The sequence below is a fragment of the Cupressus sempervirens genome, chromosome 6, assembly GCF_028749045.1.
Source record: "Cupressus sempervirens isolate cs-2001-9-10 chromosome 6, ASM2874904v1, whole genome shotgun sequence".
Lineage (NCBI taxonomy): Eukaryota > Viridiplantae > Streptophyta > Pinopsida > Cupressales > Cupressaceae > Cupressus > Cupressus sempervirens.
The window spans coordinates 392176747-392320925 of NC_143123.1; the positions used below are offsets into that span (position 1 = coordinate 392176747).

The following is a 144179-nucleotide window of genomic DNA, read 5'->3' on the forward strand; positions in this document are numbered from 1 at the left end:
TAAAGATCCCTAGTGGGCCAAGTAAGAGAACTAGACAGAGTACCAAGAAGGCAACTGGAGAGATTCTTGGCTCTGTTGTAGAAGAAATCATTCAGAGTACAATGGAGGCTGGTAAGGAATTAGCAAAGGTCATTAAAGAGCTAATCTAGCTGCTGGTCTGATTTGCAAGTGTCTAGTCTCTGGTTGGTGTGTTGGTTTTGTTTTTTGAAGTTATTATTTTTTCCATCTTTTTTCAGTTTACTCTAGGTTCTAGGTCCTTGTAAAACCTAGGTTTGAACTTTATTTTTATTCTAGTTTTAGGTCCATATAAAACCTGGTTTTGTTTTGATCTTTTGCTTTAAACATCAGATTTTAGGTCCTTGTAAAACCTGGAGATACTTTTTGTATATCTTATGTTATTGTAAGGGGTTTCGTGTCACCTCAAAACTTGTTTTTGCCTTAATCTAAAACAATGAAAAATCCCTTTAAAAAAAAAATTTGCAATCTCATTAATCTTCTAGTTATTTGCAACCCAACCCCTAATCTCTTCCCTACTCATTCAAGGAACCACAAATCTACAAATAATGGCTACCTCCTCCAACAACATCGTATTTACTTCTACTTCTTCTAAGACATTGATTGTGGAAAGGTCTTTATGTGCAGCATCTTTGCACTAAATGAAAATGTTGTATTAATCATCTCCCTTTGCCTTTGTTTTTCTCTCTTTTTTTGCTTCCACTATGAATATCATCTCTATTATTAACCAAGCATCATAACCTACAAAAAGGCTTTTTTTCCTAATTTACAATAGCATTATAACTCATTATGAAGATTATCAAGCATTGCAAAAATTCAATTATCTTGATTTGACTATGTTGAAAAAGAAAACATGTATTCAATTTTTTGTACCTTCTAATCAATATAACATAAGTTGTTTTTCCTTCTCAAAATAACTTTATTTTTGCAAATCCTCTTAATATAGTTTATGCAATCTTGTGATGGTATTGTTTTGTCCTTGATATTCATCCTAAAATAAGTATTTTTGCAAGTTGTTGCTTTTGTTTAACCATTTACGAACAAAGCTAAGTTGTGAATATGTCGAGCTCATAAATATGTATTAGATGAAATATTGTTTAATGAAAAAATTTTAAGATGTGTAAGTTGAAATTTAGTTTATTGGTCATATAGTGTACAGTTTAAACATGTTACAAAATTATTTGGTGTATCACCCTATATTATTTAGATTTATTATATTGTGACTCCTAACCGTTAAACTACAAACAACAATAACAACTTTGATTTAAATGATTACAACAAAGGAAACTCAATTCTCTTTCAAAATTTGCTCCAATTTACATACAACCTAGAAACCTAGAAATGTTTTCCTCTTTCATTAGATTGCCAAATTAGATTGATAACAATTATAATTGTACCATCCTAAATTGGAAGCACTTCAATTTAGTGATTGTTTAACTCCACATTAACCTAATTGCATTGTACACTTGTACTTTGCACATACTTGTCTCAAGTTCTCTCTCTTTCCTACGTGAATTTTGTTAGAAAGTAAAGTCCACCAACATAACTTAGAGGAGGGAGAATCATTTATGTGATTAAAACAACTCTTAATAACTTAATCAAACCTGAAACATGTAAACAAAAGATGCAACAACCATGGAAAGATAGCCATGCACAATAACACCAAATATGTTAACTAGGGAAACCCTTGATTAGAGGGAAAACCCTGGTGAGAATGATACCCACATCATGTACTAATATATAAAGTTCCTTGTGAAAGGATGTGACCCTATTAGGAGCCAAATGAATACAATCCATATATATGAGTCCATGTTGGGAGACTTTCAATCCTTGTCAAGAGATTCCAACCTTGTTAGGAGTTGTGCCAACCCTATTAAGAGTTCAAAGGACAATTGAATGCACTATTCAAATAGCCTTAGATTGTCTTCACTAAACAATCTTCAAGATAACATATCCAAGTTCTTGAACTAACTAAATAGCAACTCCTTTACCAATATCCTTTGAAGCTCACAATACATCAACAACGCCAATCTTTGTTCTAATCATATATAATTTGCATTCAAACCTCACATAACATAACTTGTGATCTCACTGATCTTAATGCCACACTTACAACCAAGGAAACAAACTTCCCTTTATACGACGTCTTAATAACTAGTATCAAAAAAGCCTAAAGGATTTCTCAATTTACAATGAATAGCATAGGACCACATTAAGATATTACATTTACACATTACATTACAAATAACACTTCCCATAATGATATTAACAAATGTCGTATTCTTGGGAGCAACATGTTGAATAGACTTCACAACTCATTGCAGAATGAACATTTGATTATGTGATGTTAACCATGGCATCCTGAACATGTCTTCTACCATCATCCAAGCTCGCTGAATGATCTTTAGCCTCACTAAAAAGATACGACACAATTACGAAAAATTGTTTTGTAGAAACTCACTCTGAGAGCAATCTCCACAAAATCTTTTGTAACTCTCAAAACTTTATATCTCTTTCTGCAAACATAGACATGACATCAAATGGCATTCCTCAATAATCCTCAAGTGTGTATAACATAACTTTATGACCACGAACCTCGCCAAAGATCTCTTCCTCCGCAACTATGGCTGAACTATCCAAAAAACTGATATGTTGACATCAATGACAAACATTGTCATGAATGCAACACATAAGCACTCAATCATCTCTCTGACATACTGACAAACTCTCCCATACAACAACATCAAGCATTCATGCTTAACATTTTTGGGGTAGGATCTAACACATCTCCTTGATTTCTCTTTCATTATTGTGGACAAATTGAGGTAGGACCTAATCCCTGCAAGGACTCCTCTACTTTTCTCACTTTATACTTATTTCACATTTTAATCTTTGTTTCCCACTTATTTGTCTGGAAAATCTTGATGAAAAATTAACAATTGAGATTATGAGCGATCATGGATACATTAAACCCTCTTGGGTGCGGGAGGAGCTTGTCCTCTTCTTGGGGTAAGGGACAAACTTATTGTTTACCTTGGGCTCTAGAATTGTGGGATCTCATATCTATTTCAAATTTGGGGTTTTCCTACTCAATTTAGTAGGCTATTGTAGGGTTTTATCTATGAATCACCTTAAATACACTTTATTTGGCTTCATTTGGCAATCTAAGCATTAATGACATTGCACAAGGTCAATAGCACACTTCAGTGGACATCCCAAATTCACATAAAAATAATTGCACGATAAAGACCAAAGGCTTTGTGGTTCATCCATTTAAGCACAGAGGAAATCAAGCATTCTTAATCAAACACTACAAACAACCTTAAAACAATCATTCAAGACATCATGGAGTTATAAACAAATTGTGTAGATGGCTAGATTATTTTAGCCCTTGGGGGCTTAAAATGATTTCTATATTATTTTCAAATTTGTGTTTTGTTTCTTGGCATTTTTACATTACATTGCATAGCTCTTAACATTCTAAATCCTCATTATAGGTTCACAAGCACATCACATGCTACATTTCTCTTAACAGCTATTCACAAAGGTGGGAATCACCAAAACAAGGTGTTGACTAAGGCAAATCCCTAAATAGCCGCCCCTGCACACTTGCATATTTACTAGATTCAAGGCACATTTTGAGCACAAACTTGAGGACCATTTTCAAAGCACTTTTTATATCTATGTTTTATTTTCAAGTTCTAATATTCTAGAGTTGAAGTCAAGGTCTTCTTTGACCTTACAATTACAAACACAATTTAGTTGTAGATCTGAGAGTTCAGACTGCAAATCTACAAATCCTGACACCAATTTCAAGCCTAAGTAAAGGGTGAGGTCATCCTCTACCTAGGGTCAAGGTTGAGGTTGTCCCTCACCATCAAGTCATTTATGACCTGCTCAAAGACAAGTTCAACCCAATTCAGATTTGACAATTTTGTAGGGTCTGTAAAAGAAATCAAGTCATTTCAAACTTCTAAATCCGCAATATATCAATCATTTGGCCTCTTTCCTTCATTGGTTTTCACAATGCACACATTTCCATCTCTATTAGTTGCATTTCATTTTCTAGATCTGATTTACATACATCTTGTTTCTTGCATATTACATCCATATCACATTTAGGATCAACAAAAAGGTCTCCAAACTTGCAAGGTTGAAACCCCGTGCTTTTTATCTTCCCTCTTGATAGTACTTGTGAAATATGCTTTGTGGACAAGGACTCCCTTTGACACTTAATGTAATGAAAGAATACACTACCATTTCACCTATTACAATATTCGTACTCTTTTATACTTATAATAAGATGAAATATTATTTAAAATTTGAAAAGCATGCTATATTTATTTGGGGAAAATCTCTTTTCTTTCACAAAATTTTAGCAAAGATAAATCCACTAGCAAAATTTAAAAAAAACTAATCGCAACTTCCAATTTATTCGATAAGAAAACAAGAGACATAAGCATCAAAGTTCCTGCCATTTGCATTTTGTCTGGAGGAAATGGAAGTAAAGTTGAAGATAGTAGGGCATAAGAAAAGGGCCAAAGACATGTATAACGAGTTTGAAATAAAATTTAGTCCCTTTTGAAACTGGTTGACTAAATGAAAATATTTGTAATCGTCATTTATTAGAATCTTGAGAAATAAGCATTTGTTTGCCCATTAAGTATGTTGACAATTAATATATATCTTCTTTATCCGACCCATAGAAAACATAAAAGAAAGTGCACTTTTTTTTACCAAGTGGCAATGATCTTTGCTACACCATGTGACAAAGATAAGACAAATGGATGTTTCCACAACAATGAGGAAAGTTATAATTAATGAGTAAAGATACATTGCTTTAAAAATTTTGAATACTTGTTGAAGAAAATTAATTTTATCCTTTGCTAATATTTTTGTCAGCCAATTAAAAAGAAATTAATAATTTTATTTAAATCATTTAAATAAATTTAAAAAACAATTGAAAATTATAACACAGATATTCGTGTTTCAAAAATTCTTTTTCAAAAATTCTTTCATGTAATTGTTTATTTAAAAAATTATATTGCATCTCATGGATACAATAGTATCCTGCCCATGGCAGGCACTAATGATGGAATGATATCCTACAAATATGATAACTGCCTGTAGAGTTGGGTAGAAGAAGATTGACGCAACTATCATACGCCATTTGCATTTGTGCCTCCCCAAGAGCCGGTTGACATTTACGGACCAGGAAATTTAGAGGTAAATAAGCGCATGATATGCAAAGGACATTTACTTCCAGATCCAAATATCTGTTCTTGTCGAACTCTTAATCTTTCTTTGGAAGCTTCAACTACAATGATGACAAAATGAAATTCAAGGGAAAAAATAAAGAAATGTGGTAAAATAAAATAAAGAAGATAACCCTGAACATAAGAAGCACAATTTAATTGTTCTGCGTACCTTTGTTCTGGCTGTGGAAAGTTGCCTTGTTCTCTTTGAATTAGAATTAAAGGAATAGTCCTCGATTGAGGAAACATCCAAAGCGTTACTGACATTGATATTATTTTGAAGCTCCAGAACCTGGTTTAACCATTCGACCAAAATGAGTACCAGTGGAAAGTCGATCCATAAAGTATTGAATATTCAATTTCTGATTATCAAAACACCGATAGGATTTACACACCTCTTTTGATATTGAAGGTTCAGCATCAACTATTTTTACATGGTCTTTTATAAAAATAACCTGCAAAACATAATGCCAGTCCACCATAAGGTAAATTCCAGTTATCAAGTACGCTGTTCAGTTCATTTTCGGAAGAGTAAGTTTAAAGGGAACAATATAGCTACCTTGTCGAGCAAGGACATATTAGACACGTCTGTTGCCACCACATGAACGCCCACTGAAATTTGAGAAGCTTCACACTGAGGACAAAATAGAGCCCTGAACACACAACCGTCCTGCTCTACCCATACACTTTCCCTTTTATTATGTGCAGAGCTACTCGTCAAAGAGCATTGCTCCGAACCAGATCTTGTGAAAAGTGGATTCAAACATGCAATGTCCGAAATTATAACCGGAGTCCTAGCTGGTATAGCTTGAGATGTGTCTACATTAGATTGACGGTCTTGCTGTCCGTTTGTCAGACCATTAATATAAGATTTTGACAAGGAAGCTACAGTACACCGAACATGAAACTGCTTTTCAGGCAAACCAAAGAATCTACCACAAACGTTACACGATATTGAATAGGTTTTTTCAGCTATATCTTTGCTTGGTACTGCAGCAATATTATATTTGTGTTCTGCTGAAGAACAAAGCGATGAATCCTGCACTGGCATTCGAGTTCGCAGATCTGATGACTCAATGCTTTCAGTTTGTACTAGAACTCCATCCCTATTATCAGCAGAGTCCAAACTGTCAACCACATTTGAACGGGCTGTAGAGCTAGAGAATAACGTAGATTCACATTGATTGTCTAAGGGTGACAATGCATTCCTCCCTGGGCACAAGTTTCCAATCTTCTTGCATGAAATAACCTTATTTTGTGGTGTCATGCTGTAATCTGCTTGATCTTTTTGGTACAAATTATTTGATTCTGTTAGTTGGCCAAAAAGTAGTGTTTTTCTCTCACAATCCAATTGGCACCTGATTGGACTCCTCCTTTTTCTACAGCTGTTGCTTCCACTCATCCCCACGGAAGTTGATGAAATATGATTGGAGACAAACTCACCATCTGAACCAGTGCCTGCTGAAGCATTAAGCCTCTCTCCACAAACAAAAGCTCTACAACCATTTACCAAACATGGTGAAGCAAGGGAAAGTTGACTTGAATCAGTTGCAGTTGCTGCTTGTCTTGGTGTCTCAATTTGGCCCGCTTGCATAGATTCAGCCTCATTCAAAGATAAAAAATGGGTGCTGGACAAATTATTTTTTGTGGACTGGTCCTCCATTCTTATACAATACTCGATATCTATGGTCTTCTTCAAAGGAGTCTCAATACCAACGGTCTCCTGCAAAGAGGACTCAATAGGAATGATCTCTTGCAAAGAAGATTGTTTAAAGTATCTGGCAACCATGAAAAAAATTCAACATATAGACACGTCAGCTACATCTATTATGAAGTAGAATTTAAGAACTCAGACAAAATGAAACACATACTTGGAGTGTCGCTGACTGATTTGGTTTGAGTCGACATGGTCTTCATCATCAGTAAAGTCATCTTCAAGCTGAATTACCAGATTAGTCATCATGGATGCGTTTGTGTTCATATTAGCATCACCTGGACACTTGGTCTTTTTCATTGAATCCCTAACACTTTTGACTTTCTTTGTCACGCTGTTGTCCTTGTTAGATTGTCTGGAAGAGAAAAAGTAATCTATTTTGTGTGTTTCTTTTTTAGTAACCTCTTCAGTGCTGGCTTTAGCATTTGGAACAGAGGAATTTTCTTTAGAAATGAGCAGATCAGAATCGTCCACAGGGAAATTTGTTGATATTAAGTTGCTATCATTAAGTATTTCTGGTTTTCGGTCCTAGTAAAATGGTAGAAACCAGAAGTTAGCGTTTTGACATGCAAATATCTAATAAATCCATTATCCACGTAACAGTTGTGATATCAATTCAGCTTTACCTCATATGTACTAAAAAAGTCACGCAATCCATCAAGAGATTCACCAAAGTTGTCAAACTGCCTAATAGAGTTTCGCAACCACTTTGACATGTACTCTAAGTTTCTCGGTTTTTTGAAACGCTCATCTGTGATGCACAACTGATGTTAAAGTTCAGGACTATCTCAATGCTGTGATTGCATCCATGGAACATTAAAATATGTTCCAGAATCTTCGTAAGTAAAGATAGGATACTTACCCAACAGAATGATGGCACCAAAATCAAGTCGATGCCGAATGCAACGGCCTACAAGAAAAAAGTATTAGTTTACAACCCCTGCACAGTGCAAACATAATTACCTTTGTTGCAATAAATTTTGAGTTACCGATTAAATATTATATAAAAGCTATACTCTACATAAAGAAGGAAATAGGTGTGCTTTAAACTCGCTAGAAGAAGAGTGTAATTCTTAATGTAGGGAATGCTACTGCACATCTGTTACTTTCATGTAATAGGTTGAAGACTCACCCACGGCCTGATTTAAAGTTCTAAATGCTTGCTGACAGTACCACTGATCTCCGCTAAGAAGATTTTTTGAAGATTTGTTTGTATCATTGTATTTTTTTTTTAAAACAACTTGAATATCATTCCTGTGAAGAAAACATTTCTAAGACTCAGACAAAAGACTCGGACGACAATTCCCCCAAATAAAATAAAAGATTCTGAAGAAGTAACTTACTTGTTTGGGAATGGAATGCCGACCACTACCTAGCTTTAGTCAAGGTTATTTCAAAAAAGTTTCCACTGTTTCTACTATATCCTTTTGTCTTCTAGATTCGCTCTTAGAAACAACTTCAGTTTAAAGTTACCTTACTAAATAATAATTACATGATAAGAAGGATACAACAGCCCTTGCATTCTCATCTGCAAAGTCAATTCCCTCAGATACCTGCAAAAATGAAGCATTCTTACTGTAAGAGCATGAATTTTTTCAAGATGCTATTTAATTCAAAATAAACAGTTTGATGTCAACAAGGATAAGGATCTTTGTGCTACAGTAATTATGAGATTGGCAACTGTAGGAAAAGAGGAATATAACTACATTAAATTAATGTTTGCAACAAACAAAATTCATTGAAGTGAAATTTGGAAAGATGTCATGATAATACACAATGTAAGGAGATCATGAAGTATTTGCAAACTGTAACACATAGAGACAGATATAATAAACCACAATATCTGACAGCTCTACACTTCCGAATTTTTTTGTATAGAATGCAAGTGTATAAAGTAATCCAATTTGTCTGAGGATATTTCCTCCTTTCAGTACCCACAACAGGCAAACACCTTGTAAACCAGTTATCAAATCTGTTGATTTTCCAGATTAATATTGCTCTTTCTAACCATTCCTGGTCTTATGGCTGCAGCTTGAATGCAAGACCTCATGCCAAAGACAACTAAGGCAGTGTGGCATGTATATTACAGACCAGCCTCCAATCTACATTTCCCAGTCAACCTACAGACTACAAAACACTATACTATGTCCCAGTTTAATGGCCCGTGGGCTCAATACCAAGCACAAATGACTATTTCCTTCAACCGAATTTATCCTGAATCCTCCAGGCAGTCAATGCATTCAACATGGATACCCAATCCACATGATAAACCCACCATTTCGCCACCTGCCAACTTACTCACATTTGGAGTGATCAAGGCAGCCACTGAACTGATCCAAGGGGTCAGATATTTGATGCATTAAAGTAACCATCTATGTTACCCTGGGTTTCCGGGACGGGGGGACGTGGGGACGGGGAAACAGGTTTCCGGGATGGATTTTTTTTTTCTCGGAGCAGGGGATGGCAGTGGGAACAGCTATATAAAAAGTAGGGAAAATTTTAAATATACAGGGAAATTTTAAATATTCATATAAAAACATGGATAACACATGCTTATATAAATTATAGAACCTTAACATATAATGTTTGTGTTAAATAATTTAACTTTAGAGTTCACATGAGAGTGGAAATCAAACAAATTATGAAAACTAAAACATTAATTTTATGGGACAGCCAAGGAAAAGGTTTCCGGAAGTTTCCAAGTTTCCGGGATGGGGGGACGTGGGGATGGGGTCAATTTTTGTCGGAATCACATCCCCGGGTAACATAGCTAACCATTTAAATGAATACCTGTCCTAGTGCCAGCAAAGATATCAAAGTATTTTTCTTAGAGTTTTCGCAAGGCTATATGGGAGAGAATTGTAGGGAGAAAAACATATTATCTTGAGGAATTTAAACCTACATGTGACCATTAGGGGGAAGGATACATAGAGGTGAATATCACTTGGAGATTTGAAATTCTAATTGCTCAATTAAGCATTGATTTGCATCAACTTCAATGTTAAAACCAAAAGGTGGAAAAGCCAAAAGAAGCTTGGGAAGAGAGAGTATGTGTCATTTTTTATTTTTGGGTACTGGAATTCAGAAAATGTTTTATTTCATTACAATGCCTACAAGGACATCAAGGCCGAGTATGCCAGTACTTTAGTTGATGTTTCTCTAGTCAGTTTATTTATTGAGGAGAGAGTTGAGAAAGTTTGATAACTCATTATCACTTAGAACAAGAAAAGAAATGTAAGGCATGAAAGCTTGATTGGCGTAACTGGTTGACTCATAGGCTATTTTTGGCATTGTGGACATTAAAAGTTATTCTGTTCTATTCTACCTAATGATCTTGAAAACTTTTCTCCATTTGCTTCCCGTTTCCCTTGTGTGTTGTTGGTGTCAAGACCTCTTGATGTGCAAAGCCTAATTCATTCTTGCTGACACGATGTAGACACATGAATGCGTGAAGAGACAAAGTAGACACGATGCAGACACATGAATGCATGAAGACAAGACATGATGTAGACATATAATGCATGCATTCCTAATTAATGACTTACAATTTTCAATTTTCAAAGCTATGCAACAAAAAGATTTACAAATTCACGTCTTCAATAGAATCCTGCAACCACAAGTGATCATTAGTACATACGTGTATATATAAGTTTCAAGAAAATGTGATTCATGATAAATTGCTCCAAGCCAATCCCATACTAAGCCCAAGAGCGGAAATTTGACCCCCTTGGCCTCGGTGGTAGGTATTAGGCATATCCACACGAGGTGGCCTACTTAGTGGGATGCTTGTTTTGTTTTGCTCTTATTATTATTAGTCGAGAAGAGCGCTTAGGATGTAAATAAATTGCTTAGGCACAAAACTCAACGATTTCCCTCAAAGTTCACAAATCCAAGCCCTTTAGGCTTTCTTGGGACTTGCCCAGAAGGCACTCAGGGTCGCTGATCCCTAGCCTATCTTGGGAACAACCAATTGGCTGGATTCACACTAGCCTCTCCCTAAAACATCATTGTTCTCTCTCCTGAGGCTACCATTATAGATAAATTAGTAATAAACTATATGTGAACTGAAAAGACAATGCTATCCTGGTTATTTGTTCAATCTATGATAATGTTGAGATACAGTAGGTTGCTTAGACACCAAAATCAATGGCTTCCCTCAAGGTTTTATGGATCCATGATAATGTTGAGATGCAGTAGGTTGCTTAGACACCAAAATCAACGGCTTCCCTCAAGGTTTTATGGATCCAAGACTTGGGAATAATAACTGGTTGAGCATGTATTTCATTTAGGTGGATAATCTGATATTCTGTTGACTAGACTATGTATAATATAATTAAATAGATAGCTTAATCCATACCAGACTCGGAGATACATGCAGTGCTTCCCTATAATCAGGATGTCTTGCCCACTTGCCTATGTGTCTTTCTATTTTAGCCAATGGTGTTGGCTGTGCCAGTTGTTTATGTGTATGCATTATGCAGACCCTAAATTGTCTGTAATCAGATATCTTTCTCAGAAGTAATCACCTCCTCTTTTTATTACCTGCTGTTCTGTCTATATGTATTTATCAGGAAGTCAATTAGTTAATTAACTGTTCTGAGTCTCATATGACTTGACTGTTTTTTCTGCTCTCTTCACTTGTAATAATTCTTCTTAACTGCCCTGTTCAATACTTTTCTTTTGACTTCATTTGATCTCTGATTTTGGTAAGTATCCCCTCAGCCATGATGCTTACTAGGACAGCAGTATTTTTCATATGTACTGTTGAATCGTTGATAATAGTTATTTAGTCGATACCCCTCGTGCAGTGATCACGTACTCTATATTTCATGGTTATAAATATGATGCAGATTGATTTGGTAATAGACATTGTATCCATAGGTTCTCAATTTCTAGTCTCTGTGAACTACTCTTTGGTAGTACTCGCATATATTTAATCTACTGGCTAACCTCATGTATTATTAAATTATTTTCATCACATACCATAGTGCTATCAGCAATAGCGAAGAGAATATGTATTGTTTGATCCCTTCAATACACTTTTGTAGGTGTGCAGACCCACTCACAAAGCCATCATAGGATCGATACCAATGGCTATATGTATATACGTTGTTTGTGTCAAGGACATCAGATAGATCCAAGCTTGAAATGTGGATTTCCAATTGCTCATTTATATGTACCCAACGTATTATATGTTGTTCGCATAAATGCAAAATATTCATGTTGAAGACAAACTATCCTTCTTGCCTCAATTATTTCTTCTTCAATTTATATTTCAACCTATAAGAATTCACATTCAAATACTTAGCATCGGGAATTAGACTTAATGTTCCTAGCCATCATCTTAGCTGTACACCACGTAATACAGTCTGGAACAATATATTTATCGTCTATCTTATATTCTTTCTAGCAGTGTATATATGTATTATTAAGTTATATATGACCCTCAGAGCTTGGGCCACAAGAAGCTTTATCAGATATGGTCCTTCACACAAGCGCTCAATGCACATAAAGTGATTCCATAATCTGAATGGTGCAATCATTAATTGAATTAAATCTCAAGTCACTGATTAGATCATCATTGCTTACTCATTCTTCAGTGGCCATATCACTTTTTTCTTTTCTTATCCTTCTTGACAATTCTTTGCTTTGTCATGTCCATTTCCTCCTTGACACCCATTCCATTTATTTTAGAATGAACCTGTCCTGTGAGGTATTCTGCATTACTTTTGAGGGGTTTCCTATTCTTCTTTTCATGATAATTTTTTTTCCCCTTTTCCTTCTCTATTAAGGCCACATTTATCTCTTCAGAAAGCCAAGTCTTGGGCATCTGTTTGCAACAATTCCAATTCTACACCTCTTACTGGTGTGGAAACGATTATCCAAGGGCAGATTACTGTGGATCATTGGAGATGGGCTCAAAAACTTAACCTGAGGGTCTGGGGCCTCCCTAGTTTCACTACTGATCCTTTGACAGCTGGACAGTCATTCCTCCTTGATCAGCTAGGCATTTCAGATATCACTTTAGACAGGTGTTGAGTGGGACCAAATGGTACCTTTTTTCTTCGGTTCTTCTCACTATCAGATAGGTTACAAGCTCTTAGGTCAAAGAGGAAGTTATTCCCTCTTCCTTCTAAGATCTTTCTGGATGAGCACCTTACTAAATCACAGGTAGTAGAGCTGAGACATTCTAGGGGTTAGGTGGCAAAGGCGAGACGAGCTGGGAAGTGGACCACGATACCAAACCTCATAGCAGTTATACACAATTCCCTCCTAGTGGATGGGAACAAAGACAAAGTTTTTAGCCAAATGACAATCTCACCAATAGGCGCATACAAGAGAAACCTCCTCCAATTCTCTTCTTATCAACTATTGGAATGGTAATGGCACCCTTTGGTCATTGCCTGGTCTGTTTGAGGATGTTGTTGGTTCGGCAGATATTTTAGTTGTTACAAAGACTCGTGAGAGTTTAGCCCACTCTCTCCCACGGTTTTATGAGTATTAGTGCATATTTGTCTACAAAGAAGAAGTTTAGGCTTCAAGTGGTGTTCGTGGTCTCACCATCACCTGCCTCCCTTTAGCCAACCATGCCATCCTTAGCCTCGTTGTTCGCTTTGCCCCCTCTCCATCCCCTTGTCCGAGCTCTTTGGCCCCTCTACCTCCTTTTGTTTCTTCAAGTATGACTGCTACCTCTTAACCCTCCATCTCAAACGACTTCTCCCATAGAATCGCTTCTCAAATTCCTACAAGGCTTCTTCCTTTTTTGACCTTTTGGCCGCTAGTATTTGGGAGTCTACCCTCCTCTCCATCCCCCACCGCACTTCTCCCTCCCACCCCAACCCCAAGCATCAGAACTCTTGTCCCATGAATCAATGGTTTGATGACGACTGTAAGCCTTTCCATCACTCCCTTCATCCGGCCTTCGCTACTCACTCCCCCTCCTATACTCAATTGTTTTCCTCTTGCCACCAAATTCTTCATTGCAAGAAACAATCATTCGTGGCTTCACAGTGCAGATCCCTTTGTGATACACTCGTTCGCTGCCCAAAAGCTTTCTAGCACACTTTGTTCCTTCGTCAACCCCGCTCTCCACTCTTGATTGGCACTCTCTAATCAATTGCCTCTTCACCCCACCCTCCACCCTCTCCACTGCCATCTTTTCACTCCCTCAAATATTTGTGAGGGAGTCAGATTCATGAAGTGCAGAAAAGTCGTCGATGAGGAAGGGTTTTTGGCAAAGCTCTTTAAGCTCGATATCTCGTGTTAGCATGAATGCTTGATGAAGTATGGGGGAGGTTGTCAGATTGTCAGAAAGATGATTGAGTGCTTATGTGTTGCATTAATGACGACATTTGTCATTGATGTCAAGATACCAATTTTTTGGAGAATTCAACCAAAGTTATGAAGGAAGAATTGTTCGGCAAGGTTTGTGGTAAACAAGTTATGTTATACACAATTGGAGATGAATTTTAGAAAACATATTCTAATGCTATGTCTATGTTAGTGGAATAAGATTTGTAGTCTGACATGAGTTACTGAAGTTTTTGTGGAGACTACCCTCAAAGCGAGTTTCTGGAAAACAGTTTCTAGTAATTGTGCTATATCTTTTCAGTATGGTTGATGATCGTTCAATGAGCTAGGTTGATGGTTGAAGACATACTAAGGATGCTCTAGTTAACAAGGTGGAATCGGATGATCATTATGTGATGAGTTGTGAAGTCTTTTCAGCATGTTGTTCCCTGGAAGCCAACTATTGCTAATATCTTTATGGGATGTGTGATTTGTATTGAAACATGTAATGTAATACATTATTAAGGTCCTATATTATTCATTGTAAATTAAGAAAACCTCAAGGCTGACTCAATACTTGTTTTAGGACTTGGTATAAAGGAAAGACTGTTTCCTTGGTTGTAAGTGTGGTATTAGATCAGTGAGATGACAAGTTTATGTTATGTGAGCTTCGGATGCGAATTATGACAGACCAGAGCAAAGATTGATGTTGTGATGTATTGTGAGCTTCAAAGGAACTATATTTGCAAAGGAGTTGTTTAGTGAGTTCAAGAACTTGGATATGTTATCCTAAAGATTGTTTAGCAAAGACAATCTCGAGGCTATTTGAACAATGGGTTTAGTTGTCCTCTTCACAACTCCTAACATGGTTAGAATCTCCTAACAAGGATTCAAAGACTTCTAACAAGGACTCATATGTACTGATTGTATTTCATTGGCACCTAACAAAGTCTTATATTACTTTTATATTACTACATCATCTTGTAGGCATCATCCCCCCTAGGATTTTCCCTTTAATCAAGCATTACCTTAGTTAACATATCTGGTGTTGTTGTGCATGGTTATCTTTCACTGGTTGTTGCATCTTTTGAGTATATGTTTCAAATTTGGTAAAGTTATTAAAAGTTGTTTTGAGAGCATAACTAATTCACACACCCCCCGCCCCCCCTTCTAATTAACTTGGTGGACTTTACTTTCTAACAATTGGTATCAGAGCATCAAGTCCTTGAAGGAAAAGCTTAACAGCTTGAGGAGATCCATGACTTCTTATTTCAAAAAAGAAAGTCTGAAGTTTGGAGTGAACTATGATGGTTGGAACGAAAAAATGAAGAATCACTTAATGCGCATGGGTCCAGAATTTGAAAATGTTACATTGAAGCAAAAGACTATAATAGATGAAGATAAGCTCGACTCTATGAAGAAGATGATAAAGATCTATTCATGCAGAACATGCTCACAAAGAAGCATTGTTGTCAGTTCTTCTTGAATTTGAATTTGCAGAGGTAAGAAATTTAAAGCTTGCACATGAAATTTGGATTAGATTGCAAAATCCTTTTGAAGGTGATGAAGATGCAAAGAAGGCTAGATTGCAGAGTCGGATATGTATGTTTCAAAGTGCTAAAATGTAGGAAGATGAAACTATAAGAGGATACTTTAGTAGGATATATGAGACTGTTGTTGGAATTAGAAGTTGTGGTTGAACTAAGAAAGAAGATGATATTGTATGGAAGATTTTAAAAACTTTTGACATCTACTTTTCATTAGAAGGCACAAATGATTGAAGAAGTTATTACATGTACACCTAACTTTACTAGAGAAACTCTTCTTGGAAAGTTGCAAGCATCTAAATTATGGATGAAATGGAATGAAGGACTTCCTAGAGTTGAGACTGCTTTCACCGTGCAAATAGACAGACCTCTATTGACAAGGAATGTGAGTAGAAGTAGAGATTATGCTAGAATATGACAAGAAGAAGACAAGAAGATTGATGAAGGGCTTGCATTGCTTATGAAGAGAGAACCTAAAGGATACAAAATTCTTGTTTCTTGGACATCAAAGAAATTTGGACATTATTCATCTAAATGTCCTAAGAGAAAAATGAAGAACAAGCCTAGAAAACCTTACAAGTCTAGAATACCTAAAGATTGCTTCTTTGTTAATGAAGATGATGAACTTGATTTTAAGACGGTAAATTTCCTAGATGATAGTAATTATGAAGATGATGAGATAAGATTTGTTGCTATTAAGGAAGAAAGTTGAGAGAAAGAAGCAAAGGAAGAAAAAGCTTCAATATCACATGTTGAAAAGAAAAAGGCTGAGTGGATTATAGATAGTGAATGCTCTCATCATATGACTAGAAATATGAACAAGTTTGTTGAACTCAATAGTTATGATGGAGGGAGGGATAGAGCTGAAAATAACGGAAAAAGATATATTCCTCTTGATGGAGAGACTAACACTGAGGATGCTTACTTTGTGAAAGGATTGAAGCATAACCTTTGTAAGTGTTGGATAGCTTGCTAAAGGATATCTGTTGTAGTTTGCAGAGGTGACTTGCATTATTAAAGAAAAAGATGGCACATCGATTGGTATAGGTACAGGAACAAAAGGTAATGTATTTCAGTTGAACCCTATTGAGATAACATGTTTGGTTGCTAAAGTGGATGATAATTGGTTATGGCACAAGAGATTTTGTCACATTAACTTCGATAACATTGTGAAGGTCAGTACAACATTTGTGAGAAGAGATTTGCCTAAGATTGTGAAACCTTCTAACATGATTTGCAAAGAATTTGTGATGGCTAAGCAAAAGAAAAGCTCATTTACAAGCAAATTATTCACTACTACAACAAAGTTGGAGATTATGCATACAAATTTGAGTGGCCCCACAAGAACAAGAGCATTTCATGGTGAAAGATACTTTATGCTTCTTATTGATGATTTTACTATAATGATGTGGGTAGCATTTCTTAAAAAGAAATCTGAAGTTTTTAAGGATTTTAAGATATTTAAGAGTAGAGAATGAATTTGGTTCGAAGATTAAATGTTTAAAATTTAATATGGGTGGAAAATTTATTTCAAATGAATTTAACATCTTTTGTGAAGATAATGGTATGAAGAGACAACTTTCAGCACCTAAGGCTCCACAACAAAATGGGATAGCAGAAAGGAGGAACAGATTAGTAACTGGAGAAGCTACAGCAATGATATTTGAGAACAATGTATCACATATCTTTTGGAGAAAAGCAATTAACATCGCAGTATATAAAATGAGCAAAGTTCAGATTATACAAGGCACTAGTAAGACACCTCATGAACTTTGGTTTGAACATACACCTACTGTGAAATATTTAAGAATCTTTGGAAGCAAATGCTACATTAAAAGGAATGATCATATTGGAAAGTTTGATTCTAGAAGTGATGAAGGATTATTTCCTCGATATCCAGTGAAGAGTAAAGCATAGAGATGTTTTAATCAGAGCTTGAAGACTATTGTTGAAAGTACTAATGTGAGAGTTGATGAGAAATTTAGAATTCAAGAAAGGATACTTGATTATGTCTCTAATGGAGAGACTAATCAAAGGACTAACAATTAAAATGTTGAATACGAATTGTTCGATGAAATTGATACTAATTTGCAAACTAAATTGCAAAGGGAAGAACAGAGAGAAGAACCAAGAATTGAACCAAGAGCAAAACCCAGAGCAGAAATCAGAATTGGGAAGGGAAGGGAACACCTATCAAAAATGTTGCAAAAAAATCACCCTGTGAATCAAATCATTGGAAGTGTCAAAAAAGGAGTTATGACAAGAAATAAGGTAAGTGAAGAATTATGTTTGATATCTCAAGTTGAGCCTAAGAATGCTAATGAAGCTTGTTAAATTGATATTTGGATAAAAGCAATGAAAGAGGAATTAAAACAGATTGAAAAGAACAAATCTTGGGAATTGATTCCTAGACCTAGGACAAGAATGTTATTGGAACTAAATAAATATTTAGAAACACGATGAATGAGCAAGGAGAAGTAGTGAGAAACAAAGCAAGATTAGTTTGTAAAGGTTATTCACAACAAGAAGGAATTGACTTTGAAGAAACTTTTGCACCTGTTGCTAGACTAGAGGCAATTAGAATGCTTTTAGCATATGCAGCTAACAAGAATTTCAAAGTTTATCAAATGGATGTTAAGTCAGCTTTTCTTAATGGAGAACTTGAAGAGGGTGTATACATCGAACAACCTGGTGGCTTTCCTTTGACAAAAGAAAAGGTCATGGTTTGCAAATTGTAGAAAGCATTATATGTACTGAAACAATCACCTAGAGCTTGGTATGCAAGGTTGGATAGATATTTGATCAGTTTAGGATTTGAGAAAGGTAAAGCAGACAATACTTTGTACGTGAGAAAGAATGAAGATGGTTTGTTGATTATTATAGTATTTATGGATGACATCATTTTTGGAGGTAATGATGTAGCTAGCAAGAAATTTTCAGAAGAGATGACGAAAGAATTTGAGATGAGTATGATTGGTGAGATGAAATACTTTTTGGCATTACAGATTATTCAAAATAAAGAGGAAATTTTCATATCACAACCAAAGTATCTTAAGGATTTGTTGACAAGATTTGGATTGGAGAATTGCAAACCTATTGGATCACTTATGGTGATAGGGTGTATTTATCAAGCAATGATGAATCACCTAGCTCATTGCAAACAAGGTACATATCTATGATTGGAGGATTGAGATATTTGACACACACTAGACCTAATATAGCTAATGCAAATGGTATTTTGGCGAGATTTCAAGCAGATCCTAAAGAGACACATCTTGCAACAGTAAAAAGAATTTTCAAATATTTGAAAGGAACTTCAGATTATGGCCTATGGTATGACTGATCACATCATTTCACATCATGTGCATACACTGATGTTGATTGGGCATGAAATGTTGATAAAAAAAGCACCAGTGGTGGAGTATTTTTCTTGGGAGGAAGATTGCTTTCTTGGTTACACAAGAAACGGGATTGCAAGTACAGTAGAGGTAGGATATGTAGTAGCATCAAACAATTGCAATCAGATTATTTGGATGAAGCAAATGCTGAAGGATATTGGAATTGAGTTTAATGAGCATATTATCATACACCATGATAATACAAGTACAATTAGCATGTAAAAGAATCCAGTGTTACATTCAAAGATAAAGCACATTTCAATTATCACTTTTTGAGAGAAAAGGTAGCAAAGAAAGAGATCAAAGTGGATTATGTTAGCACAAAACCTTTGGCTAAGGACACATTTGAGTATTTGAAAGGAATGCTTGGCGTTATGAACCAACTTTTTTCAAAGTAGTTGATGTAGAGATTGCATCAATCTAGTACAAATCAGAGCACTATGCTTTTCCTTGGACTGGACGCTTGATGCTTCTCCTATGGGGGAATACCTGTGTTTGAGCTAAGGACTCTTGGTAATGGTATTCAATAGTGTATATGGACACTTGTGAGCATCAACAGATTGTTTTTGAAATGATTGAGTTGGCATAATGACACCTTTTTCATTGATATCAATGGGGGAGAATAACATATGAAAAACACCTAGCACCTTGGGGGAGAATTATGCATTTTGTATGCTTAAGGGAGAGTAACACATGGGTAATACATTGATTATTATTCAATCAGGGAGATATACTTTATGGTTTTCATTAGAACATGAAAAACTCTTTACAACCTGTCTGTAAGAGATTCATATGTTTACAGTCATGGGTAGCATGAATGGGGAAGTAAAGGCAGATGAGGAAGAAATGCATTTTGGTATTCATGGTACTTGAATGCTTTTCATCTATGTTGTCATCAATGCCAAAGGGGGAGAGTGTTAGCATGAATGCTTGATGTAGCTAAATGAGTTTGTGGTCAGTGAGTTATTTTATGCACATTTAAAGATGAATACAAGAATGTATCCTAATGCTATGTCTATGTTCACAGAATAAGATTTGCAATTTGGTGTAACTTACAAAAGATGTTGTGGAGACTGCTCTCAAAGCAAGTTTCTAGTAATTGTGCGATATCTTTTCAGTATTGTGGAAGATCATTCAACAAGCTTCGTTGGTAGTTGAAGACATACTAAGGATGCTTTGGTTAACATGGTGGAATCAGATGATCATTCTATGATGAGTTTTGAAGTCTTTTCAACGTGTTGTTCCTAGGAAGCCAACTATTGCTAATATCTTTATGGGAAGTGTTATTTGTATTGAAACGTGTAATGCAATATCTTATTGAGGTCCTATATTATTCATTGTAAACTGAGAAAGTCTCAAGGCCGACTCAATACTTGTTTTAGGACTTGGTATAAAGGAAAGTTTGTTTCCTTGTTTGTAAGTGTGGTATTAGATCAGTAATATTGCAAGTTTATGTTATGCAAGCTTTGGATGCGAAATATGAAAGATCATAGCAGAGATTGATGTCATAATATACTATGAGCTTCAAAGGAACTGCATTGGCAAAGGAGTTGGTCTTTAGTCAATTCAAGAACTTGGATATGTTATCCTAAAAATTGTTTAGTGAAGACAATCTTGAGGCTATCCAAATAGTGGGTTCAGTTGTCTTCTTCACAACTCCTAATAGGGTTGGCACAGCTCCTAACAAGGTTGGAATCTCCTAACAGAGAATTCTATGTATTGATTGTATTTCATTGGCTCCTAACAAAGTCTCTCCTTATACAAGGAACTTTATATTAGTACATCATCTTGTGGGCATCATTCCCAACGAGGTTTTCCCTCTGATCAAGGGTTTCCCTAGTTAACATATATGTTGTTATTGTGCTTGGTTATCTTTCTATGGTTGTTGCATCTTTTGAGTGTATGTTTCAAATTTGATAAAGTTATTAAAAGTTGTTTTCACTTTTAAGAGCATAACTGATTCACCACACCCCACCTTCCTTGTCGGTTAACTTAGGGGACTTTACTTTCTAACATCTCACTCCTAAGCTCCTTTTTTACCGATGCTCTTTAACAAAGTGGTATGTATTGGGTTCCCTATTTCGTTGTCGAGACACATGATTTATCTAATCTATAAACCCGAGTTGATTTTAGACCCCGACAACTACAAGACCATCATGATTGGGCATAACTTTGCCAAGCTTTACTCGTTGTGTTGAATACCATTCTTTCTAAACAACTTGATAAGAGATAGTCTCCTGCTAGAGGACAGACTGGTTTTTGTACCGACTTTCAGACCATGGGTCACATATTGACATTACAGGCTATCATTGAGGAGACTCCTCACCACTCTACGAAAATCTGCCATTGTTTCGCAAATCTTTGTAAGGCTTTTGACTCTGCTCCTTGTGAGGCTCTTTTCCAAAGGCTTAGGGACATTGATATTTTTTGTACTCTTCTAACAGTGATTATGAGACCTTATGAGATTGTGGTTGGAAGATTCAAGACTCATGAGAGTTTCTCCAATCTGATTCAGAGCACTATTGAGGTGAAGTTGGGCTACCCTCTCTCCCTCACTAAGTTTGGTATCTATATTGGCAAGCTTGAGGCCTTCCTCGATGAGGCTTCGCTCCTCGAAGATGTTTGCTACTTACACCATGTTCTAATCTCCATTCTTCTCTTTGTCAATGATGTACTTCTCTTAAGCTCCTCCCATGAGGAGCTCTAGAGGCTTATTGACAAGTTGGCCTCCTTCTGTGATCAGTGTCAACTTGTTGTGAACCTAAGCAAGACCCGAGTTATGGTCTTCAACTACCTGAAGACCTCGCCATTTTCACTTTAGCTTCAAAGGGCAAGGAATTGAGATTGTCTCTTTATAGGCTTATCTCATGGTCAAGTTTTCTAGTCCCCACTTCAACATGAGACCCACCCATTAGCCCAAGGTTAACAAAGGGTTGGGTTCCCTTGCCTTGTTAAAGATAGTGCTTCAGATATCACCTTAAGGACACCATGTCCAAGTTATCCCTCTTGGACTCCTTGGTCAGACCGACAATTTTATACAGCTCTGTGGTATAGGGGGCCTCTCTTCTTGACTCTGACTGGGCCTTGGTCGAACGGGCCCAGCCCCTTCTCCATCATATTGTCAGATGTCACCGGTACACTACAGACATTATTATTTTGGTTGAGTTTCAGGGCCCACCCCTTCAGGCTTAGCGCTATCTTCAATCTGATCTGGTTTCTTCACTGCCTCAAGGGCTTTGTGGACGGTTGATGGCCGCCACAGATACTCCTAACTTGAGAAAATTGTTGAACTCATTCATGTATTGTTGATTAATTGATGATTGATTCTTGCTTTGATGCAACTATTTGAATTTCATGTGTTCTTCCCCATAGTGCTTCAATAAATAGTATTCTTGGCATACAATAATAAAATATCTTTTAACTATTGATGGTTTCAAAATCTTGTAATAGATGAATGTTGAATTCTCCTACTAATGTCCAACTCTTGTGCACAACTTTAACATGGCAAAAAAAGAGCTATGCATCAAGGAAACAAATGAGAAATGGTACCCAAACATCCGATGCTTCAATCTTTATCTTTCCTTTGAAAATTGGTATGTTAAGATTGTTTTCTACCTTGCTATTGAAATGGTGTATAGACATGTTGGGTGAAAAAGGAAGCTAATGTTGGAATGAAGCACATCATTAGCTCATAAAATTGAATCAATAGACCAATGCAACATTCTTGTTCAACTTCTGCAAGAGAGTTGATAACAATGTTGCATGGGTGTGTACCCACACCCCTAGGATGCGTACCCACATACCCAAGTGTCGTATATTTAGTAGAGAGCATCATAGCTAAGGACCTTGATTAAAATTTATGATTTTTGTTACAGTTTTTTGTTTGCATGTCAGCTTATTGTTATAAATATGATCAAAATGCTCCATGAGACTAAGACTAGATTATCCCACAAAAGGAGACTAGAACAATCCCGGTCAATTTGTTGATTTGTCTAGTTGAAATAGAACTAATTCTATATCTCACATTAGGGTTGGAAGCAAGTACAAGACTTAACAATTGAATAGGAGATTGCAATTAGAACATTTATAGGATTGTTCAAGCATTCAATTCAAAAATAGCAAGTTCATTGTTGGTGCTTTCACACTCATAACTTGCACACATTTTTCACTTAATATAATGAACGAGGGCAATTTTCAGCCCACACTAATGGTACCAAGGCAAGTGACATTTGTATTAGAAATACAAACTCCACCAAAGAATAGTACAAGTAAGAATGGAGATGCCTACAATAATGTCTAGCAAACCCAAATGGTTTATCATGGATGATTGGAAGCAAGTACATGACTTAAAAATTGAATAGGAGATTGCAATTAGAACAGTTATAGGATTGTTCAAGCATTCAATTCAAAAATGGCAAGTTCATTGTTGGTGGTTTCACACTCCTAACTTGCACACATATTTCACCTAATATAATAAAAGAGGGCAATTTTCAGCACACACTCACGATATCAACGCAAGTGACGTATGTATTAGAGATACAACCTCCACAAAAGGATAGTACACTTTAAGAATGGAGATGCCTACAATAATGTCTACCAAACCCAAATGGTTTACCATTGATTGTGCCCTTGTTTCAGCTTAACATTGGCTCCGAGAACCCCAAAACTCAAAAGACCATTGCATCCAATCATCTTTCCAAAGGCACAACAAGACTCTCTCCAAAAGGCTTGATCCTTGATAAGACTATGTTGATTGTCTAATCTAAGCTACTCTACTCTATTGGCACAAGGATGTCAACAACCTACTCTGGACACTAATAATAATCTATAAAAAACACAATGGATAAAAGGGATAGGAGGAAGATAAGATTTGGATAGTAGAAGGAAAAATGGGCAAAACATTGAAACCAAGAATTGATCAATTTGACTCTTCTTTTAGCGTTTAACCTTCAATTCATGCTTTTAGGTTAAGCAACAAGGCAAGTTCAACTTACATCCATAATAGGGACAAAGCTAAGATCAAGATAATATCAAGAGGGTGCTAACCCATATTTATACAAAATTGTGATTCCTTGAGATTGTGCGACCTATTGTACCACCTTTTGTGATCCAAGCCACAAAAGAATTACGATGTAGTAATATACAAAAGAAGCCAGAGAAAGATAGGAGGCAAGTGTCACATGAAGAGGAAGATCAACCTAATGGTCCCCTAGAGATGTTAATTAGTGTGCTTTGATGCCTAATGGTTCAGTGCATTGCACACTCCACAATGATGACAATGGACAAACTAGAGGTAATCTATGCTCTACAGAGTCTCTGGGACGGGAATGTGTTTCCGGTACGAGGACGGGTCAAAGCCAAAATTTAGGGGATGGGACCTTAGGGGACGGCGATTAAAAACACAAGGAATTTTTTTATATAGAGAGACAAAATTCAAGTATGCAAAAAAATTCAAGTATGCATATCAAATGACAAATATTAAGTACCTCCATTATAACATATCACATACATATGTAGTAAAATCAAAATGCTTAAAGTCTCCAAGTATTATGCATGAAATCATAATAGAATAAAGAGAAGTGCAACTAAAACAGTAAGTAGTAAATAGAAATACTAAATTCGATCTTTCCTCACTACTGCTACTGCTGTTTCTCTATGTTTTTTTACCTGTTAGCAAGTACATCATATCTTAAAATGAGTAGAAGAGTTAGTGTTTTAGTGTTTTAATGGACAAATATGGTTTGCACATTTTTATTATTGTCTTTAAGACAACTACGGACCCGCACAAAAAATAATTTTTTTTGTTTTGCCTTAAACCAACTAGCTGGAAAAAAGGGGACGGCTAGAAGTTTCAGGGACTACTGTCGTCCCCGGTATTGCTGGCTGTCCCCAAGTTTCCTACCCAAATTTTTTGGGCTGTTTCGGGGACGTTTCCCAATTTGGCAAAAAGGGAACAGCTTTGGGGACGACAAAAATCCGTCCTCGCGTCACGTCCCCATGGAACACTAGAGGTAATCCATTGACTATTTGGGTTGCACCTAGGAGTTCCAACAAATAAAGGCACCTAGATGAGTGTGACAAGGGTCATCTATGTTGATAATTTTCATGGCAAGATATCCCTCAAATGCATGTGCTAATCCATCAAGATTTTTGGAAAGCAACTAGAAAACACCTACCATAGAAGAAAATGAGAGTAGGTGGTGGGATAGAATCAATGAGGGCCTTTAGGAGGATTTTCTACTCACAAATGCCTACAAGAATTAGAGGAGTGTTCTATTGGATGTCTATGCCAATTAGATAGTCACGTGTGGTGGCACGACTTGCTATTTGTTCTATTTTAGATTCAATGTGGGATCACAAGAAAGCATTTGGTTTAATAATCAAGCTCAACACTTACGAAAAAATTCACTCACACCTTTCAAGACCTCGGTTTAAAGTGATCTACTTCTTTGGATCCACAAAAAGTCCTCAGATCTGCTAGTTTTCTCAACAAAATGGTGACCATGTTCAAGAAAATCTCTTGAATGGATGTTGTGCACTAACAATAATTTCAAAGCCCTTCCACATTTAGGGTGCTCTATATTCATATCCTTGGTAAATAATCTCCTTTGTCATCAAATCTCTACTACAATAATGTTAACGTTATCTATAAAATAATAAAATCAATGTTCTGCAGAGTTTTCTAGCGGGGAGGATGCCTGGATTGGTTTCAAGGATGGGGAGCTAAAGGACAAAAACTTGGTGATGGTGGGTGGATGGCAAGGGAACCATGATATAATGGTGATGGCAAAGCAGTGCTGATATACAGATCAAGGTGAATTGGAATCTTCAAGGCAAAAACTGCAATATAACATGTTTGTGAGTGCCCATAAAAGGCAAACTAGTTCCCACAAAGTTAACAGGTGCGATTAATATGTAATGGCATGTCCCATATAGCAAGCGACCCAGCAGCATCCTTAGCAGAGATGGCAAAGGTGGTGGTGCTGTGGGAGGACCCTAATCAAAACATCACTGTGGCAAGAAACCAGTTTACACCCTAGTTATGACTAAAACAACTCGCATGGTCATTGTATTGTGCTTGGTATGAACCAAAGATTACCCATAGACTGACGAACACTTATTTAAAATTAACTGCATGTGTTCAAAGGGAAGAATGTCCCTATATTATCATACAAAAGCTGGTTGAAATTCATGCCCTGAAATGGGTGTGATTTTTGTAAGCAGACAGACATTGACAACAGTAATAGCTGCAAACAATGTTTGTTAGTAAATGTTATCAAAATCGTCATTACTGGAAGTTCCAGAATTCATATGCAAAAAGGAATTTAGATGCTGGATACTTCCTTTGGGGGGACAAGAAAACTCTAATTCTATTTAGGTTGTCTAATGAGAAGTAAAATAATGTAATGGAAAAATAATTATATCCCACTTATATTGTAATGTGGCAAACCAATGTCACCATCCCCAATCATCATTGATTTTGGGGATGTCAGTTCAGTGCTGCCATAAATATCTTCTTTTTTGGTACTTTGCTCTGTCATTCAGCTCATTGTCAGTGTCAAGATGTATTAGAAAATAGAATCTCTAAATATTCCATGATCGAATAATAGGTTAGACAAAGATCAAAAGATGATATCTAAACTCTGCCCTTGGATTTAATGCATCAATATGTAGTATCTAAGATTGTGTGAACAGTGATATTTGTTATTACTGGCAATTGATGTTTGTATTACTCTTATTTATATAATGTAAGTACTTGATTTTGTTATTACTGGCAATTGATGTTTGTACCACCACCTTTGCCAATGGTACATACTTTGATGACACGTGCTTGCTGGAAACATACATCATCCACTTTTTTGAAAGATCCTACTACAGTACAACGATTTAGGACTGATCCATAGTCGTGTCACTTTTTAACTAATCTTTTTTTCAAACCTGACTCAAGTGTAGACACAAACATTAAATCTACTAAGGCGATGCATTTCCCCTATAGGAAAGCTTGTAGCCTTTGGGTACTTTGTTGCAACTGTCATATAATATACATATGCACTTTGATAGTGAAAGCAATGAAAATTTTGATAATTTGCATGTCAATTCCCAGGTGAATTCTAAATTAAGACTCTAATGTGATGCAATAATGCTCTATTGTGTATATGATGGACTCCTAAGTTATGCAAAAACTCTTTATTTTCAAACATTTTCCCTGTTTTCTTAATTGTTGTCCCCTTAAAAACAACCTGCCATCCCCTACCATCCACAAAATGCATCCCATGAATGTCATTGAACATAGTGTTAACATATATAATAAAGAGAGGAAATTCAACAAGTTCTTGCAAAGCATACATGATGGACAAGAGGCCACCTTTCCTCGACACACTGCCAGAAACGCAGCACCTCCATTTAACCTATGATGACAGTCCTCCTTAGAGTTACCATATCTAGGCACTTGTTTATGAGCATCCTTCGCCTTTCGAACTACTCCTTTCTTTTCTCCAGAAATTGCACGATAGTAACCACTGAGCACTGGCTCAAAATCATCCTGATTTCCTCTAGGTTCTGAGAAAAATCATTACAGACAAAATAAATCATGCTCCGTGGATTATAATTAACCACCTTGTCAAAAGTTAAAACACATGACCTTGAATAATTCTATTTAAGAAAATGATATAAAATAAAGTATAGTAGCTACAACACTCATATATTTCATATGATGTTACGATTTTCAGACAACAGGAGATTAAGATGAAGTTCTCCAGAGCTGGAAAATATTTCTAATCTCTCAATATTCTCATTTGTATTAAAATGTTCAGAACTAAGTGATAATATCAGAGGCAAGTCTCTGTTTACATCTTAATTGCATAAACTTTAGGTTACTTTAACTGCCAAAACATGTTTCTATTTTCTTCAAGTCAACAATTGTTGAAAAAGTTCCCAACTTTGAAAGAAATGTCACTTGACCCAGGTTCAAATCTCTGTGGGGATATATAAAGTATTAAATGTAAAATCTAAATTGGGATATGTACCCTCCCAAGTTTAAAAAAGGTTTTCAAATCACCAAGAATGCGTGAAATATATATTGCAGTCATTTGCAATCACACTGTTTTTCTTATTATACCAACAAAAATTGTCTTTTGTGAATTCAGGCGAATCCACTGGCCAGTTGCCTTCCACCGGTTGCAAAGTTTGTCCATCAACTTGTAGCTAGGGAAGAAAATAAGAGTGCCATCTGGAACAATCTTGCATATCTCCTCCAGTACAGCTCCAAGTGCATCCTTTGAAAACATAACAAAGAAGAAATCAGCATTATGAGGATCATAGGCCACATAGAAGGCATTCAAACTCTAGTTATTTTAATTGCTTGCCTGAAATTCATAGCCATCTGCTGTTTTATAGCTGGCATTTAAAGGCACGCATTGTGGGCCTGTAGCCACAGCAGCAGCCCAAACCTGTAAAGACCAATAGAATAGGAGTCATGATTATTAGTTTATTGATTCTAAAGGTGGGTAACTCAACGCAATAAACAACAAACCTGAGAATCCATGTTGATCACATGGGGAGCTTCCATGCAGATGTCAAATGGAACTCCCAGTTCAGAAGAAAATGAATTCAAAGGTGAAAGTGTCCTGTGACACACAAAGCAAAATTAAAGTTATACAGCAATTCAGAATCTGTAATGTCCACTCTTCTAGCTTAAAGAATGAATGTTGGAACCTGCAACAAATTGCTACTACAATATAGCAAATATATATTAAAAAAATCCAAAACATGTTAGAAATATTAAACAAATTAAATATTAATCTAAATATAGTCCCTTACCATCCTAATCCTTCGGAAGGAACTCTTCTTGGATTACCTAACCCTCTAATGAGAACTAATTCTCGATTAGGCAATTGGCATGTGAAGAGTGTCTCCCTAAGGCCTCTGAGATCTCTATATTCATCACAACACTACTTGGTAAAGATCCCACCTCTAACCAAGTCTCTTATCTCTGACATATGCATATGACTGACCACTACAATATATATTGTCTCCAAGAGATTCTCTACAAACTTCTCTCTGGGTTCCAATTTGGAATCCCAACATTCATAAGAATGCCCTCTAGTCTATGAGTTCTCTTAGAGAGAAACTCAACAGCCATAACAGATGCCCTCTACCAAGATTAACTTGGTCTCTATAAGAACTATAAAATTCTTATCTCATTATTTATTTTCTACTATCACATAAATATTCAATATGAAGATAAATATAATATAACTCTAGTTATCTCTAGGCCTGCAATTGGATATTCCCTCAATAAACTTAGTTCTCTTTCTTTTGGGAAAAACTAATCCACCAATAGTTCACTACAATTACTCATATATATATATGTGTGTGTGTGGGGCTATTCTCTCGCGATATATTTTATCATGGAATTATTGCCTTTGTTTGGTTATCATTCCTGTCTTACTTCCACCACTAGTTATGATGTCACTGCCTTAATCAATCTCCATGTGTTGGTTCTAATTCTTTAACGGTTCTTCTTATTGTAATGTTCTCTATTAAATCTCTGCAATTTTTTCGGTTCAAATGTTAATAAATTATCCTTGACTGAGATGGCATTGTCTATTCTATAATTTGTTGTGATCGATGCCCAGTTTTCTTTTCTTATCCCTTTGCTGTCATCAAATCCTATCTATTTTGTCTCTGTCGTTTCCTCATCTGTTCTCTGTTGTGCATGTTTGCTTAAACATCTTATAGGTGTCTTTGATATCATTCCATGAAAAGTGTTGGTAGTTTGCTAGATAGTAATACCATTTTGAATGATGCTGAGCATCGACTCCAATCTTCTATTCTGGTATACTATCTTGAGTCAAAATAAAGATTTAATGCTTATATCTCTTCGTCTCACTAATGTTCTCTCTACTATTTCTAGTACACTGTGAATTATATTCTGCATAATTCCTTATCACTGTTAGTGATCGCTATCTATCATCCATTCCCTATAGATGCCACATTAGAATAGCATATGTATATAATGTAATTTCTCCCTATTTCTTGATCAATCACCACGTTTGTATAATTTTCGCAGAATATCATGTCTTTCCATATCCATTCCTGTATATCCTTCAGCCGCGACTATGAGGAAGAGTAGTCGGGTAATTCTTAAATGTCGTTCCCTTCTCTATATTTCTCATGCTCGATTTTTCTCATGCTTCTACACTGGCCTTCCTTCCCTTGAATCAATGTTCCTTTAGATCTCTGATTGGTCTGTAATAAGTGACTGAGATAAACCACCTATTTTCCTTCCGTCAATCTCCTTTGGATCTGTGTCGATCTGAACTGATCGTAGAAATAAAATATGCTCCTTCGATGCCTCCTCCAATTCTCATCACTCTCCTGTATTGTACAGCTTAGATTGGCAATATTTCTTGGGGTGTGTCTCTTCCCAATCGGTGGGTTATCTTTATCGTATACTTTTTAATAAACTAAATTTCATCACATGTTTTTTTTTTTTTTTTTTTTTTTTGTAAGTTGTCAGATATTGTATTACTTCAGGTAAAAGTCTACAACGCCATGGTAAATTGTGAACCTCTTATTGGGTTCAAATCTACTTGACATTAACACAACAATAATTCATCTTAACAATAATAATATAACTTATAAGTACGGGTACAGGTAACAGGTACGGGTATGATATGTGAGTACGATATGTGAGTATGACAATTTTTTGGGAGGGGGTTTGGATACATTTGTGTATGTCTAGACAAAAAATATATAAATATCATAAATATATATATAAATGCATACAGTCTGAAAAATAGAATATTATTATATTAGCGATTATGTTATCTACACCAGCCACCAAATTGAAAAAAACACATTAATATTAAATAATACAATATTAAACAATAAATAAATAAAATATTAATAATTTTATATTATATTATCTATGCATAAAAAACTTACAATTTAATTTTAAAATATTTTAAACACTTATAATATTATATAAATCTTCTATTATAAATATATGTAGTATTTTAAAGTTTAATACTATTATGATTCTAAATAAATTTAATACTATTTTGAAGTTTAATACTATAATCATAAATATAGTAATATTTTTAAATTTAATGCTATCTTAAATTTTAACTATTATCATGAGTCATTCTAAATATTCCCATAACATCTTCTTTTCCTAATTATCCTATGTGTTTTTAAGTTATATATTTTAAAATATTTTTTAAAAAATCTTAAATTATCCTAAAAATCCCCGTTACCTAAATCAATTTAAAAATTTAATTGACTAAGAACTTTTATAAAATTTCATAACTATCGCAAGCAGGTTGCTCCGTCGTCGCAGCTACCATTTCCAGAATGCAGTCAGGGCGATCATTGGAACTTTGATTCAGTTAGAACTGACTAATTTAGACCTAGATTGATCTGAAGACAACCGTCTGCAGTGGATTTGAATAGCTACCGTCTGCAATCATTACGGATTGGTGCAGATAGAAATGAAAGAGGAGGGGCTTTCGCTGTGAGATGAGTTTTTGAATGTGAAAAGAGGTTTTATATAACATGTCACCCTCAAATTCGTCAGAAAACAAATTTAAAACGCCACATCAACTCTCAGATTTGAAGTCAAATTGCCATATCAGGATAAAAACGTTCGGATACAGGTTGCAAAAGTCAGATAGATTCAGGCTTTGAAAAATCGAACCCTGTTCGATTCCATGGCAATTTTCCAACGCATCCGATTCTGATATGTACCGTACCAGCATTTGAAGAAAATTTCTGAAGTACCGGTGACTTAGATAATAATAAATGAATAATTAATAATCTAGGTTTCGGCTGATTACCTATCAAAAAAAGAGATATTATATTACTTCATAATCATGCTGACTTTGTATAATATTATTATTATTATTGTATTTTATAAAACAAAAGTTGTATATTGATTAGCATGGATAAGGTCTCTATAATTATTAACATGTTATAAATGCATTTAAATTGATTGATTTGTATGTCATTTTTGGGTCATAACAGAATCTCATAGTTGGAAAACAAGCCTAGGCCTGAGAATTAAATTTGGGGAAAACTCGGCCAGTTTTCAACAAAAACTTGAGAACTAAAATATTGCTTATAGCTAAATAGGAAAGCATAATTTTGCAAAATTCAATGAGAAGATGCAATCATTGAAGAATACTAATGGCCGGAAGCAAAATAGTAAATAATTTATGTAAAACTAAAAGTAAATATATCATTCCAATTACATATTCCCCTTCCCAGATCTAGTAAAAACAAAGGGAGAGATAGAACTATAGGTCTATTCCTAGAAGTCTGCATTGGGCATGACTGTGCCTTCTCACTCGATATGTCTAACTATGTATATGGCTCTTCCTCCATCCTGGATGTAGCTCTGCCTCTAGCTTCTCTTGGCACCAGTGACAACTACACTTTGAACTCAATGTCATCCAGTGTGAAATTCACTTTGAACCTGCCTCAAATCCACTTCAAATTGATATAAATGAGTTTGCAAGTGTTTTGAAGACTATTTTTCCCTTCTCAGCAAAATACAAGTGAAGAACTGAGAAATGAAGTTAATTTGTGTAATTTTTTGCCTTTAAAAGCTGTTATAAAATTGAGACCAGGTTTTTAAGAAAAACTTGCTGAGTTTTTGGGTAAAACTCAGCAAGCAATCGATGAGTATTTGTCAAAAACATTGGCAAGTTTTGGGAGCCAGTAAAAGTTGTAAGCACTTGCCAGGTCAGAAAACTTCGCCAGTTTTTGGAACTCGGAGAGTACTCTGCCAGTAGTTGCAAACAAAGCTTCACTCACACCTTATGTAATTGTTTATGTTTAGTTTTGCATATCAAATACACAATGTGAGAAATCAGAACTACAACTGATAAATCGAATAATGGTTAAATTCATAAATGGCACTTAAAGATACTCGAAGCACTGAGTTTTCCCTTACATGTTATCAGTAACAACCTATATCTCATGTGAATATGAAACATCATTCTCCACAAATGATGCTCAGTACTATCTCGGATTACTTCAATGTGAATCTCAAATTAGAGATTGTCTAACATAATTTATAGGTTTGTAAAGTATGATGCTTTCAGGAGGTCAAAAAATCAGAAATCCAGAACTTTCAAAAATTATGGTCAAATTTCTATAGGAATTGAAAATTTCAGACAATATCAGGCAAATCTGGCAAGTCCATAAATCCAGATAATTAAAATTGTGTAACTAGGCTGTCTAAGGAGCCATATTGATAACAGTAACCGTAAAGAGAGCAATGGTGAATCTCTAGAACCACCAAATAAAAGTAGACATTTTTTCTTAATTTTAGACAATTCAATCACATTTCATCTATAACTAAAGATTAATTTAAAAATATACTGTAATGTTGTATGAAGCATTACCCGGATGTAAGAATCACTGACAAGGAAGCCTTAGCTATTTCTTTGAAGACAACTGCAGGATTTAAACACCATAGATTGAAAGAATGTGTCCAGCCTTTTACAGACATACCTGAGCACACTTAAAGCCTCAAAAGTGCATGAAATAACATCATAAGACTTTAGGAGAAAAAAATATCATGCTCTAGTTTATGTACATTAAGTTGTCACCTTCATCCCGTTTAACATACTTCTGAAGGCAGAGTTGATAATCAAATGCACCTTGGCCGTTTTGAGAGAAGAGATAAGAAAGTGAAGAAAAGAGACCTGTATACAATATATAGAGATGTTAGACATGTTGCCTTTATTCCCAAGGAAAAATAATAAAGAGGTGATAGAAACCAACAATTGATTTTACCCTCAAGTGTGGATGCTGAGAGCCCACTCAAATGAACTCCATCTTTCTCTGGATCTGAAGCATCTTTTATTGCCTGCAGTTTCGTGGCATGAGAAGATAACACCCTATTTATCTTATAACTTGTTCCACTATAACACAACACAAATAATCTGTCTACATAAAACCTGACTGGCACACTGTTCTAAAATTGGAAAACAATCATGTTTAATCCCAGCTGCCTGAAGTTCCCTTAAGGCGTTATCACCAGTCCAGCTGTTGAAGGAAACAAGTCATTAGCATAGTAATTGATAGATGAGTAACTAAGGAAAAATCCATATCTATATCAATGCAGTAGAACAATTGATTACTATTATAATTTTGGCAATGATCAATAAAGGCACTTTCCCAGAAATCAACATATCAATCCATTTTTCGTTTTTCACCATTAAAATCTCCTGGTAGTGATAACTATGTTTCCAAACTGGCTGAAAAAAGCAACATTTCCAGCAATGAGCTTTTACTGGAATTGTGAAGCAATCCGAATCACTTATGGAATCTAGCAAGAGTCAGATTTGGGCACTCAAAATTGCATGAATACAGTGCATTGCATAATCAGGCGATTCAGGCATTGACACGGCAATTACAAACCATTTCTAATCCAAATCCATCAACGAGGAAAATTGTTAGATGTTTTTTGACTCTTTTACTTATAAAACCCTAAAAGTCCACCCTTAACACAACAATCACCATATTACTACGAATTTATATGTAGACTCCCAGCAACAAAGAAAGACAATTTTCACATGTTGGAACCGTAGCAACAAGAAAACACCATAAATGCATGTGTTATAGACACAACAGAAGCAAACAACAAACAAGGAAAGGAGTGCAGTGAACATGGACAACTTAGAAATCACAAATAATCAATTCCTCAGCTATTTACTTCCCTGTGCTTTGAATGAGACATGGTTTTCTTCCTATGTTCCACAGAGTCTCAAAACAAGGCTATGCAGCGATGGGTCTCAAGGAAGAGGAGACCAGGGCCTAAGTTTGTAGTCAATGAAGGGACAATAGTAAGCAAGGATTTAGAAACAAAACCCCCAACATAGTCCAATAGCAGTGTTCCTTCTCGGGGTCTAGGGTTAATGCTACTAGTGAGATCAAGAAGCAACACACCTAACAGATTCCCCATTACATTCAAGCCTCAATTAAGGCCATAAAAAGTCATACAAACCTTCATTACAGACCATTTCACACTCAATCATTGAAGATTTGGGTAAGACTATCACTCTTGTTCTTGCCCTCACATTTTTCACAATGCTCTATATCGGTTCTAATATTACAAGTAATAAATTGAATTATGAACATTTGTTATGATGTGATCAAATATACATCACTTAGGAAATCATATAACTGTAATTATATATAAATACGTGTGAGAAATGATTAGCTTATTTTATTTAATTAAAACTTCTAGTTATAATGGAATTAAGAGCACTTTAGATACATATTTGAAGGGTAAATACTGGTAGAAAATGAAATTAAAAAATTAAATGGAGAAGTTACTAATTTAGGTATGGATAGAGTAAGATACAATAAAAAAAAAAAACTACTAGGTAATATGAAAACCTTCTAGCTAAAGAAGAAATTCTTTGGAAACAAAAATCAAGAGAAACATGGCTCTCAGAAGGAGATAAAAATACAAGATTTTTCACAACAGCACCAAAAATAGAAGAAATATTAACAGGATTCTAAGTATTAAAAAACAAAGAGGTGGAACTATAGAGGATCCCAAATTAATAGCCAAAGGTTTTGTTCAATTTTTTTAAGAAATGCTTAATAAATGGGACAGTTCAAATCTAATATCACAGCAACAATTTCTAAATGCTTGAAAGAGTCACGCACCAACCCAAACTCCACTTTATTTATGAGCATTTTTCACCTGGGAGTTCACCTACGGGTCCTTTTGGAATGTAACTTTTGTGAACTGAGTCCTAATTTCTTCTAGGAACTGATTGACATTTGATCAGGAGTATTAATGATTACGAGGTTGGGGGATCCCCTCAAATAAAGTTTGTCTACCTTTGTAGACAAAGCTTAGCGGTTTTCTAGGCAACAAGGCCTGATGAGGAAGGGAAGTTGGGGAGTCCAAAGATTCAAAGATTCATCCAACAAGTCAGATTCTCCCAAGAGTCACCAATAGTTGTAAATAAAATATCCTCCCATCTACAAAAAGGCATACCCAAAATGCCTTGGCCTTTCTCTTTTGTTTCCTTTATGTTTTTAAGATGCACGCACCCTGCCAAGTGTCGCTAGAGTGTGCATCTAAGGATTATTTCGTCCCTTTTGTCTCTATGCCTTCTACTCGAATGCCTTGTGCTTTTCGTACAGCTGCAACAACTTTTGCTTGCAAGCTCAAGTCCTTACTCGATTGAATACTTGTTAGCCTCATGGAAGCCTCCTAATGTAGGGATCTATCGCTTGCACCTTTCAACGTCGCTCCACCACGTGCCTATGCCACACCAATTTCAATAGTACACTCACACAGATAGTCCCAATTTGAGCCCATGGCTAGCATAGTACACATGTTCAAACACCTGCATTATTGAAGCCCCTTTGCAAGTGATGATCACTCCTCCGAAGTGTTGTCAATGTTCATGGTTTGTGCCTCGACCATGGTACTCCCTAAAAAGGTCATTTTCGCTTTAAGAGATCAAAGTGGATTTGTCGTCTTTTCCTTCAAGGTTGGCTAAGAAAGCGATGTTTTGGTTCCTTTAAGTGTGTGGCATTGCATTCTACTAGAGGTTGCTTTTTTTGTTCAAGTTTTGGGGTGCTATCCTACTCAACACATAAAAAAGAGATAGTTGTATGAAAAAAGGATTTCATCCTTTGGTTTCTATCTAAACTTTTCATGGTTTAAGCAACTTTCAGCCTTACGTTGTTAATTTTTTTTAGGCATTAATATAATCAATCATGTGTTTGGCCCTTTGATTCTAACTTGTATTTCCTACCCAATTAACTAAGATTTTTTGTGAGTTAAAACTTTAGTTGATGTTTATGGTGGATTTATTGATCAGACAATGTTTCAATATACCTTTTATATTCACTCTATCCATTTATGAATGATCTTGTTTTATGTTCATATATAGTTGTGAAAGTCATGAATTCATGTATTAGTCAGTTGCATAGTAACAAAGGGACATGTCCCCCCCTTTTTGCCCCACCTCCCGGAGACTTGATGCATCAAGGACTTGGAGACTCCATCCCCCCGTCCCCACCCAAAGCAGCTAGGCAAAGTGTAGGTTAGGACCAAGCTAGGCAAGGTGAGGCCCAAACCGGCTAAAAGTAAGGTTAGGACCAAAAAAGGAAGAAGACTGACAAGAAGGAAAGGAACGAAACAGGAGGGAAAGACAACTTATTGGTTGGGGAATTCGCTCTTCTATGTATACAAAATATTTTTTCGACCCCAAAAATTAGGGTTTCGAAAAAAAACGGCCCTAGCTGAAAAACACTCTATTTTCTATTGTCATGGATGAGCACACCTCGCTCCAAGCACACCTGAATCAGATTCAGGAAATCCATGATCAATTACTTGCCATCGGTCGCAAGATGGAGGAAGAGGATATTGTGGTAATCACTCTTCGAAGTTTACCAAATTCCTATGAGCATTTTATCGAGACTCTCAACATCACATCTACTGGTGTTGATCTAAAGTTCACTGATCTCTGCACCCTGCTACTTCAGCAAGATCGGTGGAAACAACAGTTCCGTAGCAGCTCCAGTTCCACCTCCACTGAGCAAGCCTTTGCTGCGAAATCCTTTCAGAAGGATAAGGGCAAGTTTCAGCAACCATCTCAGCAGAAGTCTTCTGCTCCAGCAACCGATGGTACCAAAAAGAAGAACATTCAATGCAACTATTGCCACAAGTATGGTCACATGAAGGTTGCATGTCGGAAACGCTTAGCTGCCCAATCTAAGCAATCAAGGTCGCAACCCAAAGCGAACAGTGCAGAGCACACTGAGCAGGCGGAATCTGCCTTTTATGCCTTCATGGCTAAAAGACCCGCAGATCATGTGCAGTCATCTGCCTGGTACATTGATTCAGGTGCCTCTCGACATTTCACTCACCGCAGAGACTGGTTTACTAACTACCAGCCTTATTCAAATTCTGTTATCTTTGGTGATGGAGAAGAGTACATAGTTGTTGGTAAAGGCAACACTCAAATTCAGTCTGTTGGGAGGAAGCTCATATTCCTTGATGTGTACTACGTTCCAGGGCTGGAACTAAATCTACTCTCGATCAGTCAGTTGCTGCGGCATTCTGCACACTTGGCAGTCACCTTCAATTCACATCAGTGCACCATCACTGATCAGGCGACTAAGTCTACTGTTGCAGTTGGTCTTGAGGATCATGGTCTTTTCAAACTTACTGATTCTGGTGATTCTCAGGACTTAGCTATGGCTGCTCGGCGATCTTCCATCAACACACTTTGGCATCAGCGATATGGGCACTTAAATGTGCATTATCTCTCACAACTTGCTCGAGATGAGCTTGTTCTTGGTTTGTCAGAGATTCAAACCCAACGCCTTGGAGTTTGTGACGCATGTCAGGCTGGGAAGCAACATCGCACACCTTTCCCCAGTGGCGATTCTTGGCGAGCTTCTCAAGTACTTTAGCTTGTTCATGCTGATATCTGCGGCCCTATGGCCACTCCTTCTGTTCTTGGGTACAGGTATTTTCTGTTGTTTGTAGATGATTTCAGTAGAAAAACGTGGGTTTATTTCCTTAAAAAGAAATCCGATGCATTTACTGTATTTCAGAAGTTTAAACCCTTAGTTGAAAAAGAATCTGGGAAATCTATTATTACTCTTAGATCAGACAATGGGGGGGAATTTTGTTCTAATGTTTTCTCCAGCTTCTTGGATACACATGGCATCCAACGCCAGTTCACCACACCCCACATGCCACAACAGAACAGTGTAGTTGAACGTCGGAACAGGACAATCACCGAGATGGCTCGTTCCATGCTCGAACACAGACATGTTCTGAAGCATTTTTGGGCAAAAGCAGTTAACACTGCAGTTTATCTGTTGAACCGGTCACCCACAGTAGCGGTCAAAGGTAAAACTCCGGAAGAGGCCTGGTCAGGTCGCAAGCCCAGAATCAGTCACCTGAAGGTTTTTGGCTCTCTTGCTTTTGTTTGGATCCCTGATGCTTCGCGCACCAAGTTGGATGCCAAAAGTCAGAAACTGATGCTTGCTGGATATAGCAGTCTTCACAAAGCCTACCGCCTTATTGATGTTGAGACATCTCGTCTCATATACAGCCGTGATGTAGTCTTTGATGAGCAGCGAGGACCATTCATGCATGTTTCTCCTGTTCCTGATCCAGCAGACCAGCCTATGCAAGTTCATGATTTGGGAGTTCGGCTTCCATTAGGTCCACCTGATGGGAGGGCTCTAGTAGCTCCTCCAGCTCCAGTCCTACCAGTGATACCTGTACAGACACCTCCGGCTTCTCCTGCAGGATCACCTCGTTTTGAAGATGCTTCACCTGAGTTTGATCCAAATTCTTCTGATCAGGATCCTACTGATCAAGCATCTCCTAATACTATTGTTGGTCATTCTCCTCTCCGGCCTAAGTGGTGGGCTAAGACACTTGTTGATCTTCATGATGATGAGCTCATTGATGGGAGAACTGCTCGGAAAAAGAGCAAAACTACAGATTCTGTTAACTTTGCTCTTATGGCCAACATTCCCAGTGTGTTTGAACCTCAAACATATTCCGAGGCTAAAGGAATTCCAGAGTGGGAACAGGCCATGCAATCTGAACACCAGAGCCTGCTGAAGAACAACACTTGGGTCCTTTTTTATCATCCCCCAAGGAAGAAACCCATAAGCTGCAAATGGGTCTACAAAATCAAATACAAATCAAATGGTACTTTGGATAAGTACAAAGCTCGTTTAGTGGCAAAGGGCTTTTCTCAGCGTCAGGGCATTGATTATGAGGAGACCTTTGCTCCTACTGCAAAGATGAGCACCATCAGATTAGTCCTAGCCATGGCAGCACAGTTTGGCTGGAAGGTCCATCAGATGGACGTAAAGAGTGCTTTCCTAAATGGTGACCTCCATGAAGAGGTCTACATGACGCAACCTCCTGGTTTCAAGGTTGCTGGTAAAGACCATCAAGTTCTCAGATTGGTAAAAGCTCTCTATGGTTTGAAGCAGGCCCCTCGGGCATGGTACATCAAGATTGATACGTACCTCAGTGATCAAGGCTTCAAGAGGAGTTCTTCAGACTCAAATCTGTACATCAAGACTACTGACAGTGACATCATCCTTCTGGTTATCTATGTGGATGATCTAATCATCACTAGCAGTTCGGCATCTTTGATTCAGAGAATCAAACAACACTTATGCCAGTCTTTTGATATGACTGACCTTGGGCTCATGCATTATTGCTTAGGTGTTGAAGTTTGGCAACAGTCTTCTGGTATATTCATCTCTCAGTCCAAATATGCCAGGGCCTTGTTAGACAAATTCCAAATGCAGGATTGCAAACCTGCATCTACACCTATGGAGAAAGGTCTCAAGTTATCAGCCAAGTCTGATTCTCCTACCCTTGATGATACTACGTATAGGCAACTAGTAGGCAGCCTCATCTACCTATCTGCTACTAGGCTTGATATCAGCTTCGCAGTCAGCTATATTTCACGCTTTATGACAGCTCCTAAGGCTGATCATTGGATGGCAGCAAAGCGTGTCCTTCGTTATGTGAAGGGCACTTCTGATTATGGACTTCTGTATTCTCGGAGTTCTAATCCTAAACTCAGTGGGTTCACAGATTCAGATCGGGCAGGCTCTGTTGATGATAAAAAGTCAACATCTGGATATGTGTTCAGTTTGGGATCCGGTGCAGTCACATGGACCAGCAAGAAGCAGCAGGCAGTTTCTCTCTCTTCTACAGAGGTTGAATACAGAGGGACTGTTAAGGTAGGATGTGAAGCTGTCTGGCTTCGTCGGATGCTTGGGGATATGCAGATGTCACCAGCAGGACCGACTACTCTGTTTGTTGATAACGAAGGTGTTATCAAGTTAGCACGGAATCCAGTCTTCCATGAACGAACCAAGCATGTGGATGTTCATTGTCATTACATACGACAGCTGGTTGAAGACGGGACTATAGATCTGCAGTATGTTCCTACCACAGAGCAGACTGCAGACATTCTCACCAAGCCTCTTGGTCCTGATAAGTTTGTCAAATTCAGAGGACAGCTTGGTGTGTTAGATAGATTAACCATTAAGGGAGGGTATTACAATAATAGATAAGACGTCTATTATTAGTTAATGGTTATCTTGTAAATATCTTTAGCTTTAGTTTGCTTTCGTTTTTTGCTTTCTTTGGAATAGAATGTTTCTATTCTTTACAATCGTTTCCTAAGGAAACATCGTCTCATTCTTTTGTATAAATTGACCTTTCGGTCTCTGTTATTAACAAGCAAGTATTTACCAATTACCTCGTAATATGGTATTTAAAAAAACACAAAGCCGTGAGTTCGAGTTTGCAGTCAAAAAAAATCTCAAGGGTTGCAGAGTTAAATGTCAACCAATCACAAGTACAGGCCATGGATTTTCAGATGTTTTGTAGCAGACGAGTCTCTTTGAAAAAAACGGGAGTTGCAAATGAAATTCTTCCCGTGATTTGCAAACTTTGCAAGGAAAAAACTCCAAAAAAGAAACCTAGCTGCACGGATGAATTTCTCAAAAATCAAAAACCCTAGACGGGCTTGTTTGAGAAAAACCTTAGGAATTATTTCAAAAAAATTTAGCAAATAATTTCGAATGAAATTATAATTTTTTCAAAAAAATTCAAGTATTGGCTCTGATACCATATTACGAGGTAATTGGTAAATACTTGCTTGTTAATAACAGAGACCGAAAGGTCAATTTATACAAAAGAATGAGACGATGTTTCCTTAGGAAACGATCATAAAGAATAGAAACATTCTATTCCAAAGAAAGCAAAAAACGAAAGCAAACTAAAGCTAAAGATATTTACAAGATAACCATTAACTAATAATAGACGTCTTATCTATTATTGTAATAAAGACAACTTATTGGTTGGGGAATTCGCTCTTCTATGTATAATCATAGTTTAGAAACCTTTTCGTATATATCAATTCACTACCCAGCCACCCTTTCACTAGTTAAATTACCAATTCTTGGTTCTTTAATGTCAATTTATGAGGCCCTTACCTTGGGTCAAAAGGCATAGAGGCCTTTGGGAGAAGCCACCTTCCGAAGTCTACCCTTAAGAGTGAGCCCATCCTTTCCTAATTGATCCTTCCTCTCCCATTGGTCGAGCTAGTTCCTTCCTTTACACATGCCTTCCTGCCGAAGCTCTTGGTGCTCGTTGCTTTTGTTATCAACCGAAGGCCCATAAACTCTTATCTTCTTCCAGTTATCACAGAATTGACACCACTAAATTCCCCCACCTCCATCGAGGATGAGGGACATCTTGATATTGACTATTTGTTGATTCGACAATTTATGTTCAATGTTCAATGTTCCAATTCAATCCAATGTTCAAGTATTTACTCTTTTAAATCTTTATATCTTATATTGCAATACATCTTTTCATAACTAGCATTTAAAGTACCATGTGTATATATATAAACACCCCCTCCTGCCCCTGCCACCATCCCCAAATTAAGGCCCCTCTATCCCCCTTTCTCGAAAACTTGTCCCCCTGTTCCACCGTCCCCCTGTCCCCCAAGGTGGTGTAACTACAATCAATTGGTTTCATAGTTCAATCTTGATATCCCAGTTAGGATAAACTGGGCAATTAGTTTGGGCTGAGCACCCTACAGAATAATGGAAGTGTTCATTCCAAATTACAATGTATATCCTTTACTTTTATGAATTTCTAACTCTTTTCCTTAAAAACATATGAACAGTCGGCTTCTCAAATTCCAAAGGTCGCTAAGTAAAAAGTAATGATGTCCCACATTCAATGAAGTTTACGATAGAAATGGTGTTGTTTCCCTAAGAGTGATTTTAGGAATCAATAGGATCAAAGAACGTGATAGAAATGTGAAATAATTTCATTCAATAGTGTTGTTGAGCATCATGCTCAATAAATTTCAAGCACATCTTTTGGGTTGAGGGACATTCTCGCATCTCCAATAGACATTTCTTTCAAAGTTGTGAAATTTATCAATGGTCTTTGAACCCAAATGAATAAATATGTATCTCTCAACTACACTCTTGAATTGAATAATCTAGCTTTAACAATGATTCCAAAACGAAGGATTCTTGAACCTTTCTTTGAAATTTGTCTCGTCTCTTTGCTTTAGAAAGAGATATTGCACCTTGTTCAAATGGCTTGTAGGTGGGAACTTTCTTCTAGTTCTGAATGACTTGCTCAGGTCAACCACAAAAAGACTTCAAAAGCTTCTTCCCAATATCATCTCTAAAGAACAAGATGGATTTGCTCAAGTACAATTTTGAATGGAATTTTCCCAACATGAGATCATTCTCTCAATAAAAGTAAGCTCAACAATAAGATCATTAAGTTATGTATTGCTAAAGCCTACAGTATAGTTTGCTCTCTTTTCTAGTCTTTGTAATTTGGGACTTTTTTCCTTGGTGGATTTCGTAAGTCTTTTGATCTCTACAAGGGCTTGGATTTTTTATATTTGGAAATGAGTTCTATTAGATTTTTTATATTATAAAGGCATTCATCAAGGTAAACACCTTTCTTCTCACATGTTCATCATTATGCTACAAGCTCTTGGGCACTTTATCTAACAACCAAGCTCGATTTCCAAAGTCGCCCTTACTCCCTCTTGCCCCGTGTCACCCATCTACCATTTGTGGATCACATTGCTCTATTTGGTGTAGCAACAATTGCAAAAATTCAAGTTCTAAATGTTGCTTTATATGGTTATGGTTTAGGTTTGGGTCAACTCATCAATGTGAGACTCCAAAATCTTCCTCTTTGATGTGGGTTCTTGTCTTCATACTCATATTAGGATTTCAATTAATGACCCTTCTAAGGAAATTTTTGGATATTCCATTGTTCAAAACATATTGTAGATCAAAACTATGTGAGGAAACAACTAAGAAGATTTGAGGTAGGTTAACGTCTCAAAGTGGTTAATGGTTCAATGTGGCTAATCATCTAACTATTTTGTCAATGTTGTCAATCATGTGGTATTAATCTACCTTTTATTAGTCCTAATCATTCCTACTACTACCTAACCATTCTAGCACTTTTAGAACTTTACATTGGCAAGATGTTTAGGGAGGACAAGAAATTCCACCTTTTAAGTTATAATAAATTCAGAATTAAGCTTCAAGGTGGTATTGGGATCAAATGTTAAGGAACTAAAAATTAAATTGACTTGGCACTTTTTAGATAAGTGGGATCTATGTTAGTGTTCCTTCTTGCATCATAAATATTTCGGTTCTCAACATGCTCTTAGTTTTTATTTGATCTTCCTTGTGGATCCTCCATTTGACACAGCATGACTGCTTCTTGCAATGTTATTAGTTCCAAGTTATCCTAAAGATTTAGTGAAATGGGTCTCATATTAACTTTTGGTGGTTCTCTTGGATGGAAAATCCTCCTCTCAACAACAATTCAAATAGGATCAAGTGTAGAATTGCTTGCAAAAGCTATAAGGATCAAGATCATGTGATAGTTGTGATTCTATCTAGGAAGATGGCAGACTTCAGAGATGTTGGACACTTAGCCTTTCCCAAAGAAAATTGATCTCCTAGGCTTGTTTTTGAAAAGCATTAAGATTTCTCGACTAACAAATCAAATGTTGTAAAGTGAATTAGCAATCTAGAGGAAGGTTGATGGGTTAGAGTGAGATATAATCTTCATAGCAAACATATTCCTTGTTTGTGTCATTGACTTATGGGTGAGAAGGGGCACCGATAAGTGCAATGCTCGTGTTGTAGGTAGTATTAAACCAGATTCTTGTTTTTCACAATCCATTAAGAGAGGGTTCATAGTCCTTTGCAGTTTATAATCTATAAAAATCCTAAGGCAGCAGTGGATCACAATCTAAGAGATTTTGTACAAAGATGGACCTATGTTAGTGTTTTCAAAAAACCTTTTATCTTCATCTTTGCAACTTGCTCAAAGGCCCAACCTATTTGGTGCTATTTTGGAAGATTTTGATGAACTCTTATTTATGGCTCCAGTTGAGCCCTATTGGATTTTTGACATTGCTGCAAATGTACTAAGCACTGCCATGTATTTGGTATGTGTTTTCCAAATGCAATAATCTCTTACATTTATATTGAGTATAAACCATGAATAGACATGTCCCTTCATGGGACATGTCTATTCGTTAATCAAATAATTAATATAATAATATATATAATGCTTTATATATATATAATATTTATTTCTCTCATATATTTATATCTGAATTATATCTCAAATAATTATATATATAGATCGATATGTTTATCAGACAGAAGATATCAAACATCGACGCTCCCTCTTAGCTGAGGATAAACACACATATTACTTTAAAGTAACATCAAGTTAGCAAGATTAAGGATTTTTTTTTATCAGAAGATATCCATCATTTTGATATCACATTTGATATCAAGAGTATTGGTCTCCCAGAATATCAACATATGATATTCACCAAATACATAATAATGTTTGATATCACATCTAATATCATGAGTATTGGCCTCCCAAAATATCAATGATATTCACCAATTACTCAAAAATGTTTGATATCACATCTAATATCATGAGTATTGACCTCCTAGAATATCAATGACATTCACCAAGTACTCAAAATAAGGTTTGATATCACAACTGATATCAAAGGTATTGGCCTCCCAGAATATCAATGATATTCACCAAATACTTTGAGTAATGAACTTCCAAAATGTTGAGATGCAAAACATTCACCATATACTCAATTTGTTTAATCTCATAATGCAAGTCATTGTAAGATAGTTACCTTGCAGTAACTTCTACAAATACAAGTGACATCATTTGAAAGTCGTCACTTGCTCGTGATGTACATGGGGGGGGGGGAGGCACATTAAAATCACAGTCACGAGCTATATTCATGAATCACAATACTCTTATCTTCTACAATTTATTGATGACTGAAGAATCCATCTCAACTTGGTTTACTCCCTTTGAATCAATGTGATCAAGATCACCTAAAGTTGACTGAATCATATCCTCTATCTACTCCCTATCTTTCAAGTTGCCTGAAATGTTAGCCTCCCTTTAAATCTCAATCTCTCTCTTTTTCCTACAAGAACATTCTCAGAGGAAAAGATCTAGGTATATAGCTCGCATAGAAATATAAATAAGAAAGAGACTACTATAATAACCAAAGATAATTTTGCATAATGATATAAGAGCATTTCAATGTAAGATAAAGATCTAAGTTAAATATATACCTTGAACACACACACACACATATATATATCCAATCTTCTAAGTATATATTTTAATCTATGTTTTCACATATTATTACTTTATACACATATATATAATCACCTTATATTTTCGGCTACATTATCTCATATAATATAACAAAGAAATAATTATTAATAATGACACATTAATATACCACTCTTAATAATAACAACAATATGAATAACAATATGAAGGAACTTATTATGTACTTACCTTAATAGTATTGGTTCCTATTCCATCCTTATGTCATCTCCTTTGACATATTCTAACTACATAGAATTTTAACATTAAGGAACATATTCTAACATAATATATATAGTAGGAATATATATATAGTATGATTATTTATATGCATCATAGAAACTATTAAAAAAGAGCATTCATAGTATACCTTTTATCACTTGCACAAGCTTATTGTTTGACAACCCATGTCCACTTGTACTCCCTATCTACACAATCCTTGTCACCCAGAGCATTAGAAAATATCTATATGTACCCACAATCATGCAGATTTGAAGAAGGAAATAGTTTGCTTGGCCCAAAAATCGTTTCATTGTTTTTACTTCCCTTCAAACGATAAGCCACAAGCAGACAATAACCAGGCACGGGAAGCTCAACAATTGCTACAACACTCTAAAATATCACTCCCCAAATCTTGTTGTTTTAGTTATACACATCCTTTGGCTCAGAAGTGGTGTCCCATCTCCATGCTATTTATGTTCCTCAGATTTATGATAGTGCCTACAATCCACTTAATATTACAGACGTCTATACTCTGTTGTCAATATTTTAAAACTCCTCAATAAATATATTCTTTCCCATACAGATTTTGAGATCCCATATCAATATATCAAACATTAGCAGAAGGTATAATTATTTTTGACAACTAAATGTTTTTTTCCAGTATTTATATTGAACACAATATTTTCCTCTGTTTCCATTAGCATCAGTGGCAGAAAAGACCCACGCGTTCTTTAGTTCTGGTAAGCTCCAAATTACTTATGAAATATCAAATTTCCACTTCAATCATTGAACATATATTCACAGCAATATTCTGGAAATAATTGGTGCATAAGCTTTATCAAATACCTCATACCATATTGTTGTCTATAGACATATTTAATGAGTAAAAAGCATTCCACGATGCATTATAATGTTTACTCTCATTATTGCCTGTAATGGTCTCCATAATCTTCTGGTTAGCTGAATCGTCCAATTCCCCCTTCGGTAGCATCTCTTGTTTTTATGTTTGACCTCTATCATATTTTCTTGGGATCTTTAACGTCGAAGCCTTGTTGACTGTCAAAACCTCCTATTTTTTTTGTTTTTGTTTGTATTTGTTATTAAATCATTCAAAAGTTCTCCCTGTGTCTGGTCAATAACTTATTCATTGACTGCAAGCCTGACTGTTATATATCAAGTTTTTGAAATGCCAACTATTATATGCATTTAACCATAAATTTGCAACCTGCTCGGATACCATGTTCGATTTCCGAGATTGCTGCAAATCTACTAAGCATTGCCATGTATTTGGTATATGTTTTCCAAATGCAACAATCACTTACATTTATTTTGAGTATAAACCATGAATAGGCATGTCCCTTCATGGGACAAGTCTATTCGTTAATCAGATAACTAATATAATAATATATATAATCATTTATATTTATTATATTAATTTCTCTCATATATTTATATCTCAATTATGTCTCAAATAATTATATATATATATATATATATATATATATATATGTTTATCTGACAGAAGCTATCAAACATCAACAAGCCTATTAGTTATATTTTTTGAGATTTGCTATTGTCATGGGATATATGTCAACAAAATAGAAGTTTTTATCCATGTTTACGTCATACTTGTTGTGTCCTTGTAAATGGGATCTTTGACCAATAATTTGTTAGTAACCTACCTTTGTCAAACTCAACTTTGATGGTGCATCAAGGAGAAATCCATGCTTGGTAAGAGCTAGTTTTATGACTTAAGGACTATAAAAGCTTTTATTGCTTGGAGATCAAGTAATGAAATGTAGTGGGAAGAATTTGTCTTTTGGTCTCTTCTATGGAGTGCAAGCATGTTATCGTTCACGAAAATTATTCAATAATAGTATAGGGATTTAATATCATGGACCACTTGAGTTGGAAGAATAGCCTTTGAAAAAGGCATTAAGTTTATGCCATGAATTTTAGTGATACCTTGTTTACCCAGTACTACTAGAAGTGAAGCAACAAAGCAAATCTATTTGCCAAAGGGGTATGCTAACCTCCTTTTTCAATATTTATTAGCGATTATTTGGATTCTTAGATTATGTTAGACAAGCTTTTGTTCAATCACCTCCCACCTCGACTTGTTTGTTTGGGGTTCTTATCAAATAGCTCCTTGGCTAATCAGCTCAAAGGTGGCACTCTAATAAATTCTTCACTTATCTTATGATAATTAATTTTCCTATTGGATAGTGAGGTTGCTGCCTTTTTAGGTTGGATATTTCTTATCCTTTGTGGGTAAGAAAGCTCACCTTTCAACACATATTAAAAAAAAAACTGACATCATGTTTGTGCTTGCAAGCTTTTGATATATTGGATTCATGGTGCAGCTTTATGGTATCCTCTTGAATTTTTCCTACCATTATAGCTTCTCTTTATTTGGTCACAAGGAGGTTTTGTAGTTGAGTTTGCCAAAGTCAATATGGATGCATTGACATTTCCTTGGAGATAGTAGGTAATGATACACAAGTCTTATGATGTTTAAAACTAAGAATCCTTTCCTCAAGGACCCAATTTCTGACCAACGGCCCATTTCTTCATTTATCATTGCCCCGTATCTATGTTTCTAAATTAACAATGGGAGTTTCATCTTCTAAGATAACTTGTTGGGTGTTCAATATCCTTATGTCAACAAATCACAACTATAGTGCATTTGGGCAAAGGGGAATGTGAAGACACTAGAGGTGACTAGTGGCTTGAACAAACCAACAATATTGGTCCGTATAAATGTGATCAATAAGGACCTATTGGCAATAAAACATAAATTGTATAAGCTTTCAATCTGATTTTAAGGATGGCGGTAAATTTCTAGTTGTTATCAATGCCCTTCTTTTTGTCCTTGCTGGTTATACATTAAAAAAAGCATCTTTATAGGAGTCAGACGTCCATGGTGTGAAGTACAAGCCCTAGATTACTACAGTGGTCATTGTTCCTTTGGTTCTAAGAGGAATGTGACAGCTTGGGTCAAGGCCAAGAATCTAGGGTAACATGCTAAAGGGACGATAGGGGGAATTAAAAGTTGTGTGCCCCAAATCTCTAGTTGTATCTTGTTTCCACTTGTAGATATTTCTTTTTCTAGGATGGATGTTTGGGCTCTTAGATATTTAGGAGGTTGTGCCTTTTGGAATTGTATAGTTACATACAATGAAGAGTATGACCATTTATGTTGTATTTGTTGTTTTCTGTTTAAATGTCTGAGCAAGGGCCCCTATTGATCCCTCACTATATTATCTATAAATATATTTTGTGCACCACTATGGCTAATTTAGTTGTATTTTGACATGCTACTATTGTCATGGCAATGATCTTAGTATAACATAGACTTCACAGTATCAACAAAGCTTTAGAGCATATGTACAGCAGTTTGATTGATAAGTTTACTAAAGTGAACGAAAAATATTATTATTACTTTTTATGAAGACTGCCTTGTTAGCTGAAAATAAACATTCAGAGCCTTAAAAGGAGTCTATAACTGATGTTGATGGAACAAATCACCTACCATGAACAGTAGCGCTCAAATTCACGCCTCACCAAGCTATTTGATTTTTGTTGAACCCAGTGTATAAGTCCCTGTTCATTGAGAACCATTTACAATGAACTGAATATTAAATTAGCATTCATCAAGTCACATGTCTTAAGCCATAGGAAATTAAGTACCTGGACCATATCAAGCAAAGGCTGATAAATGTTTGCAACACTTTCTATCAAACTCAACTGGCTAAGTTCTGACTGCAGGACTGGCAAAAAGTTTCAACCATAAATAAAACTAGAAATCGAATTTCATTTTTCAAAAGAAAAATGCAAACCAGTAATAGAATATTCAATATGAAGCATAATTGACCTCTACCCATAATGGTTAGATATAATATATTAACCTACCATCCAAAACCTGTTCTTCCACATCCAGACTCCCTGCTTCACGACACATGTCTTCTATGTTACTGTAAAAGAACAATGTCAAATGAAATGGTTATCAAAGCTTCGAGTAGCAATACAAAATAAATGAATAGGAATTCACAACCACTGTACAGCAGGCAGCACTGAGGAAACATGAGAAATTATGGACTTTATTAAATGTATAAAGCATAAATAAGTAACATTTGAAAGTCATAGCACTGTGCTATATGCGTCACTCTTGCATTACAGTACTCTTCACATCTATCAATTTGTTAATTTTGGGGCAATAATTTATAAATACTAAAAAAATATCATAGGAAAATCAATGTTCTCACTGAAGGGATTTTTTCCCTTTCTTCTTTGACATATTTGACATTTGCAACAACTTAAATCAGAACATACAAGGTCCAGTTACACTAAAAGGTTCTTCAAAAGAGTTCTTGCCTCTTTTAAAGCCTTAGAAGTAAGGCTTCTCAAACATCTCTGACTGGTCTAGCATTATCTAATTGCTTCAGATTATAATCATATGGATTGTGAAAACTTAATATCCGTAGAGATCTAGCATTATTTCTTTGCAATCCTACTAGCATCTACTGTAAATATGGTAGAAGCTTATCCCAAACTGTAATATTTGAAACGCATACATAAAACCTTGAAATGGACCATACATGACCTTCTCTTGTGATAACTATTTTTCAGTTTAGAATGGAGAGAATTTTATGCAGCCAAAAACTTCCATAATCTAGAAACTCCACATTTGTTTAAATCACTAAAACAAGATAGTGTCTTGAAGATTGGTCTATTTTATATGATCAATACTCCAAATTAGTGAGCTTTACTGCAGAACACAATGCAATAACTCCAGCTGAGTAGATCCCATATTTTCATTGTCGTCCAAACCATGGATGGAAAACTTGCAGAGTACTCGACCAGTTTTAAAAACTCGTGAAGTATTTCAGAGTGGCAAGTCAAACCAGGAAAACTTAGCAGACAATACTCACCAAGTCTGTACCAAAACCTCGCTCGCATCTAAACTCCAGCGTTAAAAGCAAAAAATGGGAGAGTGAAAGTTATTTTTGGATCTTATTGCTTGTGTTTGGCAGTGAGGGGAAGAAATAGGCTTCCAAGCCCTTGGTTGCTCATTGCAACCAAATAGAAGCAAATTTGAACAGATTTCTAGTGGATTTTCAGTGGTTTTTTAAGAGAAATCATATTCCCAAGTGAGTTTTCTGATTCTGTTCCTATGTTTTTTTAAAATATTCTATTTAATATTTGTTGCATCAAGTTGAATACAAAATCATTCTAATGTAGTTAGAAATGATTTTGAATAACTGGAACGAAAATTAACAAAAAAAATACAAGTTTCATTGAATCTTTCACTATTTTTTTTGAAAAATATTTAACTTTTCCAAAACTTAAATTCTACTAGTTTTTTAAGATAATTGTTTAACTCTAAATGATGTCTAAAATATTGAAACCTGTGTTCCACGGGGACGCGTCCCCTATGGTTTTGGGGTCGTACTCGTATCAAGGACGAAACGAGGATGCGGAGACGGATTTTGGACGTCCCCTGAGTCGTCCCCTTTTTGGCAAATTCAGAAACGTCCCCAAAACGGGCATTTTTTTATGGCAGGAAACTTGGGGACGGCTAGAAGTACTGGGGACGATTTTGTCATCCCCTATCCATTCCTGAAACTGCTGGTCATCCCCTTTTTTCCAGCCAATCTAGTAAAGGCAAAACACCCCCAAAAAAAACATTTTTTTCTAATTTTTGTTGTCTGCACGGCCCCTAGTCTTTTTAAAGACATAATAAAAATATGCAACCCATATTTGGTCCATTAAAACACTAACTTTTCTAATCATTTTTAGATTTTCCATACTTGGTAAGTGGAAGAAAAAAAACATAAGAGCAGTAGCAGCAATGAGGAAAGATTGTGTTCAGTGAGGAAAGATTGCGTTTAGTATTTACTAACTATTTTAGTTGGACTTCTCTTTATTTCATTCTGATTGCAGCATGTTACTTGGAGCCTTTAGGCATTTTGATTTTTACTATATATGTATGTGATATTGACATATTGTTATAATGGAAGTATTTAATATTTGCCATTTGATAATATTCCATGTATTGATCTTCTAAAATGTCTATGGTGAATGGTTTATCAATATTATGATATGATATTTGAATTCGGTCTCTATATATAAAAAAAATCCCCTATGTTTTTAATCGTCGTCCCCTAAGGTCTCGTCCCCTAATTTGGCTTCAACCCGTACCCATACCAAAAACACGTTCCCGTCCCTTAAAACGTCCCCATCCTGGAAACTCCGTAGAGCATAGATTGAAACTAATTTAGATAATATGTTCAATTGTTCAACTAAAATATTTATTTTGTCTTTTCACTTTCTATGTGCAGGTCAGTAGTAGCCATTAATTAAGCACGGCAGTTTCAAAGAATGATTGGCCACTAGAACCATCGCCTTCTAGATTTATAGGCACTCGTCCTAAAGGTGCTAGACATAAGACACAGAGGTAAGACAATAAAGACCTAGAGCCTAGGAAGGTGATTTGCATAAATTGTGAGAGAGTAATTTCTAGAGGCATAAACTGCCTGAAATACCACCTTGCAGGCATTAACAAACAAGATATTATGAAATGTGATAAAACCACATAAAAGATAAAAATATTTGTTAATGTCATACTTGCAACTAAGGAAGAGAAAAGATTACAAAGGGAGAGGACAAACATAGCTATGAGGGAAGCCATAGTTGAATCTCAAGGTGCTTCAATCGACATTGAAGAAGAAGAAGGGACACTTCAAAGCAATAGCAGGCTCTCATCATGGCTCGTGTATCCACAAAACAAGCATCTCCTATTTTACCGCTTCCACTTCCTCTACAAGGTCCTTGCTGCTACATCATCATTAGGGAAATGGCCTATAGGCAATTATTCAGATATCCTAGGAAAACCCTTCTCTTCAAGGGAAACAACTCAGCTCACCAAAGTGAATACCTTTATTCAGATTAGGATTCAAATATGCAAAAATGTTCCTTTTTGTGCTTGTCGTCAATTCATTGTCAATCTACAAATCTCAGAGATACTCATTGCAATAGACTGGAAACAAAAGTCTGAGAATCATATACAAAACTGATTAATTGTTGACAAATGAACATATGATAAGAAACTAATTACTTTCTGAAGAGAAAATGCCGACACACGGCAATCTTATTCTCAGAAAGACATCAAGAAGGAAGATCTCAACAGAAATCAAAAATACTTCAGGCTGTAGAATACGACCATTTCTTCTACACGTATATAAAGAATAATATTAGAACCTTCTGTACAGTTTAATAGATCTTATTGGTGGAGACTAAGCAATTATATTTATTGACTTGAGAGGAATTAAATCTAAAGACCTTGAAGTTTATCGTAAAAAAAGCTTGATGATTTATGTAAATTCAAGATATCTTTAATATATATATATATATAGTAGTATTTTGATATAAATCTAAGATCAAATATGCCAATGTTATTGTTGAATGTGTAATGTCCCCATTTTTTTAGCATATCAATGGAGTTCTTAGCCTTTACATTCTCCAAAGGCTAAGTGGAGAAATAAGAAGAAATTGATTAAATTAATTTCTTATAAAGTCAAAAGTTTTTTTTTTAAAAAAAAGAGTGACTTTATATTTAATTAATTTAATTGGAGAATGCATTAATTATTGGAAGGGGGAAGCTTCTAGTAATTTAATTTTCTAGAAGCACAATTAATTATTCTATTGCAAGGGAGAAGCTTCTAGCAAGTGCATTAATTATTGGAAGGGGGAAACTTTTAGAGAATGCAATCATTAAATATTTTATTTCCTTCTACGAGGGTCAAGGAAAAGTATAAAAAGGGGTGAGAGTTTCATTGTTTATCATCCGATTTTGTGAATTGCATTTGATATCAAGTTGGGAGAAGAGACTAAGGTTTCCGATTTCAGCCAACCATTGGAGAACGTCAACTCTTCAGTGTTGCAACCATTTGAGGTGGTGAAATATCCATTGAATTTGGTATTTGGGAGAGCTTCAATTCAAGAGTTCTATTTTGTGCTTAAATTGGAGAATAAATTTTGATTGCTATAGTACGCATGCAAAATGTCACGCTACAGTGTCTATGCTTTATTCATTTCCATTCTCGGGCATCACTATTATCATTGTACTTCATCAACATATGACGTTGCTGTAATAATTCAAAATCAAAAATTTTGGCATCATTGTTACATCTCATTTCCATGTATTTGCACTAATAGTACCAAAAGAATTGCATTTGAATATCAGTTCCTTGAGGGGTCACTATAGTGGTATCAGAGCTTGCTTGCAAAGTGTTTGACGAAATGTCAAACAACTGAAGTATAAAGATTTTTTTTGGTGTTTGAAGAAGTTATAACCTGTTGGGGTTATTACAGTGGTATCAAAGCAGTTTCCTGCCAGCCTGATAGGGTTTATGTAGCCACCATTCAATTTAGTTTACAAAAGCAAAAACAAAAGGGCTCTATTTACACAGAGAACTAGCACAGCTGAGAACATGGCTGATAGACATTCTCAAGGCCCACCCAAAATTATGAGAGATGATGAGGCTTTACAGCGTCAAGATAGGCTTCTACAATCAATAGAGGCAAGTACACAAGCGATGATGGCTATGATGCAACATTTGATTGGGGAAAACAGGAGAAATAATCATAATAATGACTAGGATGACAGGAGCATAGCAGGATCACAACATAGGACTCAGTCTGGGATAGCTGACAGACCCACACGTCCTACATTCAAAGAAGAAACTCCAGCACTCACACCTGATGCTATGATAACAAATATTGCAGATGAACTCCGACAAGCAAGGACTGAGTGGGATTCATTACCAGCATACGTACAGGACGGATGGACATTTGACAGGTACCTGAACTATAGAGCTGCCAGGCAGAAGCAGGCAAATAAACATAGTGAATTGCAACCGGTCACCAACAAGTTGGCATTACCCACATTTGATGGCAATGGAAAAATGACTGCTCGTGCTTGGATTCATAAGGTGGATACTTTGCTATCTCTGAAGACTATGACAGAATTTGAAGCACTCAACTATGCCACTTTACACTTAGACGGGGCAGCTCATGATTGGTGGACACATGGCATGATCACATTGCAACACAATCAAGTAACCACTTGTCAGGAGGTCGTGGATAGATTGATAGAAAAGTTTGATAAAAATGATCCTGAAGTTTATTTCCAGGAGTTAACCCAATTGAGACAGTCAGGAGGCTTAGAACAATTTATCAATGACTTCCAAAAGCTTGCAGTGATGGTACATTTCAGAACGGAGGCTAGTCATTTTATTCACAGAGGGATTGACTGAACCACTCAAGGGGTGGGTAAAGGCCTTTGATCCTCCTACATTACAGGAAGCTATGAAGAAAGCCCGCACTATGGAACTTGCAGCTCCGGCAAACCAGTTTAGTTCGAAGGGTTCTTCATCATTTAGAGATAACAAAGGGGGATTTAGCAAGGGTAAAGAGAAGGTTAGTGACTCAAAAGGCAAGTCAGCTGCACCTTTGGATAAGGAGACGCTTAATGACCTGCATAAGAAGAAGCTATGCTTCTTTTGCAAAGGTCCCTATGAGTTTGGTCATGACTGTCCTATGAGGCCTAAGGGGAAGGCTAACCGGGTGGGGAAGGCTAACCGGGTGATGTGGGCTTATTACAAGGGTTCGGATTCAGCTAGCTCAGAGCACCATGATGAGGATCCTGATGAGGCAAAGGGTGAACAGGAGGTAGATAGTGCTGAGAAAAGAGGCTCCAGAGCTACATTTATAAGAGGCACGTCTATCTAGTATTCAGAGAGAGGGATCTTTCAAACTTCGGGGAATCTTGGCTGGATAGAAGGTTATTACTCTGTTGGATACAGGTGCCACGCATAATTTCATTGATGCACGATTTGTGGAGAGGCGTGGACTCATTACTGAGGAGTTTGAGGGATTGAGAGTCAAGGTAGCTGATGGATATACTCTTCGTTGTGACAGGATGGTGCAGATCTACCTTTGCGCCTGAACAACTATGAGTTCAAGGCAGACTATCATGTGGTCAACATGGGTGACATGGACATAGTACTTGGGATGCACTAGCTACATTCTTTGGAGGAGGTTACCCTGAGACTAAAGGATATGGAGATACGATTCGAGGTGGATGGTAGGACTCGTGCTGAAGGCCATCCGTAATGGTGATGTCAGGACTATCTCATTTCGGCGGATGGAGAGATTAGCCAGGCATGATGATATAGAGTGGGCGGCAATATGCACCTTGATGCCTAGCCAAGAGGAGCAACATAAGACTAAATATTATCCGAATATTCAAAAACTGACAATCAAGTATGAGAAGGTATTCAGCGAGATTCCACCAGGCAAGCCACCAGACAGAGGCATTGTGCACATTATCAAGTTGGAGGAAGGCGCTAAGCCTGTCATGATCACACCATATCGGCACCCAAAACAACTCAAGGATGAGATCGAGAGGACCATCAAGGAGTTGCTAGCAATGAGACACATCTGACCAAGTAAGTCACCTTTTGCGTCTTCTGTTGTTTTGGTGAAAAAGAAGGATGATATTCTACAGATGTGTATTGATTACAGGGTGTTGAATAAGAAAACTATAAAGAACAGGTATCCCATCCCATGCATCGATGAGTGAATTGCATGGGGCTTGTTATTTCACAAAAATTGATTTGAGATCAGGCTATCACTAGATTAGAGTTCGAGAGCAAGATATTGAGAAAACTGCTTTCAAATGTCATTGTGGGCACTTCAAGTTTGTAGTCGTGCCTTTTGATTTGACTAATGCACCTGCCACTTTTCAGTCCACTATGAACAGTGTCTTCCACCATCAGTTGAGGAAATTTGTGTTGGTGTTCTTCGATGATATTTTGATCTATAGCAAGACTTGGAAAGAACATTTAGAACACTTGGAGACAGTATTGAGCATTTTACAGAGGGAGTCCTTGTATGCCCAAGGAGTCCAAATGTGATTTGGGGATGACAAAATTGTTGTATCTTGGACACATCATTAGTGCGGAGGGAGTGCGGATGGATCGTGAAAAGATTCGCGTTATTGTTGATTGGCCACCACCAGAGAACCTTACACAATTGAGGGGGTTACTTGGTCTACGTGGATTCTATCGCAAGTTTTGTCAATGGCTACTCACGGTACGCAGCACCCTTGAAAAATTTGCTGAAGAAAGGGGCATTTGTGTCGACTCAGGAGGCACAAGACTGTTTCATGTGGTTCAAGGAAATAATGACTACATGCCCAGTATTAGCATTGCCTGATTTTACGAAGCCATTTGAGCTTCAATGTGATGCTTATGGAGAGGGAGTTGGTGTTGTACTCATGCAAGACAAGCATCTTATAGCTTATGAGAGCAAGAAACTCAGAGGGCCCGAGAGATCATTCAGCATATATGATAAGGAGATGTTGGCCATCATGCATGCCTTGGCCAAATTCAAACAGTATCTTGTGGGCAGCAAATTTTGTATTAAAACTGATCATAACAGTTTGAGGCACCTTTTGGGACAGCGAGACCTGAATGATCGTCAGCAGAACTGGGTGAGTAAATTACAGGCCGATGATTTTGATATCACATATGTTAAGGGGACACAGACTGTTGTTGCAAATGCTTTATCTCGCAGGCCACACTTCACTTCTATGATTCAGGTATCAAAGGATTGGCGACACTTGATTGTAGCAGAATATGCCAAAGACACATGGGCCTCTGAAATAGTGGAGGGAACAGCGACCAACACCAAGTACACTCTTGTAGATGATTTGATCATTTACAAGAACAGAATTTACTTAGTCCCAGGATCAAAAGTGAAGCAGTTGATTTTGAGAGCACTCCATGATTCACCTACAGCACGCCATCTCGAGTATTTCAAGACTTACAAGTTAGTTTAGGAGCAGTTCACTTGGAAGGGGCTTAAGGCTGATGTTTTGCAGTATGTGCATGAGTATCTTGTTTGCCAGCAGAACAAACAAGAGCACACTTATCCAGCAGGGCTCCTATAGCCACTTCCTATTCCTGACAGGAAGTGGGAGTGCATCTCCATGGATTTTATCACGAGCTTGCCCAAGGCCCAGGGGTGCGATTGTATCTATGTGGTGGTGGATAGGCTAACAAAATATGATCACTTCTTCCCTATCACTACTACATACTTAGCAGCTCAAGTGGTAAAGGTCTTCTTCAGGGAGGTTTTTAGATTACATGGTTTGCCTCGGAACATTGTGAGTGACAGGGACAGCCACTTCATGAGTCACTTCTGGCAGGAGGTATTCCGGTTGTGTGGCACTAAGCTTACACCTAGCACCAGTTATCACCCACAGACCGATGGTCAAACGGAGATTGTGAACAAATGGGTGGAAGGGTATTTGAGGAATTATGTGGCAGCTCAATAGCGAGCTTGGGTCAGATGGATATATCTCTGTGAGTATTGCTACAATACTACATACCATATGACTATACAAATGACACCCTTCATGGCACTTTACAGTGATGAGGCACCCAATTTCTTAGATTTGTTGTTGGGTGACAGTCGAGTACCCCGTGCAGGTAAGGATATAGTTGCTACTCTCAGGGACAATATTGCTAGAGCTCAGAACCAACAAAAACAATATGCAAACCAGAAGAGGACTAAGCGTAGTTTTGAGGTAGATGATATGGTCTACCTCATGTTGCAGCCATATAGGCAATCCACTCTTAAGAAGAGTGGTGCAAAGAAACTCAAGCCATGTTATTATGGACCATTCAAGATTGTCAGGCAAGTTGGTGAGGTGGCTTATGAGATGGAGCTTCCCGCAAGCAGTAGAGTGCACAATGTGTTTCATGTGTCACGCCTCAAAAAGGCGTTGAGTCAGAATGTGGTGCCTTCTGCAATATTACCTCCCTTGGATAATGAGGGAAAATTGATATTGGTGCCAGAGGCTATCATTGATTTCAGGGAAAGGAACTTGAGGCGGTGTACTATAAGGGAGTATTTGGTGAAATGGAAGGACCTGCCAGTTGAGGATGCGACATGGGAGAATGAGGAGATTTTTCAGCATCCGGACTTAAAGTTGCTTGAGGACAAGCAATTTCAAGGAGGGCGGACTATAATATCCCCATCTTTTTAGCATATCAGTGGAGTTCTTAGCCTTTACATTCTTCAAAGGCTAAGTGGAGAAATAAGGAGAAATTGATTAAATTAATTTCTTATAAAGTCAAAAGTCAAAAAAAAAAGAGTGACTTTATATTTAATTAATTTAATTGGAGAATGCATTAATTATTGGAAGGGGCAAACTTCTAGTAATTTAATTTTCTAGAAGCACAATTAATTATTCTATTGCAAGGGAGAAGCTTCTAGCAAGTGCATTAATTATTGGAAGGGGGAAACTTCTAGAGAATGCAATTATTAAATATTTTATTTCCTTCTACGAGGGTCAAGGAAAAGTATAAAAAGGGGTGAGAGCTTCATTGTTTATCATCCGATTTTATGAATTGCATTTGATATCAAGTTGGGAGAAGAAACTAAGGTTTCCGATTTCAGCCAGCCATTGGAGAATGTCAACTCTTCAGTGTTGCAACCATTTGAGGTGGTGAAATATCCATTGAATTTGGTATTTGGGAGAGCTTCAATTCAGGAGTTCTATTTTGTGCTTAAATTGGAGAATAAATTTTGATTGCTACAGTATGCATGCAGGATCTTGCACTTGACAAAATGTCAAACAACTGAAGTATAAAGATTTTTTTTGGTGTTTGAAGAAGTTATAACCTATTGGGGTTATTACAGAATGATCTGCAAATTGAATAGACCTCATATATATATATATATATATATATATATATATATAGAACCATAATCACGTAGGGGCATGACCCTACGTGATCATGTCTTAACATAACCTTAACTACGCCAATTGATAATAAAGCATGACAACCCGATACTAAATCAATGTTATGGACAACACATGATAACCGATATTAATCGGTGTGTTTAGACAAAACAAGGTAGCCAATTTAATCGGTGTGAAACCAACTTGATACTAATGAAGCGATTGTAAACCAAGACACCCGATAGTAATTGGGGTAAACATAAGGTAAGACTCCCAATGGTAATCGGTAAGTAAGAACTGACATGAATAATATGATCTTCGGATTTATTAATAACAAGGTAGGAAGAACAAACTCTCACAGAAAATCGGTATTTGCGGTATAAGGTTATAGCAGATTATGTTTATATATATATATATATATATATATATGAATAATCAATACTCAAATAGATGTTTCAATTCACTAAACAGCTAACATTCTTAACACTCCCTCTTTAGCAATGAGGGATTTGAAACTAATATATATATATAAGTTTTAAACACCACTTAATTGTGCTTAACCAATTATGGTGTCCAGCAAAATAAGGCCCAAAGAACCATGAAGGTTATCAATGTGTCTGGCAAAATCCGGCCTAAAGAACAATGGTAACACTTTCCTTCAACACTTTTGGTGTCAAAAGGTCAATCAACTATTGATAATATTGTCACCTTACAATAATGACCCGAAACACATATGAAAGATTGTCACCTTTCATTTTACAAGTTTGCAAACAATCTAATTTACAATATTCATAAATATATATAAATTTACAAATGTAATTACAAATTTTTCATACCAAGTTTACCTTTGAAGTACTCTATTTTCATCCTTGCAGGAGGCTTGGTGAAAATATCAGCATTTTGATCATTAGTGCTGATGTAAATCAGCCTGATCACATTCATGTCCACCATGTCTCTGATATATTGGTATGGAGTTTCGATGTGCTTTGATCGATTGTTAAACACCGAATTAGCAGAAAGCTTGATGCAGCTCTGGTTATCACAACGAATCATTGTGGGATTGAATTTCTTTCAAAATAATCCAAATAATAGCTCTCTCAGCCATACTGCTTCGCGTGCTCCCATGGAGCTTGCCATGTATTATGCTTCAGTGGAGCTCAAGGCAACTATAACTTGTTTTCTACTGAACCATGGTATCATCGCTGACCCAAGACTGAAGCAACATCCTATTGTACTTTTGCAATTTATGGAACAACCAAACCAATCAGAATCAGCATAACCTTCAAGTTTGATTTGAACATTTTTGTACTTTAATCCAAGACCAATAGTGCCACGTAGATATCTCAAAATATGTTTTGCAGCCATTAAATGTATCTTCTTTGGCTCACACATAAAGTGACTAAAGACATTTGTGGCATAGCCAATATCAAGCCTAGTATTTACCAAATATATGAGATCCAATGATTTTCCTATAGAGAGTAGGGTCAATAGATTTTGAATATACTGCTTCCTCCTTTAGTTTGTGTAGATTAGTTTCCATTGGAGTTGCAAGTGGTTTCCTGTCCATCATTTCAAATCTAGTCATGATGTCTTGAGTGTATTTTCCTTGATTTAGAAAGATATGATATTTCTTTTGACATACTTCTAAATTCAAAAAATAGTGTAGTAGACCTAGATCCTTCATTTCAAATTCAGCTACAAGATCTTGTCTGCATCTTTCAATTAGGTGATCATTTCCTATTATCAATAGATCATCGACATATAAAACAAGTATTAACATATCATCATTTGAGATTTTGAAATATATGTTGGGATCAGCTTCATTCTTTGAGTATCCTAATTTGGTGAGATAGCTATCTATCCTTTCGTACCAAGCTCGAGGTGCTTGTTTTAGGCCATTAAGAGTTTTCTTTAGTTTACACACATATAGATTCTTATCTTTTATAACAAAACCTTCAAGTTATTCAATATATACTTCTTCGGTAATGACTTCATTTAGGAATGCGTTCTTGAAATCCATTTGGTGTTTCTTCCATCCTTTAGCTACTGCAATTGCAATAATTGTTCTTATTGAAGTGTATCAAACAACAAGGGCAAAGGTTTCTTCATATTCAATACCTTCCTTCTGAGGACAACCTCTAGCAACAAACCTTGCTTTGTGTTTTTCAATACTATCATCTGAAGCATATTTTATTTTGTATAACCACTTTGAGGAAACAATTAATTTGTCTTTTGGTCTAGGTACAATATCCCAAACATCATTTTGTACCTATGTTCCCCCGAGTTTCTAGTACGAGGACGGTCGGGGACGGCAGGACGAGTTTCGAGGACGGCAAATTTTTTCGGCAATTTTGGGGACAGGGGGGATGGCAAACGGGGACGGCTATATATATAGGGAAATTTGCAAATATACATGTCATTCATATGAAACTAAGCACAAAGCATGTCATTTAAATTTTAAACACTATAGAACCATAACATACAACATTTGAATGTCATCTAGGAAATAATATCCAATTTCAGTACTCAATTGTCAAAATGCATATCAATATTAATGAACAATATCATAATGATAAACATGATAAATCCGAAAATCTAAATCTAAATATGCCTAAAGCTATACGCCCAAAGGCTAGAGGGCTGCCATAAAGTAATAAGTATCAATGTATAATAATCATGTTGACGTTCAACATAAAAAAACATAACATAGAAAAATGAAGCAGACTGCTGCTCCTATTCTGCCTCTACTGCATTTGGAGGGGTGGGGCCCACCTCGATGACCTAGTAAAGAGCCTTAAAATTATTTTTTAATATTGTCTTTTTAATTTTTCTGCATAAAAAAAAAATTTTAAAATTTATTAAAAAAAATTAGGGACGGCTGGTCGTACCCAGTACAGTTGGGGGATGTCTAGGTGTCCCCTTTCCGTAATGAAGACGGCCAATTGTCCCCAATTTTTTTCCAATCGTCCCCAAGTTTTGGGAACGTCCCTTGCAATTTTTCACTTTTTGGGGGCGGCTAAGGGACGTCCCATACCCGTCCCACCGTCCCCGAGACATCCCCATTTCCGAAACGCCTTGTTTTAGGCTGGGTACGCGTCCCCGGGGAACATAGTTTTGTAGTATGGATTGATATTCTTCAACCATAACATCTTTCCAAGCTTGACAAGATAGAGCTTCTTCAACAGTTGATGGTTCAAATTTAGTAAGCTCATTTACTAACGCAATATAACAAGATTTGTTTCTAGTTTTCTTGCTTTCCCTAGAAATTTCATCCAGTTGAACATTATTTTCTTCAATCATTTTCCTTGCCCATAATGGCCTTTTCTTGATATTGGAGATGTCTCTATCTTTTGTATCTGGTACTTGTTCATTCTCTTCTGATATGTTCTCCCTCTGAATTTCAGTTTGTAGATTTTCATCTAAGTCTATAAAGGGCTCATCTTTTGTATTTGTTGATAGTATTAATGCAATGTTTTCCTCGAATATGACATCTCTGCTTACTTCAACTGATCTTTGTCCAAGTACATAAACTCTATACCCTTTTGAGTTTTCACTGTACCCAACAAATATCCCTTCTTCCCAGATGGTTCTAGCTTAGTTCTTTTTTCTTTAGGTATGTGAATATAAACAAGGAAACCAAAGATTAAGATGACTTAAGTTTAGTTCCAATAAACGCTTCTTCAAGTGTTATGTTTTCTAGTATTGAGTGTGGGCATCTGTTTTGAATGTATACAGCAATATTGGTGACTTCTACCCACAATGAGAAGTGTAGGTTTTGATCATGAAGCATGGCTTTCACTGCTTCAACAATGGTTCTATTTTTTCTTTCTGCTACCCCATTCTGTTAAGGATTATAAGGTGTTGTATACTCCCTCTTAATCCCAACAGAGATACAAAAAACTTTGAGATTTTCAGAAGTGTATTCTCCCCCATTGTATGATCTTAGGGTTTTAATTTATTTTTTCATTTGATTTTCTACCAATTCTTTCAATTCTTTAAATTTTGATAGAACCTCATTTGATTCTTTGACCTTTAGAAAATAAATCCAAGTTTTCCTAGAGTAATCATCAATGAATATTATGTAGTAAGAGTAACCTCCTAGAGAAAGTGTTGGCATAGGCCCACATAAGTCAAAGTGAACTAGTTCCAAAACTTATTTAGACTTTTGTTCACTAGGAGAAAAAGGTCTTTTAATGTTCTTTCCTAGAGCACATCCTTTACAGGTACCTATATGTTTTGAATTAAGACTAGGTGTTCCAATGGTGATTTTCTCTACATTTGGAAGTGAACTAAATCCAATATGTCTGAGTCTTCTATCCCATACTTCATTAGATTTTGTCACTTCAAGGTTAAGAGCTTGCATTTCAATGTTGCATAGTTTATATAGGGTCCCATCTCTAGTTCCTATGGTGATAGCATTTTTTAAATTTGAGTTTTTAGGCCAGTACAAAACTTTGTCTTCACTGAAGGTGACTTGAAACCCTTCACCAACTAGTCCAAAAATTGATATTCAATTTCTTTTTATGCCTGGTACAAAGAGAACATCTTTTTATTTTAGTGCGACTCCAGTCCTTAGTTGTATAGAACAAGTCCCAATTCCTTTAACTAGATAGGTGGAATTGTCTCCAATGGTGACTCCTTCAGTGAGATAATTTCCAAAAGTTACAAACTTATTTCTAAATCTTGTTATATGTCGGGATGCACCACTATCTATTATCCACACATTTTCATTTGATTTCATCTCACTTGATAAGGAGGAGTAGAATAATAGATTTTCATCTTTCTTTGTTTCGGCTAAAGAAGCTAAGATTTTTTCCCTTTCTGGACAATTTTTGAAAATATGTCCGAGTTTCTTAGACTTATAACATTTAACTTTAGAGAAGTCATTTCTCTTGTAATTATTTTTCTCTTTCCTTTGAATTTCCTCTTTTTCCCTTTGTTTTTAGAGACTAAGAAAAGAGCTTGATTTTTCTCCCTCTTGATTTGAGATGACCCCTCTAGAGATTAGCCTTGATTCTTCTGATATGCAATCATTTCTTAGTTGATCAAATGCTAGTATTGAAGGTCTCCTGACAATTTCAATGAATGCTTCCCAAGATATGGGTAATCCTCTAAGTGCTATTATTGATAGTTTTTGGTCTTCTACTTTGCTTCCAATAGAAGATAGATGATTTTTAATTTCGGATATCTTACCAAAGTAGGATGAGAATGTTTCTCCTTTATTCATGTTAGTATTCATTAGCTGATTTCTTAATGTAATCAATCTACTTGAGTTGTTGATTTCAAATGTATCCTTAATTGTCTTGAATACTTCAAGTGCCTTTTTTAGATTTGAGATGGAAAGAAGAATATGATCTTTTACCAAGTCCACAATAATTTTCCTTCCTTTATTATTTTGTCTTTTCCAAGTGGCTTTTTCTAACTCATCTTCACATATTGAAATGTCTGATTCAATAAAAGATTCTAGTTCTAATTCTTCAAGAATTGTAATAATCCAAATTTTCCAAGAAAAAAAATTTGTTGCTCCTTCAAGTCTGTCCTCTACTCTAACATTGTTTGACATATTGTCACCTTTTGATTCAAGATTAAATTTGAGATTCTCTCTACCAATTTGGCTTTGATACCACGTAAAGTTTAATAGATCTTATTGGTGGAGACTAAGCAATTATATTTATTGACTTGAGAGGAATTAAATCTGAAGACCTTGAAGTTTATTATAATAAAAATTTGATGATTTATGTAAATTCAAGATATCTTCAATATATCTATATATATATAGTAGTATTCTGATATATATCTAAGACCAAATATGCCAATGTTATTGATGAATGATCTGCAGATTGAATAGACCTCATACTGTCATGTCCCCTTCTCAATTTTAGTTCCTGCGACAAAATTAATCTATCTCCACATCCGGATAGATTAATATCGACTCCAGGCAGGATGCTATCCAGTCACAAAAAGGGGAATTTAATTTAATATATTCCAGGACTTTATTAAAGGTGCAGAGTTAAGTCACTTTAATGTTTTAAAGTTATTTACTTTATAAATAGCTTTAAGTGACTACAGGACGAAAATGACTTTTAATCCCACATTCTTTGCACATGGTACTTTTCTCTCATTTCGAGGTTATAAATGCACGAATTTGCATTGGGATTAACACAGAGGAAGATTGATATTAAATGGTCAGATAAAATTACTGGTTGCTTGAATATGACTGGTCTGAGACTTAGAGGACGAAAACCCTTTAGTGGTATTGGGCATTAATCGGCAACACAAGTGAGTATAGGTAGTTTGAAGACATCATTGCAATCAGTGAAGAAGGGGTCGAATTGCTAACAAGTGTATGGGAATGGCAAACACAACCAATGAGCGTTGGATATTAAAACTCTAAGAGTGCGGATTGCTTCAGTCGCAGGTGATAACATGACAGTACTCCAAGTGCATAGTTCTTTCCCTACGCTACAATTACACATGGCGGACATTGGTCATTGGTTGAAGGAGGGTTGAAGAGATTAAAACGACCAACAAGAGATAACCAGTACGCGGATAAATTATCAGGCAACACCAAAACGGCAGCTCCCACAGCGGACGGGGTTATATTATTAGGTTTTTTACTTCCTTGCGGGTCGTGCAAAGAATAAACACCATTGAACCAAAGTCGTGGCTACAGGCAGCACTATCACACCGAGTGTGAAGGTCGTGTTGTGCATCACGCGAATACAAACGACTGGAAGAAGCTTCGAACTCCAACTGTAGCTTGCGCCCGAGTAAACCATTTCACGACATTGGAGGTTAGGAATATCGCAGCCGAAGAGGAGTGGGTTAAACTTAATTTGAAACACCTCATTTTTTTTCCTATACAGGTGCGTGGTCTGCGCATAAGGAGCTCGGAATTCACAAGGTCGACCACTCAGCCGGGTAGCACATCAGTTGGAGGTTGGTCCTTTTACAATTAATAAAAAGAACTGGAATACGTAGCATTATTTCAAGTATAGCATTTACTGTCATTTCCTGTTCCGTTAAGTGATTGTTATTTGATCTGGCTTTTATGTATACATATACTTTACAAATGCAAAAAGGCATAACAGTCCAATTTAGTATTTAGTGGTATTACATGGATGCCAATTTTTCGATGAAATTCCAATGGTATGATTTTAAGGGGTAACATTAATATTTTGTGAACATTTCACAAGATCGGTAATTGTGTTTGCAAGAGAACTGTTTGACGAAACTCCTGCATATATTTACTTGTCAGCAATTGTTAAAAATATTCCAATCAGTTCAGTACACATACATACATACATACATACATACATACATATATATATATATACATATATATACATACATATATATATACATACATATATATATATATGTATGTATATATATATATATATATGTATGTATATATATATATAAGCATAATCACGTAGGGGCATGACCCTACGTGATCATTTCTTAACATAACCTTAATTGCACCAATTGGTAATAAAGCATGACAACCCAATACTGAATCAGTGTTATAGATAGCACATGATAACTGATATTAATCGGTGTGTTTAGACAAAACAGGGTAACTGATTTACTCAGTGTGAAACCAACCCGCTACTAATGAAGCGATTGTAAACCAAGACATCCAATAGTAGTCGGGGTGAACATAAGGTAAGACTCTCAATGGTAATCAGTGAGTAAGAACTGACATGAATATTATGATCTCTGGTTTTATTAATGACAAGGTAGGAAGAACACTCTCACTGAAAATCGGTATTTGCAATATAAGGTTATAGAAAATTATGTTTATATATAAAATGTATAGATAAATATGAATAATCAATACTAAAATAGATGTTTCGATTCACTCAACAGCTAACATTCTTAACACCTTTCACACGCTGCACAGAAAAACACAACACCCAAAAATGATGTATATTCTTGTGATTATCTTTGATACACATAATAGAAGATCGTCGGAGAATACAAGACCTTTTCCATTAACGTATGACTGGACATAACAATTAGAGAAGTGATGCCAATTATGAAAAATATATATTAAAGAGATGTGGACTAATGAAGCCAAGTAAAGATTCTCCACTTCATAACCGTAAGCATTAACCATAAATAAATGCAACGCCAAACAATGAACAAGAGAGGCAACTATCAATAGCAATGGTGCCAAGTAATAATGATGGCAAGTAAGCTTGACATGCAAAGAGATCACAATGTCTCAAACACATGTATAAAGTAGAAATTGCAGAAGCCACAAGAGAGACTTTAGCTCATCAAAAATGAGGAACAGGGACTATGCACGAAAGTAGCAGCAAAGGCATGGGCTCGTACAAATGAAGAAGAAGAATACATGGCAGATATGAGCAATAGGACTATTCAAAAGATCAACAAAAGAAGTAAGATTTGTCTTTCTACTATCAAAGTCCAACATAAAGTAATTGATAAGTTATGTTTTTGCTTTTCTCTTTGCCTTCTAATTTCTCAATATTTTGTTTTGCAGACGCTTGGCGGCAATGTTGGGGTGAAAATACCCCCCATCTCAAAAAAAATTCCCTTGGAATCTTATGCCAGCCTTGTAGCTCGCCCCATTGTGTGCACATCTAGAGCTTATTTGAGCCATCCACATAGAGAAGAGAATTAATTTAGCCCATGAACACCCCAATGACCTTATATTTGTGCAATATAAAAATTAGTTGGTCAAAATAATTTGGAGGACAAAGATCCTTACAGTGATTAGACATCACAAGAGCAACCTTCATTGTTTATAGAAGATGACACCACTGATTTGTAGATGCAAAGCTATGGAAGAGGAGGGGGTAGATTTGGTTTCACATTGGATGACATTGAGGACGGTGAGTTGGATGGGGAGTCATTGCCAATTCCAAGAGGAGCTACATCCAAGATGAAGAGTGGATCACACACATCATCAAAGATACTGAATGAGAAGGCACAATTATGCCCAGTGTAGGCTTCTAGGACTAGACCCTCTAGTTCTACTTCTATCTCTCCCTTAATTGTTAGTAGAGCAAGGAAGAGGGAGATGTAATAGTAATGATCAGTTTTAGTTTTATAGAAATTATTTACTATTTTGCTTCCAGCCATCAGTATTCCTCATGAGAACGAAATTTTGTACCCACTTTTCGTTTAAAAAATATCTAGACTCGGCTTGTTTCTTTTGTGTTCTCATTGAATGACTCATTGGATGTATCTTCTCATTGAATTTCGCAACAACAAAAAATGCATTTCTAATTAATCTTGAGCAATTTTTTTAGTTTGCAAGTTTGTTACATTTCCAAAAACTGCCCAAGTTTTTCCCGATTTTTTTCAAGTCTTGGTGAGTTTTTTCCTTTGGCAAGTTTTCAACTCTGGTTCAGACTCCAAACCATGGTTTTGCTTCAGGTTTAGCCAGTAAATTTTTACTCTTTCCCATCTTTAACATATAAAAAGCAAAAGAATTATGTATTTAAAATCTTGCTATAGTGGATCAATAGTAGAATATTTAAGATGCTCAGTATGAGAAAGGATATTTGGAAATATCTTCATCCTCCTAAATAGAGTTGTCTCTGTGAAAACTATCACAGTCTAACATATTGCTAAGAAGTGTGCTTGGATTTTTAAACTTCAAATATTTCAGAGACATGTAATAAACTCTCTAACTCAACATAATTCGTAGGCATGTCCCCATAATAGAATTCACCCATTATCCACACAAGACAAATAAAGAACAAAATAAACCAACTAAATATAATATATATTGTTACCCTTACCCTTGATCTTGTGTCAGCTGACACCCCTCTAGCCAATAGCGGCCATGTTGATACCAATCGTGGTATACCCACAGCCCCACCTAGGAATTCAAGGAAATCCCTCAATAGAATGCAACTTCTGAGGATGCCCAGGATTCAAATGATTATGACAATGTATTGGAATTTCTAAACAAAGCCAAAAATAGAGCCAATATTAGGATGGAGCTGGACAATTGGATGTACAATGAAATCAAAAAACTCCGCCTTTTTGTTTCTTCCTTGCAAGAAAAGTCCCTAAGTTTACAGGAGAAGCTGGATGAGGAAAGCAAGAAGCGGATAGAGTTAGAAGCTCTAGTCGATAACATCCCAACTAAACTTCAAGAGTACAAAGCTTCCCTCAAAAAATTGATAAAGGATAGCAAAATGGGAATGCAAGGTGTTACTTTGTCCATCCTGGCTGCTATAGCGTCAATAGGGAAAGCCTCTCTGAATGAAGCGACTTCGACTAGTCACGCTCTGATGCTGGCTGGTGGTTTGAGCAAGCGCATCAAACAAAGTACTAAGAAAGCTGACCTCCGGATCCTTGTGAAGTGCATTCAGCACTCTCTCAAAGAGGTTGTTGTCCTTGGCTATTCTATCACTAAAGCTATTAAAGACCTGGATTAAGTTTTTGTCTTTGGTTTTCCTGGTCTTTTGGCCCGTGTTGTTTTTGTTGAATCATGTTGGTTACAGGTCTATGTAAAACCAGCTTGACTTGGTTGCTGGTCCTTGTAAAACCAGCCTTCAAATTTTTCTTTGAAACTCTGGTTACTGGTCCCTGTCAAACCATTTCTTGACTTTGTTTCTTTTTGTTTGGGGTTTCGGGTCCCCTTCAAACCTACTTTTACTTAATCAAAACATGGATTGGTTTCTACAAATGTAATTATACTGTCATTGTTATGCATTTGTTCCAAATGCAAATCCTAATCTCTTATAAATATAAGAGTAGGAGACATGTCTCATTAAGAGACATGTTTCTATGATTAATCATTATTAGTTAATATATATTAACAATATAAATCACAATATAACATATGTATTATATATAATATATATGTATAGTATATTATATATTATATTATAATATTATATATGTGTGTAGTATATATATCAACATTGTATCTTAAGATTAAATCAATCCGACTGTAGCTATAATCTTAACAGTCCCTCTCAGCTAGGGAGGATTTGTCATGGAACACAATATGCTCTCAAGCATATGGAGATATATCATATGAAAGTGATATTCCTAGAATGGCATATTTAAGGATATCAACATAAATCCATCAGCGCACATACATATATTAACATATATTACATACAAAATTTGTTTTAATTGACTATGAGACTAAATTTCTCAACACTCCCTATTTTTTTTTTTTTATAAAGAGGGGTAAACGCTTTGGCCTGGAGCTATGGACCAGTGAGGCCACAAACAGGGGACCTCATCCCCATGAGATCTGAACCTTGATGGCAAGGATAACAACACAACAACTGAACCATCACAACATGCCACTATTGGCACAACACTCCCTATTTAACAAAGAGAGAATTAAAGCAATTATAATACAAGAGAACACCACCTTAAGTGTGGTCTATGATAGATTTAAATTATGGTGTCCAGCAAGATCCGGCTCGAAGAACCATAACAAATTGATTTTCATAGTATCCAGCAAAATCTGGCCCGAAGAACCATGATGAGTCGATTATCAAAGTGTTTGGCAAAATCTGGTCCGAAGAACCATGATATCATTTGCTCCAACACATTTTGGTGTTAGGAGATAGATCAACTATTGATAAAGTTATCACCTTACAATAGTTATCTTCTGATTGATACATTTGTTATCATGACTTCCAGCACTTTAGGACAACTTAATGAAATCTGTCATGATAACAAGTCTACCATTTATAAGATTGTCACCTTACAATGGTTACCTTCTATTTATATGTGTCAGTGAAAGATCGTCACCTTTCATTACATATCATATGTGAAATAGTAACCACCATGAACCAGGTTATAGGGTGGTACAAAGGCTTTCACCTCAATTCTATCTCATAGAGAAGAATACATTACAATAATTTTTACTTAGAACGTCTCCTCATAGAGAAGATATCATTTACAAAGGATTGCACCTCAAAAATCCTCTCTCTGAACATCAATCCTGGGAAGTTAGGTCCTCTAGTTACTTCCTCAGAAGCTCTCTTCACCCAAGGATGCTTGCCGAACTCACTCTAAATCTGATATCAATCTTTTGATTTTCTAGTGATAAGTCAATACTTCCTCATGATGCATTCAAGAGTAGGCCCATCAAAATCATGCAATCACACACGTGTATTTTTAGACTCCCTCTAAGTATCAATCTTCTAAGCTCCTAAATTGCCTTCAAAGAAGTGTCATACTCCCTCTTAATGTAGAAGAATCTCATAATCTCAATCACCAAAGATGTTTTCTTTAAAAGCCTCACTTTATCCATCTTGATCATCAAGGTCTTTGGAACTGTTATCATTAGATTGAGTCTGTACAATATTTGGTAGCATATGTAAAGTAACAACCTTCTTTTCCTATAAGAATATCCTCAACATAAAGGAAATGATCAAGGCAAATAACTCTTATAGTATGTATAGAATTACAAATAAGAGAGACTACAAAGAGTAGATAAATGTAAAAAATAAGAATACTTATCAGCACATGAAGATTCAAAAATTGTCTTCTTAGATTATTTGAGAATGGAACATCTTCCCTCTAAACAAGGTTCAAGTGGGAATGGAACATTGACTATTATCCCCCCCACAATGTAAAATTTCCACTCATTCTTATATTGTTGAACAATTTTGTATTAAATATGACAACTCCTCTCTAAGTTCCAACTTGGTCTTTTCATCCATTGAAGGTCCAAACATTCATTTAGCTTTATAGTAGAAGCGAACATGTCCTTCCATTTTCTCAAACTTGTCCACAATATTGCCAATATTTTGATTTAGTATGATTGTGCCACATGAATGAAACTTTCAATATCTTCGGCAAATACAACTAATAATCATTTGAAAGTTTTCACTTCCTCATGATGTACACAGGGGATAGGCCCATTAAGGTCATACAATCATGGACAAGGACTTTGAACTCAATCATCTGAGCTCCTCATCCCAAGTTGCCTTTGATGAAATGTCATACTTCATATGAATCTTATATGATCACGATCTTCAAGGATCAACTGAAATATATGCTCTATCCAATCCTTCAGACGAATGTGTCAAACTCCCTCAGAACATCAATCTTTCGAGCTCCTTTACCTTTGTAGAAGTGTCAGACTCCCTCTGAATCTGATATCAATCCTCCCTTCTCCTGTAAGAACATTCCTAGAGGAAAAGATCAAGGCAAATAGCTCATATAGAAATATAAATGAGAATGTCAACATTAATTAGAATGTTAGTGATTTGACTCATGCTTACTACTAACAATAGCATAAATGATTGTAACTTAACTCTTTATTTTATATTTTCAATAATGGAAGTAAGATAACTGTTGGAGTTGAGGAAAGCCAACTCCGAAGACGCCAAGATCACCTGCATGCGAAACCTGTCAAAGAGAAGCCATAGAAGGGAAGAGCATGGAGCACGGGCAAAAAAACCCTAAACGGACATGAGAGCCATCATAATGCAAACACAAGAAGAAATGTATTTACAATAAGAAATGATGTTATGATGTTGTTATTACAATGAGAGAGAGCTCGAATATAAAGAGCTCATGGAAGCTTGTAGAACAAGCTGGAAGGTGGTAGAAGATAAGTGTGACAACTAGAAGGGAACAAACTCCCGTGTTGTCACCAACTAACCACAACATGCATTAAATATAAAATATTAAATAAATGCATGACCTAAGTAAGCTTAAGAAATAAAATAAATAATTAAATATTAATTATTTACTCTAACACCCTCCCTTAAGTGCAACTTAGGGAAATGCCTTAAGCTCACAAAACAAAGATGAAATGCATAATGGGTCCCGACAACGAGGCCATGTTAGGTACCCATGTACAAGAAAATGCAACCTCTGTAAGCGAGGAAAGAGAGAAAACCACATGGGAAAAACCCTCCCCCAAAAAGAGGTAAGAACCCAGTGAAGAGCTGAAGAAGTCTCCAACTAGGGAAATTGTCCCCTAAAACAAGAACAAAGAGTGATCATGAAGAAGCAGCATCACTGAAGCAGGAAGAAGCCGCAAATCTGTCAAACTGCTGATTAGAAGAACCTCCATGGAAGAAGAAGGCACGAACCGAGCATGTCTATATGGTAGATGATCCATCTCACCGAAATGCATAGGTAGCCAGCCACTGCAATCGCCTTGTATGTAGGATCAACCACTGAATACATAGTTCACACTATCGAACCATCGAACCATGGATGCATTAGAACACAGCATAACCCCCCCTTAATGCAGACGGGGTGTGATGACAGGCAACTGAGAAGGTGAGCCAAATCTCCTGCAAACGAACCAAGAACGAGGAGAGAGGAAAAGAGATACAGACACCGATAAAGACACGGTCTAACTGACTCTGCATGGGGCTAATGTCGTGGAAGGGACACTCACTTGACAAAGGGAGAATGCCTAAAACAGTAAACAAATAATCCCCCCCATGGTGCTTTATGAAATAGTGCAAGTACAACTGACTCAAAACAACGTTCATGACTCCCAGAATGCAAAAGTGACACTTTATCTCAGTGCGATACAAAGAAGTGCTTCAAAATGATAGCTACAATGATCAAAACGAAAAAAGAGCTGAACCAAAAGAAAGTACAGCCGAAAAGAAAGCAAACCATGCCAGGAAAACGATCCTCAGGCCTAAAACACTCAAAATATCCACCATAGAGCAAAAACGCCAAAACTATGATAGAAAGAGAAGAGGCCAAAAACGAAGAAAAAGGACTACATTTCTGAAAAGAACACAGCACCAGCTTTCCAGAAATATAAAGTTTTCAAAAAATAGACATGGGACGCAAAAGATATGCATGCCGGAGTCAAAAACAGGACTTCGGACTTCAACAGAAAAAACGGGCAGTAAAAATGCATCAAAACCAAAAAATACCTGCACCAAAATCTCCATCTCGGAACCAGCTTTCCGGCACTTCTTTCGGATCGGAAAAATACCTCCGTATGCAAAAGTTATGGCCAAAAAACCACAAGTAGGTCCAAAAGTGAATCAGGAGAGGTGCATGCAAGGATAGATGATGCATGCTGATGACGTCATGCTGACGTTAGCATAACCAGAGCTTAAAATTGACGGTTTGGTGGCCGTCGCAGCAAAAAAGAGTGCCACGTGGCATTGCCACGTGGCAGTACTGACGTGGCAAGGGTGACGTGGCGGGTTCACGTGGCAAGGTGCCATGTGGCGCCCATGCCACGTGTCACCTCCGCAGTAGCTGAAAAAGTGCTGACGCGGCTGCAGAGTTGTCTGCACAGCTGGCGGGCGGAGGCGGCCGCAGGAGCTGCGGAACCAGGAGGAGGTGGCCGCAGGGCGGCGAACACGGAGGAGCCGCCGACGGAGGGCGGCGGCCGGGAGGCGGCCGGGCCGCGGCGGACCGCGGGCGGCGCTGCCTGCTGCGGCCGCTGCGGGCTGCGCGCAGGTGGCGCGGCGGCAGCGCTGCAAAATAATTTTTTTTTGTTTTTTTCAAGCCCTGCGTCCGTACGATCCGTACGGCAGCAACCCTGGAGGCCTCAAAAAATTGCCAAAATTGCCCTGTGTCCAAAAATGAAAAGCTTTATAAGAATCCTGACTGCAAACGGCCTTCCGGATCCAATGGTGATGTCCGTTTGGGCTGAAAATGCTCCGAAAATTCGCTGATCCCCTGATTTGAAGAAAAATTGCACAAACAAACTAGGGTTTGTGACTTCAAAGCACAGCTTCAAAATTTCTTCAACGAAGCTGCAGCAGGAAGGCTCTGATACCATGTTGGAGTTGAGGAAAGCCAACTCCGAAGACGCCAAGATCACCTGCATGCGAAACCTGTCAAAGAGAAGCCATAGAAGGGAAGAGCATGGAGCACGGGCAAAAAAACCCTAAACGGACATGAGAGCCATCATAATGCAAACACAAGAAGAAATGTATTTACAATAAGAAATGATGTTATGATGTTGTTATTACAATGAGAGAGAGCTCGAATATAAAGAGCTCATGGAAGCTTGTAGAACAAGCTGGAAGGTGGTAGAAGATAAGTGTGACAACTAGAAGGGAACAAACTCCCGTGTTGTCACCAACTAACCACAACATGCATTAAATATAAAATATTTATATATATACATATCAACATTGTATCTTAAGATTAAATCAATCTGACTGTAGCTATAATCTTAACATATATAAGCAACAGATTAAAAAGTACAATTCACAATTTGGAAAAAAAAAAGTGTTGCTTCAGGAACCTTAGCATTTAGATGGAGATAGCATGACTTTCTCGAGAATTGGAAATGTGGCAAGTTTTTTAAAATACAAGATGTAAGAACTGAAAAAGACCAGTAATGCCGAAGGGCATTGTAAAACAATAGTGTAGTAAGCCAAAGGAGAGAACCTAACAAAAGTTTGGTAATATCAAAGGAGAGCTTACTTAAACATAATCCACAACAGGCCAAAACCAAAACTGCAAGTACACAAATGAGTAATCTTTTTGTTCTATTATTAAAAAATATGTTGATCTTGGTAGAGTTCCAGCAAGAAGATGAATATGCAAGCACAATAAAACCTAGTATTTAAGAGTGAAAAAGTCTATATTAGCAGAAATTACTGCCATAGCTACAATAGCAAAAAAACAGTTGAAAAAATACTGAAACTGATGCAATATATTTAGGTTGCCATAAAATTGAATATACTGCAGACATGTGTAGATAGATAAACATATAAAAGAGAATAATAAAATCTCCAAGATGATTATAATTTTTTTATAACTACCCAACAAAGTGGTTCTAATGTTCAGAAGGCATACTGAGCTTCATCTAGAATCACAATATCTCCCTTCACATCCACCTCCATGGCTCTACGAATAATGGGATTTAAGATGTAACTGTAAGGACAAAAAACAAGTCGAGCTGACAAAGCCATATCTCGAGCTGCGAAATATGAACAGCCTGCAAATAACAGAACACTATATTATTTGCACTGGTAACTAATCTCATAAAACAGGTTTAACTTTGGGAAAATTTTCTAACCTTTCACCATGTGCCCAACTTTGACAAGGTCCTCAATGTCATGAACTTCATTACAGCCTCCTTTCTTAAGGGATTCGTGATACTTGACTTTGTATGCAAACCTAATGCCAAAAATAATATAAAAGATCATTATGGCTTGAGTATAGTGAACAATGTTTTCCTTTTCGAAATCAAACTCAGGTAGGTAGCAACATACTTAAATTGCCGACAAGATTGTTCAGTGTCCTTCAGTAAAAGTTTGCTGCAATACCAGCATAGACAATAATGGTTAAATTATCTTTATGAACAAACTCAAAAGAAAGTGGTTATGTTACCAAGCATTTTTTCATTCTCAAACATCAAATCCAAAATATTACCATTCCTCATCAACATTCTTTTTTGAACATACACGTTTGTTGGTACAATAGTGCTTTCGTGAGGCCTGTAAGTCCAATAAAAATTCAAAGCATATCAGTATAATTAAAATCAGAAATTCATAAGTAAATGAAAATCACTTTAAACCTAGAAATTTATGATTAGCATAGAAACTCTTTGCACACAAATCAAAACTAAATATTATTGCAGCTCATTGGATATATATCAACCAAAACAATAGCACAGTAAGCAAAGTTTGAGTGCTTGGTGTCTAATCAAACTGAAAGGGGATAATACCAATGATCAAATAACAGTCTGAATGCAAATTACGACTGCATAGATGTCAAAACAACTAGGTACTCTACAATTGAATCTTAAAAGTGAGGTATGGTTTTTTTTTTACAACCAGTCACAATAAAAGGGAGCACAATATGGTATGGCAGGGGAAAATAGCAATATTATCCTCTCCAAAGACAAATTCATGAGACATCTTCTGATAGAATAGATACAGATACTTATAAGTACTGAACTTGTTCATAAAAGAGAACAGTTACACTAAATTTATTTGGAGATCCTCAAATTATAATTTTATGAGTTAACTGAGAATTCATTCATGTAAACAACTATTTTTAAATATATTATCTTTGTCATGTTGAAGTTTGGTCATTGCAAGAGTTCTCTGCTATTCCTGAAATCTTTGCATCGGAGTACAGGTTGTATAGGCGTGATGCCTATGTCTTCCTTATGGTCGGATGACTTAGACTGTGAAGAGTCTTATACCTTGAACAGTTTATCTATGTTGAAGAGTCGTTGCTGCCTTTGTAGAGTCACAATGCTCCAGCTCATCTTCTATGAGTTCAAGATGATGTCCTTTTGTTTATCCTTGTTTGGTGAACAATTGAAGACTATGAAGAGTCTCCCAGTTCTGGAGAATGAAATGTCTCCTCCTTACACAACTGCAATCTGTTCATTGGTCATGGAAGACAAAGATCATAGTTGCAGTTTTTCTTTTAGTAGAAGGATTATTATTCTTCCTATTGAAGCGACTTGTTCTGAGATCATTGTTTGTGCAGAGGATTGCTGTAGGATCATATTGAAAATTGAGTATTGTTGATCAGCATTGTTCATTATTCTGTGATTAGTTGTTACATCCCAATTTTTGACCTAATTTGAAATATAGCCATTGAGGTTCACATGAAGTCAGTTGAAAGTTAAATTGGTTATAATCTTGTGAAATGATAAGATGGTTAGTCATTATAATTTCATGTGAAGATAACATGCTAGTTGATATCATGAATTCATGGAATTGAAAAGGCAGCTAGCCATTATGATTATTTATAACTTGTTATGATAATATGATTTAATTGCGGAGAATTTCCTTGCAGGAAACTCGTCGAAGGGGTGGAAGCATTGTCAGAAAAGAATTAGACATAGGAGCATCACCATCACTGGGCAGATGGGTTGAGGACCTAGCGACTTGGAACAGATACATCTGTAAGACCCGCATGAGCTAATTAAATAAATAATTTGAGGAACATAAAATAATTGAGTTAAAATATAAAACATACCTCAAAGAATTTAATATGATCTTTCACCTTATTATTATAATAGATATATCTATATACGTACATATAGATATAAAAATGAAATGGCACCATTATATTATAATAATTTATAATAAAATGATGTCACCCTATTAATATATTTACATGTACAAATATAAATATAAGATTATAATAATATTTGAATTATTATAATATTCGATTTACAAACTTCCAACTCTATTTCTTTCCATTTTAATATTCTTGCTTTTAACCAATTAACACATGATAAATTGATTTAATATTTGGCAATTTGAATTGTCTTATAATCTTTCCAACTTTATCTTCCAACCATTTAAATTTTCTTTTCCTCTTCTTTGTCTTAATCGAATTATAACATTTGGAATTTGAATCAGCTATAATCTTTTGTAACTAGCTGAAGCCAAGGAATCTCGTGTTCTTTCTTTTTATAAGAAGTCGTGAGGGAGAGGCGGGGTATCCTTTCTAAGCACCCGACTACCTTCACAATTGGCTTTGTTTATCAAATCGGATTCCTCCATTAATTTCGTCCTTTTTTCTTTTGCTCATAGTTTTCCGGCTTCATTCACTAGATGGATCTCTACAACTTCATTCAAAATCTCTGCAATTTTTGGCAATATCTTTCTTGTTGCAAGTCGGCTATATATTGTTCTTTGCTAGAGATGACGGTTTCAATTGCACACTGTGATTACGCCTGGTAATCCATTTGAAGAAGAGCCGAAAACCCTATTGATACCAGTCTATGCCATGGCAATAATCCTTCCCACGAATTCATGCCCTTTCAGACATGCTGCTAGGAATCTCGAGTGTTATTTTGGTAGGAGTTGAGACTTGATCCTTGCAACTAAGGTGTGGCGAAGTAGCTAAGGGTTCAGCATGACAATATCATCAATTTGTCCAGGTTTTGTGAAACACCCGAAACAATATTTCCAACTTGATTTTCCTTGTATAGAAGGTTCAATAATATTGAATTTCATAGCAGCAAATTTTTGCATTTGTCATGATGATATCTTGTTTGATTTACAGATTGAACTTCTTTAAAATTAGCTTCGTTCATGGCAAATGATAGCCAAGTAACCATACTATGAAACCATAAATGAATTGTGCCAATGGATATTAGAATTAAGCAATCAATTCTAAAATCTTTAAAGAATATAATCTTTCAAATCATAGATTGTGATAAGCTGGAATATATGTTAATTTATGAAACAGTTGAGAATCAATAGAAAGAACCGGTTGATTCTAAGAATTCCGAACACCTGGGACTCACCCAGCTGTGTAGCCAAGGAAAAGGGTGAAGAGGTGAGAGGAAGGTATCTGCAATAACATGAAACAGAATCAGATATGACATAAGAATGTTTATCATTTTTTTTTAAAAACCATTTAATAGCTCATGCATGATCCTGTTAATTGTTTCCTCTTGCTATCAAGTTGAATGGTGTATTTTAAATACCAAGATGCTCAATAGATGACAGATGTTCCAAGTCCAATTCCAGGTAGGGAGGGCCTTTCTCATTAGAGAATGTGTGGGGATAAGTTATGGTCCAAGGTTGGGTGGTTAAGCCCCTGACAATGTTTCACCTCTCCCCAAGTTGTTGGACGTACCACAGACAAAAATAAGCTTTGGTCGGAAACAGGTATTTTTACTTTTATGATGTAAATTGCAAGACTAAGGTAAGATTAATTGAGTTTTATCATCAATACAGTTACTTTACATTTAGTTGCGAGAGAAAGATTTATCTAATGGATTGTTATATCAATCTTTTGTTTATACGAATAATAAATATGAGCATATCATCTAATCTTATGTTATTGCCACAATTAAGAAATCGGAAGGAATGGATTGATACAATGGTATCTGAAGCCCTAATTGATTTTGTGGTATCTGAAGCTCTAATTGATATAGTGGTATCCAATGCCCTAAATGATCCAATGGTAATTGAAGCACTAAGTGATACAGTGGTATCTGAAACCCTAAATGATCCAATGGTAACTAAAGCCCTAAGTGATACATTGGTATCTGAAGCCCTAAATGATCCAATGGTAATCGATGCCCCAATTGATACAATGGTATGTGATGCCCTAATTTTATATAGTGGTATTTAATGGTAATCGTCATTTGATTTTGATATAGTGGTATTGGATGGTAATTGTTATTTGATATTGCTATAGTGGAATTTGTGGACTAACCTAGGTGGTTGCAGAAGCATCCCTACAATGATTTCTTGGTTCAAATTTCATGGTATGTGGATTTTAATATCTATAGTAAATTCCTTGATGGTGTTTTCTTACTTAAGAAATTTTGTTAAAATAATTTTAACCATCAATCTCTTTCATATGAACGAAACTAATTTAACTCTCTTCCTATGAAAATGAAGTAATATCTGTATTTCTTTGAATATGTTAGTTGTTAATTAAGACCCAAGAAAACTAGTTGTTACATTAGTTCTGTACACAGAAGATAGGAATGTTGTTTCATTATTAATGTTGTATGTAACATTCTTCATGTTCGTAATTCTTCCAATTGTAGATTCATTCTTATTGTAAAGATAGTATTGGCTATTATTTATAAAGTGTGCAGACTCAAGAGGTTCTGATTTTTGTTTTTAGACTCTGTTATTATTCATTAAAGGATTGCTTTTTGGTGTGGCTAGATTTTTCACCCTCAAGTGGAGGGTTTTCCCTAGGTAAATACTTGTCTCTATCTGGTCATCATATTTTGAAGATATCTATTCTTTATTGTATGCTGTTTTGGTTCAAATTTAACATGGCATAAGAGCGGGTTTAAGTAAAGATCCAAAACCACAATTATTCAAGCAGCGAAATATTCTTTTCTTCTATCCTAGTTTGGTTCTTTCAAGTTTCAAAAATGGTTAATGGACTCAAGATTGAAGATAGGCTGAATGGTGCATCGAATTTCACATCATGGAAATTCAGAGTACATATTGCACTAGAAGAAAACGGTATTCAAAACTTTAGCTCATGATTCAATTGGAGACTTGTGGCCTAGAAGATTTGCTCTTTTAAATTTCAGAACTCGTCCTTCTGTGAAGAAGATGGTTCTTGGTCTTCCAAAGCTTAATCAAGAGCATGATGGTATTTGCAAAGGTTGTGCCCTAAGTAAGAATATTAAAGGTCCTTTTAACAATAGGGAAAGTAGCGCGAACAAAATTTTAGATCTGATTCATTCTAGACTATGTAGACCTATGTTTGTTGCATTTTTAAGTGGTTTTTGGTACTATGTGATTTTTATTGATGAATTTTCTCATGAGGCCAACATTCATTTCTCGAGATCTAAGGAGTTTGATAAAGTTCTTTCTAGAATTAAAGAGTTCAAAGCTCAAGTTGAGAATATGTCTGAAACAAGCATCAAGGTTTTAAGATCAAATAATGGAGGGGAATATACTTTTAAAGTTTTTCAGAAAAATTGTATTGAGGTAGGGATCAAGAGGTAGTTTTGTGTTCCATATAACCCACAACAAAATGGAGTTGTAGAAAGAAAGAATGGATCCACTGTTGATGTAGCTAAAACTATGGCTCATAATCCAAATCTGCAAACTTTCTTTTGGGTGGAAGCTTGTAGAATAGTTGTTTATGTTCAAAACCGAATTCTGCATCAAATTTTGAATAATGACAAAGAGACATTCACAGCCATTAAACTTGAAGTCAGTCATTTCAGAATTTTCAGTGTCCTATTTATATTCATGCACCATACTCCTCAAGAGGCATTCGCAGCTATTAAACTTGAAGTTAGTCACTTCAGAATTTTCCGAGTGTCCTATATATATTCATTGCCATAAGATAAAAGATCTAAGCTATAACTTTCATGCAAGAAAGATATTTTGTTGGTTACAGTGAGTCTTCTAAGACCTACATGATCTACATCCAAAGACAAAAATAGATAGAAATCAGCAGGGATGTATCGTTTGAAGAAAAAGTAGCCTTTAAAAGATCAAAAGTGCCTTCTATGGTGATAGATAGGGAAGAACAAGAGACAGCTCAAGATATGGAAATTACTGCTCCTAGATCTTCTTCCGAGAATCAAACGCAGCCTATTGAATTAAAAGAATCTATTGATCTAGTCAAAGTAACGAGAATCGAAATCAAGTCAGAATCGACAAGGGCGAATCAAATCGAGAATCGGCCATGAATCAGAATCGACTGGGCAAATTTTAAATACCCTTGAAATTTAGAGATTTTAACTAATAAAAACTTATTAAATGCACCCTTTATTGAATATAACTTAAACAGTATAACATCATCAATAAAAGCTAACATACATAAACAAGGAACATAAATGATAAATCCATCACATATGTTACATGTAAAATGTAAATTGTAGCTTAAGTACACAAAAATCGTAGGATCATAATGAGTCAAATCATAGAATGTATGTAAGATGAAGATCCATAGGACATCAAATCATAAATGCAAGATAATGATCCATGAAACGTATGTCTATCAGTATATGTAAACAAAATGAAAAACAAGGCTCTCGCTCAAGCCTCATCATCATCCTCAAGCTCGGTCACAACTTCAACCTCAACCTCTGAGTATCCTATCTACCTTCTACAAAGGCGTCTAAGATAAGTCCTAAAGGACTACTGAGTCATAGCCCTCGCATGTAAGATGGGCTCACAAACAACATGCTCTAGTTACCTCCTCTACCAAGGCCACAGCCTTACCCTCTCTATCTACCTAGTCAACCCACTCATGGTTTGCCTCAGTGAAGACCGGATCCACAGCCTCACTAAGCCACTCTATTTCTAGATCAATCTCCTCTAGAATGATCGAAGAGGAGTCAGTGCCAAAAATCTGTCATCCTAAGACAGAGGTTGTAATGAACAAAGACAAGATCATTCAGCCTCTGCACAGACAAACTATTTGTCCTCTTTAAATGGATATGCTCGAACATGAACCAATTGAGCTCACATCCAGAAGCGCTACCTGACTAACTCAAAATACGAATGGCACTTTGTTAAAGTTCTGGGTTTGTGGGCCCAAACATTTGCCACCATCTATCTGAAATAAGGGAAAACAAAAACAATTAGTCTCATTTACAACTTTAAAATTACAAAATTAAAAATTAAAATGCACAACTTATAAGCCATAAACTTAGATTCAAGAATATATTACTTTTAGTTGGTTGTATTGTTGTATGGGCATTTGTGGCCATCCTGCTAGAGAAAAGTGGCCCTTCTTTATTATTGAATTTATCATGCCCTAATCTCCTTGGAAGAATGTATCGTGCCCTAATCTCCTTTGCAGGCCTCTTGCTTTTGTCTTAAGGCCCAAATTGCAACCTACTAATCTATTAGCTAGCTTTACTTGCATCAATTTCTAATCAAGATACTCCTTTCCCACCACCTTAAATTGCCTCAAATTATTCGCAAGGGGGGAAATAACCCTTAACTATGATATCGAAGCCCCTACCCTTGATTTCAAGGATCATATAAAAAATAAACTGTAATAAAGCAAATCTTTTTACAGGCACATGGTTTAGGTCTCACTTTAAATAGCAAAATCAATCACTTGCAGCCTGCTCTTCCAAACCTACACAAATGGATCATTGACACTTGGATGCCTTTATTAAATGTTAGTCTTCAAATATACCATGCATTGTTAAATTTTTCACTATGAGAGAGATCAAAATGTCACGCTCTAAGGTAAACACTAGATCTAGGGCAAAATGTCATCATGCTCAAATCATGGCTAGACCTATGTGAATTCGTCCTCCAAACCTCGGGCTCCAATTTTGGTTTGACGCATTTTGAGGCTATTTGTAATACTCTCAGCAACACAATTGTTCATGATGCTTTAGGTCTTACAAATAGCTTTCACATGAGTTATTGTTGAACATGATAATTCAAAAATTCCTACAAACATTACATTTTATAAAGGCTTGTCCTTTCTATGTTGTTAGAGTTTTGCTATAGGACACATTGTTGTGGAATGCTTCAATTTCTATTCCAATGATCAAGCTACATGGTAAAATGTTACCCTAGCATAAAATTTCGTTCTAGATGGACCTTAGGAAAGTCCTCTATCTTCCTCCATAGCTAATCAAGTTGAAAAATAAAAAATTGAACAACCTTCAAGGCTTGGGATGACATCGAAGAAATCTTTTTCAATTCTCGAACAGACTTTATGTTGTGATGGAAGTGAGAACTCATAGAATGGGTTGCCCTTTTTATCTTGTCTAACACCCTTTTTTCTTGGGGAGGGTCACTGGTCTATAATAAATGAGAAATCTTCTTTACTTCTCTCTAGATGGAATGTGCTGTAAAGGAAAACAAAAGACTTTTTCGATTACATTCCAAAATTGTTGTTAATAGCTCAAATCTAAAGTATAATGCACCCTTTTACAAGCCTAAAGCATTTTTACAAGAGCAACTTTTTTTAGCTCTTTCGTAGAAAATTGATTATATGAGAACTATCCCCTTCGCAACACTTACATATCAAAAAAAGAAAAATAGTAGAATGAATATATGAACAATAATTATAAACATTTATTACTTTTTTGCGTCACTTTGCCCTACTAGAAGTTTCCTTTAGAGGTTAATCCTACATTAGTTTTCATTTACTTCAAGGATTTCCTACTCTCTTCCAACTGAAAAATCCAACTAATTGCCAAAGAAAATCTATGAATTAGCCAAGTTCAATTATTATGTTCCTTAGATCAGTGTCAAATTAGAAAAGAACACTCATAAGATTGTTATCATTTTCTCTTTAGGTCCAGCAAAACCTAGGTGGGTTCTTCTTAACAATATATATTGATTGCATCATATCATGACCAGTTATTGTGAATTGTAGACAAGTTCTCAATGAAAAATACCAAATAAATGTAACATGTATTCCAAATTGGTTTGATGCTTGGAAATCAAATGTTTACTGGCTTTGAGAACACTTCTAGTCTAACCTAATCTTAAAACAAAAACAAAAATTATGAAGAATTTGATACTTGAAGATTGTTTATGAACCAAAGGTTATTTAATAGATCAGCGCCTATTTTAGGGTTTTAAGTTCATGTTGCACAAAATAAGTGTACACTTCTAATAAGTTAACTCAAAACAGTACATACCTACGTTAAAGAATCCTCAATATAGAAATCACAGAAATTCTTCTTTAGATCCATAACATTTGACTCCATAAACATTACATTTGTCTAAAGCATTTAATTCTTTCCTTTGAAGAAGCCATAAACAAAATACGCATCATAACAATGTTGCAAAGATGAATTCAGAATATCCTTGATACTTTGTATTCAAGTAAACTTGAGTATACATCTTGGAGACAATTCTGTACTGTCAATTTCTTTGAAATTCATGTCCAGATCTGAAATTTTCTATACAAATTTGAGCAATTACAGACCACAAGTATCATCCAGAGACTCTAGACTTGACACAATACAAAAACTGCCTAATCAGAACTGAAATTCAGAACAAGGGGAGCGAATACACTTAGAGCTTAAATGTTAATTACAAAAATGAATATGCCACCAAGGCATAACTACTAGAAGACAAAATACTACTTTACGATTGCTGCAGATAATTGTAGACCTTGAAAATGCTGAAACTGATTGCACCTTCTTTGATGATAACCTGATCCTACCAGCTTGTTGTGCAATGGACCCAAAATAAGAAAACAAACAAAATGTTGAACAAATTCAAAGAATATTGTTCCTTATTGTCACCAATGATTTAGATGTGTCATTAAAAATCTGACAACCGATTGAAATGCAAATCAAAACTGCATTTTGTTTTTCCTTCATTTAAATTTGTGGAGGTAAGAGTTGGTTAATATTGACCATATGCTCATTATACTCTTTACCAATGACTTAGCTGGTTGAAGCAATAATTGTTATCAGACCAAACTTTAGTTGTGACAATTTATCCAAGGCCGAACTCAAATTATCAAGCACTTTCACTTCATCTTCATTGAAGGCAAGAATCATGGGGGTAATAATTTGCAAAAAGTCATATCTCCACTTTACTTGGCTTTTCAATGTCCCATCTTCTTTCCAAAATGATGGCACAAGGGAATGTTTTAGACTCTCAAGAGAATTTATTTTCCTAACAATAATATCTTCAACTTTTTTAAGATGTCTTAACAAACATTTGAGATAAAACAGCATAGCATCACTGATACAGAAGAATGTTGAATGCCTTAATCTTGGGAATCATATGCTTCTCCCAACATTTCAATTTAGTCTCCTTCCTATTGTGCTCCACAAATATGTTCCTTAAGGCATTATAAATTTCACAAGTCTTGTCAACATGTTACATATTTTTGTCCAATTTTTTTTATCTAGCAGACTTGTAACAAAGCTAGGTTTTACTAGCTTCAATTATTTCATAGCCTTTTGTCCGCTATTTCTACTTTCTTCTAGCTCCTTTATGAGTTTTATTTCTTCTCTTGAGGGTAAAGAGAGTGAGATTGGAGGAAAAGCACTTGTAGCAACATTTAACTTTTCTTACAATGGCAGGTACTCTCTCTTTGACTTGTCAAGATCAGCTTGCAATTTTTTCTGTTACTCTTGTAACCATTGCAAAATGTATTGTTAGGGTAGTAACTTGAGTAGCACTTGTATCTCTAAGTTTCTTGATAACTAAGCCTCTAGTAAATTTAATTTAGTTCTAGATGATCATAGGCTTTTTTGTAGCTAAAGAATTGACCCATATGGCCAAGGCATTAGTGTATGGATCAAATCCAGATCCAAAATACAAATTATTTGCATTTTCTTCATTATTCAATGAACCAGTGCCCTCATGCCTCTTGATAGTTTCAAATGCAATGTGATATGACATATCCCAACCTAATAAAATTAGACACTCACTCTTTCTAATAATTTCTTTGCCTTTCTTTAGAGGCATTCTCTCCATCTCCTTTTTGAGTTTGCCCCAAAAGTCTGGTATGGCCTAACTTAAGTAATTTTTAGGAGTGAGTTTTGTTGATGTGATTTTATGCCAGTACAACATATAGAATCGAAAACTCAATACCTGAAGGTGGAATGTCAAATTTCCAACTCTCTTCAACAAAGACATCACGTATGAAAGGAATAACAATGCACAACACACACCGATCAAAAAAAGAACAATGCACAACACATAATTGGTGTAAGGGAGGGTGGGTAATCAGTTGCGTTGGATTTAAAACATTTAACCATTTGCCATATATCAAAACAAAAAATTAATTGCGATATAAGGCAAACAACACCATAACACATAACACCATTTTTTTTGCATGGAAACTTTGCTGGGGAAAAAGCTCGGTGGGGATCAAACCCACAAGATGTACTAGCATATATAAAACCTTGTTAAAGGATGAAGTAGAATGCACATGCATTTAGGCGCTTGCTTGGAGTTCATTGATCTATTACAACAAGGACAACAACCCAAAATGGACAATAATCCAATAAGTGGACAACAATCCACTAAAATGAACTAACTAAAAACATCAACTATGCAAATACAGTTCCTTTGAAGTACATTATTAGATTCCACTCATACCTCTGCTCAACCAACTTTGACCTATGTTTCTGATCCAAGTTCACATAATCAGCGCATTATATCCTTCTCTCCATCAAAACACACACACACACACACACACACACACACACACACACACACTCTCACTCACAATTCACAAATGAATTCATTTCTTTATACAAGTCTCTAACACTTATTAGATCAACTCAATATGAGATCTAATTACAAAATAAATTACATCAACCATTGTTATTCCATGAATATCATCTAGAACACATTTAGAATACATTACAATATCAAATAACACACCACCAACCAACAATTAATCATATTAATCCAATCAACACATTTCCTTACTAAGTTGATAAAGGTTAGATGGAAACTTGTAGAAGAAGTGTAACAACCACTTTTTCCGGGCCTTAATTGACAACTAATATATTCAAAGAAATACAGTTATTACTTCATTTTCATAGGAAGACAGTTAAATGAGTTACATTCATATGAATGAAATTAACAGTTAAAATCAGTTAAACAAAATTTCATAACTAAAAATTGAAAACACCATCAATGAATTTACTATGGAAATTAAAATCTACATACCATGGAATTTGAACCGAAAATCAATGTAGGGATGCTTTTGCAATCACCTAGATTAGTCCACAAATATCACTTAGGATCAATTAACGATTACCATCAAATACCACTATATCAAATTCAAATGACGATTACTATCAATTATCGCTATATCAATATCAAATGACGATTACCATCAAATACCACTATATCATTTAGGGCATCACATACCACTGTATTAATTAGGGCATCAATTATAATTGGATCATTTAGAGCATCAGATACCACTGTATCATTTGGGGCATCAATTACCATTGGATCATTTAGGGCATCACATACCACTGTATCATTTGGGGCATCAATTACTATTGGATCATTTAGAGCATCAGATACCACTATATCATTTAGGGCTTCAGATACCACTGTATCAATTACTATTGAATCATTTAGGGCATCAGATACCACTGCATCATTCCTTTCCTTTCGATTTCTTAATTGTGGCAATAACATAAGATTAGAAGATATGCTCATAATCATTATTCTTATAAATGAAAGACTGAAATAACAATCCATCAAATAAATCTATCTCTCACAAATAAATATATTTCACGTATAGTTAGAAGATCAACCGATCTAACTAGTTGCCAGTTATATTAGCGATAAGAGTTGCTTTCATTTAAAGAAGTAACTGTAACAATAATACAACTCAATTAATCTTACCTTCTACTTGAATATTTATATGATAAAAGTAAAAATGCCTGCTTCCGACAAACGTTTGAATGCATAGCTTATCTTTATCTGATGCACATCCGACATCTTGTGGAGAGGGGAAACATTGTCAGGGGCTTAACCACCCAACCTTGGACCATAACTTATTCCCACACAATCTCTAGCAAGAAAGGCCCTCCCTACCCGAAATAGACATGGAACACCTTGTCAACCACTGAGCATCTTGGTATCTAATCACACCACTCGACCTGACAGCAGGAGAATATAATAAACATGATCATGCATTAACTATTAAATAATTCCTTTTTAAAATAATAAACATTGTTATGTCACATCTAATTCTGTTTCATGTTATTGCATATTCTTTTCTCTCACCTCTTCACCCTTTTCCTTGGCTATACAATTAAGTGAGTCCCAAGTGTTTGAATCTCAAAGCAACCAGCTCTTTCTATTGATCCTTAACTAATAAAAGACTATTATATGTTTCCAGCTTATCTCAATCTGTGATTTGAAAAAGATGTTCTTAAAGATTTGTAGAAAATATTGTTTAACTCTAATCTCCAATGGCATAATGATCCATGAATTAATAACATGGTTACTTGGCTTTTATTCTTCTTAACTAATGATATTATAAACAAGGATGATTTGCTTCATAATCTGGATTTATATCTAACTGCTATAAAAATCAGTTTGCAATAATAACTATTATAAAACATATTGCAATGTTGGATTTGGATATTCCACATAACCTAGATAAATATGGAAATGAAGTCTGGAGTCTTGCTAGACACTTGTGTATCGGCTCTTCTTCAAATTGATTACCAAGCGTAATCATAGTGTGTAAATGAAACCATCAACTTCGGCAAGAAGAACAATATACGACAGATTTGTAACAAGAAAGGCGCTGCTATAAACTGTAGAGATTTCAAATGAAATTTGCAAAGATTCAAATGGTGAGTGAAAGTCGAGAAGTGAGCAAGGAAGAGTGGAAATAAGGAAGGAAGTCAGGAATGATATTAGGTCCTCCATCTCTCCTGACTCATGAAATATATAAAAGAGTAAAAGATCCTTTGGCTTCCAAGAAGCCGTAACATAAAAGAATGTCTCGGCTCTTGGACACCAAATAAATGTGCCAAGTGTCAATAGGTTTTCAAACAAGAAAAAGAATAAAAGATGGAAGAAGATTGAAGGTTATGATTCGGAAATATTATGGTTATATCTATCTACATATACGTAGATATATTGGTGAGGTCGCATCATTTTATTATAATGTATATTATATTATATTATGGTGTCACTTTAATTTATATCTATGTGTACGTACATAGGTATATATATAAATAATATGGTGAAAGATTTAAAATCTTTGGAGGTACGTATTATATTTTAATTTATTTATTTTATGTTTTAAATTGTTTATTTAATAGCTCATGCGGTTCCATCGATTGTATCATTATGTTCAAGTCGCTAGGTCCTCAACCATGGTGATTCATGATTCATACCCATTTGCTCAATGATGGTGATGCTCCTATACCCAATTCTTTTTTAACAATGCTTCCACCCCTTCAACGTACTTCCTACAAGGAAATTCTTCGCAATTAAATCATATTACCATAACAAGTTATTTAATCATAAATAATCATAACAACTAACCACCTTTTCAATTCCATGAATTCGTGATAAATAATCAACTAGCATGTTATCTTCGTATGAAATTATAACAACTATCTATCTTACCATTTCCCAAGATTATAAAAAATTTAACTGTCAACTAACTTCATGTGAAACTCCACAGCTTTATTTTAAATTAGGTCAAAAATTGGGATGTAACAAGAAGCCACCAACTAATGGACCAATAGAAAGCTTGTATTGCTCCTAAGAGTCAATAGAAAGAGGGTTAGATATAAACCCTTTACACCTTCACACATACTGGACCAATCAGAATGAAGCACATATTTATTATCCATTTGGAAAATTCAAGCCACGTGGGCCTACAAGGCTACAGAAAATCATCATCTAGGAATTTACTCCCTTTATCTTTTCAATGTTTGAATATTTAATGAACTCCATGGGGACACTTGGCGCCAACCAAGCCTATACTCGTGATCTTCCAAATCGAGCACTTATTTTTTCCAATCAATTGTATTACATATATCCATGAAGGTTGAAAATTTTGAAATTGTTTCCAAATGTTCAAACATAAGTGGGGTGACCTCTACAAAGCATCCTTCACCTTTTCTTGCAATTGCTCAACACTTAGCTTTTGATCATCCTCCACCTCCAAGTGAAATATAGTTCTCACATAATCCGCTATATCATTTTTGACCTCTAAAATAGCATCCTTTGTAGCCAAACAATTGTAGTTCACATGTTTGAGAACAAAAATCTTGTAAGCTAAAGCTCGATACCATGTTAGGAAATTAATAGCTTGTCCATTCTTCAACACTCGACTCTTTACTAGCCTATGTTATAGTATCTTTGTGATCATTTATAACCTTGAATGAGTCTTTTCATGACCTAGCAGAAAATCTTCACATTTCTTTTGTATGGCATGTACTATTTCTTGAAGAGAGAGCATGATATCATAAGTTTTGACAAAACTTTGCCATGAAATTGCTTGCTTCCTCAAATAATGTTGTCACCCATCTCCTTGCCTCTTGTCCCATCAATCCAATCCCTTCATATCCATCCACTAATCCACTAGAATATGTAGGTAGAGTAACAAAAGTTTGAATGGCAAGTCAAAGTGGATTCATCAACTGTCTAATGTATTCTCTTAACCGCTCATTAATCCTCTTTGCATTTTGTTTTCTTTCCAACTTCCTTCTTTATGCTTGCCTCTAAAGCTTGAATAGATCCATGTGTTTCTTCTACTTCTTGTCTCATAATGGTGTGTCCTCACTCATGTTCTTTAATATCAATTTTTTGCAAAAGCATCTCTCCTCTAGCCTTATCCACTTTTGGAACTGGAACTTGTACAGTATGTACACCTAAGCTATATTTTATAACGTTGTAGAACCTTTGAGTTGGCATCTGGTCCTTTTTTGTGAATTTCTGAGGAAGAAAATTTTTTGCAGTAAGATAGAAAATCCAAGAGAAGGCATTGGTTTTTGGAGAGAGAAAATCTATTTGAGGGAAAGTGCAAAGTTTACAATAAATGTTCAAATTTTCTCCTCTAAGAACAAGTTTATGTGGAAGGATGAAATTTGATTTGCTTTTTTCATCTCTTACATGCTCTTATGTATGTTTGAACTATGTTTTGCGAGAAGAGGAAATGTTGGAACAAAGAGGAACAAGTTTGACCAAGAAGCAACCAAGCAAGACTGAGTAGAGGGGATTCTATAGTGAACCCAAAATGGTATCAAAGTGAGCAAGTGTTGGTGACATAAATCTTGGATGCCTAGACATGAACGAGTTCAATAAAAGAAAGTTTAGATACAAAGATCATGAACCGATACACTTGGGTACCCAAATTGTATACAATAGGATTGTGGTTGTAGCTAGTTTTCTTCCAACTTTCCAACATGCAATTGGTTGTTGAATGTTCGAGACATTACACTCCACATTATAGAACAGTCACTTCTCTACTAGCAATTTCAAAGGAATTCAAAAACCTACATATCAGACGATGATACTAAAATTAAAGGACCAAGCACTTCAAGTTTTCACCATTGGGATTCAACATTGTGAATGCATGATAAACAATAAGTGGATGGGAAGGAATAGAACTCTCCAAATTGCCCAAGCAACTAGTTTGGCTTGATCTCTAGCATGAATATAGTGATTTAGTCAAGATGTTGAGTTTAGTCAAAATGTTGAGTTTAGTCATGACGTTGATCTCCATAATCCTATGAGTTTGAGGCATGGATGTGGTATTTCATTGAACAGGTAGTCAAAGGATTCTTCAACATGGATTGGGTTGAAATGATTAGTGGCAACCTAAATGGGCAATTGCTGAATCTAGAGCGCTTAGGAAAGTTTTATATGAGCTCCTATGTTCTTTACATGTTGGCTCGAATAACAAAATATGATGGATTTAAGGCGTAAAGGAGCAAAAGGAAGTGGTTATGACCACTTAAAGGTGCATGAATGTTATCCCCAATTGCAATTATTTGCCTAGGATGACTTTGTCAGAGTCAACGATGCTTTTGCAATGCGCATTGTCACGAATGTACAAAAGAGATACATGAGACTATTCGTCAAGACAATGAAATTTGTGAAGGAGTGAAAAGCATGGTTCATTCAATTCCCTACCTTCTACTACATCAAACTGCAAAAAAAAAATCTTTACAATTGTATAAGCTCTTAAGATATCCCACTGATAAGATGGTCTTGCTTGAGGTCATTAGGCAATTAACTGACAGAATTAAAAAGAAGAGGAAGTTGTGACTTGAGTTCCCAATTTCTATTGAAAAGAAAGCAATCAAGATGCATCCCTTTTTGCAGGCAGCTAAAAGGTCATCAAAGTAACTGAATTTTTACCATCTACCAATTTTTTATGCAAAGCAGATAATGATCCTTACAAAAAAATTAAAGTAGTGAGAGGTGTGAAATGTCAACACAAAATACACCTCGAGGATTCCTAGGCCAATGCTACAAATGAAAACAACATCAAAAAGAGGATTTATTCCAAGCTGCCACTAAATATGATCAGAGTATGCAAGATTATCCAAGTATGTGATCAAATGGAAAAAGACATGAATATGATCCAAAAGTGATTCAATCTGAAGAAGAACAAAACCATCCATCATTATGATTGGTCAAAGGACATATTAGATATTGATTCACTATCTGCACTTGTTCTAGAATTTGCAAAATAGTGGGTTGAATGACAAATGAGTAGGTTAAAGAAGCCAAAGGATAGCTTGGCATATAAATTGATGGGTCATTAACTGTTGAGAATGGAAGGAGAAATCTCATCTAGAAGCATTGAGCGAAGAAAAGGAAATAGTGTTGCTCAGGAAGTGCAACCGAGAGGCAAGTATGACCTTTATCTTGTAGAACACTAGTAGAAGAGACAAAGGCTGGAGAATACTCCATTGTCACCTAATTGTACCCCAAGCTTGCAGCAAATAGTTCCTTTCACCATAGGAGAAGTAGAAACAAGAAAAAGAAGGATAGAACAAGAAGATCATATAACTAGGTCAGTACAAGATAGAGAAAGCATCAATCTCTACCAAGAGTTCACCCAAGGAAGAAGCAAAGAACAAGATGCCACCAATGAGGAAATTCTTGGTGCTATCTCAGAACAAAAAATAATGGAAACAAAAAGGTTCATGCAACATGTTGGCTAAAAATTTTGCAAGTCACTAAGAATCACAACTTAAAAAATTGTGACTTTAGGCAACATTTCATGAAATTTCTCTCTCCTCTCAACAATAGAGGAGGCTCCCTTCTTACCGTAGGTAGCTTGAATAGGAACTTAACTAAAATTACAAAAAAGGATAATTCTTTTAATGAATTCCTCTTTTTTTCAAGAATGATTTACAAACAACTTCAACTTTTCAACTTAACAAAAGGTGTTTATTGCTACAATAATATCAGTGAATCGGGGGTAGACGTAAGAACAACACCAAAGACAGTGATCTACTTTATGTTTAGTGGACATGATACAGGAACACAAAGTCTCCTACGCTTATTCCAAATGAAGATTAAACAATCTAAACAAACAATAAGGTGTAAAGTCTCTTACTAAATATACATTGATTTCTATGAAAATACTTTACACTGAAGCATAAAGACTTTCAACCTTAAGTATTCAAAACCACTATCAACTATAACAATTTGACCTCCTGCAACACAAATTATTCAAAAGCTTAAATTGAACTATAACATTGAACGCAATATACAACTCAAAGTCTACAAAATTGCATTCAAATCTCTCCTGAAGAAGGCACCAAAACTCATAATCAACTCAAGAAAATGTCATCACATAACATTTTGAATTGGCACAAAGTCTCAAAACAACCTACACCTTTTATTGAAAGCAATCTGATTTGTATCCAAGCACAAAGTCTTAGAGTGAACCTAGAAATTGGCAGAACGCTTGCATTTCCAAAAGATGAAAATTAAAACAAGCGCCATCATTTATTTATAGGTGAGGGGCTGAGAAAAAGGTGCAGAAAGATGAGGAAACCCTTAACTACCTTTGATTTATTCAAAACTATAAAGCCTACTGCACTTGTAGTCTGATTATATGTTACATCCTTGCACATGATACTATTTCATGCAATTACAAATTATCACTCAATTACATAGAATTTGTCAATCAAACTACTATTATTTATAAAACATGTGACATGTTGCTATAGAATGAACTAGGATTGACATGTTAAAGTTTGGTGGAAGCATCTCAAATTGGAACATGAATCTGCATCTTTGATTATTTTGTATTCATGGGATCAACTACTTGAAATCGGTCTTAAAAGTGGGGTTTTTAAGTCCCATTACATGTCACTTTGGAAAGCACTTGCCGCCTACAAACAGGTTCTTTGTGCTCATTTACAGCTTTGAAAGAGAGTCAAAAGTACGTAGAAAAATGCTTGTAAGTGGGCTTTTCACTTTGAATCACATAGGGGAAGAAATTTTCTGTTATTATGCAAGAGGGGTTTATGGACAAGGCTTTTTATCCAAACCACAAACACATATTTGAGTTTTTGTTCCATGGGAAGAACTTGCATTGTGTTGGAAAGAACTTGTATTGTTGTGAGAACAATACAATCAAATTTTTGAAGCCAAAATCCCTCTTTTGAATCACCAACCATGTAGAAAGACTGCGCAAAGATGTGATAGCAAGACAACTAAAACAAGAATGATGTGCATCATTTGGAAACAAACTGCCACTTTAAATCCAGATCAAAACCTTTCAACTTGCAACTCTCTATAAATGTATTAGAACTCTCCTTTGTTAATACCTGTGTTACCAGCCTCAAATTCAGCTCAAACTCGGACTCGACGGTCAAACTGGGCAAATTACAAAAAAACCAATGAAATTCAAAGATTTTTAAGGATTTTAAGTTTTTTTTATGCATCAATTAGCCAATTAACATCAAATACACAATAATTGAGATAAACAGAAGCTACTTTGCACACATACACAACTTTTCATAGATCACATAAGTATAAATGCGAATTTTTGGAAGAAATTACTTAAAGTTAAACTAACATAATAGAAATCTGAAATATAGTATAACTGTCATATGTCTACAATATCCATGCAATATATGCAATCCATGGAATCAAAAATTCAAAACATATATATCAAAGGAAAGGCTCATAGTAGACTATGTCTTCCTATGAGTATGCCTAAGATAGGTCATGGAAGACTCTAGAGCCATTCTCTCTCTCTGTGTCTAAGGTTGAACCTCAGTGACATGCTCATCATGATCATCCTCCTCATCCTCATACTCATCCTCATAATCCTCATCATTAGAGTCAGATCCATCACTCTTAGCCTCAAGGTCCCACACTTGGGCTCCTCGTGCTCTAGCCTCCTCTACTAGCATCCCCACTACCTATGTCTCTCGATCCACCTGATCAACCCACTCCATGTCTTCATCACTGAAGACAGGATCATCAACCTCTGTGTTCCACCCTGCTTGTACATCAACCTTCTCTAATACAATGGGAGATGTGTTGCCGCCCAAAATCTATTTGCGACAGAAGCGAAGGTCGTAGTGAACAAAAACAAGATTATTCAACTTTTTTGCTGCCAACCTATTGCACCTCTTAGAGTGTATATGCTCAAACATACTCCAATTGCATTCACATCCTGAAGCATTGGATGGCTAGCTCAAGATACAAACTGCAACCCTCTATCGTTTTCGCACCTTACTACCAAACATCTCCCATCATACATCTGAAACAAGAAAAAATTTAATCAATTCTATAACTTCGACTTTATCAATCTAGATTCTAGATTCTAAAGTGGTAATAAAATAAAAATTAGAATTTGGGATCATAGATTTTTACCACGCATCAATTCTATCCAATTTTTCTTGCTTATGTCTCGTGAAAATAGGTCTCCTAGTGATTTCTTATACATCTCTATCTCACGAACTATGATTGTTGCAACAATTTCATCAAGTGACATTCTCTCTATAACATCACAAAGGCCACTCAACACCTCTTCATCAGCCTTAAAATTTGGGCTGAATTGGTATGTTGGATTAAAAAAGTGACTAGTTGCATGTATAGGCCTATGAAGTAGATTTTGTCATCACTTATCAAATACATCCCATATGGGACCATATTTTTCCTATTTTCCTACATAAACAACTCAAATGGCCTCTTTTGTGCTATCCATGTCCTCATAAATGTAACCCATTGAGGGCTTCTCTCCATCAGCAATCCATAGGATAACAATAAGAGGCTCTATGAACTGTAATCATTGTGAAAAACAAAACATTTAAGCTTTAAGTTTTCCTTTTAAAAATAAATGTCAATGTCAATGAACATTAAAAAGTGTTAAAAATTTAACAAAATAGTGAAATGAAATGGAAATGAGCACAAAAAGGAAATTACCTCCACAATCTCCTTAGCCGGTTTCCAAAAGCCACTCTCATCAAAAACCCGATCAACCACTTAAATCGTTGCATTGAGCTTTGCATATGATGAACTTGTCTAGTTCTCACATACAAACATACCTTTCAAACCAGCCTTTGCATTAATAGAAGATTTCAACATGAGAAAATTTGTTGCAAATCTAGTGACAGTTGAACGAGGCAACTCTTTTTTCTATGTGTTGCCTCATAACGTTGAGGACCCAAGCATGATTATATATAAATTTGCAAATATTCCTTGCTTGCTCTATACATTTTTTTATTCGAGGAATTTTACCTAGATCCTCCAACATGACGTCAATGCAATAGACAGCACAAGGGGTCCAAAACAAGTGGTGGTGCCTCTCCATAAGAAGTTTACTAGTGGCAACATAATGTGTTAGATTATCTATCACAATTTGCACCACATTCTCCTCACCCACCTCCTTAAACACTTCCTCCATTACCTCACAAAGATACTCAGCATTTTTGGTCTTCCCCGAGGCATCAATTGATTTCAAAAACACTGTGGAACCTAAGAAAAAATGAAAAAATTTAGTACAATCACAATGATCAATCAATTTACTACTAACTTACTAAATTCTAACTTTCTAAGTACAATATTGAATTACCTGATGAGGAGACAAGAAAATTCAGCTGTGTTCTATTTCTTCTATTAGTCCAACCATCAGTCATAAGGGTGCAACCCTTCACGACCCATACTTTATGGTGCTCCTCAATTTCAACTTTTACATCAACAACTCAATGGGCCAAAGTAGGACCTTTTAGCTCATCATTAGGGGCTTTGAACCCCGAACCACAAACAATACCAACATCCATGACAATTTGCCAATAAGAAGACCTAAAACAAATTAGATAAACAAATATCTAATAAGTATAGTTACTAAATTAGTAGTAAGAGAAGTACGAAATACAAATTCTTCAATCTTGAAAGCAAGAGAAGACACACAAATTAAAAATTAAAATTATAAGTACCATGCTACATTAAATGGAAGGTTGTTGTAGAAGAAGAAATCTCCAAGTGCCAACTTTCCTTGCTCGTGCTTCTCCTTATTCCAAGTCGTGCTCTCAAGCAATGGTTGTGCACCTGAAATAGTGCATGGAACAAAGATGCAATCAAGTGAGGATCTTTTCTTACACACTCGAGGCCCAATGGTCACACTCTAAGATGCAGTAGTACTAGAAGGTGGAACTGGAGGATGGACCATATCCATGGTAACTTGAACAACCCTCTACACTTCTAGTTCCAGCTAATTGTGTCGTCTCTTCTTGTTTCTTTGTTCTATTCTTTCTTCTCTACAGCTTCCTCTAAGATAGCTTGCATATCACACATGACATCTTGGGGGACCGCCTTACCTGCTTTGATATCACACCTTGGTATATGTGCAAGGTGATATTTCAATCTATAAATGCCTCCCCCATTATATTTATCATACAATGCCAACATGTCACAACTCCTTTTTTATGGCCATAAATGGCATGTTTCTAAGCCCTATCTCTTACTATTGCACTAGGGTTAGCATCAAGGTTAGTTTTAGGCCTAATTCCACTACCCTCAAGTTGAGACATGATGTTGTTGCTGCTGCAATATACCATAAATGAAACAAAAAAGCATCTAGAATATAGAAAATTCAATTTACAAACACTAGGGATGCTTACTTTTCAAGTTTTTCATTAGCATAAAATGGAACAAATATAAAGAGTTCAAACAAATGCAAATAAAACAAGAGTCGTGAATGTAAAAAAATTTGCAAAATAACACAAAAAATGCATCTTACTTCTTCAAATTTTCACTAGAAATGGAAATGTAACCCAAGTTTGAAAAAGCCTCCTCCAAATGTTTCTTTTAACTCATCTCAATGCTTACATGCAAGCTGCAATGTGACACAAATAATCAGCAATCAATAGATGAGAGCCAACTGATTTGCTAATCTATCTCCCAAAACCCCAATACTCTTCCCTCAACTCTTCTTTCTCTATTCTTTTTGTTTACAAGTGATAGAATGACCTTTTTAGGTCTTACTAATACTTTACAAACCAAAAAAAAACATTATAAATGTGTTCTAATGAAATTTTTAGACACTGCCCACTGGCTAAGGCATCCTAACGGAACTCGACAAGTCAATCGAGGCAGCTGCCTCGCAAGTCAGCTAGAACTCCACCGAGTCTGATTCCAAAGGTAATTTGCCTCATTTTGGCCACCTTGCCTCAAGACTCGCCGAGTCCTTGCCACACTCGTCTTGTAACATTAGTTAATATAAATTTGCAGCCTTTGATGATTCCTCAACAAATGGCCATGTATGAGAAACAATTTGCTTGAGAATAGCAACTGCAATGACTGATTGAACTTTGGAAAATGTAGTTTTAATGGAGATTGCAAGCCATACTACAAGAGAACCCAAAAAAAACCTCTAGAAGTAAAAACATAGTTTATTGGGATGGAAACAAGCTGAAAAATAATGTTTTTGCCCTTGGACGGGGTTCTTGTTTAATGCTGCAAGTTAAAATGAGCCTTCTAACATCCACGTGTCTGCCCTATACAAGCTTTTCTTGAGGCATCACAAGCATCCAAACTTTTAAAATGCATCACTGAAGAGTTTCTCACAAGAAATTGCAGACAAATCATAGTTGTTATTGATCTATTTTATTAAGAACAGGTTTGTGATGTCCTAAACAACCAACATGAGCAACAAATATGGACTTTGAAACATGTAAAAGCAACATAAATCGTTGTTCTCAGTCCTTGGATGTGAAATGTAGCCATTAACACCACATTCACATGTATTAAAAGGCAGTGACTATATGCAAATACTTCTAAAAACATTGTCCAAGCTTGGAGAACGAAAAATGCAGGTTAAAATGCCCTATACGGGCCCTCTAGCTCATGATACATGCATTTTTAATGATGTTTTTTGATACAAACGGGATTTTGCCTTTCAAATACATAAATGACGAGCTTTATGAGGCCAATAACACCTTACGCGACTATCCTATTACTCCTGAATTCACCATTTTTAGCCTATAATGAGCTTTTGAAGAAAAGAATCATGTGTTGGAGTTATATTCTAAGAAATTGCAACTTATGCGCATTACATGCCTCAAAAATGTCATTTTGGAGTTACAATGGGCTTTAGGGAAGTTATTGCAAGTCATAACGTGTCTTTTAAAACAGGTCGTTTAGGAAGCCTTACATATGCATAGAGTAGTCATAATGGGCTTTGAAAAAGTGTTTACATGTATGACATTAGTATTTAATCATATGCAACAGCCTTCAAAAACACCTCTCTATTCTTTTGACGAGAATTAGGAAATGAAAGACATGTCTAAACTTCATTACAAGTTATTTAAAATATGTAATAACTCCAAAAGTTGCCACCTTTTCCTTTTTGAAGTTAATGACCAGATTTTGGATTACAGATAGAAGTCAAAAACATATTAAAAAGTGCAAGGATAGAATTTAAAAATGAGATCGCAAGTTATTGAAAATAAATACACATAGGTTGGATGTGTGATGCATTTAAAAATCCCCACCTTACGGGTTTTACATGTACACTTATAAGTATTTAAATTTTATAAAGAGAAAACATGTAATGAGACTTAAAAAATCCACCAACACATTAAATTTTTAAATAAAAGTTTACATTTTTCCTTGTAAATATGTTTGACGGAGTTTTCGTTCCAATCAGCAAGTAAATGACACCCTTGAGGACATGCAATCACCAACAAAAAGCCCACGTCATAAGATTTACAATCAAGAAATGAAGACATACAGCTGTGCTTACAAAGCCCACCTACCGTGTAATTAATTCTTTAATAACTCTTGATATATAACTCCAATTGAGGCTTATGAAAGCTCAAAAAGAGTAGAATTCAAAATGCCACAATCCTAGGGTGAAAACACAACCAAAATTATTAAATCAACTAAGAAAATGCCTTAGACAATTTATACTACGAAATTTTCTATAGGGTTGCCCCAATTTTGCAAATACAAAATTGAAGACAAAACAACATATATAAAAAATCCTACAGTAGATGCAAAAATTCCTACTGTAGATGTAGTGATTCACAACACAATGGCAAAGAGTCTTATAGCCAAGGAAGAGATTAATGTAAGGGCAATACTAATGCAAGAGTAGTTATCAATCCGAGATTATCAAAATGTTGTCCTTCTAGATCGGTTAAGGAAAAGCCTACAAAAAGGTCTGGAGAAAGAGGTTGATCCACCATTTGAATTACAGGGAATTATGAATCAAGTCAACCATCCAAAGGAAAAAAGGGAAGGCCAAAAATTTTGCAAAAGTCATTAGGGGAGACTTTGTATCCAAAACTCTATAGTTTGCAGTGCGTGCAATAAGTAAGACAAAGGATTAAATTCTTACGAATGGATACAATGTGACAAAGTTTGACCTTGGACATGCCTCTCGAGAACAAGTTATGGAAGTTTGCACAAGCAACAAAAGAGAACAGGAAACTAGAAGGGAAATATTAGAAAATAAATAGAAAGAACAAGGTCTTGAGTGAGTATTTGAATAGCATACCTCATCCCATGAGAAAAGGTCAAGATTTTGTTCCTACTACAATTTTTCTAGTTGAGTTAGTGGGCGGTATTGATAGAATCAAACAGATTTCTTAGTGCAAAGGCACGAGTAGAAAGCATCCAAAATGAGGCATACAGGCATGTTGAGGACTTGGTGTGAATTCATGAGAGGACATTGGCCATTCTTTTCCAAGATACATTGCATGGATAAGTCATGGATAGATGAACATATTTATTGAGATGAGGTAATCTCACACTAATGGGATTTGAAAGGACTCCCAAACAAATGTTGATTGACAATGGAGAGGTCAAGGAAGAAGTATAGAATTTTGCCCAATAGTATAACGCACGATCATGGCAATAGAAATATTTGAACATTTCAATAAGGAGTCCACTCAATTGAAGAGGGTAGTTAAGAATATTCAACAAGGGATCTCCAAAGATTAGTTGAGAACTAAGTTGCACGGGCACCCCCCCCCCCCCTCCGCACTAAGAAAAGTTCAAACCGGTTCGCAATTCTGGTCCGTTTCAAACTTGGTTCGACCAAGGTACTGTTTTTGCCCTACAAGTCCGATTGAGTTTGAACAAGGTTCGAAACCAAGCAAACCAGCACCAAAAAGTTCGAACCCGCAACAAACTGGGCCCCGCAAATGGCTGGAAAGTGTTTTTTTGGGCAAAAAATAAATGTTTTTAGGCGTCCACAACCCTAAGAGTTGTTATGAATTGCTTTTGGTGGCCTCTCATTATCATTTAATGTTTCCAAACAGGGTATTTTGTCAAATGTTTTGAATCTTTGACGTTGAAGTTGATTGAACTATACGATGGTATGATCCCTATCATAGTTCCAAGAATCACGGCGATTCATGCGATTCACGCGATTCGGCGATTCGATTTAAGCCAAACGATTTTTTGTGAATCGGTGAATCGAATCAGCGATAAAGGGTTTATGAAATAAGTTACTCACTAAATTTCAAGGGTTTTTTTAATTTTCCGATTCATGGCCGATTCGATTCCGATTCATGGCCGATTCACGATTTGATTCGGCCTTGCCGATTTCGATCCGATTCCGATTCTTGTTACTTTGATCCCTATGATTACAAGTTTAAATATTTATGGTGTTTTTGTTGTTTAAATGTGTTTATGCTACTATGCTACATTCTAATTTCAACTCGTGCTTCACATATATATATATATATATATATATATATATATATAAATTTTACATGTTTTTGTACTAACGAACCCAAACCCCTTTCCAAAATTTTGACGAACTTGCGAACCAGTTCTTGAACTTCGAACTTAAAACTGAACCCGAACCAGCAACTTAGGTTGAGAATGAAATAAATGTGGACGACGCAATATGTAATCTAAAAAAAATTCTTTCAAAAAAATTACTTCACAAAGGACGACTTTGAGAACTCCATTTTCTCAAATGTCATTCACACAACCCAGGATTTGTTGTCGGATTGGGAGAACAACTTGAGAAAATATGAGCAAGAGATGACGCTCTTGGAATTCAAATAGGAATCAATGTCAAGTGTCAGTATGGATGAGTTGGAGACCATTTTGGCTAGATTCCATGCATTCAAAAGGTGAGATCAAACAAAGGTAAATCTAGGGAAAGGTGCATTTATTGCATAGTGAGCATTCATTACGCTCATTCTCTTGTTGCATGGACATGCATAGTGGGTATTTATTACCCACTATCATGGTGGTTCCATCCTAATTAGCCTGTGTGGACTCCTTTCATTAATGTAGATTCTTTCTTCTTGCCCTAACCCTAACTAGGGCTGAGGTGGTAAAATCTGGCGATTAATTTCATTTCAATCTAGGTCACTCATTGTAATCAAGGACCTATATAAAGGTCTTATTTCTCATTTGTGCAGAGATGGAATTCTAAGATTGTTGCAATGAGCTATTCAGACAATAAAAATTTCATCTAAGCTTGGTGATTTCTTGATGTGCCTTAGTGTTTGCTTAGTCTCTTATTCCCTTGTTTAGATTAGATTGGTTAGATAAAGCGTTTTGATTTCAATGGAAAATGCATTGATGTTTTGATGAACTCCATGGTTCATACTTATGATGGTTTGTTGATTGTATATTGTTGTGTAAACTTAGACCGAACCCTCACTTTCATGGATGCTTAACTTCTATCATTCAACATGCATTGTTTGTTTTGATGGCGCTCGTTGTGGTATGAAAATCATTTGCATGACCCACAAAGATTGCACTACTTCTTGCCAAAAAGCAATTTCTCTTGTTGTCATTACCCTTAGCAGTATTGTAGAATTCCTAAACCCTTTCTCATTTGCTTTTTGCATATTTGTTAGCCCAAAAAGTACTTCATCAATATCTTTTAAAAAGCTCCTACATACAGTATGCTTTGAAATCAGCTTGAGCAACACAAATGCAAGGCCTTCAAGATAAACAACAACTCACATTTATCATTGAGCATATCCATGAATTGACACAAAAGGAACCTTGGAATCCATTGTATGATCTTTTGCATCTTAGCTTACATATGATTTTGATCAAGAAAGGATAAGATATCTCAACATTTTCACATCAACAGGTCCTTACCTAGATGGCAATCCAAATGGCTCCTCTTCCTCTTACACATTCTTCCTTCCATAACAATGGAATCTCACAAACAAACTATGGATACGTGCATCTATATCATATCATATATAAATATAATTGATAGACAATAATGCATAGGTCGTGATAATACCAGAAGAGAACTTATTCAAATTATTAGACACTGATTATAACAAGATTAAATCAGATTAGTGAGAGTCTGATCCTGAATATGTGTTTGTTGTTTACATGCTTCTGATTTTGATTATCGTTCCTTGTTTGCTAATTGTTGTTCTTCTAATTGATGTGATGCATTCCCTCTAATGCTTGAAATGAATCCTGCATTATACTCAATTGATGGAAGGGTCATCAGCATTCATAAGGATTGAGTCACCACTTTTCATTGTTGTCTTTTAGAATAATGTATTATTCCCCCAAATTGATGTTCCTTGGATATCCTTCTATTACAAAGGAATTGTAAATACTTGTGTGTTATTAACAGAGACCAAAATGTCAATTTATACAAAAGAATAAAATGATGTTTCCTTAGGAAATGATGGTAAAGAATAGAAACATTCTATTCTAATAGAGAAAGCTAAACTAGCTTATATATATTTTTTATATATAAAATAAGCCGAGAGATATCATTGGCCTATTTTCATAATCCCATAATTTTAATCATCGTATATTTATGTGAGTCTAAAAGGCATGAGGAAATGATTCAAGACTCTTATCTGCCTCATTGTTACTTCCATTTCCTCTCTATAATTTTCACGATTTTAATTATAATTATATTTAGTCTATTTCTATTTTGTTTTTCTGGCATGTAAATGAACGTCAAATTTTTTTCAAAATGGAAAACGTTTATATTGAAGATTGTTGCCACTGTAGAAAGCCTCTCGGCTTAAAAAGCAAAAGCTAACTAAAGCTAACTAGATATTTACAATAGATTACCATTAACTAATAATAGACGATTATCTATTACCGTAATACCTTCTCAATGGAAACCTTCTCCCTTATATATCTTCCAACATGAGGGAGAGTTGCAATCCTTTACTACCTTTGCCTTTTGAAGGAGTCACTTCCTTATTCTTTCTTCATTAAATATTCTTTCTTTATTCACTCCTTCAAACTATGTCTTTGTACTTCTCTTTATGTCTGCATATACTTTACTTATCAGCAAAAGCATATATTCCTCTTTTACATCTGTGTATACTCTCCTTACAATTCTGCTATAAACTCTTCTTGCATTCATGCTTTCAACCTTTCTTCGATGATCTTCCCTTTTGCCTTCTCAGTTGCAGATCTTTAAATGTAAGTCTGATATAAACTCGTATTCCCTCTCTCAAATGCACTTCACAACTTCTTAAAATATCTTCCCAGCAATGGTGTCTCTTCCACTATCTTAACTGCCCCTTAACCAATCTTAACTTGTGTTCTTTATTTCTAATTCAGGTTAATTTCTGAATTCTTTTCAATTCCAACTTGATTATTCCATATTTTGTTTTCCAATTCCCTTTACTGCCTTCATGTCCCCTTTCAAATGACCTCTTCTCCCTAATATAACTTATGTTGAGGGAGTCAGCTCTTTATTACATGCCTCTTGACCTTTCTTTAAACTTAATTAGCTTGTAATTATATTTAGTATTATTTATTTATTTATTTATTTATTTATAGTTTCATTTTGGTAATTTTTAACTATTATTAAATCCTATTTCAGAAAGGGAACATTACAAACTAATTGCCCCAGTCCCCCCATATGTATTCTTCGAGTCTCAGATTGAATTCCCATAGGTTGAATGACAAGTTGTCACATAGTTAGTGCCTTTGTCAAGTATGTGAAGGAGATGTGGATTAGCTCTGGTAGTGCTACCTTTGATATTCAATTACTTCGGTATTTAACTGTTTAAATTAACTTATTTACTCCACAAAATCATCAATCATTGCTGTATGAGGATACGGATTACTTGGTAATACTATCCAATCAAATTGCAACCCCTTGTATTTAGGGCTTGAAATATTAGTACATCAGAAATAATAACTGTTATGTGAAACAATTTGTGTTTAGATTTTATATGGTTAAAACACCATTGCTCAAATGTAGATCCTCGTTAACTTTTAATTACAAGCTAAAACCTGTCTCCAATTCAAAGTCTTCTGGTCATTATGTGTGTGTCTATGTGAACATATGTATGTATATATGTAGAAGAGATTCCAGTTGCAAATGGAATGAATTTGCTAGTTGTTCAATAAAATGATTGGCATACTTACTAACACTGCCATTGGGACTCGATATGCTGTTTTGCGATACTCACGTATAACTTGAGTGATCTGTGAATGAGTCCTCCTACAAAAGAATTACAAAAATATTAGTTACTAATGGATTGCACAGTGCTTCTGTCCTAATTACAAATTACACTTCATTGCAACAGTACTCACGAGGCATAAAAGATAGTTGGGACTTTTGACTTTCTCTCGGCTCCACTGTCGACCCCAGAAGTAGCCTGTGGTAATTCCCCTACCGCTGTTGTGGGCCCTGCAAGCCCCACAAAACACATGTCAGAATAAAGAATTAAAAGAGTGAACATAATAGAGATATCATTCATTGTGGAATGTGTTTAAACCCGGGACCATAAACACAAATTTGTGGCTTTGGATATGTGCTAATATGGTTCTTTGTTCTATACATCTAATCAAGGACTCGGACACTTTTTCTGGGGAGATCAACATTGTATGCAGCTGCATTCATTTCTAATATACAGTTTCATGATTGGCTATATAAATTATGGATGTGCTGGACTTACTGGTCTAATTTGACCTCATCATGCCAAGCCCTGCTGCCTAAGAGGCTCTGGCCATCGATGCCATGGACAGGTCATATCAAAATTGAAAAAACAAGCAACAGCACCAAACCTAGGCATCTAGTGTTTCAGCAAATTTCCCAAAGGCCATAGCATATATACTTGGAACCACAACACAAACACTGACTTAATACTATAATAGGCTAGGATTGGTATATTTCCCTGATCTCGATACAAAAATAGGCTCCTGAACAATAATTTAAAGCACTTGGCGTGGTCATACAAATGCCGTCAGCAACCAGAAGCACACGCATTTGATATGATAAGGAATTCTAAATATCATGTGTATTTTTATCTCCTTTCACAAACAAAATCCAATGTCTCAGCAAAGCTCACCACACAATTAAAGATTAATAGTGTATCAGTAGAATTCAGTTCCAGAAACACCTCATATCAACTACTGTGCCTGTAATTACAGTGACATTAGGTAGCATGACAAACTCTTCAGTAGAAGCAATAATAGCTGGATCATAATATGGTTAGAGTCCAGATCTTTATTTGGCAGCCAAAATCCCTGATAACTTGCAGCTTCTGATTCTCCTATGTTACATCTTATGATAATCCATGTTTTTGGTAATTGTTGACCATTTTGCCGCCAGCCCCCCCATTTTCCAAAATATTGCCAATCTCATGAAAACTAGGGTGGTAGCCATGTCCACATCCACTATACTATTCATTTATTGCCATGCAAGCTAATAGGGATACACAATACTTTGACTTTTCCTTTTATATCCCTAAAGCCTTATAAGTTTTCATTTCGAAGGAAGCATTCAAGTTGTGACAATGTGAATTTTTCCTTGTTCGCACAGTCGTAGGCAATTAAGGCTTAACCGTCAAGGGGGCCACGAACGCACGAAACAGTCAAGTTCAACGTCAGCACGGTTTCCTAGCTCAAAGGGCTAGCATTCAGATTTAAGTTGCGATAAAGCAATTAACTTGAATCGCATGCTCGCAAGCAACTTCAAATTTAAACAGATTTAAGTTGCAACCACGCGAAAGCTAACCACAGCAATTCAAATTTGTGTGCTTTCGCAACTTCGCAGGTGAACAAGGCTAATCTGGGGTCAGGTTGGAAAAGTTGTGAATGTCATTGGTCGCTCGGTCACAAGGTTAAATGCTCAACCTCAAGTTCAAGTTGTGAAGGAGTGATGAGTTGACGTTGTCTTGGTGGACCCGATTCATTTGAGTTCTCTTCATTGCATCGTTGCAAGGTTAGTCGTTTTGAAGGAGTATCTTGTCGAATGAGGACAAATAAATTGGATCGATATCACTCAATCAAAAAGCTTTGGTGCTTTAAGTTGCGAAACTGCGAAGAAGGTAGTCAAGTGGTTATCGTCGGGTCGCAGTGGTTAGCAAAGGTAGCAGTTTGTGGTTACGAAGTTGCAAGTGGCATCAAACAGTTAAAAGATGTAGTTGTCACACCGTCACAGGTATCAAAGATGTAGTCAAGTTTTAGGTTGCGACAACACGAATGTTAATGCTGGCAGTTAGGTTTCGTGGATCGAGGGTTGCATATATTTTATGTCACACTCAATTTCAAATTGCAAAAGGGCGACAAGGGCAAAATGATGGCTTCGCAACATTGTAGGGACAAGAAACGTTAGATCCATAACCACGATGATGTTGTGAAGGGTCAATTTTATGTTGAGCGCAAGGTCGCAACGTTCAAAGGGCTAAAGAGATAAAAGGTTGTGAAGCAATGATAAGCATAAAACAGGAGGGTCACAATTTCGCAAGGCCAAATGGTTAAAGAATGGAACAAGCTGCGAAGCCGCGAACAGAAGGCAGTCAACAGTCAACATAAAGATAGAAGGTTGGGCAAGGTGGCAGAATGCTTAAGAGACATAGGGCCATGTGGCAAGTAAGATGGTTGAAACTAGTTAACCTGATGACATTGCTGACTTGGCATATCAAGAATACTATCAAAGACAATTGTTTAATGGCAAATTGATCCTTTGATCGTTTGCAACCACTCTTTGGTGTTCTCCATACGTGATGATGCAGTTTGCTTCCTTCTGCTGCCTTGGGTAATCCATCTACCCAGCCACGCAGTTATGGCTGCCATTTCTACCCCTACAAAGCTAGATTTACACATAAAAGACTAGATTCCCTGTATGGGGACGTGTATCTGATCATGATCTTCTCTGATCAGCAATTATTGCTCTTTTGCAACTTAAACTTAGTGGTTGAGTTTGAACTCAATGTAAACATCGGAGTTATGCCTAAACTCTATCAAAGGCAGTTGTAAATATGTTTTGGGGGTTCTTCTCTGTTCTTTTCTAGTTCATGACAATAGCCTTATGCTCTGTTTTTTGTAATCTTTTTGCCTTACATGAATAGAAATTTCAATTTTACTTCTTCTCACATTTAGCTATATTTGCATATTTATTGCCTTACATTGAATGTCTTCTTCTTGTCTTTCAAGTTTACATGTTGTGTCAACTGCCTCATGAATGCTACATTGCGAAAGTTATTTTCCTTGTATCAACTCATTAGTTTTGACTTGTGTGTGGGTTTTGGGTGATAAATAGAACTGAGATTTGTGTATTTGTGCTTTGTGTTCATGTTTTGTGCATGTATAGGCAAAGTTGTAAGAACTTTTCTATCTTGGTGCATCACCCCCTTTCCCTTTCAGCATTTTAATTTCTGAAATCTCTCTCCCTTTTCTCTCAAATAGTAGTTTAGGTGCATCCTGATAGTAAGGAAGCCGGCCTTCTTCGGAGATTCAGCCTCAGAGCGCAAATCCCACACTTGGAGGTTGTTTTCATGTTACATGAGGTCGCTTGTGGGTCATACCTCAAGCAAGGGTGCAGACTTCCGCATCAATAGTAATATTGTTAGGACTTCGGTTCATCTGTTTGGGCTCTTTGTTGGGTATTTGAAATGCTTTTGGCTATATGCCCTTCATGGTCCTTGCATATGCTTGATGGCCATATTTAATTGTTCAAAGATTATGCCAACACATAGTAAAAGCGTATTTTTCTCCTCAGAGCGCAAATCCCACACTTAGAGGTTGTTTCCATGTTATATAAGGTCGCTTGGGGGTCATACCTCAAGCAAGGGTGCAGACTTCCGCATCAATAGTAATATTGTTAGGACTTCAGTTCATCTGTTTGGGCTCTTTGTTGGGTATTTGAAATGCTTTCGGCTACATGCCCTTCATGGTCCTTGCATATGCTTGATGGCCACATCTAATTGTTCAAAGATTATGCCAACGCATAGTAAAAGCGTATTTTTCTCATTATAATTGCAAACTCAAGCACATTCGTACATGCATTAAAACAAGATTCTCTACGGCATCGAACATTGTGAACTCTGCCTTTATTTCAGAAAATCGTAAAGGAAAATTTTCCATAAAATAACTTTCTTCAAATCGACCACTTTTCAATTTCATGTTCGGTGCCAATGTCTCAAAAATTCCCTATGACATCATGAGAGTGAGCATCTGGTTGTAACTCTCCCTACAAGATACGGTTATGTATCATAAGAACCCTGAGCGCCGTTATTTTGGAGGTTAATGAAAGAAAATGACCGTTTTGATTAAATTAGAATAATTAATTTGAAGCCGGTACGATGATAGCCGGTGTAGATTTTCACTGCTGGACTGTAATTGATTCTTGGTTCGGCTCATATTGTTTAGATGTGTTTGCAGTTGCATACATGACTTTCAAGATGAAAAAATTTGTTAAGTGACTTGTTTTCTAATAATGTTATCAGTACAGTTCAGGTGGTGTCGGAGTTGTGGGTGATCAAGGCTGGGCTTAAATGCAGGCTGCTGAAGTTCGTTGAGAGACGGGTAAAACGATCCTTCTAAACCTCAAGTGTAATATAAAGTGAAAAGTGCGCATCGAAAGAATTTGCATAGAACAAGCAAGTTGTATTTTAACTTTGAAAATTTAGCATGGATTACACTTGTTCAGACATTATGAAGGTTACAATTTTTCGGCCGAAAATCTCGAACAACCCTAACCTAAAGATCGAAGGTGTAATGCGAACAAAACAAACTTGCATGGCACGTTTTAAACTAGCACCAAAGCTTCCCAGAAATATGTGTGTGGCCAAGACTTGAATAGTTTTAAATGAATTTGGTGTTTTTGGGGAAATTTTAACGATTCTAAAATAAATATAGTTTGTGATACCAATATTTACACTGCAGATTCCGGATACCTCTACCAGATATGCAGTACTACAAAAGAAAGAAAGAATGAAATAAACTTAATAACTTTGATATAATATAATAATTAACCTGACTGAGTTTGTTCAGGAATGAATCCACCGCCCATGAAAAGTGCATTCTCGGCCTGAGAAGAAGTAGGCGGAGGCGGAGGTTGAGCTGGAAGAGAATGAGAAGGCGGAGGCGGAGGCGGAGGCTGAGCGGGGAGACTGGCGATTTTGGAGATGTATTGCTGCTGCCACGCAAGCGTGGCGCAGAGCAATGCGAGGGATTTCCCAGTACCAGTTGGCGACTCGAGGAGGGCGTGGCAATGACCCTGTCTCTGTGCGCGCTCTAGAGCGGCAATGACTTTGCCCATGTAAGCCAGCTGAGAGCCGTACGGCTTGTACGGGAATTCCACACTGATTCCTCCGATCTTATAAATCCCAAGAGGATTCTGTTTCTGTTTCTGTTCCATTTTCGTCTTTGATGGGGCAGAGTGCCCTACATTTTTCTCCATTCTTCGTTTTGAACAGAGGTGCTATGGGGAATTCGAAGGGAGAGAGGGAGCAGACATTTGCATCTTTGAATTTGCATTCAGAAGGCGGCACTTTCTGATTCTGGCGGGAAAGAAGGTCCCCCAAACCTAAGGAGCAGTCACATGGGTGGCGGCTAGAGCTAATATAAGGAGGAAGGGTCATTGGGTCATTATGGGTAACGGCCATGCACACATCAAAGATGTTAGTAAGATTTGTTTGTATAAAAAAATAATAATAATAATTTGTTTGTATTTATTATTAACTAGGTGCAATGTGGTATGCGGATAGAAAGATATAATCCTAAAACTGATGGTATACAAGAGGAAAAGAAATCAAATAATCAATTAAAAAATTGAAGCAATTTATTAATAATTTTATTTTGTTTAATTATGTTTTCAATTTGAAATGGGGTTTGAAATAGGATATGTCTAAATTAGAGTAAATTTTATATAATAAAGATGAATACAACATAATATAAATAATAATAATAATAATAACAAGGAAATATATACAATTTATTAGTTGAATGTAATAAAAAAAATATTTTTTTTGTTATATATAAAATATAAGTAAATTATACTTTAAATTTTTAAAATGGTAAAAAAAAGTCTAATCTGCGAAAAAGGTAGCTTTACAGTGAGGGCAACAAAGAATGCCTCAAACCTAGGAGCTAGGGTAATTGCCTTTGGCAATCTTAAAACAATAACATCAGTTGCAAAGACGATGGTATGTAGGAATAGTTTTGAAGCACTTGTAAGGCTCCATGAAGAACACAATTCAAAGATTAGGAAACAACGACGACAATCTCCCCAAATCCTCTTTCAAACTGAGGTAGAATCATCCCAAGATGTCAAGTTTGTCAAATCTTCCACAAATGAAGTTGCCCCTGAGTCTAGATGGAAAATGGTTTGAAATTAGGAAAAAACTAGGAAACGAAGGTATGCAAGAGAAAGACAATTTAAACCAAACAGTTCAAGGGGAAGTGAAAAGATGAACAACAAAACCATAGAGGCAAATGTTAAAACAGATAAACAGAGCATCTTCTATTCAAAAACAAAATATGCAACCCTAGCATCAAAGAAGATTAAGGTAATCCCACTAGCGACTCTGAGTCTCACAATGGATAAGCAAAATCTCTCTCTGTCCTTTTTAATTCTGAAACCTCCCATAATATCAACAATTAATAGCATACCTATTAGATCCAAAAAAACAAATGCACTTCATTAATCCTTCCTCAAATCCTAGGCCACACATCCCTCCACATAGGAAAATGACTCTGCAAAAATATGCCCAACTTAAATTTGGATCTTTTAAATTAGAAACCCTAGAGGCTAAGGAAACTTTAGCCAACCCTCCCAAGCAATTTTTGAAAAATAGAATTAATTTACTAGTAGAGAATAAAAATATCCAATCCTTTGTCCCTCACTCCAATGTCCACCAAATCCAAATAATTGGTAACCAACACTCTAAACAAAGGTGGGTTGAATATCTTGAAGTTGGATTTATGGATGTAGGAGTGGTCCAGTAAGGAAAACTCCCAGTTTGATAAGTTGGATCCAAGGAGTATGCAAAAACCAAGTAAATATCTCTATCATATCAAATAGATTGATTTATTTCCATTGTGATAATATTAATATTAGAAACCAATTCATTTCAAATTCTCAATGGTTTTTTAAGGGTCATTATTTTATTTTTTTTAAATCATGGGGACCAAAGCTAAATGAACATAGGATCAAAAGAGTTAAAGTTCCTAGATGGCTTATATGCAAATCTCTGCCCCCTGAATCAAACCAAATCCAAATAATAGAACAAATAGGAAGAGATTTGGGTAATCTTTTAGGTTTAGAAGTAGGAGATTGTCCTTCTAGTGATATTAAATTTATTCTAGATCTAGAAGTGGGATCAAAGGAACTCAACAAAAATATCATTACAAATAAGTCTCCATATAACCTAACGTTTGGAAAATATGAAGAAATGGTTATGAAAATCAAAAACTTGGATATCACAATACCTTTGAAATACCTTAAAAGAACTTCAAACATTGAAAAACTTTTTGAAAACAGTAAGGGAAGAGAAGAGTTCACAAAGAAGTCGGTTGGGGCCCTAGAACCTTTCCTTGATCTTATGAGCTCAAAAAAAAAAGCGAGATGAAAATAGGAGGAAGAGAAGAGGCAGAAATCACATATATAGTAGAAGGAAAAGAGGTAGTGTAACAACCACTTTCACCGGGTCTTAACTAACAACCAGTCATATCAAAGAATATAGTTAATACTTCATATTCATAGGAAGATAATTATAACAAATATGTTCATGTGAATGAGATTAATGATTACAATCAGTTAAACATAAATTGTATAACTAATAATTGAAGACACCATCAATGAATTTAACACAAAATTTAAAATCTACATACCATAGAATTTAAAAACCAAAATTCGTATAGGGATGCTTCTGCAAAACCCAAGATGGTCCATAAATACCGCTTAGGAACAAATAACTATACCAGTTTATCAAAATGACAAATACCATCAAACACCACTATATCATTTAGGGCATCAATTACCATGTTATAACAATTAGGGCATCGAATACCATTGTATCATTTAGGGCATCAAATACCATTGTATCATCTATTTTTCTTTCTATTGCTAACTATGGCAATAACATATATTTAAAAGGTACGTTCATATTCAATATTTGCTTAAATGAAAGACTGAAATAACAATCCATCAGATAAACCTATTTCTTGCATATAAATATATTCCATGTTCAATTGGTAGATCAACCGATGTAACTGGTTACCAATTACATTGACGAGAAAGGTTGCTCTCATTAAAGGAATAACTGAATCAATGATATAAATCAATCCATCATATATTCTACTCGTATAAACATTATAAAAGTAAAATACCTATTACCAACAAAAGTTTGAAGGTATAACTTATCTTTGTCTAATGCATGTCTTGGCATCTTGTGGAGAGGGAAACATTGTCAAGGGCTTAACCTCCCAACCATGGACCTTACTTATCCCTACATAATCTCTAACAAGAAAGGCTCTCCTTACCTGGAAATAGACATGAAACACCTTGATCAGTTGTTAAGCATCATGTTACTAGAGTGTCAACCCACCACTCGATTGGGTGTCAAGAACTACACAATGGACTACCATGAGATGACTTAGTTGTTTAGATGTGATTATTTATTTCTGATTTATATTTACTTTATTTGCAGGAGTATTTCTACTCTCACCCTTCATCTCGACCATGTTGGTCCTCATGGATGGATCCTTGGGTGGTTCCTCAAATGGAATTTGATCATTGTTTATAAAATACAGTAATCTCAATTGTACCCAAATCTAGTATGTGGCATTATAGATGAAAGATATATTACTTTCCAGACTATTTTCAATATCAAACAATTGTTGCACTCATCTGGGAGGTATATTAGCAATTTCCATTGTACAAGTTGGCACTCCTTGGCAAAGATATATTTAAAACAATATACATTCATACTTTAAATGCTTTTACAGCAATAGCCTTTCAATCAGCCTGATGGTATTTTCTTATACTGACAAAGAGAGAAGTAAAGGAAGATATACACAGAGTTGTGATTCGTTTCAATTTTTAAATTCATAATGATAGTGATGCCTTCTTTTCATGGATCAAATCTAGTGATCTATTACTAGAATTCTAAATAAACATAAAGAAAACAAGGTATAAATGGTGACTTGTAAATCAAGAGGTTTGACCTAATTTGGAAAACATGATGGAAACATTGTTGGTGGGAAAATGTTTGAATGATCTCTAAAATGTTATTATTGATGTCAATGCTCTAATAAATACTATTCAAACAACATGCATGACCCGAGATAGTGTGCTCTATTTGTTAGAGTAAAGCATTAATTTCATTTCATTTATTAAATTACGTTTACTCCCTTCTTAAGATTTCACTTTATGCACTTATGCATTCATATTTAATAATTAATTAGTAATTATTAAATGGCTTTTCCCTTTTAGGTTACCCTTTTTCAAGTTTTGATCTCCTTTTATAAGGATTGAACTTTTGTAATTATCTCTTATCTTTTCTATTTATGAGAATAGAATTTGCATATTTTCAGAGCAAAACTCTTTCCTCTTCTTGCCTTTTTTTTCTTTGTGAAAATTTCTTGTATGCAGGTATTCTTTGAGCTACGTGAATTTGTTTTACTCAAATCCTTCATGGTATCAGAGCCAAATCCATTGCAACTTGTTCGGTATTTGGAGAAAAATAAGAATAAGGGTTTTACAGAACAAATCTAGTGTTTTTCAGGTTTTTTTGTGAAAACAGGAGGTCTCTAATTTTCGAAACACTTTGAGGCCAAACATACCTCACAATTGAATTCAGAAGGTTTCAAAACCCCCATTTTCATATAATTTTTTTGTTGATTTTGGATAATGTTGATATAGGAGACAATTTTATTGCATAATAGGGTTGTGTGGCATTTGCATGCAATCCAAGATGCAAAAAGATTTTTAAAAACTTGTTTTTTTGGTTGTTGTGATCAGTAAAAATCAGCTAGTGGTCACCAAAACCACTAGTGGTCCCAGTAACCGCCAATAGTCTCCTTAACCGCCGCTGCTCCCTCCGCCCACCCGTCACTCCACCAACCACTTCCACCAATGTGTCGCCTAAGCGGTGAAGACTTTTTTTTAAATGAAAAATAAAATTATTACTCATCCAAGGGACTTGTCATTTTTTTGCGATATCTTGAGCATACAGGGATCTTTTTTCAATCCAAAAGAAGCATTGGAAAGCTGATTGAGAGACAGAGATGATGGATCAAGTATTTTTTGGATTTTTTCTAGTTTGGTACCTATTTTTGCACTTGAAGTTTATTGATGACTTATATCTTCCAAGGGGCGTAACTTTTTCATTATAGCTCTATTTTTTGATCTGTAAAAAGCGTCAGAAAGCTCTTCTCGAGAACTTTCTATATTCTCTATTATTTCACCAGTATTTTGTACTAGTTATCTTTGATTCACATCTGAAGCATTTTTGTTCTTTTCTTAATTACTCATTCCTTCGGTAAGTTGGGGTTCAATTATTTGCATTGTGGGGGTTTTTTTTATTACTTTCTATTATTATATTTGCATATCAGAATTCTTCAAAAACCCCTTCTAAAACAATGGTTGAGACCTCTTCTTGTCTAGTACTTCTAAACCCACATAACTACTATACATGGAAATCCCATATGCGGCGACTTCTCTGTTCAAAGGGTTTGTGGTCTTTTCTAGATACAGTGCAACCAGTTTTTTAGAGTCAATGCTAGACTTTGTAGCATAGGAATACGATGGATGAAGTCATGGGTCTAATTTCTTTGAGTGTTTCAGATAGCTCACAGTTTCATCTTGATGAGCGTTCCACTCCTTGAGAAATGTGGGACAAGCTTAAAGACTTGTTTGGCACCATCAATGAGTTCAGAGTACTTCAAATTGAGGCAGAGCTTAATTCTCTTGTACCCGATGCTTTTGCATTTATTTAGGACTTTCTTATGAGGTTCAAACAACAGAGGAATTTGGTAAAAGGATGTGGGAAAGAGAAGACAAATGAGGAGTGCATCTACCTAATTCTCTCCAAGCTTCAAGGAAACTTTCAGATTTTCTCTTCTACCTTCCATTCCATTATGGATGCCTTGGGTCCCAATTTCACCATGTCCACTTTTGAGGTCTCTTGTAATCAATTGACTAAAGACTAGTCCAAGCTTACATAGTTGGATATTATCACCGATTCAAAGACACAGACATTGGTTGATCAGACATTTATAGGAAATCAGAAGCAAAAACTAAAGCCTAAGAGAAATTCAATAGGTAGTGAGAGTTCCTCCAAGCCTAATCCTAAATCAGATGCTTGAAAACCCTCTTAGAAGGATGAATCTTCTAAGTCTGTTGAGTCTTCCTCCAATACTAAGAACTTCACAAGTGATCCTTGTTGTTTTTGTGGCAAGGAAGGACATCCAATTTCTATGTGTTGGAAACATCTTGAGGCTTTAGAGGAGGCCAAGCAATAGCACGGTATTGCTTCTCTGAAGCCACCACCTCCTCCTTCGGGGAAAAGACATGCTCTATTCACACCAAAATTATCTTCTATAACTACTTGGATTCTTGATTCTGGAGCTTCACACCATATGACACACTCACCTAATTTGGTTATCTCACTTGCTCAGAGTGTTGCTACATAGATTACAATTGGTGATTGTACACAACTTTCAGTTATAGCTTCAGGAACTATCTCTTTAGAAGGTGGTTCCCTATAGGATGCTCTCTTGGTTCTATCCATTTCTACAAACCTCTTGTTTGTCTTTCACATTTGTCATTTTGGCTTTGGAAAGACAGTTGAGTTCTCACCATATGATGTGATTATTTGAGACCTCCATGATCCTAACTTGGTTATTGCTATAGGGAGTGTTGATCTTCAATCTCACTTATATCAGTTTGATGGCTTTGAGAGCTCTGATTCTACAGGTCTTTCTCTCATTGCTCATGCAGACACAGTGAGCAAGCTTTGGAATGAGTGTTTGGGCCATGTCAACTATAAACATGTACAAAAAATGAGTACACAAGAGCTAGTGATTGGGTTACCTCAGATCTCTTGTACTGACAATGTGTGTCAAGGTTGTGCACTCAGCAAACATCACAGAGATCCTTTTCTGACAGGTAGATCCACACATGCTAACGCACCATTGGAGTTGATACACAGTGATCTTATGTCATTTCCCACTCCATCTTTTTTAGGTGCTCGATATGTGCTCACCTTCATAGATGACTTCTCTAGATGCACATGGATGTACTTTTTGAATTACAAGTCTGATGTCTTTGATTCATTTGGAATCTTTGAGACATTTGTGGAGAAGCAATCTAGTCTTTTTGTTAGGCATATATGCACTGGCAATGGGGGGAATACGTGAATCATTCTTTCATAGATTTTTGTAATAAGCATAGTTTACAACATCAATTCATAGTTCCCACACCCCTCAGCAGAATGGAGTTGTAGATAGAAATAAAAAAATATTACAGGAGATGGCCAATTGTATGATTTAGTCATGAGCTATGAGTTCTTCATTTTGGATTGAAGCTATCAATTGTGCCAGCTATATTCATAATTGGATGCGTCACAAAGCATTGTGACACTTGACTCCTAAGGAGGCTTGGACTCATGTCAAGCTTGATGTTTCTACTTCCCAAATTTTTGGTAGTGAGACTTGGGCATTTATTCCAAATGCTCAACAAAAAGCCATGGAGAAGAAGAGTCAACCACTCATCTTTGTTGGCTATTGTGAGGTTGTGAAGGTGTATAGGTTGTTTGATCGTAATTCCAAAGATGTCTTATTTCAGCAAGATTTTCAGTTTGATGAGCGCTATCCTTAGATAGACCCACAATCACCAACTTCTCCCTCACTACCCAATACTTCCTCTACTCCTCCATAGGATGATGCATCCTCTGAGGAAGATCTTGACATTGATCCCCCTTCACCACCTCCACCCGTTGTTCAACAAGTGTCCAAGTGGGCTCGTGATACTGTTGATGCATCCAAACCTCTAACAGGTGATCCTATTGATGCTCATCACACACATGCTCAAACTGCAAGTACTAGCCTCTTTAGTCATGTCATTTCAGATGATCCATAGAGTTTTCCATAGGTGATAGGACACTTAGAGTGGGATAGGGCTAGGATGAGGAGTACTCTTCTTTTATGAAGAGGCACACATGGGATCTTTGTCCTCTTCTGAAAGGAAGAAAGTTGGTTCGGTGCCAGTGGGTGTACTGTACCAAGTATGTTACAGATGGCCCTATTGATAGGTACAAGGCATGTCTTATTGAAAAGGGTTTTTCATAGGTTGAGGGTATTAATTACTCTAAGACTTTTTCCCCTATTGCCAAGATGAATTCTATTCACCTTGTACTCTCTCTCGAAGCTTCACAGGGATGGACAGTTTATCAGATGGATGTGAAGAGTGATTTTTTTCATGGAGACCTTCATGAGGAAATCTATATGGAGTAGCCTCATGGTCTTGTGCAGGTCTCTTCATCAGTGTGCAAGTTTTGAAGGTCTTTATATGGTCTCAAACAAGCCCCTCACTCTTGGTATGAGAAGATGGATTCCTTCTTATTTGCTTCACGGTTCACTCGATGTCATTCCAATCCTACAGTTTGAATTCAGCGTCTTGGGGTTGACTTATTAATACTTTTGATTTATGTAGATGATCTCATCATTATAGGAAGCTTAGTCTCCATGATACAAAGTGTCCAACAAGCCTTGAGAGAGTAGTTTGAGATGACAAACCTTGGACTTTTAAACTATTTTTTGTGCCTGCAGGTTGTTCAGTCTTCAGACCGGATAGCCATACTCCAACATAAGTATGCTCTTGATATGCTTTAGAGATTCAACATGCTTGATTGCAAGCCTACTCCCACACCTTTTTAGTTAGGTGTTGTTTTATCTACCACTTGCTCTACTCCTACATGGATTCCACTTTATCTAGACAACTTGTCGGTAGTTTGTTGTACTTGACATGCACACATCCTGATATTTTCTTTGTGGTTAGAATTCTCTCTCGATTCCCATGATCCACATGAGATTCATTGGCAAGCTTCCAAATGTATTTTGGTGTACATTCAGGGAACAACATGTTAAGGCATTCACTATACATTAGGGCATCCTCACATTGTTGGTTACATAGACTCTGACTAGGCTAGTGATATTGATGATCACAGGTCTACATATGGATTTGTCTTGTGTCTTGGTTTTGGTCCTATGACATGGTCTTGCAAGAAGCAACATTATCACACATTATCATCTACAAAGGTAGAGTACAGGGTAGCTATATTGGCTAGTCAAGAGGTTTTATAGCTTTGGCAATTCATGACAAAGTTTGGATTTCCTCCTAATGGTCCCACCTTTTTGTGGTGTGACAATCAAAGTGCTATACATATTTCTTGCAACCCAGTTGAGCATCAACAGACCAAGCACATTGAGCTTCACATGCACTTCATTAGGAATTTGATTCAGGATGGTGCTTTGAGCTTGGAGTACATTCCTACTGCTGAGTAGGTTGTAGACATCTTTACTAAACCTTTTGCATCCCTATGGTATCTTCAATTGCATTCTATGCTTGGGGTGAAGGAAGTTCTCCCTGGGGGTCTTAGTGATGAGTCCTTCCTTCCTTCTTTTCTTGTTATCTCTTTTTGGAGTAGATTTTTTCCCACTAGGTTTCCTCTATTTCTCTATTTCATAGAGATTTGGTTGTGATTGGGTACCTCATTGGGCCTTGTTTCTAGGACCCAAGTTTTCTTTTCACATTGCATTGTAGTTTCCTTGCTCTTTCTACAATGTTGCTCATCTTAAGGGGGGTGTTAGAGTAAAGTTGTTATTCTTTCCTTTTTCTTCTCTGTGACAAGTTTTTGCATGCAGCTATTCTTCAAGCTTTGTGGATTTGTTTTGCTCAAATCCTTCACTATTGAGGATGCAAGTAATATTGAACATCAATCGTGCAAGGAAAGCATACAAAATAGTAGCAGTCCAATAATGATAATGGTTTGAAGGGTAATGAAGTGAGATCATGAAAGTCATGCACCATAACTAGATGATAAAGAAAATAATAGAGATTAAATGCTACTGTTATGAAGACAAGAACCACAATTTACACATCATAGATAAATGATAGCAGCTAATGGCCACATATCTTCCTCATAATAAACCATAGTGTCACTTATTTACTATTTCCTTCATAGTGAGAGCTCTGTGAGAGGAAAATAATATATGTTACCAGCATGATATAGGATAGAGGAAACCAATTTTAAAAGAGGAAATGACTAAGTGAATGACCATTAGTTGATGAAAGTATGCATGTAGAACCAGTGTGAAAGAAAGCCTTTGCATACAAATACAACTAACCCTAACCATAGATATATGTAACTCAAATGTATCGATACCAATCTAAATCCATGCAGATTTTGTATATCAAATTAATAGGGAAGCATCCTAGTCCGACATACAAATTCACATATACTAGTATTGACAATAAATTTAAACACGTGATCAAGGAAATATATGAAGAAGTGACAAGGGTGTTAGAGTAAAGCATTAGTTTAATTTAATTTATTAAATTATCTTTACTCCCTTCTTAAGAATTCACTTTATCCACTTATGCATTCACATTTAATAATTAATTAGTAATTATTAAATGGCTTTTCCCTTTTAGGTTACCCTTTTTCAAGTTTCAATCTCCTTCTATAAGGATTGATATTTTGTAATTATCTCTTATCTTTTTCACTTACGAGAATAAAATTTGCATATTTTTAGAGCAAAACCTTTGCCTCTTCTTGTCTTTTCCTTCTTTGTGACAAGTTATTGCATGAAGGTATTCTTCGGGCTTTGTGGAATTTTTTTGCTCAAATCCTTCACTATTGAGGATACAAGTAATATTGAACATCAATCATGTAAGGAAAGCATACACAACAGTAGTAGTCTGCTAATGATAGTGGTTTGAAGGGTAGTGAAGTGGGATCATGAAAGTCATGCACCATAACCAAACGATAAAGAAAATAATAGAGATTAAATACTATTGTTATGAAGATGGGAACCACGATTTACACATCAGAGATAAGTGGTAGTAGTTAATGGCCACATATCTTCCTCATAAAGGGGTAGGGATAGATGCAGGAGCATCAAGGCCAAGGATGAAGGCATAAGAAGACCCTAGAGGCAACAAGATAGCAACATGACCATGTTGGGTCATTTGATGTAATAAGACCATATAATGGTCCATGTTTTGATCATTTTGTATTGAAATCAAATATATAAGCCTCAATGGCATTGTGAGGGTTAGAATGTACCTAGGGGTCATTTATGATATGTCAAGGGAAAAGGGAGTCCTAGAAGGTACTAGGATGATTAAATGAGATCAAATGGTCATGATTTGCATATAAAATGCAAATAAGTACAACGTAATTGGAAAAATGTGTAACATTGTCATATAGCCACATATGGCACAATAAAGAAATAAAGAAGCTAAGTAGAAGTCATTAGGAACATTGAGTCATTTGGGAGTCATTAAGTCCTATTAGGAACATTGAAGTCATTTTAGGATTATGTTAAAAGTCTTTAGTCCAAAGTTTTAGCAAATAGTAAGGTTTTGTTAATAAATCAAAACTGTTATGTGACTGTTATGAAATAGTTAGGTTGTTTTAGTCAGTTCTTTAGAGGGTTGGTTAGTTTGGAAAGGGAAAAGAGTTTATAAAACATGAATTAAATGAATGTAAAAGTAGGAGTATGTATCAAGGATTCAAGAAAAGCTTTGAAAAATCAATAAAATACAGTGTTTCTCTACCATTAAAGACTGTCACAGATAGTGATCAATGCATTCTTGATTGTTTTACAGTTTGCAAGTTCTTTTGACATCACAAGCTTTGTATTTAAATCTTAATTGATTAGAAGGCTTTGGTTATGATTTATTAACATTTGGTTTGTGAAATTTTATAAGAAAGAAGACATTTTGTCTGCAGCAATCAGACTGTCACGTGACAAATTTACCACTGTTTTGTTGTCTCAATGAATAAATACCTCTCCCACTTTATGTAGATGGTTGTTTCTTGCGAGAGAGGGGTAGAACATGTAAATTATTCCTTGAATACATTTTATTTCAAGCAGGGTTATGCAAGAAGGTGAAGATAAAGAACTCTGATTGTGAGAGAGTGCTACTTGGGGTCACATGGTGATTGGACCAGTCATGGTCTGGAGGTTCCATCCAAAGGAGGGCTATATTTTATGACATAGAAGGTAATTTTAGAGTTGATGAAGGTGTTAGATCCATTGGAAGGATCTGGAAACATTTGGAAAGGTGAGTTTAGCAAAACCCTAGGCTTATGCACCTAGGAAGGAGGGTTTGATGGTTGGTGAATAAAACTTGATGGAATCTCCCGTGAGTGTGAAAATCCTTTGTTTTGGATGTTAATAAAACTTTTTTTGGGGTTAGAATACTTGGGGAATGAGATCTATTAGTACTTTCTTTGAAATAGGAAGGCTAATAAGAGGCTAATTATGGAGTAGCAGTAATGGTTTGGGTATTTGGTCCAAAGGAGTAGCATAAAATTTTGAGATATGTTGTGTAACTGGGAAAAGGGTATCTAGATATGCTTTTAGATTTTTGATTGTTTTGGGAAAAGTGGAAGAAAACTTTGAAAAACTAAATAGGCAGGGCTAATTGGGAAATAGGCCTAGTGAAGGACTAGAATCAAGTTCTTGTATCAGATGATGAGTTGAGGATTTGGTAACTTTAGGAACATGTTAGTTGAAGTTGTTTGAAGTGTGTGAAGGTGGAGGAAACACCTAGTTAAAGAGAAGACAAGTTTGGAGACTATTGAGGCATTGTAGGCATTTGATAGTTGTTGGAAAAGATTGCTTGGGTGAATCCATTTGAAGGACACGGGGATGATTTCTAAGATGTAGAGCCTATGGTGGCATAAGAAGTTGTATGTGCACTCTGATAAGGTTTGGTGATGGCTTGGATCAAGGAGAGTGATCCTGTGAAGATGCTAGGTTGGTGTTATGAGAACATTATGGAAGTCCGTCTTGATATGAGTAATTGAAAGTCCACCTAGGTCTCTGCATCAGGTGGTATCAGAGCATTAGCAAGGTCTATTTGGGCATTGATAAGTTGCAGGTTTCATCATCATAGGAGTCTTTGTCATCTCTAGTATAATGGTCCCTTTGTGGAAGCCTTGGAGTGTCTAATCCCTCCTTGAGTGTCCCAAAGTTGAAAGGTGTATTAGAGGTGTCCAAAGATTTCTTGGTGAAGAAGGTGTAAGGTGGTTAACAATTTTCTTTGACAACAAGAATGGTGATAATGAAGGATCCCTTAGATATGGAGTATAGGGAAGAAGAAGGAGTTTTTAAGACACATTGCCAATGCTATGGTAAGATATGCAAGCTTGTTGTAACAAATGGAGCTTTTACAAACTTTGTTTCTATGGAGGTCATAGAGATATTGCATATTCCTAGGACAACACTTAAGAATCCTTATAGGGTACAAGGGTGGAATGAACAAGATATTGTAGACATCATTGAACGAGCAAGTATTCCTTTCAGAATTGGTGCTTATGAAGATGTTTCGTGGTTTGATATTGTTCCAAAGATGGAATGCCATTTGATCCTTGGGAGGACATGGCAGATGGAAAAGAGGACTAAACATTTTGGGAAAGGTAACACATATACTTTTAGGCATAAGGGGTAGATGATAGTAATGAGTCCATTGAAGAAAGGACAAGCAACATGGCAAGTGCATGGTCACGTTGGTGTAATGGAATGGATAGGTTTTGTAGAACCTAGAAGGCAAGAAGATGAAGTAGAAAGAAAGTAAAATGTTTGTGAAATTAGAGATAAGGAAGTGGATCAGCGTGAGGTCCTATTGAAAGAAGATATGATGAAGGAGTGTCCATTGAGAAGACAAGATTTGGAAGGAAAGAACAATGAAGTTGAAAGTGTGGTAGATAACTACAATGATGGGGTAGACATGGAAGATAGTGGAAGGCACATCGAAGTGCAGATAAAGATAGTGGAAGAATCTCTAAAAGTAGGGATGGAAGAGAAAGCCACAAGCTGGCATACGAGAATGAAGAAGAAGGTTACTTGGCTTGTCAAGAGGCTTGGTAAGAGGAAGGAGTTGCTGAAAATAGAACCTACTGATGTAAAGGTTCAAGATGATGACAACATAGTTGCTGACAAGACAGAGGAGATAAGTATTCCAGAATATGGAAAAGACATGGAGGATTTAACAAAATAGTTTGATGCCGTAGAGGAAACATGGCAGGCAGATGACAGTGAAGAGAAAGAGGGCAGTGAATTGATGAAGGAAGAACATGGATAAGGTCTTGAAGATATACTAACCAAGGTGGACCTTTGGGGTTAGTTGAATCGCAAACATAAAGAGGACAGAGCAGAATATATTGCAGCAGACATTAGTCAGGGAGAGACCATACAAATTGGAATGTTTTCAGACATTGGAATGTCACAAGGAATGGGTGAATAGCAGAAGTAAGAGTTGGATGAATGGATGGCTATGGAAGTGGAGAACCAAACATATGCTTTGATGAATGAAGGAGTATTGATACTTGTTTTTTCTAACAATTTGGTTCTAGGATTGCAGGTTTATAATGTGGATGATGATGATGCATACCATGGGCACATCATGGTACTAGTTGGAGGATGGAACACTTGGAATCAATCCAAGGTGTTTGATTGTAGGTACTTGAAGACAAAGGACAAAGGATACATTATAGTTGTAGGATATACTGATGAAGTGGTTAAAGACTGGAAGAAAAGGAAGAAGACTACCAATCCAAAGGGACTTGGCTTGATTTAATCCTTGGGAGCATGACGCAGGAGCATCAAGGCCAAGGATGAAGGCATAAGAAGACCCTAGAGGCAACAAGATAGCGACATGACCATGTTGGGTCATTTTATGTAATAAGACCATATAATGGTCCATGTTTTGATCATTTTTTAATGAAATCAAATATATAAGCCTCAATGACATTGTGAGACTTAGAATGTACCTAGGGGTCATTTATGATATGTCAAGGGCAAAGGGAGTTCTAGAAGGTACTAGGATGATTAAATGAGATCAAATGGTCATGATTTGCATATAAGATGCAAATAAGTACAACGTAATTGGAAAAATGTGTAACATTGTCATATAGCCCACATATGGCACAATAAAGCAATCAAGAAGCTAAGTAGAAGTCATTAGGAACATTGAGTCATTTGGGAGTCATTAAGTCCTATTAGGAACATTGAAGTCATTTTAGGATTATGTTAAAAGCCTTTATTCCAAAGTTTTAGCAATTAGTAAGGTTTTGTTAATAAAAGGTTGTCAAAACTGTTATGAAACACTTAGGCTATTTTAGTCAGTTCTTTAGAGGGTTGGTTAGTTTGGAAAGGGAAAAGATTTTATAAAACATGAAGTAAATGAATGTAAAAGTAGGAGTATGTATTGAGGATTCAAGAAAATCTTTGAAAAATCAATAAAATACAGTGTTTCTCTGCCATTAAAGACTATCACAGACAATGATCAATGCATTCTTGATTGTTTTACAATTTGCAAGTTCTTTTCACATCAAAAGCTTTGTATTTGAATCTTAATTGCTTAGAAGGCTTTGGTTATGATTTATTAACATTTGGTTTGTGAAAGTTTATAAGAAAGAAGACATTTTGTCTGCAACAATCAGACAATCACGTGACAGATTTACCATTGTTTTGTTGTCTCAATGAATAAATACCCCTCTTACTTTATGTAGATGGTTTTTTCTTGTAGGAGGGGGGTAGAACATGTAAATTGTTCCTTGAATACATTGTCTTTCAGGCAGGGTTATGCAAGAAGGTGAAGAAAGAGAACTCTGATTGTGACAGAGTGCTACTTGGGATCACATGGTGATTGGACTAGTCATGGTCTAGAGGTTCCATCAAAAGGAAGGCTATATTTTATGACATATAAGGTCATGTTAGAGTTAATTGAATGTGTTAGATCCATTGGAAGGATCTAAAAATGTTTGGAGAGGTGAGTTTGGAAAAATCCTAGGCTTATGCACCTAGGAAGGAAGGTTTGATGGTTGGGTGAATAAAACTTGATGGAATCTCCTGTGAGTGTGAAAATCCTTTGTTTTGGATGTTAATAAAACTTTGTTTGGTGATAGAATTCTTGGGGAATGAGATCTATTAGTACTTTCTTTGAAACAAGAGGGCTAATAGTAAGCTAATTATGGAGCATCAGCAATGGTTTGGGTATTTGGTCCAAAAGAGTAGCATAAAATTTTGAGATATGTTGTGTAACTAGGAAAAGGGTATCTAGATATGCTTTTATATTTCTAAGTGTTTTGGGAAAAGTGGAAGAAAACTTTGAAAAACTAAATAGGCAGGGCTAATTGGGAAATAGGCCTAATGAAGGACTAGAATTGAGTTCTTGTATCAGATGATGAGTTAAAGGTTTGGTAACTTTGGGAACATGTTAGTTGAATTTTTTTGAAGTGTGTGAAGGTGGAGGAAACACCTAGTTAAAGAGAAGACAAGTTTGGAGCCTATTGAGGCATTGTAGGCATTTGATAGTTGTTAGAAAAGATTGCTTAGATGAATCCATTTGAGGGATATGGGGATGATTTCTAAGATGTAGAGCTTATGGTGGCATAAGAAGTTGTATGTCCACTCTGATAAGGTTTGGTGATGGCTTGGACCAAGGAGAGTGATCCTGTGAAGATGCTAGATTGGTGTTATGATAACACTATGGAAGTCCCTCTTGATATGAGTAATTGAAAGTCCACCTAGGTCTCTACATCAGGGACCTAGATTTGGATGAAACAAATATAGAAGAGAAATTATTGAAGGAGTTAATATCTCAGACATTATAATAAAAGATCAAAACTATTTGGAAAATCTAGGGATAGCAATCAATCAAGAAAGTCTTAAAAATCCAAAATGTGGCAAGGCAAAAATGAAGAGGGGGAGAAAGTCACTCAAAGAGTTGAGAACAATAATAGGACAAGCTAAGAACCAGAAAAAATTTATGGAAATCTTGAATGTAGGGAAGGGGAAGATCCTTCCCATAGACTAATGAGGATAACAACTTGGAATGCTAGAGGCTTAAATGCTCCTAGCAAAAAAACAATTGTTAAAGTGTAATTAAACTTTATTCAAATAAGAAATAACATTAATTTAGGAAACCAAATTGAAAAAAGAAGAAGGTAGTAAACTAAAAAAGAAATTGGGCAATTGGAATTTGGATTTAGTAAAATCTAATGGAGCCTCAGGAGGTATAGGAATTGTCTAGAATCCCCCAAAAAAACATATACTAAAATAATCACAAATAATAATTGGATGGGGAGTAGAATTAAAAGCTCTAGACATAACATACAATTTATACTTATCAATGTTTATGGGCCAACCCAAATAGAAGATAGGAAATAAATTTGGAATGATATCAGTTCCTTTATGGAAAGTTACCACAGCAAGTACTTCATAAATGGTGGAGATTTCAATGCAATCTTAAATCTGGAAGAGAAATTTGTTGGTTTATAAATAGTAAATAAGGTAACAACAGATTTCAAAGGATGGGTTAGAAAAATAATTTAATGGACATACCCACCAATAATGGGGTATACACTTGGAACAATAGAAGAAAAGTTTTTTGTCATATAGAAAAAAGATTAGACATTTTTCTTCAAAGGAGACCTAAGTAACATGGATCAGACATTACAATCAACCATTCTATCTGATCAAAATTGACTGGCATATTAGATTAAATAAGATCTTTTAATTAATTATTATCTCTATTCAATTGCAAAGACTTTTCAATTTATTTGGATTGTCCATTCAATTTTTAATTAAGATGTAGATAAAGTGACCTTTCAACTTCCATTCAATTTCTAATGAAGATGTAGATAAAGTGACCTTTCAAGTTCCATGAAGATGTATAAAGAGGCTCAAGTTGAATTCAACAAGAAGAATAATATGGACATACATCTCATTTGCTGAGATTACCAATTTGTATAAGATCTTATATACATAGTTCATGGGCAAACATCTCAACCACATGATTGCCCAACTCTTATAGAGTTCATGGGTATACATCTCATTCATGGGATAACCCAACTTTTATGAGCTCAGATACACAACTCCTCCATGGGTTTGTCCAAATTTGATTGATTTGAAGGCATACATCTCACTTACGAAATTGTCCACAATCGTATGAAATTTTATTTAATACTATGAATGAATAGAAGTCTTCATATGGTTTATTATGTATTTACAATACCAATATTTATTTGGTATTATCCTCTAAATTGCTAAAATAATTCAGATCAGTGGTATTAGAGCCAAGTTCGATCATTTCCATCTGAATCTTGTTGCAACATGTAGATTAGAAGAAAAAAACAAGACTAGTTGTGAGATTTTAATTCTGAAGAATGTTCCATTTAGTATTTGCCATCAAAGAAGAAGCATCTACTCAGAAGAAGATCATATATGCAACAAAAATGTAAGATATTTGAAAGAGGAAGACTAATAGTCAAATATTGTGATTAAAGATAAATTCTATTGAACCACCATGCAATATAAGAATGAACTATTGTGATCCAAAGAAATATAGACTCATTGCAACCAATTTTAGAAATGGAGCAATATGTTTTCCTTATGGATTGACTCCTTATAAAGCTTCCAAATTATGTTTGATCAACCTTGTTTGATTCTCAAGGCATCGGTTATTTAAATTTCAAATTCCCGCTATAAAATTATTATTACCCGAAGATCAGTGTTTCTATTCTTGGTGAGAAGTCTTTCTAAGATAGCGGATGGGAAATATGGTGGCATATGCATCACCTAAGAGGGTTTGTGAAGAAATTAGAAGACGAGTTCAATAGTTAATCCCGTCATTTGTCATTCCAAAAGAACGAGTTCGGGATGTGAATTCCCCCGATGCCCCAAATACTCCTATTCCCATTATTCCTATGAAAAATGATCCAAATATTTTTCATAACACAAGCCATAAGGGTGGTATCCTCACCAGGATTGAAGAATTTGATTGGAGAAATTCAAAAGATACTATTGTAGTTAACGTATGCAATGTTGTGCAGTTCTCAAGGAATGTGCTCGATTCATATAATGCAGTCCCCCCACCCATTTATTATTTTTACAACTACTTGGCAACATAAAGATGTTTTAAATCTCGATCAAGCATTACTAGGGTATAATTCATTTTATAGAGAGGAGATTCATTCAAAGATGATAGATTGTACAAGGTTGATGAATGGGATTGAGGTGAGTCAATAAGCATTTTTAATCAATATTGCACATATACCTATTGATGTAATCACTGCCTGTGATCATAGGTAAAAGGTGGATAAAGAATTCCAATTGTCCACAAAGAAGAAGATTGAATCGAATGTGGACAAAATAATTGGCTAGCTATATAGCATTCATCTTGCAGAGGTGGGAAAATTTGAAGACAAATTAATGGACATGTACAAACAAGTAGACCAAAATAATAGAAAAATTGATTTGATTGGCAGCAACAATTGCCCGAGAATATTGAAAACAATAACAATATAATGAACTCCCCTTCCACTTCCATTGCAATTGCAGAGGAACATCAATCTCTTCAAAGGGGAAGGAGAATAGGTGTAGGAAGAAAGATGAATATCAAAATCAATGAGACAAGGGATAAGTAGGGAAAGTATCACACAGAGGAAGAAGCCACCACAAAATATGACAGTAGGAATTTTCAACACACACAAAGAATGGATATCAATTTTCAATTTTTAGGGTTTTTATTAATTTAAATTTGAGGAGAGTTTTGAATCTTTTACAAGAACTAGATTCAGAGCCTTCTGTTCATGTTGACATTGTTACTTCATTTGGAAGATGATGGGGCAATGGGGCCCATTGCCTCATAAGGAAGGAGGAATGATCAGAATTGACTAGCATATTAGATTAAATCAGATCTTTTAATTAATTATTATCTCTATTCAATTGCAAAGACTTTTCAATTTATTTGGGATTGTCCATTCAATTTTTAATGAAGATGTAGATAAAGTAACCTTTCAACTTCCATTCAATCTCTAATGAAGATGTAGATAAAGTGACCTTTTAACTTCCATGAAGATGTATAAAGAGGCTCAAGTTGAATTCAACAAGAAGAATGATATGGACATACATCTCATTTGTTGAGATTGCCAATTTTTATCAGTTATTATATACAGTTTTCATGGGCATACATCTCAACCATGGTATTGCTTTGTATACAAACTTTAAATATTAAAAAAAAAAATTCTAAAATGGAACAAAACACATTTCAACAATATATTTAAAGAAAAAAAAGAGAATGAAGAAGAGATCAAGAAACTAAATGAATAAAAAAGAAGAAGGAATGGATAAAGAAAAAATATTATTAATAAAATAGGAAATAATATTAGCAAAAGAGGAAATTTATTGGAAACAAAAATAAGAGAGAATTTGTTAGATGCAAAGGATCCTAATATTAAAAAAAAAATCATAACAACACTATAAATAATAGATCAATAAACAAAATCTTAAAAATCAAAAACAATGAAGGGAGTGAAGAAGAAGATATTACTAAGATAGCAAAGATGTTCGTAGAATATTATAATGATATTTTAAACAACCTTGAATGTTCTAATCTAAAAGCACAAGAAATAGTGCTCAAAATAATTCCCCAAGTGGTCACAACTACAAACATTCAATTTTTATATAAACCCTTCACCCTAGAGGAAGTCAAATAAACTATTTCTGGTCTTAGTCCAAATAAATCACCAGGACCATATGGCTTTCAAGCATTTTTCTTCCATAAAAGTTGGGATATCATAGGAATAGATCTTTGGAAGGCAATAGAAGCATCAATGAATGCTAGGTCAATTTTAACAGAGATCAATCATACTTTTAAAATGCTTATACCTAAGAAATCAAATTATGAAGAACCCAAAGATTTCAAGCCTATAGCATTATGCAACACAATTTATAAAATTCTATCCAAAGCCCTTGCTTTTAGACTTGAGAGCATCTCCCTAAGCTTATTTATGAAGAATAAACTGGTTTTTTACGAAGCAAATCAATTTTAGATGGCATAACAATGATTCAAGAAATCATACACTCAACAAAATTAAACAAAGAAGCTTGTATTCTAGTGGAACTAGATATTAAAAAAACATATGATATGGTAGATTGATGTTTCCTATGTAAGACATTAGAAGCTGTTGGGTTTTCTCGTCAATGGATAAAAATTGTCTTTAAATGTATATCAACACCAAAAATTTCAGTTCTGATAAATGGTTCTCTAAAAGGTTATTTTAATATCTCTAGAGGGATCAGACAAGGAGATCTTATATCACCTTTCTTGTTCACCATCATGGCATAAGCATTTGGTCGAGCAATTACAAAAGTGAAAATAGAATGAAAATTTTAAAAAGTTGTTGTAGAAGAAAATATCATGAATGTCTCTCACTAAAAATTTGTACATTACACAATTCTACCAGGAGAAAGTACTGTAGAAAAAGTGTATAACTTCAAATATATCATACAAGAATATACAAAAGCATCTGGACAAAAGGTGAATACAGAGAAGTCAAAATATTTTTTCATCAACACAGTCGGAAGTAGAAGATGTCATATGCAATAACATGGGATTAAAAAAGGGATCCTTCCCATATAAGTATCTAGAGACACATTTAGAAAAATAAATTAAAAGTACTAAAATATGGAATAATATCTTAGAAAAAGTTGATAAGAAAATTGAAAATTGGAAAGGGAACTGGCTAATTAAGGTAGGAAGAACTTTGAAATTTAAATTAGTTTTATCAACTATCCCAGCATACCAAATGTCATGTTTACTCGTACCTAAGAATGCTAATAAAAATTTAGAAGGAAAACTTAGAAACTTCTTCTGGAAAGGTACAAAAGAGAAAAACAAATTAGCATTAATAAAATGGGATAATATGTGCAAACTCAAAAAATTGCGAGGATTGGGTAGCAAGAATCTAAACTGGCATTTTGAAGCATTAGCTGTAAAACCGGTATGAAGAATGTATTGAGAAAGAAATGCTGATCTCATATTGGTTTTGATGAGTGAGTGTCAACACACTTAAGTTATTTACTTAGTTCATGTCGAACAAGTAGTACATGTCGAGCATAACATGTATATTTAGACCATGTCAAGTCATAGTGAGTGCTAAGCTACTCATAAGCCAAGTCACTGAAATATCGAGTAGATAGTATATGCCAAGTGACACAGGAGCTGAGTAAACAATGGATGCTGAGAAATACAGGTGCAGAGTCACAACAAAAAGATTAATGTATGTCGAGCATTAGAGACTTTAGATGTCGAGTGACACAGTTTTGACATATTTGTTTGTAAAGGCACAAATAACTATGTAAACCATTTTTGAGTCATCTTAAGATTGAATTTTGATATTTTGGAGATAACGACGAATCTCAAGTTGGATTCCCTATGCAATTACATGCATCAAATCATAAAATGGGAAGGATTAAGTGGCAAAATGGATGAAAGTCAATCGTAGATTTAGACCTAATCCTAAGTCATTGAGTCTTCTTAAGGAGGATGAAACCCTAAACTCTCTATGAGCATGTATGTTGGTTAAAGGAGCAAAGAGAGAAGTTTGCATGCACAAATAGAGCATTCATGGTGGCTTAGAAGTTATGAAGTGAAAGTACATTGCAGAATTAGTAAGAGAAGAACAAAGCATAGAGAAAAAGATACAACAAAGAGACATTTGATCGAGAAGGAACAAGAAGACATTGTTTAGAGGTGATTTGTTATCAAGCAATTAAGTGCTAACCGCATAATCAATGCTGAGACATTCTAATAGGTGATTTCAATCAAAATCTCTTAACATAGTAGTTCTAGTAGGCTATATGAAATCCTTTAATAGGGTGCTTACTTAATTCTGAGTTAAAGTCCTTTGACAAGGCACACTTCTAATAGGGTGTTGAAATCCTCTAAAAACATTAGACCTAATAGTCTTTGTAAGCCTTTAATAGGGTAGACCTTTTATAGGGTAGATCATGTTTCATAGTCAAAACATTGTAACCTTCATTTGATACACTTTATTACTGTAGTAGTGAAGATTTGTGGGTGTCATCCCCACCCCAGTTTTACCTTCTCATTAGAGGGTTTTTGGGTAATCATATATGGTGTCATATGTGTATGATTGCTTATGTGTTTACATGATTTAGATGTATATGCTTTACATGTAATTTTAGTTTACTCATTGAATGTATGAGATGGATGTGTGGTGAAAGTTTTATGTGTCCAAGATTAAACTATTGATTCAACCCCCCTCTCTCAGAAGTTTACCTTTCCTATTGTAATTCCAACAATTAGTATCAAAACCTTGTTCTCTAAAAGAGAAGCTTTGCAACTTTAAGGAAAGATCTTGATATGGAAGTCTATAAGTTGGGAAAGACTATTGAGAATTAAGGAATTGAAATACAACTCATTTTACATCAATTGAATGAAGCAAGAGAAGAACTGAATAAATCTTTGAAGAGAAGGAAGGAAATTGTTATTGTGGAGAATAACACACAATGCAAAGAGATAGATACTAATAAGTTATTTGCAATTGGAGACTCAAATGAATTTGATATAGTAGTTGCAGATCTAATGGAAAAGAATAAAGTCCAAGCCAAGAAAATCATAAATCTCAAGTTAGAGTAAGAATCACAAGCTATACTGCTATGTAAGGTGACTGAACAAAAGAAGAAAGTCATAGAAGACAAAGCCATGATTGAAGAAGACAAAAGAATTCTAGCTAACAAACTAGAAGAGAAATCATCAGAACTAACCAAGATTTCCAACATGCAATTGGATGCTCTAAGTCAAATGATGAATGCCAACTATGAATTGAATGTCAAAGACATTGAGATAACTACATTGAAGTTGCAAAATGAACAATTGCAGAGTGACCTAAAGATAGAAAAGGAATTTGCTAAAAGTTTCAACAAGCTAAATGAAGCCATCAAATACTTTGAGCAACTATTGAGATCTCCTAGATCAAACAATGATACATTTGGATTGGGATACACAAGCACCAAAGAAGGAGAGTCATCCAAGAGTACTGAATAAAGGAACAACAAAGGTAAAAACTCCAAAACTACTTGTCATAATTGTGGTAAGAAAGGATATACTGCTAATGTTTGCAGGAGCAAGACTGTAAATCAAAATGTCAAGCCTAAGAACATGGTTCACTACCATAAGTGCAACAAGCAAGGTCATCAGGCACATGAATGTAGAATTAGGACCATGCAAACACAAAGATTTGAAGGATATTGTTACAACTGTCAAAAGTATGGACATAAAGCTTTTGAATGCAGATCCAAACCCATGTGGTCATCAAACAAACAAGCAAAGGTAAGGAATGATGGAAACTCTTACAACTAAGATTATAATACAAGATATAGTTGTCATTGTTGTCAAGAATATGGACATATTCCTAAGAATTGTATTAGGACACACTTCAGAGGGAACTACCAAAGTTGGTTGAGCCAAACCACATGTTTCAGCTATTTGAAGACTAGTCACATTAGTAGGTATTATCCAACTAGGTCAAAGGCACCAAGTTGTGAATTTGATAAGGGCAAAGGCAAGGCAGATGTTGAACACATCATAGATGAGATGAACAAGAAATGGAAGAGAAAGGATGATTACAGTACATCAAATGGAGAAGGGATCACTTCACCCAATGGGTTAGGTGATCACACCTCATCAAACTAGCCAATCAAGAGGTATGTGGGACTGATATTTAAAAGGTTATATCATACGTCAGTTCCAAAATGACTTAGCACTGAAAGGATTACATTATCATGAATAAAGATGCAAAATGTTGTTAGAAATTCAAAATAAATCTTTAAGTTTTTCATGTTGTTGTCGAGCATGAAATATTTCCTATGTGTCCCAAGTGAAATGCTAGAAGATGTCAAACTTACAAACTGGATGCTGAGCTCATAGTTGTTGCCGAGTGATTGAAATTCTAATGGATGCCAAGTGAGCCTAGAATTAGTTGATGTTGAGCTTACAACTATGTAAGCATTCATAATTTATTGCAAGGTTTTCAAAGGGTATTTGATGTATTTTAGCTCATTTGTTATCATTTCAAATTTGAGAAAGAGCAAGCAAAGCAGAAGGCGATATGAAAATCCATTCCAAGCAATTATAGAAGATTCAAGCAGAGATTCTTTACCATTTTGACAATTCACAAAAGGTATTTATCAAGAATTGAGCTACGCAGTTTAAATTTTGTAAACCCTAGTTTTACATTATGATGTCTAGTTCGAAGAATGTTGAAGGGAAAGAAGTTTTGAATGTTTAGTTAGTAAGTAATGAGGTCAAGCAACTTGTTTCCAAAGCTATTCTTGATATTGCATATAAGCAAGACCCTTCTGATGCATTGTCAATGATTCCACTAAATGTGATAATGGTACAAGATGTATGAAAATGCTATAATTATAAGATTGCTTTGTGATATGGAGATTAGGGAAGCATACAACAAACTCTATAACAATGGTGTTTTCAAAGAAGAATTTAAAATTAAATAGAGTAAGGGATTACCACGAGCCCTAGATTTTTTGAATGTATTCAAGACAAAGTGGATAAGGATAGTGTTTAGTCGAATTCATGATGATTCATTATGGTTGGACAATGGACCTATCAAAATTACTAAAAGAATAATTCATAGGGTTACTAGTTACCCAACTCTAGATTAGCCTAATACACTAAGAAGTGATTCCAAGGAAGTGATTGAGAAGAATATTGGAGCTATCTGGAACAAAAGAGGCATGACAATTGATACAATTATTGATCCTTTGATAAACTTTGTTGTAAGGGTGATTTCACACAAGTTTTACCAATCTAGTAGATTGAACAATGTGCCTTGTATAGCCGTGGATGTGGGATACACAATTGTAAAGAAAGATCACACATATGATCTAATAGAGCTACAATTACAACAATTGATCGAGAACCTTGGAGCAATCAGAAAGAAAAGGAGTGCACAATGTAAATTTGGCTCCATATTGATTTGTATATTCTTTTATGTGCAAAACACATTTCCCTCATTTGGTACAGTAGGATGGAAAACCAACAGATCGGTAGCAGTACAAATTGGTGAGTACATTGAGCAATTAGGAGAAAATTTTGAATCTTTGATGACATGTTATTTTGAAGACTTCAAGAAATCAATGAAGGAAAGATTGAGAATGCCAGTATCCTTAGTTGAGAAACACCATAATGATGTATTTTTTCTTGTGGATCTTGATTATATATTTGTACAAGCTACTACACCAAGGGTGAGATGGTTGAGACCCTTAAGTTATGAAATAAATGTGGATGAAGCCTCAACAACTATAACAACATTACTGGCAGAAGAGGTAGATAAAACTGCAAAGATATTTGGAAACTATGAGATGGTAAAATCCAAGATTACCATCGAATTGAAGACTACCTCTACCGTGAAGAAAAAGGAGAAGATAGTGAAGAAACTGAAAGCTAAATTTTGAGAGGGTGCTGAAGAATAAGAATAAGAGGAGAATAAGAGCAAGAGGGAGAATAACAAATAGGGGGAGAATAAGAGAAAAGAAATAAGAATTTTGGGGAGATACAAGGAAGTATCAGATGAAAAAGTATCAAAAAAATGACACATGAAGTCAAAGTGTATCATTAGAGACACATTTACTCAAAAGGAGCACAAAATTTTGGATACAAAATAGACATATCAACTCAGGAGAAGTTATCAAATTTTGAGGTATCTAAGTGATTACAAAATTTTGAAATTTTAAAGTTTTGTATAAAGGCCGAGTTAAGATATGTTATGCTTGAGAGATCAAGGATATTTATGTATATTCAAGTGTTTTTGACACTCATGTTAAAGGGGGAGATTGTTGATCTTAGATTGGTTTTGACAAGTGAGTGTCAACACACTTTAGTTGTTTACTTAGTTCATGTCGAACTAGTAGCACGTCAAGCACAATATGTATATTTAGACCATGCCAAGTCATAGTGAGTGCTGAGCTACTCATATGTTGAGTCACTCAAGTGTCGAGTAGATAGTATATGCTGAGTGCCACAGGAGCTAAGTAAACAGTGGATTCCAAGCAATATAGGTGCCAAGTCACAACAAAAAGATTGGTGTATGTCGAGCATCAGAGACTTCAGATGCTGAGTGATACAATTTTGACATATTTGTTTGTAAAGGAACAACTAACTATGTAAACTATTTTTGAGCCAACTTAAGATTGAATTTTGATATTTTGGAGATAAGGATGAATCTCAAGTTGGATTCCCTATGCAATTACATGCAGCTAATCAGAAAATGGGAAGGATCAAGCAACAAAATGGATGATCTCAGTCGTAAATTCATACCTAACCCTAAGTCACCGAGTCTTCTTAAGGAGAACAAAACCCTAAACTCTTTATGAGCATGTATGTTGGTCAAAAGAGCGAAGAGAGAAGTTTGCATGCACAAACAGAGCATTCATGGTGGCTTAGAAGTTATGAAGTGAAAATACATTGTAGAATCAATTAGAGTAGAACAAAGGATAGAGAAAGGGATACAACAAAGAGACATATTATTGAGAAGGATCAAGAAGACATTGTTTAGAGGTGATTTGTTATCAAGCAATCAAGTGCTAACTGCAAGATCAATGCTGAGACATTATAACAAGTGATTTCAGTCAAACCTCTTAACAGAGTAGTCCTAACAGGTTATATGAAATCCTTTAATAGGGTGCTTACTTAATTGTGAATTAAATTCCTTTAACAAGGCACACTTCTAATAGGGTATTGAAATCCTCTAACAAGGTGAGACCTAACAGTCTTTGTAAGCCTTTAATTGGGTAGACCTTTTACAAGGTAGATCATGTTTCATGGTCAAAACATTGTAACCTTCATTGGATACACTTTATTATTGCAATAGTGAAGATTTGTGGGTGCCATCCCCACCCCAGTTTTACCTTCTTATTGGAGGGTTTCTGGGTAATCATATCTGGTGTCATATGTGTATGATTGCTTATTTATTTACATGATTTAAATGTATATACTTTACATGTTATTTCAATTTACTCATTGAATGTATGAGATGGATGTGTGGTGAAAGTTTTATGGGGGCAAATTTAAACTACTGATCCATGACGCCGCCACCTCCCCCTCCTCTTTCTGAAGTTTACCTTTCCTATTGTAATTCCAACAAGAAATAACAAATGGGCCAAGATTCTATATAAAAAAGAATTAAATATCACGGATCCTATATCCTTATTCATAATTAGAAATCCCCCAAAATAGTTTGAGGTTTGGAACTTTACGCTTAATTGTCAACACCTTATCATAAAAATTCTTGACCTAGGATTTAGGAAATGGAAAAGAAGCTTTATTTTGGGAGGACTCCTAGGATAGTCACCCTCCCCTAGATAGTCTCAATGTTCCTATAAATATCAAAAACTCCTTAGTGAATCAATGGGGTAGGCGAGTAATTAATTACAAAAAAATATAAAGGGTGAATGGGGAGGAAAGGTGGACGTGGAAATCTCTAGAAGGTACAAAAATAACAAATGAAGAAAAACTTACCTTTGAGAAGCTTCTTAATCAACAAGAGATCAACCATAAAAATAGAGAGGATAGACTTGTGTGGGGTGCTTTTAAAGAGAACCAATATATTGTAAAGAAAGGATACTAACCAATCATTACCACAAATATTACATTAATACCAAAATCTAAAGATCCCAAAACATTTACTGGCTTCATGCCAATTTCCTTATGCAATCTAACATATAAGATTATTACCAAGGCTATTTATTTGAGAATGCAACACCTGCTCCCTTCTATTATATCTACTAAACAAGGAGGCTTTGTCTCAGGTCATGAAACTGATGCAGGAGCATCCAGAGGTATAAGGGCAATCCTGTGTCACCCAAAAAAATGTACTTAGACTTAGTTTCAATTTCATGTCTTTACATTTTTGGATACCCATTTGGGTCAAATAACGGTTCCAACTCTCACAGTTCCACTATCAGTGTGTTTGAAAATCTCGAAAAAATAGGAGCATGCAATTTGTCCATCATTTTGGTGACCTAGAAGGTGTGAATTGGCCAGATGAATGTAATTGTGATTTAGAGCATTCCAAAAAAAGAATCAGGTCAAAAGGCCCCACGATTTTAAAGTTATTGCAGTTTTTCGGGTTTTGGAGACCTCCTAAGAATGCTTCAAAGTCAGGTTAGGGGCATTAAATGACATCGAAAAGGGCCAAAAAATGGGGGACAGGCATAGCTTTTCCATAGGGCTATAGAGCGCTTTGAGAGCTTTCCGAAAATGTAAACAGTTCGTCAATCGGAGCTACGGTTCAAAAGTTATGCCTCCCGAAAGTTCGGTTACCATTTCTGGATTCTTCTAGATTTGCACCAACTTCTAACGCAGTTTTTGGAACCTTCTATTTGGTCGGTGGATGCCTACTAGCACTTTCCAGAATGTACTCCTAGTCCTTAACCCTCTGGGGTCTATTTAAGGAGATTTCTGGCATTGTAAAAGGAAGTTCAGAGTGGAGTTTGAGAGGAGGTACTAAAAGGAGAAATTATCTCCAGATTTATGCTATTGTAAGCCCTTAGGGCATGTTTTGAAGTTTATTTTCTCTGCACTGTTTGTACTAGCTTATTTTCTTAGTTAATATAATTTTCCCTTTCTGTTGGTTTCATTCTGTTCTTGGGTCATGTTCCCCATCAAGTGGTATCAGAGCGAGTTTTCCTGAGTGTGTAGACAGAGCACCGACTGTGAGGCAGTTTGTACCAGGACTATGTGGTTGTGGGTTCGAGTTAGAAGATGCCTCCACGAAGAGAGCGTGGCAGAAGGGCTAGAGCTATTAATCCTGAGGAGGTTAGAGCCCTCCAGAGGCAGGTACAAGCATTGCAAGAGGAGCTTCGTAGAGGAGCAAATGTTGCCGCTGGTGACAACAGTGAGGATGACAATGAGGAAGAAGTAATGGGACCAAAAGAGGAAGTTGACGGGGAAGTTCTGAATCCTGTAGAAGAAAGGCTTTTTAGGGCCATTACTAAGTTTGGGAAAAGACCTACAATTGAAGTGGGTGTATTTTCAGGAAATCTGAAACCAGATGAGTTGATCGATTGGATCAATGAACTAGAAGAATACTTTGAGTATGAGGATATAAGGGACCCAGATAGGGTTAAGTTTGCAAAGGCCAAACTGAAAGGCCATGCCAAAATCTGGTGGCAAGAGGTTCAATTGGAAAGAAATAGAAGAGGAAAGGAGAAGATCACAAGATGGGATCGCATGGTGGACAAATTGAAGAAGCAGTTCATTCCTGTAGACTACGAGTTGGATATGTTTAAGAAGATGCATGCGTTAAAGCAAGCAGGAAGATCAGTCCAAGAATATACAGAGGAGTTTTACCGACTCTTGATTAGAGTGGGACATGCAGAAGCAAATAAGGAGGAGGTTGCTCGTTATATCAGTGGGTTGCGACCAAGCATCCAGGAGGAATTAAGTCTGGTAAGAATGACCAGCGTTGAAGAGGCATACCTGTTTTCCCTACGAGTTGAAGAGAAGTTGAACAAAAGGTTTGAAGGAAGACAAAGAGGGCGTGATCAAGGAGGAAGGGGAAGCGGTAGGTCATCTGGAGGCCACAATGAAACTCAAAAGAAAAATGAAGATGAGGGTACTAGCAGGAACCAGAGGAATGAGGGTTTCAACCGCTCCCATGACCAAGACTTAGGAAATCAGAGAGGAAGAGGTAGAGGACGTGGACAAGGAAGAGGAGGCTTCCGTGGAACCTGTTTCCATTGCAATGAAGAAGGTCATCGTGCCTTTGAATGCCCTCAACGACAAGGAAGGACAGATAGGAGAGCTGAGGGCCAAGCTAGGGTTGCTCATGTGGATGAGGATGCACAATCATCACATTCAGAGGATGCAGAAAGAGGAGAGACCTTGGTAAATGAAAGAGTCCTACTATGTGGTGAGAATGAACCAGGACAACGAAGGAGTTTGTTTCGTACCAGATGCAAGTGTGAGGATAAATGTTGTGACGTGATCATTGATGGTGGTAGCACTGATAACTTGGTATCAGAAGAGATGGTCTCTAAGCTAAAGCTCACGAGGGA

At 35.9% G+C, this 144179-nt stretch overlaps 1 protein-coding gene across 1 annotated transcript; it reads right to left on the reverse strand.

The window, feature by feature from the left end:
* Nucleotides 1-4921: 4921 nt before the first annotated feature.
* On the reverse strand, nucleotides 4922-113588 carry LOC149552706 (RAD3-like DNA-binding helicase protein). The gene is made up of 28 exons (XM_089788263.1): nucleotides 113028-113588; nucleotides 108360-108456; nucleotides 108192-108267; nucleotides 77878-77942; nucleotides 77718-77762; nucleotides 77522-77622; nucleotides 77299-77440; nucleotides 50631-50692; nucleotides 50409-50488; nucleotides 50251-50321; nucleotides 34189-34276; nucleotides 34025-34097; nucleotides 33838-33933; nucleotides 33631-33739; nucleotides 28752-28845; nucleotides 28585-28668; nucleotides 28338-28494; nucleotides 27585-27778; nucleotides 8493-8537; nucleotides 8328-8356; nucleotides 8117-8238; nucleotides 7847-7894; nucleotides 7611-7735; nucleotides 7142-7512; nucleotides 5830-7048; nucleotides 5666-5725; nucleotides 5443-5562; nucleotides 4922-5332 (listed from the first exon to the last, which is right to left on the reverse strand). The coding sequence occupies exons 1-28, from the start codon at nucleotides 113452-113454 to the stop codon at nucleotides 5309-5311; spliced, it is 4224 nt and encodes a 1407-aa protein (XP_089644389.1). The 5' UTR covers nucleotides 113455-113588; the 3' UTR covers nucleotides 4922-5308.
* Between the last annotated feature and the right edge of the window lie 30591 nt (nucleotides 113589-144179).

Excerpts from the sequence above, each read along its gene's own strand:
- LOC149552706 (XM_089788263.1), bottom strand. The coding sequence starts at position 113,454 with ATGGAGAAAAATGTAGGGCACTCTGCCCCATCAAAGACGAAAATGGAA. Across the intron at positions 50,322-50,408 it reads CTTTGCTTGATATGGTCCAG|GGACTTATACACTGGGTTCA; the intron begins GTACTTAATTTC and ends CTCAATGAACAG. Across the intron at positions 7,513-7,610 it reads ACTTTTTTAGTACATATGAG|GACCGAAAACCAGAAATACT; the intron begins GTAAAGCTGAAT and ends CCATTTTACTAG.